Here is a 144179-nt window from a genome sequence, read left to right as displayed (position 1 = left end):
GACAAAGATCCATGATTGTCTGCCAATCCACACAGTAGATCTGAATCACGTCTGTTATCCATTGTCTGCAAACCTGCTAGTGGATGGTACACAGGTGGCTGTCTGATCCTTCTCCTTCCTGGGTCACTATGTGAGACGAAAGGAAGATATGGCTGTCATTCATTGTGTTCCTTGCAATTTACATTTTACATGTCATATACGAACTGTGATGTAATGTGAGTCAATAAAAACATGATACACAGCCGGGGCTTGAAAAAATATAAAAATGTTACCAGACCTGCAGGTCGAGTAGCTTGAATAATCTACTCTACCTAACTGTAATGTACTTGACCTGGAAACAGGTCTCTAATTGTGTGATCCTAGGCAAATATTATATTTTACAGTCGCCTTTTTCTTCAATCTCACATATGAGTGCACCTTCAAATATGCAAGTTCAGCATTTCTCCTGCAAAAAAGTTGTCTTTTGTTTGATTAAATACACTAAACGTTTGCTTCATGTATAATACATCTAGCACACATATAGGGTACACATGATCCATGCATGACTTACCTGTTAGTTTACTAATAGCTTTGCCATCAGGGCAGGAATGTTTCTCAGTTTATGTTTAAACACTCAATTTTAATAAATATGTTACTAAAACACGATGTGGTAGCGCACTGTCATTTACAGACAGTAAATTTACAAGAAATGTCCAAAAACCTTCCCACTAACTTGCAGGTTTACTGATAAAACTGTATAGTGTATTAACAATAGTCTGTGAAAATTGGGTTCCAGAAAACATTTATCATTTGCACATCACCAAGTAAAGTGTTCTGACTTTTTTTTGCATTCTTTAAAAATATTTTTTTCATCACACAGAAGTACAAAAAATGGTCTTTCACAGCTACTGAAATATATTGTGAAATGTTTGTAAAGTTGAGTGGGTTATATAAATGTTGTGTTTTAGGAGAAATCTGATACCAAAAGCCTTTAATTTCACATAGGTCAGACAGTTCACCTTAAAAAATCCTGGCAATCTGCAGTCACAAGGAAAAGTATTTGAACTGTAAGAAGACAAACTGACTTTTGACCCCTGTATCACAACACAGAGCAAATGTGAAAAGAATAAGATTTAAAGGCATCTTAATTGCTAATTCAGTTTCTGACTGAACAGAACACCTGTTCTTTGTCCACTGGTGGAATCTAAAAATATCTTGACCTCATAAAATAAAACTTTCCATAGGGAGTGGTCAAGTAGATGTTTTGAGCCCTGACAGCACATACCAAGGCTAACAATAGCACATCTGTATGATGTTACCCCTTTGCCTTTAAAAAAACATGTGTACAAATCATGTATCTTGACTGCAACATTATGTGCAACTAACTTCCAACTCTGCTTGTGAGTCAATGTCCATGAATATGGATACCCCTTGAGCAAGAGGGTGGTGACTGTACCGACAAATATATTGTAATATGTGCTGGACAACATGACAATATGATAACTGGAAAGATTGACCTCCATGACAGGACAAGGCCAGCACCCAAGATTTGGCTAGACAACATTTTCACAATTGTGATGCATCCAAAATTAGTGTCTAATAGCAATGTATGCCTCTAAATTGGCAGCTGCCTGACCTGCTCCACTGGACATTAGGAACTGCCTGCAACCGCCAGTGGAAGTCGTCACAGCGGTAGGCGGACGCAACTGTGGCAGACACTGCCATTGCATAACATTGCTGCCAGTGGTTGTCTTGGATCAATAGCAGTGTCCGCCGGCGGTGACAGTCCCGTACGTGGCAGATGTGACCATCATCTACTGCTGAATCTCTCACTCGACTGCTGACACTGCTGCTGGCAAGACCTCCATGACTTGAGCTGCTGTGTACCACCTCTGGAAGCAATCATGCCATGTCCTACAGGTGATAAGGCCCCTACCTTCACGCGAGAAGAGCTGGAGAAGCTTGTGGAGGAGGTCCTGTATGATCAGCTCTATGGTGCACCAGAGTAGCAGGTAACTTCACCATGTGCACACTTTTCTCTGTATCGCTACTTATCTTAGCTCTAGTTAGGCTAGGCTTAGGCCCAGTTTGTCAGATTACATCCTCAAAGCCTTGTAGGTGCTATCAGTGTCCATCAATGGTAGAGTCAATCGGCATGTACCTCAGAACTCCAAGGTTTGGAGTTCTGAGGCAATTTGGAGAGTGTGAAATTAATGTTTCCTGACCCAGCTTGCATTTGATGCACATGGCTAGGTGATAGACATCCTCAGGCAAATCAGAGATCTTTTCAGGCTCTTGCCTCCACACTGAAGGCAGCCAGTCCCCTCCTTGTCTACTGTCCCCCCCTCAACCTTCCTCTTCCCCACTCCAAATCACCCCTTCCCCGACCCAGCCAAAGCACGCAGCCAGACTCTCATGCATCCACCTCAACAGACAAGGGAAGCACAAACACAAGCACCACAAGACACACCACTGGCACGCACACAAAGTACATCCACCTGCAGACACAGCAACAGTCATGACTTGCCCTGACGACCCCCCAACCCCAGCATGACGCACGCGACATCTGGCACACCTACAGACATCACATCAACAGTCACTGATACAGCTACCACACCCATCCTACTTGCAGACAACACCCCAGCAGACCCTCAGACATCCACACCTATCACTACACCCACAGACACCACAACCACAGACACACCTACATGCAGCACATCCATCATACTTGCAGTCATCATCCCAACAAACACCTAACCACTGTGGCAACCTCCAGCATCTCAACCTCTGCTCATCCCAAGACACATAAACGCCCTCACTCACCCACACAACAGACACCCACTGCACACAAGCATGCCTCCCTCAAACAGCACCCAAGACATCTCCATCTACACATTATACAACTACTCCCTCAACCTCCAAATGCCAACCCCCTTCTGATGACCATCCCCGTGTGTCTAACAAGCTTTTCATTTTGAATTTGACCTTACCCCTGTTCGCCCCACTGTGTGCCCCACCCCTTTGACACCCCCAAAAGGACTATTACCCTCCCAAAATAAATCTCTTCCATCTCCATGGCCTCCTCTGGTCCCCCTGCAAGCACTCATTCCCCTCCCCCCCCAAGAAGCATACCCCTCCAAATAAGGTTCACCCCTCCCAAGCCAATACCCACTCCCATTCCTCCCATGCTAAAACCAAAGACCCCCACCCCGATACTTCCTGTGGTACCGACCTGCCCCATTGATGCCCCTACCCATGGATGTTACATGGCAGTAAGGAGTTGAGTTGGGGCCCAAAATTGTGCCTTTTGGGCTACAGACTTTACACTGGCCTATGGCCTTGGACAATTATCCGTTAATGGACTTATTTATTATTAAAGCCAACCAGTTGGTTTTTTGGTTACACTCTTGTCCTGCATTTCCTTCCCTAGTTTTCTATTGTTACAGGTGTACATTGGTTGTGTGACTGTAGTTGTGTGTGTTTGTGCTGCTTGCTGCTCCATGTTGTATTTGTTTTGCAGTTTGTGAGTTTGTGTGCAGTGCTGTTGTCCCCCAAAGATAGGGTGTGTGTTCTGTGATGGGTATGTGTATGTAGCTGAAAGGTTGTTGTCAAGGCATTGTGTTGTGTTTGTAGTGGTATGTGTTTCTTTTTGTGATGTGCAATGTGGTCATGTATTGTGTATGACTTGTCCCCTGAAATGGCTATTGTCTACCTGTGGTGTGTGTTTTCTTATGCTTTGTCATTACAGACATGGAGTGTGTTTAGTTGTGGTAGTTTGCTTTGCATTTGTGTGTCTATTTAGGTGGGTGTCCCTCTGAGATAGCTATGTACTGTGGAGTGTGGAGTGTGAGTTGTGTGTGCTTTGTTGCATTGCCCTTCAACCATTGTGTGACTGTGCATGACAATTGGTGTTGGTATTGCTTGTCCCTGGGATCCAATTGTGAGCAATTCCTGCATTGCATGTTTTGTGGGGCCTTGTTCAACCTGATATGTGTCCCATGGCAGCCTCCTTCCACGTATGGTCCTGCTGCTCCATTTGCAGCTGTTCAGGTCTTGTTGTGGAGGGGTGCGCTTAGTGTCAATAGTCTATGTGTTTCTGTGTGTATTGTGCATGGTATTGTGCTTCGACTGTGCAATATGTGTGAGTGATGTGTGTGTTGTTTGCTAGGTTGTTTGGTGGTGTTTTGTGTTCCATGGCACATGGATGTATATGTGTGTTGTAACTGTGTGTAGTCCCTGGCCAATGTTAGGTATGGGTGTGTGGAATGTATTTGTATGTGTGCAGTCATTATTGTGGTTGCTGTGTGTGTGTGTATGTTGTATGGCCTTCAGTGTCCCTGAGCCTGTGCTGTGTTGCCATGTGTATATGTGTAGTATTGCCATGCAGTGTGTGAGGTGTCCTTGTTGCAATATGTGAGCGTGTGTGTCAAGATTGGTAGGTGAGCTGCTGCCCGTTGCCCCCCCACCTTTGATGTGTTTTCCGGCGTAGCTTGCTATTTTTAAAGGGTTAATGTTACAGGTAGGTGTGTGTACTTAAGGTTGCTGTTGTCCATGTTGGCGTTGATTTTGATGTCTGTCTGTGAGAAGGAGCAGCGGCATGAAGTTGAGTAATGGCACCATGGCGGCTCGGGACGTGTATAGTTTTCTGCAGGTGAGTGTCTCTATTTATGCTGTTCGTTTCCGCCTCCTGATACATGGTGGTTGGACCACCGCGGTCACACTGGTGGTGTACAACCTCCTAATGGGTCCGGTGGAAACATGGTCTCCACTGGCCTGTTTGTGGCTCTGACAGACCACAGTGGTCTGTGCTACCTGCCGGTGGCGGCGAACCGCTGGCGGTCTTCTGTAGCCTCCACTGCCAAACTCATAATATAGTGGCCCGCTCCACCAGCCTGTTGGCGGTCGGACCACCAAATTCATAATCAGCCCCTAAGTGGCTAAGGGGTGGAGCATAAGTTTACCTTTTTACAAAATGTTTTATACATGTGTAGGATTCATTTGGTTACTCTTGGTTTTAGGGTTTCTGATAGTTTGTTGGATTCTTAAGGTTTGGCTGCTGTATACTTAATAGTATTGCAATGAACTGATATATGGATGAATGGTGTTTGCCCATTGTGGCTTGAAATGGGTTGTAACAGCCTTCTGCTCCATTGTTTGTTTTGGATTCTTTGCTTAGGGTGCAAAGTATACATTCCACCAATTAATGTAGAATCTGGCTTGCCATCTATTTACAGAGTCGTGGAGATGACCAACCCAAGTGTCTGCAAAGTAATCTAGGACTGGGGTTAGATGTCTCAATTTCTTTGTAAAATTTTTAATCTATTAGGGAGTCATAATACCTTATTACTTTGTTGGGTGGCATAAAGGCTCATGCAAATATTTTTTTTTTTTTACATTTGGAATTGGAATGTGCTTTTTGGGGAGCATTCAATACTCAAGGTAAATTTTTTTACGTGGTGCCAAAGGTTGCTGTTGTAATGGAAATAGCAAAATCAACACAAAATGGCAACTAGGCTTGGAAAAATGGGGACAAAGGAAAGCAACCACTCTTAAAGTCTACCTCAGATATCCAAAACGAATTGGAATAGCTGCCCCACCCACGAATAGTGGCATGCTTCATCATCTGCGTCTATCAACACCCTGGTAGGATGATACGACCATGGCGCACTCAACCAAAACTGGGAGTTCTTTTCTGAAGTATCATATTGGATAGAAGCAGGGACCCAGGAAAGAATAAGACTTTTAAAAATACTTTCCGGTACACCTAAAGGAGATTCCTTTTATTCTAGGGCACTGAGAGTATGAATAAAAACACAAAGTGAGTTTTTTAAGAGAATTAGGCCCTCATTATGACATTGGTGGTAAGTCCCGCTTACCGCCATGCTGACTGCCGCCAACATACCATGACCGCAGCAGTATACCAATATGAGTATTATGGCCCACACATAGAAATCCGCCATTATACAGATACACACAAAAGTCAGCCACACTAAAGATCAGTGATAAAATGGCGGTACCAAAACCCACACCGTTAGCACCAACAGAAATACGTCCACAGCATTATGATCCACAAATCACCACGGCGGACATTCAACCGCGGTAAACCATTTCCGGTACATACTGTCGCACTTAAAATACACACACACTAACAAAACTACACCACATTGGACAATTCAAACTACACACACCTGACACACATACACACACCCAAATTACCCACAACTCTTTACCACAACTAACAATTTACAACAGAGAGAGAGAGACACGCAAGGAGCACCCACAGAACCAGAGCCACAGAATACCATCATCCATACACCATCCACGCACCTCACAGCACACACCCCAACACATCACCCCACACACACTCACACACCACACCCATGGCACCACAAAGGCCCCCCAGGTTCTCTGAGGAGGAGCTCAGGGTCATGGTGGAGGAAATCATCCGGGTAGAGCCACAGCTATTCGGATCACAGGTGCAGCACACCTCCATAGCTAGGAAGATGGAGCTATGGCGCAGAATCGTCTACAGTGTCAACGCAGTGGGACAGCATCCAAGAACAGCGGATGACATCAGGAAGAGGTGGAACGACCTATGGGGGAAGGTGCGTTCCGTGTTTTCAAGACACCAGATTGCAGTTCAGAGGACTGGCGGCGGACCCCCACCTCTTCCCCCACAACTAACAACATGGGAGGAGCAGGTCCTGGCTATACTGCATCCTGAGGGCCTCGCTGGAGTAGCTGGTGGAATGGACTCTGGTAAGTCAACTCTTTACTACCATATCCCCCACCCTACCTGCATGCATTTACATACCCCCACCCTCACCCCCATCACTCCAACACCTCACATATGTCCCACTATCACAAACCACCCATCCCAACACCAAGCCCTGCATGCAACAACAAAGCAAGGGCACCCATCACCAAAGCATGTCCACTACAGATACCCACACAGACCCCAAAACAATTATCACACAAGGTCCTACACAAGAATGTAAGCACTGGGGTACAGGGTCACCCACCCATTGCACACGATGGCACACACAGATGCAGTAATCATTCCTTTACACCCCTGCAGGACCCCTACCCAACGTCACCGGACAGGAGGTTCCAGACATGTCCACCCCCCCACAGAAGAGGCCCACAGTGATGACAGCAGCTCTGTCCAACTGGATCAAGATGACCAGCCCGGCCCATCTGGGACCTCGGGACAGTCGGTTCCCCACACACTGGCAAATGCCACCACAGAGCCTCCCCCCTCAGGAAACACTAGCACAGCACCCACCCAGCGGGCCCATCCCTCTCTACCCAGGACACGTCAAGCAGCAGTGTGTCCACCACTACAGGGAACCCAGGCAAACCCGCAAACCCAAGAACAGCAGGGACCTGGGGGCAGTGGCAGTGGGCACACGGTTCAGGGGAAAGAGGAACAGGAAAACAGGGGAACTAGGAGGACTGCTGTGCGACAGGGGGAGGACAGGCCCAGTGAACCCACTCTCCACGAGGCCCTCTCCAACATCATGGGAGCGTACCATCATTCCCAGGAGACGATGGCAACGGTACTGGCCAAGTTTCAGGAGACCCAGCGGCTGCAGGAGGAACAGTATTTGTGGATCAGGGAGGAACTCAAGTCCATCAACACCAACCTGGTCACCATTGTAGGGGTGCTGAAGGACCTTGTGAACACCAGGAGGGGTACTGTAGCACAACAAGTCGCCCCTGACACTAGCCTGGACGATGAACTGTTCACCACCTCCGCTGGCGCTAGTGGACAGGAGGCACCGCCACAGGATCACAACACCAGCACCCCACCCCCTGCAGATGGAGAACCACCCCCACAAACGGTCCCTGAGATCCAGGACAAAGGCAGAGAACAATGCCAAGACCCCCGCCAAGAAATGAGACTACCCTGAATGTCATCCTTCTGTTCCACTTCGCCACCCTGTCCATCCTTAAACTGCCCCAGCTCCACTTCCTATGTCCCTTTGGACAATGCACCTGTGAGACAAATAACTGGACTCTGCCATGGACATTACTCCACCATCACCCATTTTACAACCCCCTCCACTATTTTGCACTTAAATAAACACCCTTGAATCACAAAACAATCTGGAGTCAGTCTGTGCTTTCACAAATGTGTATTTGCTATAACTGAGGAAAATAGCAATGTCCATTGTATTGTCAACATACCTATGTCACACAGCTCTAGTGCATAAGGTAGCATAGCAGAGGTCACACAGTGGTACCCACATTTGTGAAATGGAAAGGCAAAGTGACAGGTCAGGGTCCATACACTGGGTGAAAGTGACAGACATATGATAGGTCTAACAATTGTATGAGATGTAGGAGGCAGTGATGTCTTCTTACCTGTGTCTCACTGGAAGTATTGCTGGATCACGTTGTTTCTGTTGTCGATATCCTCTTCTTCTGCCTCCTCTTCTTCACTGTCCACAGGCTCCACAGCTGCCATAAGACCTCCTTCTGGAACATCCTCCTGCAGAAAAGGCACCTGTTGTCGCAAAGCCAAATTGTGTAGCGTACAGCAGGCCACGATGATCTGGCACACCTTCTTTGGTGAGTAGTACAGAGAACCACCTGTCATATGGAGGCACCGGAACCTGGCCTTCAGGAGGCCAAAGGTTCTTTCTATAATCCTCCTAGTTCACCCATGTGCCTCATTGTAGCGTTCCTCTGCCCTTGCCCTGGGATTTCTCACTGGGGTCAGTAGCCATGACAGGTTGGGGTACCCACAGTCACCTGCAAATGTCGAGGGACAACTGTTAGACACACACTAACCCTTAGGGACAACCCCAGACCCAGATAACTATTAACATGGTATAGGGTCCTTGTCCTCACCTATTAGGCACACACGGTGCCTCTGGAGTTGCCCCATCACATAAGGGATGCTGCTATTCCTCAGAATGTAAGCATCATGCACTGAGCCAGGAAACTTGGCATTCACATGGGAGATGTACTGGTCGGTCAAACACACCATCTGCACATTCATTGAATGATAGCTCTTCCGGTTTCTGTATACCTGTTCACTCCTGTGGGGGGGTACCAAGGCCACATGTGTCCCATCAATGGCACCAATGATGTTGGGGATATGTCCCAGGGCATAGAAGTCACCTTTCACGGTAGGCAAATCCTCCACCTGAGGGAAAATGATGTAACTGCGCATGTGTTTAAGCAGGGCAGACAACACTCTGGACAACACGTTTGAGAACATAGGCTGGGACATCCCTGATGCTATGGCCAACTGGGCACACATTTCATGGATTGTTGCACGATCAAGTCTGTAGGTGACTATTACATGTCTCTCTTCCATTGTCGACAGGTCCACCAGCGGTCTGTACACCGGAGGATGCCACCATCTCCTCACCTGCCCCAGCGGACGTGCCCTATGGATGAGAACAGCGAGCACAGAGTCAGTTAACACTGAGGTAGTAAAAATGTATTGCCCACATTTGTCAATCCACTATGTGCCCGTCTCTGTGTGTATGCAAGGCCTAGATATGTGTGACGCATTAAAAAATAATGCCATGTGGCCCCCTGAAATGGCGGCTGCCTGACCTGTAATGTGCGACAAGGGGATACGAGGTAACTGCGCTGGCGTTGTACACCGTCGCGGTCGAAGATCGCAGCGCAATCCTGCATTGGTTAACATTGGGCCTTATGGGTCCCAGGAGCCAATGACGATGTACGCCGGCGGTGACGGTACGCACCGCCGCGGACTTGACCGCCATTTTCACTCTGTTCACTTACTTGATAGCTGACCTTCGACAGGAGAGGACCTACACTGTAAGTGCTGCTGTGACCTCAGTCTGGAAGCGACGATGGCTCATGTGTCTGGGGAAAGGGCCCCTGCCTTCACTTCGGAGGAGTTGGACAAGTTAGTGGATGGGGTCCTCCCCAGTACACGCTACTCTACGATCCTCCAGACAAACAGGGTGAGTACACTGTGAGCATGTGTATGGGCAATGCCTGTTTGGAGTTGTGTGGATGGAAGATACGGGGGGGACTGAGGCCTGCATGAGCGAACGGTGAGTGTATGTGCGTCAGGGCAAGAGTGGGAACGTGGGCCAATGACTGTGACAGTCCAGACGGTTACAGTTTTTCCTTTTCGACTGTACTATTCCTCTAGGTCAACGCCCACCAGAAGAAGGCTATTTGGTGTGCCATCACCAAGGAGCGGTATTGCATGCACTGAACATGTCTTTCTTCTTTCTCCCCCCCCCTTTTTGTGGTCTCCCTGTTCTTGTGTGCATTAGCATCATCAAGTAGTGCCACCGGAGCAGGAGGGAGCCGCATCCCACATGGCCCTGGAGGGCAAGACAAGGGAGTCTGAAGTCACCAGTGGGACGGAGGCCGAGGGGAGCTCCACGGCGGGGACAGGAGCAGAGACCAGCGACACCGACTCCTCTTCTGATGAGAGCTCCCTTGCAGTGGCGGGCCCATCTGTGCCCACCGCATCAACAGGTACAGCTGCCACCCCCCTACCAGCACTGCCCTCCCAGCAGCCCCTCAGCGTGTGTCCCGTAGTCGCTCACCCAGGAGAGTGGGCATCTCCTTCACCCCAGGCACCTCAGGCCCTGCCCCAGTCAGCCCTGCTGCCCTCAGTGAGGCGGCCATTGACCTCCTAAGATCCCTCATGTTGGGCAGTCTACCATTCTGAATGCCATCCAGGGTGTAGAGAGGCAGTTGCAGCAAACAAATGCATACCTGGAGGGCACTCATTCTGGCCAGGCAGCCCAACAGAGAGTATTTCAGGCTCTGGCCTCAGCACTGATGGCAGCCATTGTCCCTGTGTCCAGCCTCCCCCCTCCAACTTCCTCCACCCAGACCCAATCCCCTGTACCTCAGCCTATCCCAAGCACACCATCAGGCCAGCATGCACACACATCAACACACAAGGGTGGCTCAGGCAAACATAAGCACCACACATCCCACAGGCACTCACACAAGCATCATATCCATGCACACATACCAACATCCACTGCCTCCACCGTGTCCCCCTCCTCCACATCTCCCTCCTCCCTCCCAGTCTCGTCTCCACTCACACCTGCATGCACTACATCCTCAGCCACTACCTCCATCACCAGCACGACCATCACAACACACCGCTCACGTGCACTCACCACCCCCACTACCATTCACACATCCCCTGTGTCCTCTCCCAGTGTGTCTGTGAGCCCTCCTCCCAAAGTACACAAACGCAGTCACACACCCAACCAACAGCCATCCACCTCACAACAGCCTACAGCCCATGCACCTTCACCCAAAGTCACCAAACGAACATCTCCTACAACCACTACCTCTTCCTCCACTCCCATACCCCCTCCATCTACCCATCCCAGTGTGTCTAAAAAAACTTTTCCTATCAAATGTTGACCTCTTCCCTACACCTCCCCCCCCCGTCCGTCCCCTAGGGCCCGCCTTTCCAGGTCCCAACCGAGCACCTCAGCCACCACATCACCGGCACATTGGTGCCAGCAATAACGGGATTTTGGAGTACGCCAAGCAACAGGGCTGCCAGTTTCCCAAGGCGTGAGGGCAAGGACATTCTGCCACCTCCAAAACAGAAAAAGTTGCCCACATCCCGGAGGGAGAAGGCCAAAACACGTGCTACCAAGGGCTCAGTCAAGACAAAAATTAAAAGTGTCAATACAGCTGCGCCACCATCCAAGGTAGGGAAGGGCCTGAAAATCAAAGGCAGACTGCACGGCGGACATGACCGCCACCAGCATCGCAGCTACTGACACAGCCACCAGCACCCCAGACACTGAGCTCTTCACCATCACCACCGTCAGTGAGCCCGGCACCAGCACTACTGCTGCTGACACTGCCGCCAGCACCGCAGTCAGTGAGCCCGCCACCAGCACCGCCACTACTGACACCGCCGCCAGCAACACCAGCGGCCCGCAACATCCTGAGCCAGTGACACCACCGCAAAAATGGCTGCCATCCCCAGTGGTCAGTCGTACGAGGCTGGTGGTCAGTTCCAGGAGCATGTGAAGCTTGCATGTTGCACCACCGTCAGTGGAGTGTCACATCCACTACCTGAGTCCTTGGCAGGATGAAGCACTCACACACAAAGCCCCCTCCAGAACCAGGGGAGTATCACATCCACTACCTCAGTCCTTGGCAGGATGAAGCGCTCTGGGAACAAAGCCCCCTCCAGAACCAGTGGAGAAAGGCATCCACTACCTGAGTCCTTGGCAGGATGAAGCACTCTGTGCACAAAGCCCCCTCCAGAACCAGTGGAGTATCTCATCCACTACCTCAGTCCTTGGCAGGATGAAGCACTCTGGGCACAAAGTCCCCTCCAGAACCAGTGGAGAATCACATCCACTACCCCAGTCCTTGGCACAAAGCCCCCTCCAGAACCAGTGAAGAATGGCATCCACTTGAGAGACTGTGGCGTTGTCCTCCCCAGGATAAAGCAGTGGGCAAACCACCCACTGGAGAGACTTGAGAGACTGTGGCTTTGCACTCCCCAGGATAAAGCAGTGGGCAAACCACCCACTGTAAAGACTTGTGAGACTGTGGCTTTGCACTCCCCAGGATAAAGCACTGGGCAAACCACCCACTGGAGAGACTTGAGAGACTGTGGCTTTGCACTCCCCAGGATAAAGCAGTGGGCAAACCACCCGCTGGAGAGACTTGAGAGACTGTTGCTTTGCACTCCCCAGGATACATCAATGGGCATGGAGCCCCCTTGTGGAGTTGGCATTGTGCACTCATCCGGCTGAGGTGCCCCCCTTCCCTTCCCCCTGGGGTGCCTGTTTCATTTCGATCTGATGCCCCAGCAGTGTTCTCTCCGTTTCGAGTCTGGTATCTAGTGTGGGCCTCGCCCATGCATTTTGGGCCCAGTGGTCCACAACTATGAATGGTGCACTACCCGGACTTGATTGGTTGGTGTACATAATTGTTTATACTGTATATAAAGTTTTGACTAATGGATTTTTATTGATTACAATCGTTCAACTCATTTCCTTTTGTCCTTGTGTTCTTCCAGGGGGGTGGGGGGGGGTGTAAATGTAATGTTGCAGCATGTATTGGTGTGTATGTTGTTGTGGGTGAGGGTGGGGGTGTTGCGTGTTGCGTGTCACTCTCTTTTCCCTCCCCCCTCCACTGTGTTGTAGGTGCAGTACTCACCGTGGTGGTCGCCGCCGTTTTTCGTATCGCGGGGAGTATTTGGAGTTCAGGCTCCATGGCGTCCTGGTTCCTCGTGGGTTTTGTAGATGTGAGTGTTTTTCCTTCCAAGTCCTGTTTCCGCCGTGTTTTTGTTCACGTTGAATCCGCCCCGGAAAAGGTGGCGGATTGGCCTGTCACAATAATGTGGGCAGTACATTGTCTTCCGCCTATCTGTTGGCGGTGACCGCCACTGTGTTTGTTAGTACTGCCGTGGCGAACGGTGTGTTAAAGTGGCTGTCTATGTTGGCGGTTTCCGCTGTGGTCGTGATTCCCTTTTTTTTACTGCTGGCCTGTTGGCGATCTCACCGACCGCCAGGGTTGTAATGAGGGCCTCAATCTTGGGTCTGTAAAACTCTGTGTTATGCTGTATAATTATTGTGGTCCAAGTAAAGTGCATATTACAGAGAATGCCATGAGGGATACACACTTCGTATAACCTGTTTTTATTTGCTCTTAAAGCTCCCCCATTGTTCGCAATATTGATATATATCGAGGTTACCACATAGGAGTAACTTGCTTTGCTGGTTACGCATTACACTAATTCTGCCAATGTTTTTTATATGGGTGTTTGTAGAAGGGAAGGGCGGATATAGGGTCGCAAAGGCTGGGTAGGTTTCTGAATGTTGATTTTTATTTGGGATATACCACCACAATCAAGGTTGATAAGTGTAATAGACGATGAGCAACACTATTGTCAGTTGATAGGGTATACTGGAGTTTTAGCCCACTATTTTGAGTGGCTCGCTTGCCAGTTGACTGTGAATTCCTTCCTCTTCCTGCCTTCCACTCTCTTCTGTGCCCTCCTTCTGGCATCCTACAGTCTCTTTTTCTCTGCCTCCTCGCCCACAGGTTTGGTCCTTATCCAACAACCGCCAGTCTTCTGGAAACACAGAGTCCCTCGTTAGTGTTGTTGGTGGCTGAGTTTTACTCAGATTAACCTGTTCCTTTCCTTTTCCAGAGGTATCCCAGGTCCTACGGTGGTTGTCTGTGTGCATTCAGGAACTGTTGCCCGGTAAGTAGGGGTTCTCCTGGGTTACTTCCTCACAGAGTTAAATTACACCTGAGACATAACCAATGAAGTATATTACTACCTTTTTTACTGCTTCAGTTTGCCTGTGTTAGAAATGGGGTCTTTGGTTGGCAGTCAGGTTACCCCCTGCCCAAGAAAGGACCCTCACTCTAGTCAAGGTAAAGGAGAATCACCCTAAGTTAACCCCTGCTCACTCCCTTGGTAGTTTGGCACGAACAGGCAGGCTTAACTTCAGAAGCAATGTGTAAAGTATTTGTACCCACACAGTAATGCAGTGAACCACTACAAAAATGACACAACACAGGTTTAGAAAAATAGGTAATATTTATCTAAATAAAACAAGACCAAAACAACAAAAATCCAACATACACAAGTCAAGATATGAATTTTTAAAAGAATAAGAGTCATAATCCTTAGAAAACAGTGAGAATGATGTTAGCCCATAAAATTACCTGGGTAGTGTCAAAATAAAGCAGAACAGGCAAGTGTGCATCGAAAAAGGCCAGCAATGCGCTGATTTCTCACCCGCAATCAATAACGTGCATTGTTCCTCCTTCGGTTGCATCAGCATGCATCGTTTCTTCTCTCCCGCAAGAGAGCAATGCGTCGATCTGGATGGGCACCTCGGGTCCATGCAGGCTTTGCGTTGATTTCCCATGCCCAGCGATGTTGCCTTGAAATTCAGTCACACGGTGTCAAGAAACAGCGATGCGTGGGGGCTTGCGTCGTTAACAGTAGCCGCTGAAGGTGTTGCACATCGTTTCTCCAGCCGCGATGCAGATGGATTGTCGATTTAAGCCGCAAGGCCGGTGGAGTGTCGTTTATTAGCCGCGAGGCGGGTGGTGCATCGAAAGGTTCCCCGCACGGCGGACTTTGCGTGGATTTTCAGTTCTTAACTGCCATTTTCACCTATCAAGGGCCCAGGGACTGGATAGGGCACCATTTGGCAGAGTAGGAGTCTCATCAGAGAGTCCAGGTGCTGGCAGGGGGAGTCCTTGATGGCCCTGAGACTTCAACAACAGAAGGCAGTCTCAGTTCAAACCCTTGGAGATTCTTCTCAAGCAGGAATGCTGTGAAAGGGGACAAAGTCCAGTCTTTGTCCCCTTTCACAGGCAGAAGCAGCAACTGGCAGATAGCCCAACAAAGCACAGGCAGGGGCAGCACTTCTCCTCAGGTCTTCAGCTCTTCTCTTTGGCAGAGGTTCCTCTTGATTCCAGAAGTGATCTAATTTTCAGGAGTTTTGGGTGCTCTTTTCATACCCCTTTCTGCCTTTGAAGTAGGCCTACTTCAAAGAGAAGTCTCTGTTGTTTACAAGATCCTGCCTGGCCCAGGCCAGGCCCCAGACACACACCAGGGGGTTGGAGACTGCATTGTGTGAGGGTAAGCACAGCCCTTTCAGGTGTAAGTGACCACTCCACCCCCTCAGCCCAGATGGCCCATCAGGATATGCAGGCTACACCCCAGCTCCCTTTGTGTCACTGTCTAGAGGAGAGACCCCATGTTAACCTACGACAGAGACAGACCTTGCAACAGTGAAAAACACATTTGGCAGGACTTCACTGTTAGGACATGTAAAACACATAAGTACATGCCCCACCTTTTACATACACTGCACTCTGCCCATGGGGCTACCTAGGGCCTACCTTAGGGGTGCCTTAGATGTATAAAAAGGGAAGGTTTAGGCCTGGCAAGTGGGTACACTTGCCAAGTCGAATTGGCAGTTTAAAACTGCACACACAGACACTACAGTGGCAGGTCCGAACCATGTTTACAGGGCTATATGTAGGTGGCACAACTAGTGCTGCAGGCCCACTAGTAGCATTTGATTTACAGGCCCTGGGTCCCTTTAGTGCACTGTACTAGGGAGTTACTAGGAAATCAAATATGCCAATCATGGAAAACCAATTACACAGAAATTTTACATAGGAGCTCTTGACCTTTAGCACTGGATGGCACTGGTAAAGTGCCCGGAGTATAAAAAACAGCAAAAACAGAGTCCAGCACACATCAACTACCTGGGAAACAGAGGCAAAACGTTAGGGGAGACCACACCAAGGATGGCAAGTCTAACAGCCTGGTTAAAATAGACACAGCTCCCGCCAAGGAATAGGGATTAGCAAGTCAGGGTTACTACATATTACAAGTGACTCCCCATGTTTGTAAACTCACTAATAAACTGTTTCAAAGCTCCCTCCCGCCAAGGTATTATATGTAAGTACTAAATTGACAACCAAGCCATAAAAATAAAGCGTATTGCTGCCCAAGTCCATCATACTCTGAATCAGAGGTTCCATGTATCAAAAGAGACTTACTTCGTCAAGGTACCAGTCACCGCATCTCGCATCTAGAGAGACTGCTGCGGACCGCCGAGGAAAAGCCTCGGTCTGACTCAAGGCTGTTTAAGATTAAGAGGCTGCCTGCAGCCGATTGGTCTGCGATAAGTGACGCTCATACCCCAGGTATTCTGGGTATTCTTGTCCGTTCATTATTTAGAACAGTCTGTAATGTTACAGCACTTCTTGTCTTGCTGGACTGATATGCTTGTTGTAAGTAATTTTAAGAGTTAGTTGAATACTCATGCTTAAGAGCTTGAATAGAATACTATGGCGAGATACATGAAGCAGAAACAGCGAGCGGTACGCTTTGCCCTAAAGTCACTCGGCCTTTTGGGAACTATGTCTATTCAGAGGGCTCACATCTTTATTTCTAGCAGTATACATTTTAAGAAAGTAAGATGTTAGGGTTGTAGTACCCATGATTTTTAATATCCATATGCTATATCATGGAAACACCAGGGGGAAATTGTTTTAGATTAAGTATGACTGTATTATAAATCCCACAGATTAGGCATAGTAGAGACAGAGCCCATTCATTATGTGGAGATATTGTAATTTCAGGACAGTATGAATAGCATCCTCTAAATTCAGTACTCAGCATTGATATGGAGGTGTTCTCTAAAATAGAGGTAATTCCATCAAGGACTACTTCTGGGGATAATGTTTCAGACCAGATGCCTGCAATCTTGATCATTGTAACAAACTAACCCTGTGGGTAAGGTGGGGTATTTGGTTATAAGATGTAATACATAATGTGCACGGTAAGTAGGCCCCCTTGAATCCAGATGATTTAAAAGAATCTAATACAGCGCAATTCATAAAAACCACAGGGGACTTATCCCTATTTAATGACACACAGATAACACCTGTCTGTAAGAGACTCAAAAAATCATCTCCCAGTAAGTTGTGTCCATGGGTTTTTTCATTTAGACCGAAGCTCATACTCAACAGTCTGTATATCCATCTCCGTTCACACCTAAAAAGTTGTTTTCTGTGGATGTTGGTAACTGCACCATGTGAAGTTGTTTTCAGAGTGACTTATGGATAGAAAATGGAGCATCAATTTGGTGGTTGTCTTTTTACACCTAATGGTGCTCCTGTATTCATTGATATGTATTCTGATTTTCCTTGTTATCATGCCTATATATTTCAGGCCACAGGAGAAAATCTCTACATATACACAATTGGTGCTGTCACAATTAGTATGTTGATTGAAGACCTCTGGTGTACTTAAACCAAGATCCAGCTCCTTGGTTGATTCGGTGCGGGAATGTCTGCATGGAAAATGACCCACTACTGGAGGGAGTTTCCATAATGTGTGTATGGTAAGATATGGGATGTTTTGTTTCTTTGGTCTCGTAGGGACCAGCAAATCTCTTAGGACTTTGCCCCTCTTAAAGGCAAAAAAAGTTTTTTCAAAATCGAGAGGTCCCGAATTTAAAATCTTGCAGTGCCTCAAAACAAGCCTTTTCATTTGATTCTTTCTCAGCAAGCACAACAGCAGGTAACAGAGCAGCAAAGTAGCAGAGCAGCGGAGTGTCAGTCCTTATGGCAGAAAAGCAGCACAACAGCCCTTCCTCTGTAGTATCTACAGGACCAGGAGTGTACTGAAGAGTTGGTGATCCATATTTATACCTTGTGCCTTCTTTGAAGTGGGAGAAACTTCTAGAGAATTCCCTTTGAGGTACTGAGGTTCCTTCCTCCGATACCTTCGCTCCAGACTAATTACAAGGAGTATCCAGTCTTTTGTGAAGGCAGAATACAGCCTATTCAGGTGTGAGTGGGGCTGTGCCTACCACCACCCTCCATCCTGCCACTGATGGCCCATCCAGGCACACCTACGCTCTCTATTGTGTGTGGCAGCCTAGGAGGAATTCCCAAAGACCAACAGCTAACTACACCCAGTCATGCAACCCAGAGAGAGGCTGGAGGCACTAAATGGCTAAGGCAGGAACACATTCTAAAAGTGACATTTTGAAAATTGTAACCGCAGTGACAGTTTCAAAATTGTAACCAAAAATCCAACTTCATCATACAGGAGGATTTTTCATTTCAATTCTAAAGACACCAAACATTAACTGTTTACCTGTCCCCTTTTGGAAGTTACAGCTTACTAAATTTAATAAGGTAGCTTAAATTGCATCCTATGGGAGAAGCTGGCCTTGTAGTACTGAGCCTGGCATAAGCTTTATTTTGCCAGGTCGAAATTACACTTTAAAACTGCGCTCACATGCTTAAATGGCTACTTAAGTGGGTTGTATAATAAATACTGCAGGCCCACTAGCAGCATATAATTTACAAGCCCTGGGTACATGGATTATCCCATTTCTAGGTAATTATTAGTAAAATAAATATGCCAATTGTGACTAAGTAAATTCTACCATGTCTAAAGGAGAAATCACAATCACTTTAGCACTGGTTAGCAGTGGTAAAGTACACAGAGTCCTAAGGCCAACAAAAACTGGATCAGAAAAATATGGAGGAGTAAGGCAAAAGATTTGAGGGAGGGCCACCCTAAGGCTGACAGGTTTAAAAGTTTCTTTATGGATATGTTTTGTTTTATAATTAGGCACAGTTGTTAGTTGTGCTAAGCAGTGGTTCTGGATTTTAAGGATGTACTCTTTTAGTATTGGTCTCCTTGGAGCACTAGAGCTTGTGGAACTGTCCTTAAGAACTTGAAGCATATTTCTGACCTCTATTTCTGCCATATTTGTCGGAATATTATGCTCAGTGGGGCATTCTATTTCATATTTTACAATGATTATCCTCCCATAGGAACTATTTGAGTAGTATTTGGTGCATCTTTATGGGCTATTTTCATTGCAGCTATGTTCTTCGATGTAGGGGTTTCCTAAGTATATTGGTAGGGGTTTTTCCTTTCTGGGAAAGAGTGTATGTTTCTTCTTTGGAAATATTCTACTCAGTGTGAGTTTAAAAATTAGAAACAGTATGATCTGTAGTGTTTGTTGTGTTATACTAATTATTTAAATAGTTAAGCTACAGCTTTTTGTGTTTGCTTAATACTTACATATGGAAGCAGTATTCTTTTTTTGGGTTGCTTGCTTTATTTTTCATCTTTTCATTGGTTTGCCTTTTCTTTTTCTCTGTCTTTGTCTTCGTGGCAGGTATGTGGTGTTAACAAAAGAATACAAATACAAAACATTTCGAAAGTGCGCGGCTATCTCTGAAAAGGCGTCCCAGCGCAAACAGCATCAGGATGCAAGGACAGCAAAACAACAACTAAAAACTAATAGGGTTTCCAAAAGTTTCAGAAAAGCAGATTCAGAAGGTGCCAAACGAAGATACACAGGCAGGGCATTCTATAGTTTGGCGGTCAAATAAGATAATTATTGACCGTCTCTCCTTTCCCTGATGATCCTCGGCACCAGAAGCAAATGTTGTCCACTGGTCCTAAGGATTCTCTCCTGCCAATAGGGCAGTCATCTTTCCTCAAATAATCAGATCCTTTCAAGATACACGCTCTATATGCAAAAGTGAGGGCTTTAAATTTAATGCAGCTAATGATGGGCAGCCAGTGCAACCTGCACAGTGATGACATGGCTTGAGCGAGCAGGGAGCTTCAAAACCAGCCAGGCTGCTGCATTCTCGTTAATTTGTAACCAATAAAAGCAAATAGGCGGGAAGACCCAGATACTGAATATTAGCATAGTCCAATTTCAAAGTTATCAAGGCATAGGTAACAGATTTACAGCAATCATCAGGGATCAAATGAATCATTTTCGGGTCGATTTCAGCATCAGGAAACAGCTGACCAAGACAGCTCTGACTTGGGGCTTAAAGGACAGATTAGCACCAAACTTTATCCCCAAGTTACGTACCACTGAGGCCAGCGAGGGATGAGCCCTTAATTCAGGAGGCCACCAATTAGAAGCATCTGGGTGAGAGTTTGTGCCATAGAAAATAATCTCGGTTTTTTTCCAAGTTTAATTCGAGGCAGTTCATCCTCATCCAAGTCCCAACATCTCTACGACAATCCTACAACTCAGACAGTGCCCCGACTTTCTTTTCCTGAAAGGAGAGCATCAGCTGTGTGTCATCCACGTAAGAGAGAATTCTAATGCCCCAAGCTTCAGCGGGGCTGGATAGAGGGGCCAGATAGATGTTTAACAGAGTAGGGCTCAAAGCAGACCCTTGAGGATCCGCCTCACTCCAATGGTTTAGCAGAAGAAGAAAAGGGTGGAAGAAAAACCCTTTAAGTGCGGTCCTCTAAATACGATTTCAACCAGGTACAGGCCAGATCCGGAATGCCAACTTCCCATAGTGTTAAAAAAAATGGAGTGGGAGACCGTATCAAAGAACAGAGATACATATTTTCATTATTTTGTTAATTTATTAGTATTAGTTTAAGAGAGGTGGTTGTTAGGTAATTAGGAGAAATGTGTGACTTAGTTACTTTTTTGTAATGATCTATAAAAGCTTAGGCAGTGTAGCTGGCTTCTTTCTTCTGATGTGGGTTCAAGCACAACGATAGTCGACATGTTTCCTTCTTTTATAGTGGCTTGTGAATTGTGAGATTTGATTGGTTGCTTTAGATTTCTAGTGTTGTGATTGGTGTTTATTTGTTTACATTACTTATTGGTTGGTAATTGGCTTGTATTTGTTTATTGTATTAGAAGTGAATTTGTAATAATATTGTGGTATCTCGATATTTTTATGGTGTGTAATTATAATTATAAATATAGGAGAGATGATGTTATGGTTTGCAATATTTTGATTCTCAATATTGTTAGCTTTCGATATTTCTATTGACATGATTTTAATTTTCAATATTGTGCCATTTTGCATAGGTTCAATATATTTTCGATATTTTGATCAAGGATATTGTTGCGTCAATACTCTTATCTGGCAATATTTGTGTTGTAGGTATTCAGTAGTAAACTCTACAGAAGAATACTTGCCTATTTCTTGTCCTGAAGAGCTATTTTGCCCCTATACCCCAAAATCCTTAAGGCATTAAGCCAACGCCCACACTACCTCCCTGGTGCGGGTCACGACCAGTGGCCGACACCAGGGAGGGGGTTGCACCTGAGGATTTTTTTTTTTTATTACACGGGACACACAGAAGATTTTCTGTGTCTCCCCCCGCCCCCCACCTGGCACGCTGACGTCACCTTGTTGATTTCCCCATCGGAGCAGGAAGCAGGCGTAAGGCCGCTTCCTGCTCTGATGGGGAAAACTTCCCCAAACGGCCTTCCCCGCGTTCGGGAAGGCCTCGTAAGAAAGGGGAGACTCTCCCCTTTCTTATGAGGCCTTCCTGAAAGTGTTTCCTGGCCCCCAATTGCAGCACAGCTGCGATCGGGGCCAGGAAACACCACTAGACACCAGGGATTTCACTTGGGGGGGTCAGCCCCCTCGGAAAATGCCCCCCCCCCCCGGGGGCATATTTTTTAAAAAAAAGGTAGGTGTACCCTGGGGGGGTGCGATCGCTCTAATATATAGAGAGAGAGAGAGAGATCACTTTTGTCAATACATGTGTGGTTTCCGTGGGGGCTGCGATCGGCCCCCAGGAAAACCAGACCCACATATAAAAGTGATCTCTCTATATATATATATATATATATATATATATATATATATATATATATATATATATATATATATATATTTGCCACCAGTTGTCTTGCAGTTGCATCTTGCGTCTTCAAAGCAATGCACATACTTCAACTGACGCATTTCAACTGTAGCTTTTAGGCAGCAATAAAAAAGTCAAGTAAGTATTGTGATTATGTTTCTGCTACAAAAGGATCAGACTTTTGTCTAGTGGCAGTTTTAGTGCCATAAAGAAGCGCAGAAGGTTTATATGCCTACTGCAAAGAGCAAATCTGTATTTCATGTAAATAGCTGAGTACATTAGTAAAGTCAGCCATTACCTGCGCTATAATACAAATGCAATGTATCTCTTGAGAGCTCCCCAATTTAGTTCAGCCCCAAATTCCACTGCCCAAATCGTATTGTGGAGACATCAAAATTATCTATCACAACTGGTTTTGTAAGGCAGGCACCTGTGTTTTTGGTCCTGGGTTCAGCGGCCATATAGAGAAACATACTAAACCCAAACATTTCTGGAAACAAGACATCCACAGAGGTGTGACTTGTGTGGATTCCCCGAAGTTTTCTTACCCAGAATACCCTGCAAAGCTGAAATGTTGAATAAAAACTCTATTTATGTCGCATTTCTGTCACACAAACTACAGGAATATGCTGGGATCCATAAAATTCCTACCACCCAGTGATTCCTCACCTGTTCTGATAAAAACACTACCCCACTCGAGTGCCTATACCTGGTACCGGCGTCAGGAATGGATCACCCCAGGGTCAACAGCTGCCTCATGTAAGGACCAACATTGACCGTTGTGATCTATTCCTGTCGCAGGCACCAGGCCTACCCACACAGGTGAGGTACCATTTTTATCGGGAGACTTGGGGGAACGCTGGGTGGAAGGAAATTTGTGGCTCCTCTCAGATTCCAGAACTTTCTGTCACCGAAATGTGAGGAAAAAGTGTTTTTTTAGCCACATTTTGAGGTTTGCAAAGGATTCTGGGTAACAGAACCTGGTCAGAGCCCCACAAGTCACCCCATCTTGGATTCCCCTAGGTGTCTAGTTTTCAAAAATGCCAAGGTTTGGTAGGTTTCCCTAGGTGCCGGCTGAGCTAGAGGCCAAAGTCCACAGCTAGGCACTTTGCCAAAAACAGGTCTGTTTTCTTTGTGAAAATGTGATGTGTCCACGTTGTGTTTTGGGGCATAACCTGTCGCGGGCGTTAGGCCTACCCACACAAGTGAGGTACCATTTGTATCGGGAGACTTGGGGAAATGCTGGGTGGAAGGAAATATGTAGCTCTTCTCAGATTCCAGAACTTTCTGTCACCGAAATGTGAGGAAAAAGTGTTTTTATGGGCCAAATTTTGATGTTTGCAAAGGATTCTGGGTAACAGAACCTGGTGAGAGGCCCACAAGTCACCCCATCCTGGATTCCCCTAGGTGTCTAGTTTTAAAAAATGCACAGGTTTGGTAGGCTTCCCTAGGTGTCGGCTGAGCTAGAGGCCAAAATCTACAGCTAGGCACATTTTAAAAAACACGTCAGATTTCAATGTAAAAATGTGATGTGTCCATGTTGCGTTTCCTGTCACGAGCATTAGGCCTACCCATGCAAGTGAGGTACCATTTGTATCGGGAGACTTGGGGGAACACAGAATAACAAAACAAGTGTTATTGCCCCTTGTCTTTCTCTACATTTTTTCCTTCCAAATGTAAGACAGTGTGTAAAAAAGACGTCTATTTGAGAAATGGCCTGTAATTCACATGCTAGTATGGGCACCCCGGAATTCAGAGATGTGCAAATAACCACTGCTTCTCAACACCTTATCTTATGCCCATTTTGGAAATACAAAGGTTTTCTTGATACCTATTTTTCACTCTTTATATTTCAGCAAATGAATTGCTGTATACCCGGAATAGAATGAAAACCCATTGCAAGGTGCACCTCATTTATTGGCTCTGGGTACCGAGGGATCTTGATGAACCTACAAGCCATATATATCTTTGCAACCAAAAGAGTCCAGCAGATGTAAGGGTATATTGCTTTAAATAATCAGACATTGCAGGAAAAGGTTACAGAGTAAAACGTGGAGAAAAATGGCTGTTTTTTTCAGCTCACTTTCTATAGTTTTTTATTTCAGCTGTTATTTTCTGTAGGAAAACCTTGTAGGATCTAAACAAATGACCCCTTGCTGAATTCAGAAGTTTGTCTACTTTTCAGAAATGTTTAGCTTTCCGGGATCCAGCATTGGTTTCACACCCATTCCTGTCACTAACTGGAAGGAGGCTAAAAGCACCAAAAATAGTAAAAATGGGGTATGTCCCAGTAAAATGCCAAAATTGTGTTGAAAATTGTGGTTTTCTAATTCAAGTCTGCCCTTTCCTGAAAGGTGGGAAGATGGTGATTTTAGCACCAGAAAACCTTTGTTGATGCCATTTTCAGGGAAAAAAACTACAAGCCTTCTTCGGCAGCCCTTTTTCCCATTTTTGGGAAAAAAACTAAATTTTCACTGTATTTCGGCTGATTTCTTGGTCTCCTCCAGGGGAAACCACAAACTCTGGGTACCATTAGAATCCCTAGGATGTTGGAAAAAAAGGACGCAAATTTGGCGTGGATAGCTTATGTGGACAAAAAGTTATGAAGGCCTAAATGCGAACTACCCCAAATAGCCAAAAAAGGACTCAGCACTGGGGGGAGGGGGGAAAGGCCCAGCAACTAAGAGGTTAACATATTACAATTGCCTTTTAAACTGTTTTCCTTACATACGGTTGTATGTTGTGAACCATGGAGCTGTGACTTCAGGAAGTGCTGCAATACTGTCCAGTTGTGCCACATCGCAGGAGATCTTTTAAGTTGGTAAAATAAAAGTTCCATCCCTTGACTTGCCCTTTCTTTCGCATTGTGTTCGATATACGTTTTTGTGAACATATATTCAGGCCCCTAAACGTTACCCACTTATATAATATTCCGGTTCTTTTATCTTTCTTACTCCCATTGAGGTGTTCTAATTAAGGGATCATTATTCAGTTTTTCTAATTGCTTAAAACGTTTTAGCATAGTAAATCAAAGATTATTCAGTTTCCTTTTCGTTCCTTGGAGTAAGCCATAGATTTTGTTGTCATCCTTCCACAAACCTAATCCTCTAACCAGATGTGAGGATTTGAATAATTAGTACCAAAGCTTGAGATAACTCAAATTATGTGCACGCTTAAACCAAACAGATACAGGTACCTATTGTAATTTCTATAACTAGTAAGATAACTCCTGCACATTCCTATTTACACGCACCGCGGGAGAATGTGGTATGCTGCATTTATCCACTGACCCTCTGTGTATTGTTGTGAGTCCTTCTTGTCACGTAAGTAGACTGGCGCTCGAAAATGTCAATATTCCCTTAATATCATATTTAAAAACTCTTACACTCTTCACGTTGGTATCTAAGATCAAGCCTTAGGGGAAACCATAGCATTTTCCGTACACATAATTTATTTTAAAGGAAGATGATTTATGACATATGCACTGGTTTGTGCAAAATGTTGATGCAATAGGTCAGACGACTCTATATACTATTGTAAAATATATCTACATAAAACTTTGTATACTTTACAATGCCCATTGAGAAAAAAGAAAACTTTTAGTGACCAACGTTTTCTGCAGGGTAAAAAAAGAGGTTAAATGCATGAATTAGCTCTTCAGCAGACTATGGGCCTGATTATGAGTTTGGTGGTCTGAAGACCGCCATGGCAGCGGTTCGACTGTCACGGGTTGGCGGTCGGACGGCGTTCAGACCACTGTATTAAAATGCATGCAGTTCCATGGAGGAAAGACTACCGTGGTCCCACCCTCACTGCCACACAGAGCAGACTGCCACCGTTGCGAGATAGGCCAATGAGGCTGTCAGAGCCAGTGTTGCCGCTGGACACATTGGCCCTCATTATGACATTGGCGGTAAAAGCCGCTTACCGCCGTGCAGAAGACCGCCACCACACCGCCGCGGAATTCCACCACAGCTATTATGACCCACAGGGGCGTCTAGCGCCAAAGTCCATGGAGTTAGCGTAATTTTTTAGCGTGGACACCTACTTTGCGTTAATTATATGCAAGGTAGGCGTTCCCGTCTAAAAAATCGACTCCGAGGCATGTGCGTCGGATTTATACTCCCGGGCAAAATTCACGCCCGGGAGTGGGCGGGTCAAAAAAAATGACGTACGGCCACTTTTGCGCCGTTTTTTAGCGCCCGAAAAGGCAGGCGTTAAGGGACCTGTGGGCTCTGAAGGAGCCCAGAGGTGCCCTCCCATGCCCCCAGGGACACCCCCTGTCACCCTTGCCCACCCCAGGAGGACACCCAAGGCTGGAGGGACCCATCCCAGGGACATTAAGGTAACTTCAGGTAAGCGTTTTTTTGTTTTTTTTTGTGGCATAGGGGGGCCTGATTTGTGCCCCCCTACATGCCACTATGCCCAATGACCATGCCCAGGGGACATAAGTCCCCTGGGCATGGCCATTGGGCAAGGGGGCATGACTCCTGTCTTTGCTAAGACAGGAGTCATTTCTATGGGGGTTGGGAGGGAAAACAAATGGCGCAAATCGGGTTGAGGCGAAAAAATTGCCTCAACCTGACTTGCCCCATTTCTTGACGCCCAAGCCCCATGTCCCCCTACGCCGACGCTGCCTGGTGTACGTCGTTTTTTTCCACGCACACCAGGCAGCGCCGGCGGCTAACGCCGGCTAACGTCATTGATTAAATACGCCGCCCGCATGGCGCTTCAGAATGGCGTTAGCCGGCGCAAATTTTTTTGACGCAAAACTGCGTTAGCGCAGTTTTGCGTCAAAAAGTATAAATATGGCCCACAGTTCGGAATACGCCAAAATCTAGACACACACACAAGTCCGCCACACCAAAGGTCAGTGATAAACTGGCAAAAACAAAACCTCCACCGTCACGCCAACAGGAATATGCCCACACTATCACAACCCACGAATCCACGCAGCGGTCTTTCAAATGCGGTAAACTATTGGGGGTACACACCGCCGCACTCAAAATACACACACATATACAAAACACAGCCACATTGGACAGTTCAAAATACATACACCTGATACACATACACACACCACTCCCACACACTCAATACAATATAAAACACACACCCACATCACCCACAAACCCTTACGACCACAAATCACGAACGAAAGCCAGAGAGAAACACCACCAGCAACAACACTAGCATCCACAGGCACACAACACCATCACCCACATAACTTTCACGCACCTCACACAACACACCACCACATATCAGCACACTGATCACCCCACACACCACCCCACATATCACCTACACCACCCCATGGCACGGCAAAAACGCCCCAGGTTCTCAGAGGGGGAGCTCAGGGTCATGGTGGAGGAAATCGTCCGGGTAGAGCCACAGCTATTCGGATCACAGGTGCAGCACACCTCAATTGCAAGGAATATGGAGCTATGGCAAAGAATAGTGGACAGGGTCAACGCAGTGGGACAGCACCCAAGAAATCGGGAGGACACCAGGAAGAGGTGGAACGACCTACGAGGGAAGGTGCGTTCCGTGGTCTCCAGACACCACCTGGCAGTTCAGCGGACTGGCGGCAGACCCCCACCTCCTCCCCCACAACTAACAACATGGGAGGAGCAGGTCTTGGCGATTCTGCATCCTGAGGGCCTCACAGGAGTAGGTGGAGGAATGGACTCTGGTAAGTCAAATCTTAACTATTACATCCCCCACCCTACCTGCATGCTATCAAATACCCCCACCCTCACCCTCACCCCCTTCACTCCAACTCCTCACAAATGTCCCACTATCACAACCCACCCATCCCAACACCAAGCCCTGCATGCAACAACAAAGCATGGACACTCATCACCAAAGCATGGCCACTGCACATACCCACACACACCCCTAAACAATTATCACACAAGGTCCTACACAAGAATGCAAGCACTGGGGTACACGGTCACCCACCCATTGCACACCTTGTCACACACAGATGCAATAATCATGCCTTTATACCCCTGCAGGACCCCTACCCAACGTCACCGGACAGGAGGGTCCACACATGTCCACACCACCAACAGAAGAGGCCCACAGTGATGACAGCACCTCTGTCCAACTGGATCTAGATGACCAGCCCGGCCCATTTGGGACCTCGGGACAGTCGGTTCCCCACACCCAGTCACAGGCCACTACAGAGCTTACCCCCTCTGGAAACACCAGCACAGCACCCACCCAGCGTGTCTCTCTCTGGCTTTTGTTCGTGATTTGTGGTCGTAAGGGTTTGTGGGTGATGTGGGTGTGTGTTTTATATTGTATTGAGTGTGTGGGAGTGGTGTGTGTATGTGTATCAGGTGTATGTATTTTGAACTGTCCAATGTGGCTGTGTTTTGTATATGTGTGTGTATTTTGAGCGGGCTTCAGGGAGGAACTCTTAACCATCAATTCCACCCTGGGCACCATCGTAGGGGTGCTGAAGGAACTCATGTACACCAGGAGAGACACTGTGGCACTACAAGGGGCCCCTGACACTAGCCTGGACGATGAATTGCCCACAACCTCCGCCGGTGCTAGTGGACAGGAGGCACCGCCACAGGACCACCACCCCAGCACCCCACCCCCTGCAGAGGGAGAACCACCTCGCAAACGGTCCCTGAGATCCAGGAACAAGACAGAGAACGATGCCAAGACCCCCGCCAAGAAATGAGACCACCCTGGTTGTCATCCTACTGTCCCACTTTGTCACCCTGTCCATACTTAAACTGCCCAGGCTCCACTTCCTATGACCATTTGGGCAATGCACCTGTGATACTAATAGACTCTGCCATGGACATTCCTCCGCCATCACACCTAATCATTTTGCTATCCCCTCCAATTTTGAGCACTAAAATAAACACACTTAAAGCACAAAACAATTTGGAGTCTGTCTGTGATTTCGGAATACTGTATTAGCAATAACTGTGGCAAAAAGCTCTTTCATTTGTAATGTCAACATACCTATGTCACACAGCTCTAGTCCATGAGGAATCAAAGCAGATGTCACACTGTGGGACCCAGATCTGTGAAATCGGAAGGGAAAGTGACAACTCAGTGACCATACACTTGGTGAAAAAGATAGACAGTAGAGAGGCAGTAGTGTTTAAGTACATGTAGTAGGCAGGTTTGTATCCTTACCTGTGTTTCACTGGAAATATTGCTGGATCACTGAGTCCCTGTTGTCCATGTCTTCTTCTTCTACTTCCTCGTCTTCACTGTCCACAGGCTCCACAGCTGCAACAACACCGCCATCTGGACCATCCTCCTGCAGAAAGTGCACCTGTCGTCGCAAAGCCAAGTTGTGAAGCATACAGCAGGCCACAATGATCTGGCAAACCTTCTTTGGTGAGTAGAATAGGGATCCACCTGTCATGTGGAGGCACCTGAACCTGGCCTTCAGGAGGCCGAAGGTCCGCTCGATCACCCTCCTAGTTCGCCCATTGGCCTCATTGTAGCGTTCCTCTGCCCTTGTCCTGGGATTCCTCACTGGGGTCAGTAGCCATGACAGGTTGGGGTAACCAGAGTCACCTGCAAATGTTGAGGGACAACTGTTAGACACACACTAACCTGGAGGGTTATCCCCAGACCCAGACAACTATTCCCACTGACTAGCTTCCAGGTGCTCACCGCTTACACAGAACACCATTCATACTCAAAAAGTGGCCTGTATGTGTGTTGAGTCTAGGCCTAGGTATGTGTGACGCAGTTGAAAATGAAGCCATGTGGGCCCCTGAAATGGCGGCTGCCTGACCTGTAAAGTGGGAATAATGGGATGTGAGGTAACTGCGCTGGCGTTGTACACCGTCACGGTAGGCGATCGAAGACCGCGGCGCAATGCTGCATTGGTTAACATTGGACCCTATGGGTCCCAGGAGCCAATGACGATGTACGCCGGCGGTGACGGTACGCACTGCCGTGGACGTGACCGACATTTTCTATCAGTTCAATCACTCGATACCTGATCTTCGACAGGAGAGGACCTACACTGCAAGTGCTGCTGTGACCTCAGTCTGGAAGAGACAATGGCTCGAGTGTCTGGGGAAAGGGCCCCTGCCTTCACATCGGAGGAGTTGGAGAAACTTGTGGACGGGGTCCTCCCCCAGTACACGCTACTCTACGGTCCTCCAGACAAACAGGTAAGTACTCTGGGAGCATGATGTATGGGCTATGCCTGTGTGGAGAGGGGTGGATGTGAGAAGGAAGGGGGGAGAGTGTGGCATGCATGAACATGGCAAGGGTAGGGATGGGGGCCAATCACTTTGACGGTGCAGTTGGTAATAACTTTCTCTTTCCCCTGTACAAATCATGTAGGTCAGCGCCCACCAGAAAAAAGATATTTGGCGTGCCATCGCCAAGGACATCCGGACCCTTGGGGTCTACCACAGACGGAGCACCCACTGCCGGAAAAGATGGGAGGACATTCGCTGCTGGAGCAAGAAGACGGCGGAGGCTGAGTTGGGGATGGCCCGTCGCACCATGACCCCCCTGATGATCAGGATCCTGGCGGTGGCGTACCTGGAGTTGGATGGGCGCTTGAGGGCATCACAGCAGCCACAAGGGGGTGAGTACACTCGCATTCTGCTGACTTGGCGTGCAGTGGAGGGGTCTGGGTGGGGAGGTGGGCTGTGGGTCTCCCTAGGCCAGGGCGAGTTCCGTAGGCAAGGTCCCTCCGTAAGGCAGGCCATGTGGCACCCCACCCCACCTCTGTAGAGTGCCAAGTACACCTAGTCATGCTCCTTTGTCATCTATGTGTGCAGATGTCGTCCATAGCCTTGTAGGCCATTTCCCAGGAATTGAAAAGTGGAGCCCAAGAGCACAGCATAGTGCAGGGGGCTTGTGTGTCTGTCGTGTCTGACAACGGCAGCGGTAATGCATGCACGCAACATGTCTTTCTTCTGTCACCCCCCACCCTTTTTGCGGTCTCCCTGTTCTTGTGTGCATTAGCATCATCAGGCGGAGGAGCAGTGGCACCAGAGCACCAGGGGGCTGCATCACACATGGCCATGGAGGGCCACACTAGGGACTCAAACTTCACCAGTGGGATGGAGGGCGAGGGGAGCTCCACGGCGGGGACAGGGGCTGAGACCAGTGACACGGACTCGTCCTCTGATGGGAGCTCCCTTGTGGTGGCGGCAACATCTGTGCCACCCCCATCTACAGGTAAAGCCGCCACCCCCCCTTCCAGCACCACCTTCCCAGCAGACCCTCAGCCTTTGCCCCATGCCCGCTCACCCAGGAGGGTGGGCATCACCTTCGCCCCAGGCACCTTAAGCCCTGCCCCAGTCACCCCTGCTGCCCTCAGTGAGGAGGCCATTGACCTCCTCAGGTCCCTCACTGTTGGGCAGTCTACCATTTTGAATGCCATCCAGGGTGTAGAAAGGCAGTTGCAACAAACCAATGCATTTCTGGAGGGCATTCATTCTGGTCAGGCGGCCCTTCAGCGAGCTTTTCAGACTCTGGCCTCAGCACTGATGGCAGCCATTGTCCCTGTGTCTAGCCTCCCCCTCCAACTTCCTCCACCCAGACCCAATCCCCTCTACCACAGCCTATCCCAAGCACACCTACAGACAAGCATGCACACACGTCAACACACAAGGGAAGCTCAGGCAAACATAAGCACCACACATCCCACAGGCACTCACGCAAGCATCACACACATGCAGACATACCAACATCCACTGCCTCTACTGTGTCCCCCTCCTCCTTGTCTCCCTCCTCCCTCCCTGTCTTTTCTACACTCACACCTGCATGCACTACCTCTACAGCCACTACGTCCCTCTCCAGCACACCCACCACCACACCCCGCTCACGTGCAGTCACCACCCCCACTACCATTCACACATCCCCTGTGTCCTCTCCCAGTGTGTCTGTGACGCCCCCTCCCAAGATACACAAACGCAGGCACACACCCACCCAACAGCCATCCACCTCACACCAGCCTCCAGCGCATGCACCTTCACCCAAAGTCAGCAAACGAACACCTCCCACAACCACCACCTCTTCCTCCACTCCCAAACCCCCTCCAGCTACCCGTCCCAGTGTGTCAAAAAAACTTTTCCTGTCCAACCTTGACCTCTTTCCCACAGCTCCCCCACCCCGTCCGTCTCCTAGGTCCCGAACTAGCACCTCAGCCGGGACCAGTGGTGCCTGTAGTCATCAGAATCTGGAGTGCACCGGCCACCAGGGCAGCCAGTGTGGCACAGAGCCACAGCACTGACAGTCCCCCACCTGTGAAGCATCAGAAGTTGGCCAGTGCCCGGCGGGAGAGGGGGAAGACTCCAGCCACCAAAGCCCCTCCCAGGGGTCCGGTGGGAGTGTGGAGTCAGCTGTGACACCTTCCAAGGTGGGGAAGGGCCACAAGAAACCCGGCAAGTCTGGGAAGAGCAGAACGGCGGAGAAGACCGCCATCATCCCCGCTGCCCAGGAGGCCAGCATCAGCCCAGCTGCCCAGGAGGCCACCGCCAGCACAAGCCCAGCTGTCCAGGAGGCCACTGCCAGCACAAGCCCTGCTGCCCAGGACAGGACTGCCAGCACCAGCCCAGCTGCCCAGAACAGGACCGCCAGCACCAGCCCAGCTGCTCATGACAGGACCGCCAGCACCAGCCCAGCTGCCCAGGAGGCCACCGCCAGCACCAGCCCAGCTGCCCAGGACAGGACCGCCAGCACCAGCCCAGCTGCCCAGGCAGCCACCGCCAGCACAAGCCCAGCTGCCCAGGAGGCCACTGCCAGCACAAGCCCAGCTGCCCAGGACAGGACCACCAGCACCAGCCCAGCTGCCCAGGAGGACACCGCCAGCACCAGCCCAGCTGCCCAGGAGGCCACCACCAGCACAAGCCCAGCTGGGCCATGAAGGACCGCCAGCAAAAGCCACGCTGGGCCATTAAGGTCCGCCAGCAGCTGAGTCCCTGCAATGGAGACCGCCGCCTCAAGCACCGCTGAACAGGGCACCACTGTCTCAAGCACCGCTGAACAGGGCACCGCCGCCTCAAGCACCGCTGAACAGGGCACCTCCGTCTCAAGCACCGCTGAACAGAACACCGCCGTCTCAAGCACCGCTGAACAGGGCACCGCCGCCTCAAGCACCGCTGGCCCATGAGCTCCAAGGGCACTGACGCTACTGAGTCCGTCAAGGGGAGAATGAAGCACTCTGGGCACAAGGCCCCCTCCAGAACCAGTGGAGACTGTCATCCACTACCTCTGTCCTTATCAGGATGAAGCATTCTGGGCACAAGGCGCCCTCCAGAACCAGTGGAGAATCACATCCACTACCTCTGTCCTTGGCAGGATGAAGCACTCTGGGCACAAGACCCCCTCCAGAACCAATGGAGACTGTCATCCACTACCTCTGTCTTGAGCAGGATGAAGCACTCTGGGCACAAGGCCCCCTCCAGAACCAGTGGAGACTGTTAAACACTTGACAGGCTGTGGCTTTGCACTCCCCAGGATGGAACAGTGGGCAAACCACCCACTGTATAGACTTGAGAGACTGTGGCTTTGCACTCCCCAGGATGGAACAGTGGGCAAACCACCCACTGTAGAGACTTGAGAGACTGTGGCTTTGAACTCCCCAGGATTGAACAGTGGGCAACCCACCCACTGTAGAGACTTGAGAGACTGTGGCTTTGCACTCCCCAGGATTGAACAGTGGGCAACCCACCCACTTTTGAGACTTGAGAGACTGTGGCTTTGCACTCCCCAGGATGGAACAGTGGGCAAACCCCACACTGGAGAGACTTGAGAGACTGTGGCTTTGCACTCCCCAGGATGGAACAGTGGGCAAACCACCCACTGTAGAGACTTGAGAGACTGTGGCTTTGCACTCCCCAGGATTGAACAGTGGGCAACCCACCCACTTGTGAGATTTGAGAGACTGTGGCTTTGCACTCCCCAGGATGGAACAGTAGGCAAACCACACACTGGAGAGACTTGAGAGACTGTGGCTTTGCACTCTCCAGGATTGAACAGTGGGCAACCCACCCACTGTAGAGACTTGAGAGACTGTGGCTTTGCACTCCCCAGGATTGAACAGTGGGCAAACCACCCACTGTAGAGACTTGAGAGACTGTGGCTTTGCACTCCCCAGGATGGAACAGTGGGCAAACCACCCACTGTAGAGACTTGAGAGACTGTGCCTTTGCACTCCCCAGGATTGAACAGTGGGCAACCCACCCACTGCAGAGACTTGAGAGACTGTGGCTTTGCACTCCCCAGGATTGAACAGTGGGCAACCCACCCACTGGAGAGACTTGAGAGACTGTGGCTTTGCACTCCCCAGGATGGAACAGTGGGCAAACCACCCACTGTAAAGACCTGAGAGACTGTGGCTTTGCACTCCCCAGGATGGAACAGTGGGCAAACCACCCACTGTAGAGACTTGAGAGCCTGTGGCTTTGCACTCCCCAGGATTGAACAGTGGGCATGAGGCCCCCTCGTGGATTTGGCGTTGTGCACTCAACTGGCTGAGGTGCCCCCCTTTCCCTCCCCCTGAGGTGCCTGTTTAGTTGCTCTCTGATGCCCCTGCAGTATTCTCTCCATCATGGTCGGGGATTTTGTATGGGCCTCGTCTATACCATGTGGGCCCAGTGTTCCACGGACTTAATTGGAGCACTACCTGGACTACTATGCTTGGTATATATTTTGTAAATGGTGTATAGATATATTTCTGCCTACCTGATTTTAATATATTACTATGGTTACACTCATTTTCTATTGTCTTTGCATTCTTCCGGGGGGTTTGGGGGTGTAACTGTGATGTATTTATATGCATTAGTGTATGTGTTGTAGTGGGTGAGGGTGGGGTGTTGCGTGTTGCGTGTGTGTGTCCCTGTTTTTTCCCTCCCCCTCCCCTGTGTCGTAGGTGCAGTACGCACCGTGGTCTTCACCACCGGCATTCGTGCTCCTGATAGAGGAGCAGGAAGACTATCGCAGGTAGAATTTGGAGTTCCGGGTCCACGGTGTCCTTGTTCCTCGTGGGGTGTGTAGAGGTGAGCGTTTTCCCTTTGGAATTCCTGTTTCCGCCGTGTTTTTATCTGCGGTGAATCCGCCCCGGAAAAGGTGGCGGATTGGCCTGTCATAATAGTGTGGGCGATACATTGTCTCCCGCCTGTCTGTTGGCAGTGACCGCCGCGCTGTTTGTACCGCCGTGGCGGTCTGAGTGTTAAAGTGACTGTCTTTGTTGGCGGTTTCCGCCACGGTCATAATTGCTAATTTTTTTATCGCCGACCGCCGCTTTAACACCGTCCGCCAGGGTTGTAATGACCACCATTATGATGTTGCCTTCCTCCAACGTGAATGTGGCAGTCCAACCAACACGTCCCAGCTGGCAGAAACAGAGACATTAAAGGACATTAAAGGAAGAAACTCACCTGCAGGCAGCGTCACACGTCTTGTGTCCTGTGCCATCATAGAGCCGATCACACATGTCTTGCCACTACTGCTTCTCATAGATGGAGCACAAAATCCACACGTCCGTGGACGCAACCAACAGTAAGAACACGCACCTCCTCTTGTACCGAAACTCACCAACAAATGGAGGCACACCCTCCACCTGGTACGTAGGTTACCCCACGTGGAGCAAGTACACTTGTCATTGTGTTCCAGGTCTAAGTCGTACACAATAAATTACCCTTTCACAGCCACATATTGCCCTGTTTGGGCAGGTCACTGACACTGCAGCGTGACACACCACAAAAACACACATCTGCACATCACAGTTTCAGGGAGAGAGAAGTGTACAGAACATTGTGTCACACAACTGCAACACCAAATCAACATAACAGATAATTAAACTGACACCCTCACAAGGCTCACCTGCCATGGACTGTCATGGGATTGAAGATACATATGTATGGATGTGACATCTGACACAAACACCCCTTCCATGCAACATCCCTATGATGGACCCACACATATCATCGACATTGCAAAACAATTGAAGGTCATTGTGATACACAATAGTTTGTGAGACAAATGTCCAAAGCTCACAATGGAAACTATACCTGCACAATAGGGGTGGGGGCATCAGGAGCACTCCTGGAAGAAACTGCCCTGGGACACAGTTCACTTTGCACATGCCCCTAAAACACCATTTGCACAGGAACTGGCCCTTTATGAATCTCAGGGACACCCAATAGTAGAGCTAAGTGACATGCCTATCTGCCAAATGTGTAAGTGCAAGTCAAGAAAGCAAATACAACAGCAATACCATGAACCATATATTTAGATGAAGTAGCTGCAAGGTACACACATCAAAATGAACACATGGTCAGTCAAATGTAAAGGAAGGAAGCACAATTGAACATGTGTGCGGACAAACAAAACTCTAGATTCCACACCAGAGACGAATCAGAGGGATAAAGCACATGCTGACATTGGCCAACCTAAGATGAAAAAATGACCACATCAAACAAAACGCAATGCACTGACACCCCAATTGGATGACTTCCCACATATCCATATAGTGAAGGTCTACCCTTGTCCTGGGTGACACCAGCACTGCCCACTGTAGGAGGCTGGCCCGGTTTGTGGTGGGTACCTATGGTACTTAAACCCTATACCAGGTCCAGGTATCACCCATTAGTGTAGTGTAGGCAGTGTCTAGAAGCCAGGCTCTCTAGAGGTAGCTGTGGATGAGCAGCCAAGGCTTATCTAGGACACATGAAAAGCTCATGCAATACCACTGTGGTCACACAGTACTCACACACATGAAAGAAAATACTCAGTGTTACAAAAATAAAGGTACTTTATTTTGGTGACACAAATGACAAAAATACCACAGAGACTACACTGCCTTAGGAGGTAAGTAATACCAATGATATACACTAGCATGCAGAATTAGGCATAAAAACATTTAGAAAACAGTGCAATTAGTGAAAATCACAATAGTTAGAAATGGGCTTAGGGGGAACACAAACCATATACTAAGAAAGTGGAATGTGAATGTCAGTTTCCCACCCAGGCAAGTGTAGTGTGTAGAGGGGAGCTGGGAGCTCTAGAAAACCCCAAAGGTAAGTACTAGAACCCGCCCCAGTGCCCAAGAAATCAGAAGTAAAACACAGTAACTTTCCTAGAACACACACAGAAATGAAAAGAAGGATTATGGAAGAACCACAAGAGGCTGCAAGACACCAGCAGTGGATTCCTGAGGGCCTGTGGAAGAAAGGGAGCAAGTCCAGAAACACAGATGAGTCTAGGAAGAACAGGAGCCCCTGCTAACCCAGATGAAGGTACAAAAGAAGAACCACTGGTGAAGAAGAACAGTCAGCACTGCACCCATGAAGACGGAGTCAGGTTCCTGGTTGGTGCAAATGATGTCCCTTGCTGGATGGAGGATTGCAGTCTGGTTTGCGTCACTGGAGTCTGCCAACTAGCCTTGGCACACAGAAAGCTTGCGGTTAGTGGCAAATGGTGCTGCCCAGGACCAGGAAGGACCAGTGGACTCTACCAAGGAGGGGGAGCTAGAGGGGGCTCTCAGTAACTCAGAGCCCACAGAAGACCAGGCAACATTCACAGGAGTCCCACAATACCGGAACAGGGAAGGTGCAAAAGAGACACATACAGCAATATGACAAAGGCTCCCACATAGCTTGAAAACCACTCAGGAGCTGTGCGTCACAGGATAGAGTGCTGGGGGCTGGAGCTGCAAGATGCATGAAGAACTTCATGGAATGATGCCAACAAGTCTTGGCAACTGCAAAACATGCGGAGCATGGGGGTACTGTCTTGCGTGAGGAGGCAAGCTCTCACCTCCACCAAAGTTGGACAGTGGGATGTCAAGGCCGTTGGGACCACTTCAGCCCACAACCCGTGATGCAGGATCCATGCAGCTCATCAGGGGAGGGGATCCACACAGCCTGTCGTCATTGCAGTAGGTGCCTACTGAAGTAGTGGAGTGAATTATTCACCCCAAGGCAGATTCTTGAGCTCTTCTGGTGCAGGCTGTAGATGGGTTGTCCTCAGAGGATGCACGACCAGGAAACAGTTGCAGTTGCTGGCAGGAGCTGAAGAAACAATGTGGCAGAATGCATCTTGCTTCTTTGTTGCAGTTTGTAGAGTTCCTGGAGGGTCCAGGTGCATTTTGGTCAGTGAGAAGTTGAAGTGGAGGATACAGAGGATTCCTGCAGGAGTCTTGCAATCCGAATCTGAAGAACCACCTAAAGGAGAGACCCTAAACAGCCCTGGAAGGGGGGTTGGTCAACTAACTAGGTAAGCACCTATTGGGGAGGGCTCTGACATCACCTGCTGGCACTGGCCACTCAGATGCTCCCAGAGTTCCCTGCCAACCTTGAATCCAAGATGGCAAAACTCAGGGACCCTCTGGAGGAGCTCGGAGCACCACCCCTGTGGTGGTGATGGGCAGGGGAGTGGTCACTCCCATTTCCTTTGTCCAGTTTCGCACCAGAGCAGGGACTGGGGGTCCCTGAAGCGGTGTAGACTGGATTATGCAAGGAGGGCACCAAATGTGCACTTCAAAGCATTTCCAGTGGTTTGAGGAGGCTACCACTCCAAAGACTGTAACACCTATTACCAAAGGGAGAGGGTGTAACAACCCTCTCCCAAAGGAAATCCTTTGTTCTGCCTTCCTGGGCTTGTGCTTTTCAAGCAACAGGAGGGCAGAAACCTGCCTGTGAGGTGGCAGCAGCTGGGGCTACCTGGAAAACCTCAGAACACTGAAATGGCAATACTGGGGTCCTCTAAGGAGCCCCCATAGTGCATGGAATCATACAACCAATGTTTGCAAAATCCTTGGGGTATGATTCCAACATCTTTGATACCAAACATGCCTATGTTCGGAGTTACCATTATGTAGCTGGACATAGGTAGTGACCTATGTCCAGTACACAAGTAAAATGGAGTCCCCGCACTGACGAAGTCCAGGAAAATGGTGATAGTGCAGGGGTGCCCTCACACACAGGTACTATGCACCCTGCCCTCAGGGCTGGAGGGCCTGCTATAGGGGCGACTTATAAGTGACCTGGTGCAGTGTAAATGGCAATGAAAGGGTTTGTGAACCTTTTCACTCAGGCTGCAATGGCAGTCCTGCAGACGGCTTTGCATGGGCTCCCTATGGGTGGCAAAATATATGCTGTAGCCCATGGGGATACCCTGGAACCCCATTACACTGGGCACCTGTTCTGCTTTCCTACTTATCTCATATCAGAGCTTACAGAACCTCTCTGGAATGCACTTCTGAGTTCAAAGACCTTTATTGTTGTTAATTCTTCCCCACCCAGAGAGACAAATTAATAGATTTCAAGCACAGGTTCAAAAGAGTAAAAGTAGTCACAGCAATGAAAACAAAATATATCACAGTACTTCTCAGTTGCAATGTACACAGCAGATATATATTGTATGATTATAATAGCAAAGCATAAAAGTCAAAATTCATCGCCGTATGAGCAAGTAGGACCTATCTTCAGCTTCATCTTTCTGGGGTCTGCAAGTTGATGACTCCGGTCAACTGCGAGAAAGAGATTATCTACCCACACGAGAGACTGGCAACTGATGCCTAGTTCCAGCCTGAAGTCAAGCAGATTCGAATCTAACTCACTGTAGCCCAGAGTCATCCTTACAAAAGGGGGCCCCCTCCTCTCAGACTCGGGAAAACTACGCAAGCCTTTGGAGACTGGCCAGATCTCCTAGACTTCTCCTATTCCCAAGGCTGAGCAGAAAGGAAAACACCAAATGTACTCTCTCTTATCAGGTCTAGTCTGGTGTGAAGAATACAGCTTGGTTCATCTTGTGGAAAAACATAGCTTGGAAAAATACAGCTTGGATTCTCAACTGCAATGTCTAACTCCACGTTAAAGCCAATAGGCAGCTAACCTAAATATAATATGTAATGTCTAATGTCATGTCAAAGCCAATAGGCAGCTGAACTGAATACAAAATGTAATGTCTAATATCAAGTCAAAGCCAATAGGCAGCTAAACTGAATACAAAATGTAATGTCTAATATCATGTCAAAGCCAATAGGCAGCTAAACTGAATACAGCATGTCAAAGCCAATAGGCAGAATACAGAATGTAATAGCTAATGCAATGTCAAAGCCAATAGGCTGCTAAACTGAATACAGCATGTCAAAGCCAATAGGCAGAATACAGAATGTAATGGCTAATGCAATGTCAAAGCCAATAGGCGGCTAAACTGAATACAGAAAGTAATGGCTAATGCCATGTCAAACCCAATAGGCAGCTGAACTGAATACAGAAAGTAATGGCTAATGCCATGTCAAAGCCAATAGGCGGCTGAGCTGAACAAAACATACAATGTGCTACTGGTGAACATTGAGCAACTAATATGCGCAGTGGTGAAATACAAAGTCATTGGTCAAACACAATTAATAGCATCACATTCCACCCTATGACCAATGAATTTTTGTTTCACATATCTCTTGTTTCAAAAAAAAAAAAAACATCAGCACAAAAAAACACATTATCAGCAAGTCAGATTTGAATGATAATTCTCTAAACAACAAAATACAATTACACTTTTAAATTGTGCACATAGAAATCTATAATTTGACTTTCAAGACTGACGGCTACGTCAAAATGTTCTGCTTTCCTACTTATCTCATATCAGAGCTTACAGAACCTCTCTGGAATGCACTTCTGAGTTCAAAGAAGACCTTTATTGTTGTAAATTCTTCCCCACCCACAAGTTCTTGAGAGACAAATTAATAGATTTCAAGCACACGTTCAAAAGAGTAAAAGTAGTCGCAGCAATGAAAACAAAATATATCACAGTACTTCTCAGTTGCAATGTACACAGCAGATATATATTATATGATTATAATAACAAAGCACAAAAGTCAAAATTAATCACCGTATGAGCAAGTAGGACCTATCTTCAGCTTCATCTTTCTGGGGTCTGCAAGTTGATGACTCCGGTCAACTGCGAGAAAGAGATTATCTACCCACACAGGAGACTGGCAACTGACGCCTAGTTCCAGCCTGAAGTCAAGCAGATTCGAATCTAACTCACTGTAGCCCAGAGTCATCCTTACAAAAGCGTGCACCCTCCTCTCAGACTCGGGAAAACTACGCAAGCCTTTGGAGACTGGCCAGATCTCCTAGACTTCTCCTATTCCCAAGGCTGAGCAGAAAGGAAAACACCAAATGTACTCTCTCTTATCAGGTCTAGTCTGGTGTAAAGAAAACAGCTTGGTTCATCTTGTGGAAAAATATAGCTTGGAAAAATACAGCTTGGATTCGCAACTGCAATGTCTAACTCCACGTTAAAGCCAAAAGGCAGCTAACCTAAATATAAAATGTAATGTCTAATGTCATGTCAAAGCCAATAGGCAGCTGAACTGAATACAAAATGTAATGTCTAATATCATGTCAAAGCCAATAGGCAGCTAAACTGAATACAGCATGTCAAAGCCAATAGGCAGAATACAGAATGTAATGGCTAATGCAATGTCAAAGCCAATAGGCGGCTAAACTGAATACAGAAAGTAATGGCTAATGCCATGTCAAACCCAATAGGCAGCTGAACTGAATACAGAAAGTAATGGCTAATGCCATGTCAAAGCCAATAGGCGGCTGAGCTGAACAAAACATACAATGTGCTACTGGTGAACATTGAGCAACTAATATGCGCAGTGGTGAAACACAAAGGGGGTCATTCTGACCCTGGCGGCCGGTGGCCGCCAGGGCCACCGACCACGGGAGCACCGCCAACAGGCTGGCGGTGCTCCCACGAGCATTCTGACCGCGGCGGTTCAGCCGCGGTCAGAAGTGGCAAGTCGGCGGGCTCCCGCCGACTTACCGCTGCTCAGGGGAATCCTTCATGGCGGCGGAGCGCGCTCCGCCGCCATGAGGATTCTGACCCCCCCCTACCGCCATCCTGTTCATGGCGGGAAAGCCGCCATGAACAGGATGGCGGTAGGGGGGGTCGCGGGGCCCCTGGGGGCCCCTGCCGTGCCCATGCCAATGGCATGGGCACGGCAGGGGCCCCCGTAAGAGGGCCCCGCAAAGTATTTCAGTGTCTGCCTTGCAGACACTGAAATACGCGACGGGTGCCACTGCACCCGTCGCACCTTCCCACTCCGCCGGCTCGATTACGAGCCGGCATCCTCGTGGGAAGGGAGTTTTTCCCTGGGCTGGCGGGCGGTCTTTTGGAGACCGCCCGCCAGCCCAGGGAAAAACTCATAATACCCTCCGCGGTCTTCTGACCGCGGAGCGGTATAATGGTGGCGGAATTCTGGCGGGCGGCCTCCGCCGCCCGCCAGAATCAGAATCACCCCCAAAGTCATTGGTCAAACACAATTAATAGCATCACAGCACCTGGGTACCATATAGTAGGGACTTATAAGGAGGCACTAGTATGACAACTGTGGATGAAATACTGTGTTAACAGAATGCAACAACCATTTTGAGGGTGAGAGAGCATAACTACTGGGTCCTGATTAGTAGTATCCCAGTAGACACAGTCAAACACACTGACAAATAGGCCAAACGTGGGGGTAACCAGGCTAGAAAGAGGCTATTTTCTTACACCCACAAAGTCAGATCTTGCCAACCACTGCAAATGGTCAGCAATCAGGGTGCAACACACACAACTGTAGGCATACAACACAAATTACTCAGGAACAGAAAACAGGTAGAAAAGTAATGGCAGGACAAGTGTGTACACAAAAAAACAACAACTTGGGTTTATTAAAAGTAAATGCTTAAAAGCAAAGACCATTGGCCTGTCCATATGGTAATCCATGCACAGCATTATGCTCCATTTTGACTCCAATCACTGCCAAAGAACCTCCTCAGGATGAGACATCAAGAGGGCATGCAGGCACCTCAGGGATCATGCTTGGGTGGGGTGGGGTTGTATTTGGGATGGGCGGGTTTGGGAGGGGTGCGCTTTTGCTTAGGAGGGTGGGCTTCTTCTTTGAAGTGGGAGGGGTATGGGTGCTTACAGAGGGGGCAGGTGTAAAAGGGGAGGACTTGGATGTGGAAGGGATAGGTTGGGATTTGGGTGGGGTCCTCTTGGGTTTGGGATGGTGTGATGAGGTCACAGGGTAAAGGCAAGGTCAAAAAGGAAACATTCCTTGGGAAAACAGGTAGTCTCTTCAGAAAGGGTTGGGATTTGGGAGAATGAGGAAGTGGTTGTCTTGCCTGTGGGTGCTGATGCTTTTGGTGTGTGCATGTGTGAGGTATGCTCGGTTTTGGATGGTGTCTGTTGCATGTCTGAGTGTGGGTGTTTTTGTGTCTTGGTGGCTGTGATGTGTGAGTGGCAGATGTGTGTGTGGGTGTTGGGGTTGTGTCTGGGGGTATGGTGAGTGTGGTGGCTATGTTTGTAGGTGTTGGAGTGGTGTCTGGGGGTATGGTGGATGTGGTGGCCTTGTTTGTGGGTGTTGGGGTGGTGCCTGGGGCTATGGTGTGTGAGGTGTGTGGATCTGTGGCTTGTGTGGTGTTGTCTGGGTGTATGGTGTGTGTCATGGATGTGTTACTGGGGGTTGTGGTGGTGCCCTTGTGAATGGCTGTTGTTGTGGTGTCTGTGGGTGACTGTTGAGTGCTTGAGTGCTGGTGTGTCTTGTGGTGCTTTTATTTATGTGTGCTGCTTGTCAGTGTACTTGGGGCAGGTAGGCAGATAGGGGAATAGAGGATTTGGATTGGGAAGAGGTAGGTGGTGGGGGATTTGGCAGGGAGAGTGGGTGGCTGTCGTCAGTGAGGAGGCCAGAGCCTGAAAAGATCTTTGTAGGCCAGGCATGGCACTCTGAATGCCTTCCAGGTACTCAACTATCTGCTGGAGCTGGCTGCCCTGCACCTGGATGGCATACAGAATGGTAGTCTGACCCACAAAATACTCCTCACAAGGTCAATAGCCTCCTCACTCAGGGCAGCAGGGGTAACAGGGGGTTGAGGAAAGTGCCTGGGGCAAAGGAGACGCCCATCCTCTTGGGTGTGCAGGCACAGGGTGTGGAGCAACAGAGAGGGTGGTGATGGAACTGGGGGTGGCAGACAAGGATTGAACAGGAGCAGGTCCTGATAGATCCGCCACTACTAGGGAGTGGGCACTAGAGGTACAATCAGAAGATGACGAGTCGATCCAGTGTCCTCTGTGGCACGCTCCTCAACATAAGGACCACGGAGTCCCTCCGTGTCAGTGGTGTCATGACTGGAGGTACTGTGGCCAGATGCTTCCCATCTTGGTTCTGTCCTGTCTCCTTCACTTGCCTGGGATGATGTTGAAATTACAAAGAGAAATAAGGTCACTGCATTTTCCTGATCACACTTGGACAACAGCTGTAATTAGCAAACATGTCCATGTCATACAGTAGCCACCAGCAACAAGCTCCACCAAAGTGGCTCCTACATTTGCCACACCATATACATGAATGTTACCTGAACTGTCAACAGTTGGCCATAGGAAATTTCAGGTTCACAGACAACTCCAATTGCATGGGTGGAGGTGTGCAATCACAGACCCACTGAACAAGTAGGAGATCTTATCACCTTCAATGGTTTGCCTTATGAAGCATTCCTCAGTTACCTGTTGTCATACACTAGGAGGGCAATGCCAAGTTCATTAACACACATCCCACTCAAGGTCATGCATCCAGCTAATCTTCACATACCTAATACCACATCATGAATAAATGATGGTCAAAAATCCTGCCATGTTGCTGGCAGAAGTACAGTAGCCTGAAGACAAATTATGCAAAACTGCAGAGAGTAATGTCTACAAAATTCACAACACAGTGAATCAGCTAGCCCCGGTGATTATACCTCTCTTGATTGGTACCCCCGAAAATAACATACTCTGATAGCATCAGTAGAAGGCAATAGTCCTTTGAATGTTGGAGAGGCCCAGGGATTCTCAAGTACTTGTTGAAGGCCCTCTACATGTTGCTCAATGGAAGCCATATCACTGTCTCCATTTTTGTCATGCATACACAGATTCCCTTGTATGAATAGTTTTACACAATCACATATGATTCTCACATAACTGCAAATCACTCCATGATGCATGCCAACAGTTAGGTAACAGAGGCTTCCCACATTTCACAAGTGTAAAGCACTTTGCTACATGATTCCACATCAATGGCATTGAAATGCACATTGTGTATAAAACTTGTAGTCCTACCCATCAGGTCCTTTATTGTTACTGCAGTTATACGTGCCAAATAACATGAAATGACGGGTGAGGGTATGTGTGAGCCACCAATCAATGGGGACACACTCCTGTCTGTGGCACCACATGAAATGCAGCCCCATGGCATATGTATAATTCAAAACACATGTAAGCATGCACACATATGTAAGCGAATACAGACATCATCCCATGAAGACAGGTAGGCCATGCATGAAACAGCAACAAAACTGATTTGGCAAAAGTGAAAGAAACACATGCTAACATGTAGACACAGAAATGATGGCAAAAGTGATGTCACCAAAATCATGTCAATGGGCCTTCCCCACTTACCAAGAGAAAGTACTGTTCTGTGACTGCACCCAAAAAGCAATGTATGCTCTGTCACATGTATAATAGTCACCTTCACATGACAGACAGTAGTGAGGCACCACACTAAAGACAAGTGGACTCTGGGGGACAGATGCCAATATACTCACCTGAGAAGACACATAGCTGAGGACATTGAACTATTATTTCAAGTTGTTTGGGCTGTCACACTGAAGAGTAGTGGACTGTTGTGTACACATTACACCTACAGCAACAAACAACATGACCTGATTTATCACTGTACTCCATATGTTGGCCCTGGAGAGTAAATTGATTGTGGACTGTACTCGGAAGTGTCCTAGGTCACTGGGCTAATAGGTAAGGAACATCACTATTCACCAACTTCCATTTCTGCACAGTTACTCATCTTGTGTACCACACATGACTGTGAGAAAGTAGCCTCTTTCTGGCCTTGTTACCCCCACTTTTGGCCTGTTTGTGAGTATATGTCAGAGTGTTTTCACTGTCTCACTGGGATCATGATAGCCAGGGCCCAGTGCTCATAGTGAAAACCCTATGTTGTCAGTATGTTTGTTATGTGTCACTGGGACCCTGTGGCCTATATGTATGTGTTCCCTGTGTGATGCCTAACTGTCTCACTGAGGCTCTGCTAACCAGAACCTCAGTGGTTATGCTCTCTCTGCTTTCCAAATTGTCACTAACAGGCTAGTGACCAATTTCACCAATTCACATTGGCATACTGGTACACCCATATAATTCCCTAGTATATGGTACTGAGGTACCCAGGGTATTGGGGTTCCAGGAGATCCCTATGGGCTGCAGCATTTCTTTTGCCACCCATAGGGAGATCTGACTATTCTTACACAGGCCTGTCAGTGCAGCCTGAGTGAAATAACGTCCACGTTATTTCACAGCCATTTACCACTGCACTTAAGTAACTTATGAGTCACCTATATGTCTAACCTTCACCTGGTGAAGGTTGGGTGCAAAGTTACTTAGTGTGTGGGCACCCTGGCACTAGCCAAGGTGCCCCCACATCGTTAAGGGCAAATTCCCCGGACTTTGTGAGTGCGGGGACACCATTACACGCGTGCACTATACATAGGTCACTACCTGTGTATAGCGTCACAATGGTAACTCCGAACATGGCCATGTAACATGTCTAAGATCATGGAATTGTCACCCCAGAGACAATTCCATGATCCCCCGGGTCTCTAGCACAGAACCCGGGTACTGCCAAACTGCCTTTCCGGAGTTTCCACTGCAGCTGCTGCTGCTGCCAACCCCTCAGACAGGTTTCTGCCCTCCTGGGGTCCAGGCAGCCCTTGCCCAGGAAGGCAGAACAAAGGATTTCCTCTGAGAGAGGGTGTGACACCCTCTCCCTTTGGAAATAGGTGTGATGGCTGGGGAGGAGTAGCCTCCCCCAGCCTCTGGAAATGCTTTGATGGGCAGAAGCCAGTCTACACCGGTTTAGGGATCCCCCAGCCCTGCTGTGGCGTGAAACTGGACAAAGGAAAGGGGAGTGACCACTCCCTTGACCTGCACCTCCCAGGGGAGGTGCCCAGAGCTCCTCCAGTGTGCCATCTTGGAAGCAGAGGTGTTGCTGGCACACTGGACTGCTCTGAGTGGCCAGTGCCATCAGGTGACGTCAGAGACTCCTTCTGATAGGCTCTTACCTTTCTTACTAGCCTATCCTCCTTCCTAGGTAGCCAAACCTCCTTTTCTGGCTATTCAGGGTCTCTGCTTTGGGGAATTCTTCAGATACCGAATGCAAGAGCTCACCAGAGTTCCTCTGCATCTCCCTCTTCACCTTCTGCCAAATGATCGACCGCTGACTGCTCAGGACGCCTGCAAAACCACAACAAAGTAGCAAAGACGACTACTGCAACCTTGTATCGCTTCACCCTGCCGGCTTTCTCGCCTGTTTCCTGGTGGTGCATGCTATGGGGGTAGCCTGCCTCCTTCTTGCACCAGGAGCTCTGAAGAAATCTCCTGTGGGTTGACGGAATCTTCCCCCTGCAACCGCAGGCAACAAAAGACTGCATCACCGGTCCTCTGGGTCCCCTCTCAGCACAGCAAGCGTGGTCCCTGGAACTCAGCAACTCTGTCCAAGTGACTCCCACAGTCCAGTGACTCTTCAGTCCAAGTTTGGTGGAGGTAAGTCCTTGCCTCCCCACGCTAGACTGCATTGCTGGGTACAGCGTGATTTACAGCTGCTCCGGCTCCTGTGCACTCTTCCAGGATTTCCTTTGTGCACAGCCAAGCCTGGGTCCCCGACACTCTAACCTGCAGTGCACAACCTTCTGAGTTGTCCTCTGGCGTCGTGGGACTCCCTTTTCTGACTTCGGGTGGACTCCAATTCACTCCTCTTCTAAGTGCCTGTTCTGGTACTTCTGCGGGTGCTGCCTGCTTCTGTGAGGGCTCCCTGACTTGCTGGGTGCCCCCTCTGTCTCCTCATCCAAGTGGCGACATCCTGGTCCCTCCTGGGCCACAGCAGCATCCAAAAACCCTAACCATGACCCTTGCAGCTAGCAAGGCTTGTTTGCGGTCTTTCTGCAAGGGAACACCTCTGCAAGCTTCTTCACGACGTGGGACATCCATCCTCCAAAGGGGAAGTTCCTAGTCCTCTTCGTTCTTGCAAAACACCAAGCTTCTTCCATCCGGTGGCAGCTTCCTTGCACCCTCAGCTGGCATTTCCTGAGCTCCTGTCCACTCTCGACACTGTCGCGACTCTTGGCCTTTGTCCCCTTGTTTTACAGGTACTCAGGTCCAGAAATCCACTGTTGTTGCATTGCTGGTGCTGGTTTTCCTTGCAGAATCCCCCTATCACGACTTCTATGCTCTCTGGGGGTTGTAGGTGCACTTTACACCTACCTTACAGGGTCTTGGGGTAGGCTATTTTTCTAACCCTCACTGTTTTCTTACAGTCCCAGCGACCCTCTACAAGCTCACACAGGTTTGGGGTCCATTCGTGGTTCGCATTCCACTTTTGGAGTATATGGTTTGTGTTGCCCCTACACCTGTGTGTTCCTATTGCAATCTATTGTAACTTTACACTGCTTGCATTACTTCCTTTTGCTATTACTGCATATTTTTGGTATTGTGTACATATATCTTGTGTATATTTGGCATACTCATACTGAGGGTACTCACTGAGATACTTTTGGCATATTGTCATAAAAATAAATGGGCATATTTATACTCTGTTTGCGCCGGAATTGCGTTGTTTTTTTTTTACGCAATTCCGATGCAAAACTAACTCCATATTTATACTTTGGCGTTAGACGCGTCTAGCGCCAAAGTCCATGGAGTTTGCGTAATTTTTTAGCGTGGACACTTACTTTGCGTTAATGATATGCAAGGTAGGCGTTCCCGTCTAAAAAAGTGACTCTAAGGCATGTGCGCCGTATTTACACTCCCGGGCAAAAATGCCGCCCGGGAGTGGGCGGGTCAAAAAAAATGACATCCAGCCACTTTTGCGTCGTTTTTTAGCGCCTGGTCAGGGCAGGCGTTAAGGGACCTGTGGGCTCGGAAGGAGCCCAGAGGTGCCCTCCCATGCCCCCAGGGACCCCCCTGTCACCCTTGCCCACCCCAGGAGGACGCCTAAGGATGGAGGGACCCATCCCAGGGAACATAAGGTAAGTTCAGGTAAGTATTTTTTTTTTTTTTTTTCGTGGCATAGGGGGGCCTGATTTGTGCCCCCCTACATGCCACTATGCCCAATGGCCATGCCCAGGGGACAGAAGTCCCCTGGGCATGGCCATTGGGCAAGGGGGCATGACTCCTGTCTTTGCTAAGACAGGAGTCATTTCAATGGGGGTTGGGAGTCGAAAAAAATGGCGCAAATCGGGTTGAGGCGATAATTTTGCCTCAGCCTGACTTGCCCCATTTTTTGGCGCCCAAGCTCCATATTCCCCTACGCCGGCGCTGCCTGGTGTACGTCATTTTTTTGGACGCACACCAGGCAGCGCCGCCGGCTAACGCCGGCTAACATCATTGAATAAATACGGCGCCCGCATGGCGCTTCAGAATGGCGTTAGCCGGCGTTAGATTTTTTGACGCACAACTGCGTTGGCGCAGTTGTGCGTCTAAAAGTATAAATATGGCCCAAAGTACCTTTATTTTTAGTATATCTCTGCATTGTGTTTTCTTATGATATTGTGCAAATGACACCAGTGGTATAGTAGGAGCTTTGCATGTCTCCTAATTCAGCCTAAGCTGCTCTGATATAGCTACCTTCTATCAGCCTAAGCTGCTAGAAACACCTCTTCTACACTAATAAGGGATAACTGGACCTGGCACAAGGTGTAAGTACCTCTGGTACCCACTACAAGCCAGGCCAGCCTCCTACAATGACCCATCCCCAATCTTCCGGGGGAGATAGCCGAACCCAACACATCAAATTGGCAATGTAACAGGCAGGAATATGCCCTGGACCCACCCCCTCATAGCTGCTGTGCTCCCCTCAAACACCCATCAAGGTCCAGGTAGGCCTCTGCCAGACTGTGCGCAATTAAGGGGTCAGGCTCCAATATGTACCGGGGCACAGTTGGGATGCCAGCCCCAGCTGGACCTCAGCGATCTTCAGGGCCCAGCATTTCAGATCCTCCCACCTCTTGCGGCAGTGGGCGCTCCGCCAGATATGGACCCAGGGTCCGCACCTTCCGGGCGATGGTTTTCCAAATCCCCTTCTTCTGATGGCCGTTGACCTGTATGGATGGAAGAGACAAATCAAAAGCTTACAAAAATAAGTTTTTGCCCAAATGGTTGTGTCACACACATATTAGAAAGAAAAAGCACAGCATTTTCAACTTGTCAGCACACCACAAGTATAAAGCATGCATTCGGATAAGTACAAGGACATGACTACACACTTTTGGAATCACTAGCAGACTAACCTACTACCCTGCTCGTGGCATACACTGACTAAGCAAGCCTACTGACATCAGGTAGCCCAGGCTCAAGCAACGTACTGTGATGCGAGCCACAATGAAAAACTACACACCATTATTGATTCTGAAGGGTAAACACCTTGGGCCTGCCTAGACAGACACATTTACACTCTGCAGCATTGACTCACTGCATACAGTCCCTACAGACAACTAACATATTACATGCTTCACCCTAAGATTTGACAATGAAAGGGCTGCCATGGTGGGAACATAAAGGCATTTCCCTGTGCATGTGGGGACATGTGGCCTACCCAATGTAGACTCACAGAAAACACGTTTGACCATATGTGGCAAAACTACAGAGACGGCATCCACCATACAAAGGTATGTTTGGTCTAATTTCTGCCATGTAACCAAGCTACTGTGTTACATGTCATGGCCACCCTGGAATCTACACACTATCTGCACTGTGGGTTTGTCAATTGTGCAATATGCCTATACTGGACAAATATGACTTATGTGAAAGTGACAACAGGGCTGTAGGTGTAAGGGACCGGTCATAAGTCAATGACACACATTGACAATGGTGCAAAATGCACATATGTACTAGTTCATGGATTTACTTCAGTACCTATTCCTAATCTAATCAATGGACTGAGGCATTCAGGCCATGTTTTGCCACTAGGGCCTCATAATGGTCACATGCCAGATTCTGCAGGTCTACAGGGAGTGGGCACAGTGCCACAATTGCATAGCTATAGTAACTCTATCCCAGCCTGGACTATGTCCCATACTGGGAGATACATTTGGTCAGACCTGGTCTCTGCAGGCTGTGCATACAGACCCTACATGACACTCACATTTCCATCACTTCCATGCATGAAAGTACGTCATTTGGCCATCATCAATGTGGCCTGTGGCTTGTGTGGAAGGACACAGTGAGTCATTATATGCCTCTCATACAACAATTTGGCAAGGACAGACTTGGGATTAATGATCTGTGGTCCTATACATATTGCTTACAAGATCCTCAAATGACTCAAACAGTATGCATATACAGCTCATGCTGTCATGCATACATTTTGTTTGACATTTACAACCATCATATCCATTTATATGTCCTTGTATGGCTGTAAAGTCTCCTTGCCTAGATATATGAATGCAACTCAAGGAAGATCTAGACCTCAAACCATATCACACAACACAATGTGAATGTGCAATACATAGAGTACTTTTCTCCACTACCTGCACCATGTACATACCATTGATACACACAAAATGCGACAACAGGTACACAAGAAGTCTAACTGGCACAAAGAGGCACATTATAGCCTGTGAGGAGGGAATGAATGGTGTTGAACAGAGTCAAATGTGCCTATGAGATGATTACCTGCTCCTCTAGTGAGCCATTGAACTGACCATACAGGGGAAGAACCTCATTCACAAGCTTCTCCTGCTCCTCTAGAGAAAAGGCAGGGTCCCTTTCACCTTTTTGACGTGGCATATTGCTCCCAGAGGCAAAACACACCAGCTGAAATGGTGGAGGTGTTGCTGACAGAAGTGTCAGGAATCAAGTGACTGATTTGCAAAACGCATTTACAGTTTGACCACGTTTGCGGTCATCACCGCTGACGGGCACAGATACTGGCCCGAGACCACCATAGGCAACATTAGCCTATGGCTATGTCTGCCATGGTTCATACTGCCCACCACGCAGATGACTTTCACTGCCGGAAGTGGGCAGTTCCTAATGCCCAGTGAAGTAGGTCAGGCATCCACCATTTTGCCAGTTGGAGATACAGTATTTGGCCCTGATAAATGTGTCACAACACCAATAAATATCATCACAAATATCATGAAAAAGTTGTGCTATGTAGGATGTACTACACAATCACCAGTGCAGTGTGTTGCTGGGCACAGATGGCACATGATGGCGGTGCACTGTCAACCGCCGCTAACAGTATTTTTGGCGGTTGGATAAGATTGCTTAATTTGGAGGGGCAATTGAGTAGCAGATAGTTGGGTGTTGCCCAAATCCATGTTGTGGACACATGTTTTGTCAACCATGGGGGTCACCTTTGACCCTTGTGCAGTTGACAGCTGTGATGTGTACTGAGTGTAATGTATTTCCAGTCAGAAATGCTTTCTCACATGATTTCGTTGGTATACATCATGTATGTTGGTGTGGACACAGTGACTAATGCTCCAACTCATGTATTTTCACACATAGGTACCGTGGGAGAGGGAAGAGCCGACAACCTCCAGTGTACAGTCTGTTGCCAGACCTTCAAACCAGGGAGGATTGCCACATTATAAAAATGTACCAAATGAATAGGCACATAATAGTGGATTAATGCCATCAGTTGGATCCAGATCTGATGCCTGAAAACAGTAATCCAACTTGCCTACCATGCATTGTTCAAATCATGGCAGTATTGCTCTTTCTTTCCACGGGGTCCTTTCCACATACAGTGGCCATATCTGATGGTACGTCTCAACCTATGTTCAGACTTGTGTTGAGGGATTTCTGATCAGCAATGATGAAACATATTGATAGCTACATTAGGTTCCCCCAACGTGACTATTTAGCCAATGTGAAGGCTGATGTCTATGGTTCTGCCCACCTCCTACATATGGTGGGAGCTATTGATGGCAGACATGTAGTCTTGGTGCTACCGCAGGCCAGTGGACAAGTCTATCGCAACATGGAAAACTTCCACTCTATTAACGTGCAAGTTGTCTGTCAGATCTCTACATCTCAAACGTATGTGCTTGTTTCCCTTAATCAGCCCATGATTCCTTGAAAATGCAAAACTGCACCATACCCTAACTAATGTCACAAATCTAGCCAGTGAGGGCTTGGCTGGTTGGTAAGTCACATCTGTCCTCATTGCGTGTGAGCAATATCAGGTGCTTCAATCTTGAAGTGAGTGACTCATAGTTGCACTTATGAGCAATTCCTAAACAGGAGACTCAGCATATCCAAACCGTCCTTGGTTACTGACATTGCTGACAAATCCAACTACGCCAGGGGAAGTCTGCTTCAATGAGGCACATGGAAAATCATGGCAGGCAATGGAGCAGGCTTTTGGGGTCCTGAATGCCAGATTTTGCTGTCTGCACAAGACTGAGGGAGCCCTCCTCTACTCACCTGAGAAAGTAAGTCATGCTTCATGCTCCACAACATCGCTCTGAGAAGGAATATCCCTTACATCCCAGAGGAGGGGGAGCCTGCAAAGCCACCGGGTCAGAATACTGAAATGTCAAATGAAGATGACAGTGCTGAAGAGGAATAAGCTGACTTGTGACAAGATCTCATCAACACCTTCTTCTCATGAGTGTAAGTATGTTTTGTGCTGTCATGGCTTTGACTGTACAATGTACTCTAGTTGGTATAATGTGTGTAGTAAATATTTTGGAAATAGTTAGGGAGCTGATTCTCAGCCAAAATCAGCCAAAGGTTGTTTGATGAGATAGCTTTTGATACATCCCCACCTTGATAATTTTGCTTTGTTTGTATCAGAATTATTGCAATGTACTTTGTTTTCCAGATGCTTGCTATGTGACTTGTGTCATATGTATGGTTTTATGCCTATACTTCTTTTTTTGTTATTTGTTCAGGTACTTTGGCCATGACATCTTCATATGGGCATTTCAGAGTTGTGGCATTGGCAGGTATGCAATGCTTTTCTGACATTTTAACTGGACATGGATTGTTCCAGGGAATGTAGTTCGCAGACATTTGGTGTAGGAGACCTCAGCCAGGACAGCTTGCAAAGTGATAGGAAGTTCAGAAGACTCCATAGGACTTGTTTCTTGTGGTGTGGTGGGCCTGATGCATCATGTGTGTCATTATGTGGTCAGAAAATATGTAGTTGTTGGACAAAATCATGTTAGTTACCCGTCGCATTGGCTAACACTCTGGTTGTATGACCTGTATATAGGTGTTGATGTGTTTCATCACTGTAGGCCAAAGTACTTGCGCCAAATCACTGACATATGTTTGTGTCATACCACCAGATGCATAAGCACTGGATTTTAATGACTATGTGATCAGAAACTATTGTACTGCCATCTGTCTGAGCCTTGCATCATATGATGTTGGATTACTTTGGTGTGGTAGGTGATATTGCTCCAGCTGATGACATCAGCCACTTTAATGTTTGCCTATTCTACAGGACAACGTCTAACAAATCCCTTCCTTTCATGGTCTGGAGGTCTGTACTTGAAAATATGTTCATGTAATCAATATGATTCAATCATGTATGATTTGCTATCTTTCAGACATATTACAGCCTATGGGGGTCATTACAACATTGGCGGTAAAAGGCGCTTACCGCAGTGCAGAAAACCGCCAATACACCGCCGTGGCCGCGGAATACCACCACAGCTATCATGACCCACAGCTCGGAATCCGCCGAAATTCAGACACCCACACAAGTCCGCCACTCCAAAGGTCAGTGATAAACTGGCAAAAACAAATCCTCCACCGTCACGCCAACAGAAACACGCCCATGCTATCACGACCCACGAATCCATGCGGCGGTCTTTCAACCGCAGTATTCCATTGGCGGTACACACCGCCGCGCTCAAAATACACACACATATACAAAACACTGCTAGATTGGACAATTCCAAATACACACACCTGATACACATACAAACACCACTCCCACACACCCAACACAATATAAAACAAACACCCACATCACCCACAAACCCCTACGACAAAAAATCTGAAAGAAGGCCAGAGAGAGACTACAGCAATAGACAACCCCACCACACAGAAGCACACAACACCATCACTTATACAACATCCACGCTCAAAACACCCCACACCACCACACATCACCACACTCATCAACACATACACCACCCCACACATCACCTACACCACCTTCCAGACCAACAGGTAAGTACACAGGGAGCACGTTGTATGGGCTATGCCTGTGTGGAGAGGGCTGGTTGTGAGAAGGAAGGGGGCAGAGTTCAGCGACCATGAAGGAGTGTGAATGCATGTGCCACATGGCAAGAGTAGGGATGGGGGCCACTCACTTAGACGGTGCAGTTGGTAATAACTTCTCTTCTTCCCCTGTACATGTCATATAAGTCAGCACCCACCAGAAGAAGGACATTTGGCGTGCCATCGCCAAGGACATCCGCACCCTGGGGGTCCACCAGAGACGGGGCACCCACTGCCGTAAAAGATGGGAGGACATTCGCCGTTGGAGCAAGAAGACGGCGGAGGCTCAGCTGGGGATGGCCTCCCAACGTAGGAGGGGTGCCCGTCGCACCATGACCCCCCTGATGTTCCGGATCCTGGCGGTGGCCTACCCTGAGTTGGATGGGTGCTTGAGGGCATCACAGCAGACACAAGGGGGTGAGTACAACATCATTCAGCAGACTTTGCGCGCAGTGGAGGGGTCTGGGTGGGGGAGGAGGGCTGTGGGTTTCCCTAGGCTAGGGCGAGTTACGTAGCCTAGGCCCCTCCGGAATGCAGGCCATGTGGCACTCCACCCCACCTCTGTAGAGTGCCAAGTACAGGTATACATGCCCCTGTGTCATCTATGTGTGCAGATGTGCACCATAGCCATGTAGGCCAGATCCCAGGAATTGCATCTGTAGAGGCCAAGAGCACGGCGTAGTGCAGGGGGCTGCTGTGTCTGTATTGTCCGCCAACGGTAGCGGTAAGCCATGCATTCAACCTGTCTTTCTTCTGTCGCCCCCCCCTTTTTGTGCTCTCCCTGTTCTTTTGTCCATCAGCATCAACAGGCGGAGGTACAGTGGCACTGGAGCACGAGGGAGCTGCATCCCACATGGCCGTGGAGGGCCACACCACGGACTCTGAATACACCAGTGGGACGGTGGGCGAGGGGAGCTTCATGCCGGTCACTGGATCACCAAACAGCGACACGGACTCGTCCGCCGATGGGAGCTCCCTTGTGGTGGCGGCACCATCTGTGCCCCCCACTTCTACAGGTACAGCCGCAACCCCCCCTACCAGCACCGCCCTCCCAGCAGCCCCTCAGCCTTAGCTCTGTGCCCGTTCACCCAGGAGGGTGGGCATCACCTTCGCCCCAGGCACCTCAGCCCCTGCCCCAGTCACCCCTGCTGCCCTCAGTGAGGAGGCCATTGACCTCCTCAGGTCACTCACTATTGGGCAGTCTACCATTGTGAATGTCATCCAGGGTGTAGAAAGGGAGTTGCAACATGGTAATGCATTCCTGGAGGGTATTCATTCTGGTCAGGCTGCCCTTCATCGAACCCTGCAATCTCTGGCCTCAGCACTGATGGCAGCCATTGTCCCTGTGTCTAGGCTCCCCCCTCCAACTTCCTCCACCCAGTCCCCTGTACCCCAGCCTATCTCAAGCACACCATCAGACAAGCATGCACACACCTCAAAACACAAAAGTAGCTCAGGCAAACATAAGCACCACACAACCCACAGGCACTCACACAAGCATCACCTACATACAGACACAGCAACATCCACTGCCTCCACTGTGTCCCCCTCCTCGTCGTCTCCCTCCTCCCTCCCAGTGTCGTCTACACTCTTACCTGCATGCACTACATCTACAGGCACTAGGACTCGCACCAGAACACCCAGCACCACACCCCGCTCTCCTGCACTGACCACCCCCACTACCATTTACACGTCCCCTGTGTCCACTCCCAGTGTGTCTGTGACGCCCCCTCCCAAAGTACACAAACGCGGGCACCCACACACCCAACATCCATCCACCTCACGACAGCCTCCAATACCTGCACCTGCACCCAAATCACCTAAAGTTACACCTCCTACAACCACCTCCTCTTCCTCCACTCCCAGACCCCCTCCAGCTACCCATCCCAGTGTTCATCAGAAACTCTTCCTCAGCAACGTTGACCTCTTTCCCACCTCCCCCACCCCTCCAATTCATAGGTCCCGTAGTAGCACCTCAGCCAAAAAAAATCCGTTACCAGTGGTGCGTGTTAAAGGTGTGTGGAGTGCACCGGCCACCAGTGCAGCCAGTGTGACACGGAGCCAAAGCACTGCCAGTCCACCCCCTGTAAAGCACCTTAAGTTGGAAAGTGGCCGACGGGAGAGGGTGAAGACTCCTGCCGGCAAAACAGCTCACAAGGGTCCCGGGGGAGTGCTGAGTCAGCTGTGACTCCTCCCAAGGTGGTGAAGGGGCAGAAGAAGTCTCCAAAGTCTGGGAAGAGCAGCACGGCGGAGAAGGCCGCCATCCTCCCCGCCGGCCGGGACGCCACTGCCAGCACTGTCATCACTGGTCAGGAGACCACCGCCAGAGTCAGTGCCCTGGAGGGCAGCAGTATCGTCACTGGTCCGGAGACCACCGCCAGAGTCAGTGCCCTGGAGGGCAGCAGTATCGTCACTGGTCTGGAGACCACCGCCAGCGTCAGTGAACTGGAGGGCCCCAGCAGCCACAGCCCGCTGGGCACTGAGGGACCGTAATGCCACACACCAGTGAACAGGGCAAAGCACCGCCATGGTGAAGACCGCTGAACAGGGCAAAGCACCGCTGAACAGGTCAGAGACAGCAAAGACAAGCACCGCTGAACAGGGCAAAGACCGCCATGGTGAAGACCGCTGAACAGGGCAAAGCACCGCTGAACAGGTCAGAGACAGCAAAGGCAAGCACCGCTGAACAGGGCAAAGCACCGCCATGGTGAAGACCGCTGAACAGGGCAAAGCACCGCTGAACAGGTCAGAGACAGCAAAGGCAAGCACCCAACAGGGCAAAGACCGCCATGGTGAAGACCGCTGAACAGGGCAAAGCACCGCCATGGTGAAGACCGCTGAACAGGGCAAAGCACAGCTGAACAGGTCAGAGACAGCAAAGGCAAGCACCGCTGAACAGGGCAAAGACCGCCCAAATCAAGCATCGTTAGCCCATGTGCAGCTGGGACAGTGACGGAACTGGGACCATCACGGGGAGCGTGATGCACTCTGGGCACCAGTCCCCCTCCAGAACCAGTGGAGACCTGCATCCACTCTGTCTGTCCTTCACAGGATGAAGCACTCTGGGCACCACTACAGACCTGCATCCACTCTGTCTGTCCTTCACAGGATGAAGCACTCTGGGCACCAGTCCCCCTCCAGAACCAGTGGAGACCTGCATCCACTCTGTCTGTCCTTCACAGGATGAAGCACTCTGGGCACCAGTCCCCCTCCAGAACCAGTGGAGACATGCATCGACTTGAGAGACTGTGGCTTTGTACTTCCCAGGATGGTACAGTGGGCAAATCACCCACTGTAGAGACTTGAGAGACTGTGGCTTTGCACTCCCCAGGATGGTACAGTGGGCAAACCACCCACTGTAGAGACTTGAGAGACTGTGGCTTTGCACTCCCAAGGATGGTACAGTGGGCAAGCCACCCACTGTAGAGACTTGAGAGACTGTGGCTTTGCACTCCCAAGGATGGTACAGTGGGCAACCCACCCACTGTAGAGACTTGAGAGACTGTGGCTTTGCACTCCCCAGGATGGTACAGTGGGCAAACCAACCACTTGTGAGACTTGAGAGACTGTGGCTTTGCACTCCCCAGGATACATCAATGGGCATGGAGCCCCGTCGTGGATCTGGCGTGGTGCTGTCACCCGGCTGAGGTGCCCCCCCTTCCCTTCCCCCTGAGGTGCCTGTTGTATTTCTAGCTGATGCCCCTGCGGTGTTCTCTCCGTTCCAGGACAGGTATCGTGTGTGGGCCTCGCCCAGGCATTTTGGGCCCAGTGGTCCACGGACATTGAAATGTGCATACCTGTACTACTAATTGTGATATACATATTTGGAATGTGTATATATTGATGTATATATGTGCTTACTGATTTTTGATACATTACAATGGTTTAACTCATTTCCTTTTGTCTTAGCATTTATCCGGGGGGGGTGTTACTGGGATGTTGGGAAATGCATTGGTGTGTGTGTTGTAGTGGGTGAGGGTCGGGTTGGGGGTGGGGGTGTTGCGTGTGTGTCCCCCTGACTTTTGCCTCCCCCCTCCCCTATGTCGTAGGTGCAGTACTCACCGCTGTCTTCGGCGCCTACGTTGCTGGTGATCGTAGAGGAGCAGGAAGACAAGCGCAGGGAGTATTTGTAGTTCGAGCTTCATGGTGGGCTCCTTCCTCGTGGAGTGTGTTAAGGTGAGCGTTTTCCCATTGCAAAAACTGTTTCCGCCGTGTTTTTAATCACGGTGAATCCGCCCCGGAAAAGGTGGCGGATTGGCGGGTTGTGATACTGTGGGCGGTACATTGTGTTCCGCCTGTCTGGTCACGGTCATAATTCCCTTTTTTGTCCACCGGCCTGTTTGCGGTCTTACCGCTGCTTTAACACCGTCCGCCAGGGTTGTAATGACCACCTATGTGCTGAACAATGTAATAAAATGTCTTCTTTAACAAGACACTTGTATGTATGTGTTTGTGTGGAATGGTTGTAATCCTGACCTGGACACTGTGTACATGCAACATATCCCACCTCAAACAAGTTCCTTGGATCAACATTGTATGGTTCACATTGTCTGACATATCTACATGGTAAAACATGAAATTAAAGACAGCAGACAATGAGTTAGTGATGGGTGAATTTATTGGAAAACTATGACTAACAGAAAATATTTGTGACGTTTATTAACTAAAATTGAAATGTGAAGGAGTCAGACATAAAGAATGAAATCATTGGAGTTGATGTCACACCATTGGAAGTCCAAAGTCCAGAATACTCCTGGAAAGAGGTTCAGGAGCAGTCAACAGAGGGAATCTGCGACACACAAACGAGGGCGTTAAGGAAGAGGATTGTTACTGGCAATGGTGGGTGTCTTGCCATCTGCACCTCCTGGATTCTTGCATGGATGCCCCCACCTGCGGGGAGGGGGATCAGCTGCTACAGAGGCAGTTGTGTCTGTTTGTGCCTCTGGCAGGGCCTTCCTTCCTGTGTCTGCCACAGAAGTAGTTTGGTATGATGTACTTGCCACACGGGAAGGTGTAGATGTTGGGAGTAAAGCCCTGCTCAGCGTGGTAGTAATTTCCGTCAGCACCACTGTTAGGGTGCCCATTTCATTATTATGGGCATCCATTTTGTATATCATGACCCTCTGCAGCTGCTTAATGTCCCGGAGTTCAGACAATACCTGATCCATCACACCTTGGGACTCCTAATAGACCCCCAAGGCGTGATTGATGGTGTCCTGGCCGACAGCAGTCCCAGTGGCATCAGTCCGCTGGCTCACAGCATCCTTCCCACACACCCTACCCCTACAAGCCTGTGCCCTTGGCATGGGGTGTCCTCTCCAACCGGGTTCTGGACCCTCAGTGTCCGGAGTGTCTAGTTGCACCTCAGGATCCAGGACTGGGGGCACAAGATAGTGGAAACTGTGCTAAGTACACAGGTTGTGGGGCTCATGGTTGCCTGTGATGAAGCAACAGGGCTCGGAGGTGACGTTGTGGCCACAGTGAGACTCTCTGTTGCATCTGACCAGACAGTCCGGAGGGGCCAGGACCATCCTCCACGTCTACAAGTCTAGGAGTGTCATCATCACTGAGGGCTTCATCCACAGCGGTAGTGGTGGCCTGTTCAGGGGCCTCTGGGTGCCCAGTGGCAGCTCAAACTATTGATGAAGGACGCACATTTTAACTGGTTGAAGTGTGACATTTACCTCCAAATGTTTTGTGTTACAGTAAGCAGAGACATTCTTAAGTTGTAGGTTAGCCAATTGTGCCATGTTACCATGATATTGGGGTATTTAACATGACGTGTGAAACCTTCCTAAACTAGCTGACTGAAGCAGCTCATGAGACGTGCAGATCAGTTGCACTTTGGAAGACTGAATGAAAATTACATCTTGTCAACAGTGAAGCCAACAAAGTGGAGAGGCAACATATGCCTTTGACCATTTGGTGGCCTAGTTAAGTGAAATACAGTCAAACACAAGTCTTTGTTGTATATATGTGACTGCAGTCATCATGTGAGCAATGATGTGTCAATGTGTTTGCTACCAATACCAATCCGGTTATGCAGCTCAAGGCCTTAAGAATACTGTTGTAATTTATTAGTATAACATGCTTAATCAATGTTAGGAATACTATAGTATTTTTATATGTCATGTTTTAAGTATTAAGAGCTTGACCAGTATATTTTAATAGTATGTTCCACCTCCCCCAGTCCCTTTAGAGTTAGTACGTTCCAAGGTTGACAGAGTGGGGACAGGAGATCATGATAGACTGTTGAGGAGCTGTGAGGCAAACTACTGTATGAAGATGGTGCAGTAGAAACGGAAATAAAGGCTCATGTTTGAAGGAATAAGCATCATATTTATTACAACACTGGCGACGAGTTGAAGTGCGTAAGGGGGCACTTCCTTCTCTACCCGTTTCATTCTACTCCATCTGTTTCCTGCTTAAGGTACTGTAATTATCTCTTACAATAACTACAACACCGCCTGTCAGCAACCAGACGTATTCTACCTCTGGTGCCTCTGCTTCAGCCAAGTACTCTTCTGTATTTATTCTTCTAATCACCTAAAGGCTTATCATTAGACATGTCCAGTGAAGACAAGGATTTGTCACGTCGCAATGATTTTCTTCATTTTGATCTGACTGAATTACCAATAGCGCGTACATCAGCTTTGACGCGCTGTTTATTTGTTTACAGCAACGGTCACGCATGGTTTGTCTGACAGATAGCAGCGCTCACCTGCAATCGGTCGTGCTATTGCACGCTCTTGGTGATGCGCACACCATATTTACCTGACGGTTGATTTAATCTTGGCGTGTCAGGGTGGATTACCGGGGGCACGCACACCATACGAACTCGGTCGTGTATTGACACGTGTTATTTTAGAGACTGTTTGGGTCACACACGGTATGTCTGACAGAGGGCAGCACTATTGCACGTTCTCTGTGATGCGCACACCAGATTTACTTCATTTTTGATTTAATCTCGAAATGTCATGGTGGATTACCAGTGACACGCACACCATATGTACTCAGTTCGTAGTTTTTTCTGTTAGGAACAGTGCTTTAAATGGGCCGGTACTCTCCGGTACTGAGTACCGGCACTTTTTTTATATTGCGAGGGAGTACCGGCATATCTCAAGAAAAACGTAATACTTTTAATTGGAGAGTACCGGAACTTCTCAGAAACAAGCAGGTACTCTGGTACAGAGTACCTGCACTTATATTTTTCAATTTAAAGCACTGGTTAGGAACCATGTATTGACACTATGCATTTACAGTTTATTGTTAGGAGTGCCTCACCCGTAGTTTGGCGAAAACGCGCCCATGTCAATTTCGCTGACAGGCACAGCTGAATCGTGCCGCCTGTCAGGAATTAAACGATGCACTTGTGTTAATTCCGCTGACAGGCACAGCTGAGCAGACATTTCGGGGTGGGGTTTCCTCAGAGAGCCGCTTATGTGCTGCTGGGTGACAGGCACAGCCTTATCACTGGAATATTCTTCAGCCTGTCAAGGAACTTGGGTTTACTCTCTTTAAAAGAAAAGATTGTATTGTTTAAGTAGTGGTCTATTGCCTATAGTTTGTATATCTATACCTATATTTATGTACATCATAATCACTTCATTTTTCCTGTCTTAGCACAGCATATCTTAGTTTTTTTTCCAAGATTATTTATAGTTACTTATAGTTTGCCTACAATCAGGATGGCTGCTGCAGGAATGTCCCAACCTACTCCGTTTTTTAATGAAATAGGGAAGCCTAATATTCCATGGAAAGATTGGGTGAAAATTTTCGAATCCTATTTAATTGCTATAGGTGGGGACAAATTTAGCTTGGTCAGGAAACAACACATATTATTGCATAACTTACAAACACATGGTAGGAAAGTTTATGATTCCTTGCCTGAACCAGAACCAGATGGTGAACGTGACGAATATGCCATCACATCCATCAAATTGGAAAGCCAGTTTGGAGATAGAATTAATGTTGTGTTAGAACGCCACAAATTCTTCTCTCGCACTCAAAGGAAACAATAAAGTATAACAAATTATGTAGCTGCATTAAGAGGTTTGAGCACCTTATGCAACTTATGGGACCTTAATGATTCTCTCATTTGCGATCAATTATTATGTTGTACTAATAACACAAAAATACAATAGAAGTTATTACAAAAACAACCAGATTTACAAGAAGCAATTGAAAGTGTGAAATCCATTGAACACACGGCTATTTGCTTACAAGAAATTAAATCCCCACCCTCTTTTGAACAAGTTTCGGAAATTAAAGAGAACAAGACAGATGATAAGGTGCTCAAAATTAGGAGTGGCGACAAATTATGCCAAAATTGGAACTTAACTTTAAAGTGTTATTGTTGCGGGAGCAACAACCATCTTGCAAACTCGAACTCTTGCCAAGCCAGAACAGCCACTGTAGGAAGTGCAGTAGAAAAGGTCACTTTGCAAGGGTTTGCAGAAGGTTTTTCTCAAACTGACAAACCGAATAAAAATAAGAAAGACCCCATTCCTCGTATAGGTATGTTTAAGGCTCTCATATAATCTAAAAATCATTCCAATGTAGTACAAAAAGGATCCAATTTATTAGGCTGGTAGCACCAGAAGGAACTGGGAATTAAGTTGGATCCTAACAATCCAGAACAAGTTATGGGTATCAACATACCTAACTCGGAGGCACAAATATTTTAGGAATTCCCAGCAGTTTTCAATGAGAAATTGGGTTTGCTAAAAGATTTCCAGCACAAAATCAAATTGAAACCTAGCTCTGAGCCTGTGGTACACAAGACCACACCTATACCCCATTTACTCAAGGATGCTCTTGCAAAAGGAATGAACAGGTTGGAATCCATGGGAATAATACAACCCATTGAAAGCTCTGAATGGCTAGCCCCCATTGTTATCGAAAAAACAAATCATAGCAATGACATCAGAGTTTGTAAACAAAAATATCTGGATTGAGAGACACCCTCTGCCCAGAATTCATGAGATGTTATGTACTATGGGTGAGGCTGCGTGTTTCTCTGTCCTTGATTTATCTAATGCTTATCACCAAGTAGAATTGCATCCTGATTCCAAATGGCTAACTGCCTTTACCACTCCCTTAGGCTGTTTTATGTTCAACAGAATGCCATTTGAGTTGGCGTCAGCCGCTGCGGTTTTCCAGAAAATCATGCAGCGCATTTTATAGGACGCTTCCAAAACTCTTTGCTTTCATGATGACATCCTAATTTATGGAGCCTCAGTTGAAGAACATTACACAAATCTAAAAAATGTACTTAATCAATTAAAATCTGCAGGGCTTACATTAAAAAGAGAAAAGTGTTGAATTGGGGCGAGTACAGTGGAATATTTGGGGCATACAATTTCTAAAGATGGATTTAAACCTAAAATGTGCCTAGTGGAAGATGTTAGAAAAGCAAAGGCACCAGAGAATAAAGAAGCACTTAAGACATTTTTGGGCCTTGCAGAAATCATGGCGAAATATGTTAAGAACTTCTCTGAACTCACATACGAACTAAGCGATTTACTGAAAGGTTACAATCCCTCTAAATGGTCTGAAAGCCATGAAGTTACTTTCCAGAGAGTAAAACAGACCATATTAGAAGCACCATTTCTATGCACTTTTGACCACAAAAGGAAAACTATCCTTACTACAGACGCTAGCAAGAAGGGATTAGGGGCGATTCTATCTCAAATTATAGAGGGGAAGGAAAGAATTGTGGCTTTCGCATCCAGGGCCCTTGGCAAAGCAGAATCCAATTACTCTGTAATTGAAAGAGAAGCCCTAGCTTGCTTCTGGGCAGCTAAACTTTTCAAGTTCTTTCTATGGGGCACACAATTTGACATCTATACAGACCACAAACCTCTACTCTACATATTTTCCACAAAAGGGTCTTTAAATAGTACTCCAAGGATTGCTAAATGGATCCTGGGCCTTAAAAGCTTTTGTTTGAATGTAGAATATCTCCCTGGTAATAAGAACACTGCTGCTGGCTTCTTATCTAGAGCTACTTTTGATATAAAGGAGGACTCTGAAACTCCAGAATATCACGTCATGATAGTCACTACACCTTCTATCACCAGTGATGAATGGATTTCTGCATATCAGTAAGATGAATCCTTATCCATGCTGAAATTATTTACTAAAGAAGGTTGGCCTATCTCGAGAAAGGATGTCATTGACGACATCAAAAGTTATTGGGAGATGAGGTATGAGATCAATGAAAACAATAATTTCTTGTTTAGGAACGACAAAATAATACCCCCAGTTAACTTAAGGCATAAGATCGTTATGCTTGCCCGCGAGGGTCACTTGGGCAAGAGCCTAACTAAATCCCATGTTAGGGAAGAGTATTGGTTCCCTGGTATGGATTCCATGGTAGAAACTGAAGTGAAAGGTTGTTATATTTGTGCAAACAGTGACGAATCAAGAATGGTTCGTAAGACTCCTATTTCTCCTGTGCTCATTCCGGGTAAACCTTGGGAAAAGTTCGCTCTGGATATCATTGGACCAATGAATATGTCAGGAGTACCAAAATGCTATGCTTTTGTGTTAATTGATTACCATTCAATTACTACTGAGTCATTAATCAGTTTTCTGAAAGACGTGTTTTCAATTGAAGGCATACCAGCTACCATTGTCACTGATAATTGTGTTCAATTAACCTCGTCAGAAATTAAAGACTTCCTTACTCTTCTCAACATTAACCACCTTACTACAGCTTTATATTGCCCACAAGAAAATGGTCTGGTTGAAAGAGACAACCGTATGATCAAAGAATGTATTCAACTTGCCAGCATTAATCATTCAAATGTTGAGAATACTATTCAAGACATGCTATGGGCATACCACACTACTCCTAATTCCATTTCTAAAATGTCTCCATGTTCAGCACTAAAAGGCAGAAAACCCAGCACAAAGTTTCTTTCCCACTTGGTTAGGAGGAGGGGACAAGGTTGTGCGCGCCTTCCCTAACACGAAAGATAAGATATCTTTACACCAAGACAAATACAAAAAGTATTATGACTTCAAATACAGCACAAAACACCAAATGTGGAAAGTGGGAGATTGGGTGTATGTTAAAAAACCTATGGGAAAATTGGGGACAGGTATGAAAAGTACGAAATATATGGGACCTATACGTATTACTAAGGTCAGGCACAATGTAGTTGTGTTAGAAAATGGTCAATGTTGGTGTATGGATAGGATTGTCAAACAGGAAACACCTGCTAGCTTCAATAGAAAACACCCCTATGAAGCGAGCTGGAGAAGACAGGACATGTGAGGTCAAAGTATAGGAACGGACGTCTCTAAAAGAACATGTAGTAGCAAATCCAAACTCCAGTTTGGCATAAGGACTATGATGTCAACACATGATTCTTTGTGCATCAGTGTAATCCTTTGGCATAATTTCTTGTGGGAACTTACCCTTCTTCACAGTTAACCAAATAACTTAGACGGTTCTTTTTGTAATCATCTTTCCTCCCAGAAATTTGTATCATTCATGTTGGTTGATTGGATTCTACTCTCCTTTTAGCTTTCCATCATAACGTCTTTACATTATTTTTTTTGTTTATTTTGAGGATGGAAGATGACCTATAATTTATTAGTATAACATGCTTAATCAATGTCAGGAATATTATAGTATTTGTTTATGTCATGTTTTAAGTATTAAGAGCTTGACCAGTATATTTTAACAGTATGTTCCACCTCCCCTTCTCCCTTTAGAGTTAGTACGTTCCAAGGTTGACAGAGTGGGGACAGGAGCTCATGATAGAATGTTGAGGAGCTGAGAGAGAAACAGCTGTATGAAGATAGAGCAGTAGAGACGGAAATAAAGACTCATGTTTGAAGGAATACCCATCGTCTTTATTACAACAAATACTTGTACAAACTTGGAAAGGAGCCATTCCTGTACCAATAGCTTCATCTTGGTTAGCTGGTCAAGACAGAGCTAGGTAGACAGATACAACTTTGAGTTGAGCATGATCTGTATATTGCTCACTCCCAGGTGAGTTTTTACAACCAGTGGTATATGGGCAAGTGAACACTGAGCTGTTGGATGGAATTACAGAAACAAGGCCTTTTGTGCTTTACATTCAGGGCACTCCCTCTACTTCCCAACACTTGACAAATGTTATCCTCACAGGTAAGTAAACTTAATTTGAGAGTTAACAAACAGGAGTAAATGGGCAAGTGAACACTTGGCTTATGGGTGGAGTTAGAGAAACAGGCCTATTGGGCTTTCCAGTCAGGTTACTCCCTCTTTAGTTCCCAACACTTGACAAATGTTATTCTCACAGGTGAATAAACTTCATTTGAGAGTTAACAAATAGGGGTATATGAGCAAGTGAACACTGGGCTGGTGGTTGGAGTCAGAGAAACAAGGCTTATTGGGCTTTGCAGTCAGGTCACTCCCTCTACTTCCCAACACTTGACAAACAGTATCCTCACGGGTGAGTAAACTTCATTTGAGAGTTAACAAACAGGAGTATATGACCAAGTGAACACTGGGCTGGTGGTTGGAGTTAGAGAAATAGGGCCTCCTGGGAGTTTCAGCCAGGTCACTCCCTCTACTTCCCAACACTTGACAAACGTATTCTCCCAGCAGAGGGTATACAGGCAAGTGAATACTGAGCTGGTGCTGGAAGTTAAAGAAACAGGGCCTACTGGGAGTTGTAGTCATGTCGCTCCCTCTAATTTCCACCACTTGACAAATGTTGGGTACTACATATCTGTAGGTAGACTGCATTTAGGTTTGAGCATACATTTACATGTTGACACATGTCATGATTCTTGGAATGATTTTGTGATACTGAAATACTTGTAGGCACCATTTTGACGCATGGGATGTGATGAGCCCTCTTAGCTGTGTTGATGGGTCTAACAATACACACGGGCAGTGTTATATCTCAGATACCCTGGGTACTGAATTTTGGTGAAGTACAAGAACAACACTGTGGCAAAAGCTGAGGTGATGGCGTGCAGGATATTGCATTTTTGTGACAGTTTTTGTGTGGTAACTGTTGCCTGGAGAAAAGGGAACAGACCTTGCCCCTCAGGTTGTTCCACTTCTTCCTAATGTCCTCCTTGGTGCGCAGGGTGGTGCCAACAGCAATCACTCTGTAGACACCCCTTTGCCACATCTATGACACAAAGAACAAAGTGGTCAGTCTGCTTTGTAGTCCAGTGAAAATGCAAAGTATTGTGGTCTGTGAAGGGGTGTGTGTTATAGTGTGATTTGCAGGTGTGTCAACTGGACCAGTGTGCGTCAGCTGTGTTGTTTTTTAATTAATCCAATGTATTCTTGTCTGTTACTATGATGGACGGATTCCGTGGTGGTCGACCGCCGTCGGCTAACCACCACAACGAGGCTGCCACGGCAACTATGTATTTGTAATAGGCTTGGTGGTTAGCTGTGGCACTGATGGCGCTGGAGGTCGGACCTCCTAGATACAAAACCGCTGCACTGCCTTTTTGATTGTCAGGTGTCGGTTCTGCCTGTTTCTATCATAATGCTGCAGGCTAGGGACCTCCAAACTCGTAATCAGGCCCTATGTATACCAATAATTGAGCTCCTGGATGATCAATTGGGATCAGTTGGGGGAAGATTCCACTCAAACAAGGAATCAAAGGCCTGATGTACAGAGCAACTGCAATTTCAAAGAGTTTTAATGAGTGTTTGCATGAAACAAATATAGTTCAAAGAAAGAATAAAACAAAGGTAATACAGAGGAGACGAACTTTGCATTAGTTGTCTGATAAAATCTACAAATACAAAGAGAAAGAAAAATACACAGGGAAAATTGAAAACATACAGATAGCATCACCAAGTGGTTATATTATGATATAGTACAGCTAAAAATGATCCACTTGTGAGATGAGTGGATGCTACATAAGGCAACCTTTAAAGTATACCACAGTGCATAAGGTAGCAATAAAAGGCACTATACTAACACAACATATACATATCATGGGTATACCTTTGAGGTGTTGCAGGATTGTAGGGACAATAGATGAGAGTGCACTATAATTGGTTCCTTTTAATGGAAGCTAATGAATATTTGGCTGACAAGTGAAGGGGGTAGGCAGTGTATTTGGGTTGAGGGTTAGGGTGGTTTATTGTTAGTGAAGATGCTAAGTTTCCCCCATAAGGATCTATGTTGTAATTTCCAAAGAGAATGCTGTAAGGCGATGTTGTCAGCGCCTCTTATAAGTGTAACCCAGTTCAGCCAGGATTCAATTGAGGTGGCTGCAGTGTTTTTCCAATTGGTAAGGATGGTTCTACAAGCTGGCACTAATAAAATATCTAGAAGCAGGGCAGGATAGAATAAGCAAGGGTCAAGCAATCCCTTAATGATAGTATTGAACTTGCCTTTAAACTGAAAGCCAAATATTGGTGAAAAAAACTTGAATACACTGTCTTGCTAGCACCACAAGAGAAAAGTAAGTGTGGTAAATCTCCCATGTCTTTATTACAATTCCAACAGCTTGAGTCATCTTCAAGCCCAACTTTATGTTGGCGAGAGGGGGGACCAACAAATTCTATGCAGGAAGCAGAATTTGGTTTGAGACAGAGCTGGTATGATTTTATGTGAAATGACCAACTTCCAAATCAATTTTCAATTCTCTTGGTATATGGGAGTATCTTGGTCTCATTTCTCTTGTGTGCTAAGCTTTAGACGTGTGGAGGATTGTTGTAAACGTTTGTAGTATTTTGAGACCTGGTGACCTCATCTGTTAGTAAAAGCTATCAGATTAGGGTGAGATGGGGTTTGAGAGAGTGGGTTTGCCTTGGCTATACAAGAATTAAGTTTAAGAAAATCATGGAAGTCCATGTTTGCTAGTTTGAATTGAATGTGTAGTTCCCAGAAGGATAGTAGGTATTTTTTTGGGCATAAAAAATGTGATAAAAAGTGGATCCCTTTAGAATGTCAGGATTTCCGATCAAGTGGAGTGCCGTTAATCTTGGATAGTGTGTTATTTCAAAGAGAAACCAAGTTAGAGTGTTTTACCGGGACATACATTTTTGTGTCCAATCATAGCAAGGCTTTTTGGTGTTTCAGAAAATGTGTCAGGCTGCCAAAGAAGGTTTACCTTTGGTGGGGAGAAGTGTGACGGGATGGGAGTCTTTTAAAATTGCTCTTTCATCTAGAAGCCAGGCTGGTATGTAATCTATTGGGGTGTAAAACCATATAGAGCTCTGTTTGGCCAAGAAGGGTATTTGGTAGGTTCTACATTTTGAAAGGTTTACTTCTCCTACGAGATTGGGAGCCAAAGTTTTTGATTGATATTCTGGGACATTTGTTTTGCCGGATGGAGATAGAAATATATTTGTCTAGTTTGCTGTAAAAATAAGCTGAGAGAGAAAGTGGAAGCATGGATTTGGAGTTGTTATTCTGGATATTGTAGAAGAGTGGGTCTAATACAAGAAGGAATAAGGAGGAGGAGAGGGAATTTCCCTGTCTAGTGCCATTTTCTATTTTGAAAGATAAAGAGACATGGCCTCCTGATCTCACCCTAGGGCTGGCTGTGCTGTACAAAGCTATACCCATTTTGATAAAGTCATGCCCAAGATTGAAATTCGGTAGGGTTTCCTTGAGGAAGACCCACAAGACCTTATCAAATACCTTTTCAGCATGTAGTGCGATGGCCGCTGTTTTAGAGGACGATGTTTTTGCTCTTTCTAATATATGGCATGGTAGTCTCGTGTTATCATTCGACATTCAACCTTTCAGAAAGCCTGCTTGAGATCCAGTAATCATTTAAGTAGGAGTGGTTCTAACCATTTGGCTAAGATTCTGGCGTGTAGCATCTAACTTGATTAGGAAGATTGATCTATAGTTTTTAGCTAAACTTAGGTATTTGCCGTCATTTGGGATGACAACTATGGTGGCTTTATTTTCTGTTCTTGATACGGATCCAGAATCAGCAAAATAGTAAAAAAAGGACCACCATTGCAGGGGCTAAGTAGAGAGCAAATGCTTGGTAAACGTTTGCTGTAAAACCATTCGGGCCTACTGCTTAGTTTGATTTAAGGGATTTAGGGCCAGATGTACGAAAAAAGCAATTTGCGACTTGCAAATTGCGAGTCCCTGCGACTCGCAAATTGCAAGTCGCAAATTGCTATGCAGTACGGTGTCTCAGACACCGACTGCAACTCGCAATGGGGTCGCAATGACCCACCTCATGAATATTCATGAGGTGGGTCGCAAATTGCGGCCCCATTGCGAGTATGGGCACTCGCTAACATGGAGGCCTGCTGACGTCAGCAGGCCTCCATGTTAGCGACCTGCTTGTCAATAAAGCAGGTTTTTTTTTTTTTAAGTGTAGCCCGTTTTCCCTAAGGGAAAACGAGCTGCACTACAAAAAAAACCGAAACCTTTAGTTTCGGATTTTTCAGGGCAGGGAGTGGTCCCTTGGACCACTCCCTGCCCTGAAAAAATATTTTTGGGTGCAATCACAAACTGGAAGGGGTCCCATGGGGACCCCTTCCAATTTGCGATTGGGTTACCATCCACTTGAAGTGGATGGTAACTGCGATGCCATTTGCGACCGCATATGCGGTCGCAAGTGGTATTGCATCCCAATGCGACTCGCAAATAGGAAGGGAACACCCCTTCCTATTTGCGAGTCTGGAATGCATTTTGCGAGTCGGTAACGACTTGCAAAATGCATTTCTGCATTGGGATACGCGTTTTGCGACTCGCAAACGTCAAATTTTGCCGCTTGCGAGTCGCAAAACGTTTCGTACATCTGGCCCTTAATCGCTACATGTATTTCTTCTACACTGAGGAAAAATTAAGTTTCCCTCCATCTGCCCAGGTTAGGTAAGGAAGTTTGGGCTTATCTAAATAGGATCTGCAGGCTTCGGGTGAGGTCTGAGAGTCATCTGGCAATAAGGATTCATAGAAGTCTTTAAACATGTCCAGAATCTTTTGGGGATCTGTTTGTATGACATTCCGTTTATCGTTGATGGAGGTAATTTATGTTGGATTTTGTTTGTGTTTCAAATAGGATGCAAACATTTTTCCTGCTCTATTTGCCTCACAAAGTGTTAAGCCTTTGAATTGTTAATCCAGTTCCCTTCCTTCTCACTTAATAGCCTGTTATATTCATATTTGTTATTCATTAAAAGAGTGGGAGTGCTGGGATCAAGATTCGCTATGTTAAGAGCCTCAAGATTTTTTATTTCATTTTCTGAAGAACCATCTTACTATTATATTCTTTATTTAGTTTTGTTTGAATGTCAATTAAAGTGCCCCTGATTGAGGCTTCTAATGCGTCCCAAAAGACAGGTGCCTCAATATCAGGTAAGGTATTCTCTGTGATACAGTTTAGAATAGTCATTTCTATTCACAACCTGTGGGTGTAATCTTTTATTGATTCATCATTGAAGGACCAACTGTTGTTTTTGGGTTTGGAGTTAGACCCTGTGATTGTCAAAGATATACAAGAGTGGTCAGAAATTAAGTGGGGTAGTATGTCAGACTGGTCAATGAGGTCAGTATGAGCGAGCACCCAATATGAGTAAGTAGTCAATTCTTAAATATGAGGAATGTGTGAATGAAAAAAGGTGTAATCCTTGGTGTCAGGTTGTGGTAGTCTCCAGCAGTCTTTTAGGTAGAATATGGTGCAGATATTTTACCAGGTCTTGTGAGATTTTGCAGAGTGAAAAGGGGCATTTGATTGTCTACCTAGAGATAAGTCAAGGATAAGGTTGAAGTCTCCTACTATCGCTAATTCATCACCGTGAATGTGTTTTAGGGTGTCGCTCAAGGAGTCCCAGGATTCTGGTACAGCAGCATTTGGTCCATAAAGGTTGAAAAGTTCAATGTATTTTCCATTCTGTCAGAGCTTTATGTAAAAAGTCTACCTTCATCATCTGTTGAGTGAGATTTTACAGTGCAGTTGGAGTTCTTTGAGATAAATATTATTACTGAATTTTTTTGCTTCATAGCAGGGCATCATATGACTTCACTTGTCCATCTATTGTTAAGCGAGGCAGCTTCTCTCTGTCAATTTTTAGTTTCTTGGAGCATTTTAAGACCTCCCTTAAGTTTAAAGCGATAGTTCTCAATTTTTTTATACCTAACTGGGTGGTTTACACCTTTAACGTACAGTGAGACAATTTTCAGATTTTTAATTGGGGTTAGGTTAGCCATCATGCGACAATTGGTGACAGATTAAATTGAGCGTGTCAGTAATGCCAAGTTGTAGAAAGAATAAGGTACAGCGTGTTGTGAAATGAGTAAGGTATATAACCTGCCTTCTACGTTCAGTACGGGGTTGAGTGTTGCTTTGGCCAAGTTTGAGTGGTTTATACTGAACAAAAGATAGGATGAACCTGAGCCATGTTTCACCGATTACCCATCTCAAGTATAGTAGGGATGATCTAAGTAGCCAATGTAACTACAAACCATAAACAAAAAAGAGCAAGAGAAAGCAAACAAAGGAAAAACATACCTGAAATATCCCAGAAAAACCCAATTTCTCTCTTCCCTTCCTCCCACCCTTCCCACCCAAAACAGGTAAATTGGAGGAGACGACATACAAGCATCAATCTAGGGTCACGAGACCAATGAATATATAACAATCTGAAAGATACTCAAAATGATAACTATAGTCACAAGTGAACTGGTCATAAGGAACACTTTGTACGTGAGCATTCTTGAACACTGTGTACATGAGCATTCTTGATGCAACTTTGTATATCATATAGGGTATATTTGCATGTTGGATATGGGTAAGTTTCATAATGGAAAGACCAGCGTAAAGAAAACAATGATATATATTAAAGTTGCAACTAAGCCATTAACAGCCAGCTAGATTAAGGATGTTAACCGTCAAACAATCAACATGTTTGCCAACACGGATAAGATACCAACAGGAACCGTTCGTGTATAAGACAATTCAGAACATCAATTTTTTTTTTTTAGAGCATGAGGATTGGGCTTACATGTGGTGATCCTCCTGTTTATCTAGGAATGTAGAGAAGTCTTTCTTGTCAGAGAAGAGATGATGTCTGCATCCAGAAGGGCTCTAAATCTTGCAGGGCCCATAAATTAGTTTTGGAGGGTCAATTTTTTAGGACGAGGATAAAGAGCCAAGAAACCTTTTCTCAGGCTGACTGTTGATTTAGAATAGTCTTGGGAAACATATATTTTATGACCATTCCAGAGGATATGGTTATGTTTGCGCATGTAGTTGAGGATGAGTTCTGTGTGCTGGAAACGTAGAGGTTTGCAAACGATTAGTCAAACTGTTGATTTGTTTACCGGCTTGAATGTAGGAACTCAGTGGGCACATTTGAGCTCAAAGTCTTTGGTGAAGGCTATACCGGTGATTTGTGGAAGCCATTTTTCCAGGAATGTGGTACAGGAGGTTTCAGAGTTTTCTGACCCCTCTGCGACACCAAAGTTGCTCTTCTGGTTACTGTCCTCCACTTCCGCTACTTCTTTGTGAAGAGTTTGGAGTATTTTGATTTTTTTTTCTCCATTTTGGATGATGCATCTTCCACAACCCTGATTCACTGTTCTACGCCTGAAAGCCTGTCACTAATATTACTGATGGTTGGTCTTAAAGTATTGAGTTCTACCTGCATTGCATCCATATTTGTTTTGGTAGACTTCGCCAGATCATGAACATCAGCCAGTCTTTTTAGAATCATTTCCATGGTTGCATTAATGTCTGCATTTCCTTTTATTGGTGAGTTTGGGGCTAGATGATCAGCCTTCGAGCACTTTACAGAGAATATAGAGTCTTTGTCTGCCATGGTTTAAGTCTCTGTCACTTCGCAATTGGAATGATAGTAAAGAAGCTTAGGGATATCCGTCCTCAGTGTCATGAGCCAGTTTTAAATGATTGTTCTGATTGTCCTCCTGATTAGAAATTATAGGCATGTGAAGGTTGCAAAATGACCAGTACATGGAGTGATCCTTGATTTAGTTAACTGATCTGTAGGCTGAGTACCCTAAGGTGTACGTGTTGTTTTTGTGGTTGTGTGGCCCGAACCTCAGCTCACCTTCATGACACAAACAACGCAGCCTCCAGTTGTATAATAATGAGATCCAGTTAATTCAGTATGCACAGCACTGGGCACGCAGGGTGAGCACTTGAGGGTCACAGCAAAGATAACAAAGAATTAGTAGGTCAGATGAGGAGCTTCCATGTCAGTGACACAAGATACAGGTTGAAATTAGAGCCACAATCCAGAGAGTCTTAAGTAAATCCACTGGAAGCCCTTTATAAACTGATTTTAAGACCAGAGATAATACATGTGGTGAGAGCTGCATCATCTTCTTAAGGTCAGACAAAGCAGGCAGAATATTGTGTTAAATTACATGTTAAAATGTAGCTTTGTAATACATTTTGTAGTCAATTCAGTGGTAGAGGTGGTGGAGATCGTAAGGACGATATAAGACCCGGGTAATGTTTCTTTTGTGGTTTTATTCCAAAATTCAAACTAAAGTTCTTTGCTGTGCCATCTTAGGGTCAGGTGAATCGAAAAAACGGAATGGTGAGTTATGGCTGGCTCCAGTACCAGGGCAGTGCAAAAGGGTGTGCAAGGCTGTTGATGCAGCGGTAAGGCAAAGCAGACAAATAGGTACCTGGTTGTGGTCACAATGTTGTTACCAGCACAATGCTATTACTGGCCTTCTTGGTTTCCCCATATCTCGTAACAGAGGGGTGGTGGTGGCCATTTTGGTGGTGGAGGCCATTTTGCTGATTAGGAGGAAGCGGTATGGGCCCTGAACAAGTTAATAAAATAAATGTATAAGGTGATGGAAACAAGGTGCTTGAAAGGTCGGAGGCCTCTAGACAAAATCTGATCCCACATGTGTTCAGTTTTAGGGGGGAAGATAATTGTATTCACGTTTACAGGTCCCTGTTGTAGGAGCAGCTTAATTATGCTGCCATTGCCTAGCTGTCTGAGCCACGCCCCCACAAAATGTCATTTTTGAATGTACAAACCCAAATTGCGATTTGGTAAAAGGTTAGCGATTTGCTATTTGGGCTTATGAATAAATACAGAATCCAAATTTTGAAGTGGTGTATAAAGGGTGTCCCTTCCAATTGCCAACTCCTTATGTTATGTATTAATGTTTTGCAACTGAAATACAGTCGCCAAACATTAATATTTTACCACCAAGTCGAAGGAGGAGGTAACCATTCGCAGAGAGGTAGTTATCCTCAAGGGAACCATTCCCCTTTGTGAATGTGAACAAAAACACATTTTTAGAAATAGGCACTGGTCCATAGCACCAACTGCCTCCTCCTAAAAATTATTGTACATTAAAAAAAAAAAAAAAAAAAATGCAGTTTTTCTTTTTTTTTAAATCTTGTTTTCCTCTTAGGAAAACAACTGCATTTAAAAAAATTGTTTTATTTAAAAGTAATCACAAACATGGTGGTCTCCTGACCCCAGCAAGCCTGCGATTCTAACCAATCATAGTGGGTCACAACCAACTTTATGCATATTTATGAGAAAGGTCGGATTATGACCCACTACCATTCAGTATTTTGTGAACCAACCTATTAATCCATAGGTTAGTTCGCAAAATACCAATGCCTTCGGTAGAAATTGGTGGGCAAATTTTAACCACTCCTACTGAAAACATTTTAGTACATTCAAAATAAGAAATTTCAAATCATTATTAATCACAATTTAAGATTTCCTTTTTGGAATATTAGTGCAGCAGGCCACAAGTGCCTTATTAGATTTTAAAAAACTGTTTCAATGGGAAAAATATGATCAAATATGACCAAATCAGATTAAGGAACCCAGCAATATGTTTATTTTTACATTAAAAGTAGAAAAGCACCAAGAAATCAAAACTTATCAATGGGAATCAGTGGGAAAGGATGACTGGTTAATCTGAGCCTTTTCAATTTGAATGTGATGGAGTGCAAACAGTACACAGTCGAATGAGTTCATCCCAGGCCACAGTTTTACTTTTTGATTAGAAATATGTAAGCCCCAATGGTCCAACAGAGCAAGGCAAGATGCTGTTTTTGGTGAGAGACCCACAAATTTGGACACTTATTGCGTGGAGTCTCTTACATTGGCACCTAAATCTCTGAGTAGGCTGAGTTTGAAAAGCACAGTGAGCCAGATCAATTTGATGTGGCAGGCCTTCATGGGGAGATCCCAATAAGCCTTCTTTCATAGCAGCACATGTGGGTCAAAACATTGCACCTTTTCTGGGTAGTTTAAGCATCTTGTCCTGTGTTTGAATTTCTGCCCCCACGTGTTTGAAATGTTTCAAAGCCCTAATTGGATCCTGAAGTTATTTTTCCTGTCACTCCTTAGGCCCCCAACCCTCCAATCTATAGTGCACCAGGCCATGACAGCAAAATGCAAAACCCCTGCTCTGTTGCCTGTCAAGACAGCAGAATCCTGGTGTCAGTGTGTTGAACCCTTGGGCTGCCCTAATAAAATGAGGAAACTCTCCATATCCTTTCCTAAATGGTGACAGTTTATCTGGGAAAAGGCTGCTAAATAGAGTTTCTAGTTGGCAGGGGTTTGCACCCTGTCTAAGTAGGGACCACAATCCTAGTCAGGGTAAGGCAGAAGACATCCTAAATTATCCTGTGCTCAACCTCTGTTAGCTAGGCGCAGAGCAATCAGGCTTAACTAAAGAGGCAATGTGTAAAGTGTTTTTGCAATACTTAAGCAATAACACAATGAAAACACCACAAAAAGCTTCTCTTCTACACCAGTTTAGAAAAATAGATTATGATTTTATAAAGAAAACAAGACCAAACTGACAAAAGTCATCCAGTAGAAGTCGAGATATGAATTTTGAAAGATTTAAGGCAAGTATAGCACATAGAAGCAAATAGTGCTCCAAGAGTTAATAGGTCGTGTGGGACTGTGACAAAGTCAATAGTTCAGGTCACCTGCTATGGAGCGCAGGCCGCATAAATTACCCACACAGGCCCCTGTGCAAAAGTACCTTGATGATGGTCGCAACAGTGAAATGTGTTGTTGATCCCACTGCAGATAAGGCGATGCGCCAAATTTTTCTACGCAACTGCGGTGATGCGTCAGGTTCATGAGCGAAGCATTGGTTCCAAAGTTTGGACGTTCAATATGTGATGCACTGGGTTTTTCCATGCAGTGGCGGCAGTGAGTCCGTTCTTCAGGAATGGTTCAGAGTGCGATGTAGCATTTCCAAGTGCAGTGCGCCAATCCGGATTTTGCAACCGAGAACATGCATCAATTCTACTTCTTGAAAGCTGAGGATGCATAACTTTCACTGGAGCACGCCCCTAGTTCCACTTACAAGGGTCCAGGACTGGGGTGGCACCACTTGGCAGGACAGACTCACCAGCAGATGAGCCTAAGTGTTGGAACAAGAGGATTTTGTGTCCCTGAGACTTGGGCAACAGGAGGCATGCCAGAAAGCCGTTGGAGACACTCTGGGGACAAGTGATGCAGGTCCAATTCTTGTCACCCAGGCACGGGAGTAGTAGGCAGCAAGGTAGCTCAGCAAGGCAAAAGCACAGCAAGGCAGGATACAGAAAAGCAGCAGTCCAGAAAGGTAGCAGTCTTTTCAGCACTGCAGTTCTGCTTCCTGGCAGAGTAGTCACAGGTCCAGAAATGTAGTGAGTTGATGGTGTCAGGGGTCCAGTATTTGTATCCAGTTCTGACTTCGAAGTGGGGAAGACTTCAAAGAAAAACTTTGTAGTGCGCAATGTCCATGCCAATCATGTCCTGGCTCACTACAGGGGAGTATGCAGCACTTTGTGTGGGGACAGGCCTAGCCCTTTCAGGTGCAAGTGTCAGCTCCTCCCTTTCATCCAGTCAAGGAAGACCCATCACCCTTGTGATGGGACATCAGGAAGTGAATGGCCCATGAGGCACAGTTAAGCCCCCTTTGTATGTCTGGAGGAAATGCACAAAGCACAGCTGTAACCCACCTCAGATGTGTATTGAAGACAGGCAAAAGGCACAGAATGGTTTTGAGTGAGGAAAATGTCCACTTTCTAAAAGTGGCATTTTTAGACTTGCAACATAAAATCCAACTTCACCATTAAGTTGTGAGTCCAGGGACACCAAACTAGAATTTTCTACCTTGTCCCAATTGGAAATTACACTCATAGAATGTAATAAGGTAATCCCAGCGCTAACCTGTTGGAGAGATAGGCCTTGCAGTGGTGAAAAACAAAGTGGAGCTTTTTCATGACTAGGACATGTTAAGCTTAAAAGTATATGTCCTACCTTTTAATTACACTGCTCCCTGACCTCACGGTTGCCTAGGGCCTACCTTAGTGTGGCGTATGTGTATAAAAAGGGATAGTTTAGACCTTGTAAGAGGTTTACCTTGCCAGGTCAAAATGGAAGCGTAAACTGCACACACAGGTTCTGCGTTGGCAGGCCTGATACATGGTTAAGGGGCTACTTATGTGGGTGGCACAATTAGTGCTGCAGACCCACTAGTTGCATTTAACTTACAGGCCCTGGGCACATGTAGTGCGCTTTACTTGGGGCATAGAAGTAAATGAAATATGCCAATTGGGTTTGAGCCAACGTTAGCATGTTTTAGAGAGAAAGCACAAGCACTTTAGCACTGGTTAGCAGTGGTAGAGTGCTCAAAGAACTGAAGCCAGAAAAAACAAGATCAGAAAAATGGAGGAGGGAGGTAAATTGTTGGGGGGAAGATGACCCGACGGCTAACATGTCTAATAATACCACAGCTCTATTTGATATCAATATGCCAACTACCAGGGGTTCAATCTGTTCTTTGTAATGCAGTCTACTGTTCTGGTCCACTGCCTCATCCCACATTCCAAAAACTCTGGGAATGGTGCCCAGTAGTTGGCAGACCAAGTCTGCAGTCCACTGACAGATAGGACTTTCACATCTTAGTAAAGACTTAGGGCCAGATGTAGGTAGCAAAAAATTTGCGAGTCGGAAAATGGTATCAAAGAAGAAAAAGCGACTTCATTTTGCGACTCGCAAATGAAGTCGCACCGCAGATTGCGAGTCCGCTGTTAGCGAGGTCGCTTTTTGCGACCGCGCTAAAAACGACCACGCAAATTGCGAGTGGGTGTCGCAAATTGCGACTGTGCCGCAAATTGCATGCAGGTGCAGCAGAACACTCTGGAAAACACTTCCTGGCTCTAGATGATGACATCACAGCCAGGAAGTTTACTAATACACCTGGGCGAAGGGAGGACCACACCCATTTTATACTGCTGAACAGCCAACAGGAAGAACAGCAGCTACAATGGCAGAAACACCCAGGAAGAGAAAGCTGAAATTTGCAGAGAAAGAACTGGAGGTGCTGACGGAGGAATGCTGCCAGCACCACGAACAACTATTTGGGAGAGCAGCCCTCAGTGTGCCAGAGCAGGAAAAAAGGCGGATTTGGAGTGAAATCCAGGACAAAGTCAACTCAATGGGTGTGAGCCACAGAAGTATTGAGGAACTAAAGAAAAGGTGGTATGACCTGCGCTCCCGGACCAAGGAGAGGGTGGCAGAACGGCTCCGGGAGATGAGGGGCACTGGAGGGGGACCATCAACCATACCACCACCACACCCTTGGAGGAAAGAGTGGAGGAGACACTAGAGCCAGAGGCAGTGTCCGGGATAGGAGAGCTGGACCCGTCAGCGCCAGGACCATCAACCAGTGAGTACCATGAGACATGCATGTACACCCATATCTGCCATACCCCCACCCACCTAGTACACAACAGCATGCACAACCAAAATAGCTCAATTTCGGAGTAGCAACCACCTGCATGGTGCATTATGGGCAATGTAGTCAAGTAGGCAGTTGATAGGCAACAGTTTATTAGGAAGCAGATAACAGATGGTAGATACTGACAGTGTGTTCCTGATGTCCCACAGGTCTCCCACACGACACCACCTCCAGCCACAGCGTCCAGGTGCCACAGGTCAGCCACCAACCAGCACAGGACCCAGGACCAGCCACCACAGGGACCTGCACCACCCAAAAACAGTCCTCTCTTGATGCACCAGTGGCCATACTGGAGGGTGAGCCAGCACCCGGTCCCAGCCACAGTTTGTTAAAGATGTGGTGCGGTCATGGGTCTGTCGCTGATCCAGAGTGGACAGTGCTCATGGTTTTGATTGTGTCGTCTACGTTCACGTTGGCCCAGACGAGCAGGGGGTCATAGTTAAAGGTGGGTGGAGAGTCTGAGGAGTCGGTGGTTGACAGGGTGGTCTGGCTGTTGAAGCTGTCATGTATGTCTGTGATCTTGTGGCGGAAGAAGGTGGCAAGGGAGTTACACAGGTCTTGTGATGGTGGGATGTCGTTTGTGCTGGAGCTGGGGTTGGAGAGTTCCTTCACGATCTTGAAGAGCTCCTTACTGTTGTGTGCGTTGTTGTCAAGGAGGTCTTTGAAGGAGGTTTTCTTGGCAGATCTGATGAGGTGATGGTGTTTGCGGATGGCGTTCTTGAAGGCAGCATGGTTGTCCGGTGTCTGTTCGTGGAGCCATTTTCTCTCCAGTTTCCGGAAGGTTTGCTTGGAGGCTCGAAGGTCCAATGTGAACCAGCTGGCTCTCTTGCTGGCACCTCTATTGGAGGGATTATTGAGCGGGGCGAGAGTGTTGGCGCAGTCGACGATCCAGCACCAGAGGTTGCAGGCTGCGAGGTCGGGATTGGTGGGTTCGGTGGGTCCCGTGACATGTAAGTCTTGCTTAAGGTAGGCCATAGCTAGCCCCATGGGCAGGGTGCTATGTATGTAAAGGGCAGGACATGTGCCTAGTAATGTGGCCTGTCCTGGTAGTGACAAACAGCCCATTTGGTTTCTCACTGCTGTGAGTGCTGCCTTCTCATAAGATTACATTGGAAATGCCCTGCCTTATATCTAGGGGGTATTGTCTGATTTATGAGGGGTAGCGTAGGAGTGTTTGGTATGGTTGTAATGGTAGTGAGAAATGCTGCTTACTGATGTAGGTGCATTTTTTATTACTATTACAGAAATGCCACTTCTAGAAACTGAGCCTTTCTAAGTGCTTATGACTTTCATGTTTTGCAGCTTGACTCCAATCCACGTCTGGGCAGATTGACAGTTGGGCTTTGGGCATACTGTTCAGACAGCCTGTACACAGGGAGGGTGGAGGTGTCACAGAGGTGCATCTACATACTGAATAGTCTTCCTGGGCTGAGAGAAGGGAGAGGCGGGGCACACCTGCATTTGTAAAGGCTGTGCCCTGGCCTCAATCAATAGGGTTGTTTGCCCCCAACTGATGTTTGGAGCCTGTGCTGGAGGAGAGAGGGGGCACTCCCAGAACCCGTTGTAACTGGTTGGAACTACCTCTCTCCTCTCTTTGTGAAACACACTGTAAACTGAGAATAAGTACAGGGGAATTTTCCCCACAATGGAGAGACACTTTGGAACGTACTTGAAACTGGACACACAATGCTGGAGGAACTCACCCAGAACTGCCATGGACTGCTTCTGCTGTGCTGACCTGTGACCTGCTTGGTCACTGTAAGAAACTGCTACCTGCCTGCACCCACTTTGTGTTGGCCTGCTTCTGGGCTCCGCCACCCTATGCTCCATTATCCTTTGTCCCCCAGGGGCAGGTTGCCGTTGCCCCTGACCCCTGCAACTGCTTAAAATCAAGGAGTGCTTCAGTTCGTGGATCTAGCACCTGGAGGGTGTTCTTCTCATTCTTAAAAGAGCCAGCGCTTTGGAAAGCACTTTATGTTGTTGCCCCCAGCGCTTAAGAGTGCTTTTTGCTGCTAAGAGATTCACAGCCGCAGCCCGGCTCTGCTTTGCGAGCCCGCCGTAATTGTGCTGCCCCTAGGAGCCCCAGAGCACTACTGGAATCCAAAAAGGAGCGAGCACACTCCTATGGTGCCCCTGGGCGAAGCACCTCTGAGGAGCGGCCCTGGGGCACAAGCATACACCTGCCCACGTTTGGAGTATTTGTTTCTCTGAGGGAGCAGGGTGGGGAACGAAGCCTCATTGGAAGCTCCCCGACACTTCAGAGTCCTGCGCTAGGAATTCTGACGACAGGCGGGAGGAGGAAGCCTCATCGGAGTCTCCCCCTGCCCCAACAGAGGCCCCCATCCTCTGCTGAGACCGTGGGTGGGGCGGAAGCCTCATTAGAGGCCCCCCACACCACGGGTCTCCCTCGGTGGCCCCCGCTTGTCGTTTGTCGGCTTTCAGGCCCCTGTCCCTCGTTGAGGCCCAGGGGGGTCCCCAGAGATAGCGGGCCCCAGGAGGGGCCCGTTATAAAACCAGAGGGGGTGGGTGTCACCCCTCTCCTACCCCAATCTTCAGAGTGGCCCCAGAACGAGCGCACGGAGCGCTGGGTGCCCCATTTGGTTTCTCGTGGCACCAGGAGTGCCTTTTCATCAGGACAACCAGGAACTTTTAAAAGGCATCCCTATTTCTTATGTTCCTAATACGGACCTTATGGATTTATATGCTATCCTGTTTGTTTTATGATGTGCAACATATATGTTTTGCTGATGTTCCTTTTATGGGCATAACAGGCTAATATGATTTTATGACTTGCCATATGTTTTCTAATGTTCCTTTTATGGATATTTATGATGTGGTAATGACAAGGATTTTTATTTCTTTACTGTGATTCCTGACTACTGCTTATGTTGCAGAATCCTGAGTTCTTGTGTGTTCTAATGTGACTACTACTTATTCTTGCAGAGTATTAGTAACCTGTGTAACGTTCTGACAACTGCTAAGGTAGCAGGGTATTACTGACATGTAAGGTTTGGTCTAATTATGTTTTGTGCAATACAGTTTATTTTTACTTAGCTCTGTGTTGTATTTACTTCATGGAGTATATATTGAGTTGTGTGTGTTGTGCAAACACTTTACACATTGTCTCTGGGATAGGCCTGACTGCTCGTGCCAAGCTACCAGCGGGGTGAGCAGGAGTTATCTTGGACATGTAACTCCCTTGCCCTGACTAGAGTGGGTTGGTTCTGCCTGGCTAAGGTGCATACCCTATCCAACCAGAAACCCCATTTCTAACAAGCACAATTGAATCACGTACATCTTTTGTACTTGAACTTTCCTAAGGAATCCCACTTTTCTATTTTCTCACGCATATGTTTTCATTTTTAAATACAGCCTCTACAGTACCTCATTTCAGTGCTCATTTCACATGTATGCTTAGAATACTCAACAATTCATAGTGATGGCGCTTATGCCTTAAAATCTACACTCTGGAATCTATCCTTTGGATGAATTTCCTAGTCTTCTCTAAAATGTAATTATTCTTAGATTGAAGTATCACTCTGCCACCCAGGAACTACAATTTCTAATCCAGATATTGTTTTCACTGTATATTGCACTTCTCTCTCACTCTTATTTCTGAAGTTACATTATTAGAGTTTCTACTTCATGCTAAGATTCTCACGGGAAAAAAGAATCTAGCATTATGCACCCCATCATTTAGCAATTATGCTGGTTGAGGAAAATCACAATCAAACTAGCAACTAATTTCACATCAACAGTCAGAAGCTATATTCATGTTCAGTTCATATTTCTCCAATGCTGTGTAACATTGTACAACTTTCTGATAACTATTTGGTTTTCATCTTATTTGCTGTGTCACGTCTTCCCCTTTCTTCGACAACTGTACCATTTCACATTGTAAGGTCTTTAATGTTGCTGTAGCTGGATTTCAATTGTAAATATTCCTCTAATAAATTGATGAAGGACGCAAGTGATCAGTGGTTATCCTCTGCGAAGTCCTAGTGCAGTGAGGCACTTGATGAGGCTTTGTAAAACTGAGATCAAACACTGATAGCTATTTCTAACATGACTGTTAACTTGGCACACATTTTCCAGATCTAAATATCTGAGTAAATATTCCATGCTTCAGTCAGTGTGCGTACAAAATAGCATTGAATCTATTCCAAGAAAGTAAGAAGAAATTAGAATGTCTAGATGACTTCCTGGTGATTCCATGACTCTGATTACTCCTTGCTAATCCCAGGCATCAAAGTGTCAAGAAACCGATGCGGACCTTACTTTCAAGCCTGTGACGTAGCTCTGCAGAGATCAGATAAACCAGCTCCTTAAACCTTACCTTCTCACTTGTGAATCCTAACTACACCAAAGGAAAGTAGATGGAGACTAGGGTTAGTGGCCTAGTTTCTCCATAGCATGGTTTCATCACTCTGAGACAGTCACTGTCGAACCTTACACAAATGTAAATATCATGAGATTCTTTCCTAGGGTTGGTCAGATTCCCATGCTCCCCTGAAAACCATAAATAATCCGATTTAAACTATCTGAGGTGAGTTGCCAGATTTCCTCCTCAAGTTCACACTTAGGCCCATATTTATACTTTTTTAGCACCGCATTTGCGTCGTTTTTTGACGCAAAATCGGTGCAAACTTTCAAAATGCAGTTTTATTTTGGAAGTTTGCGCCGATTTTGCATCAAAAAACGACGCAAATACGGCGCTTAAAAAGTATAAATATGGGCCTTAATGTTTTCCTAAAACTGTAGGAGTCACCTGGTCTTTAATTTAGGATTTTAGTTGACTCTCAGTTGGGGTTTATTTGGTCATGGCTGTGGCTGCTGAAAGACAACACAGGACTCTCAAGTGAGACGTCATCATTTTTCCCACCGCTAGAGCTCAACTGGTTCTTTGGACTTGGCTAAGAGTGTAGTAGTCAGATTGAATCACAAATCAATGTCATAAAACTATAAACAATTCTAGACACCATAAACAATTTAACACTAAATTAAACTCCAAACCAAATAAAGTTTCAAAGCTTTATTACAATCCCAAAATCAACGTAACGTATATGGTGCGCAAAACTACAAAAACATACATGTAACCCATTGGCTGACCAAACCGTCTAAAAAGGTTACTCTCTTAGGGCATTAGACGCACTGACTCAAAGTTTCAAAGTCTCTCACTAATTTGAAATATCCATGGTCCTCTTGATTGGTCCTTCAGGTGGGCTCATTTTATGCATAAGATTCAGGGCTTTATTTATACTTTTTGGTGCAAAACTGCACTAACGCAGTTTTGTACCAAAAGGTTTTGCACCGGCTTGCACCATTTTTTAGCACCAGCTGGGCACCATATTTATGGAATGGTGCAAGCCGGTGCAAAGGATAGTCTAGCTTAAAAAAAAATGACGCTAGGCAGCTTTGAGTCAAAATAAATGACTCTAACCAGATTAGCATAATTTTTTGATGCTAAGGAGCATATTTATACTCTGTTTGCACAGAATTAGCGTCTTTTTTTTTTACTCTAATTCAGTGCAAAACTAACTCGCGCTTGAGAGTGCTTTTTGCTGTCAAGAGATTCACAGCCGCAGCCCGGCTCTGCTTTGCGAGCCCGCCGTAGTTGTGCTGCCCCTAGAAGCCCCAGAACACTACTGGAATACAAAAAGGAGCGAGCACGCTCCTATGGTGCCCCTGGGCGAAGCACCTCTGAGGCGCGCCCCTGGGGCACAAGCATACACCTGCCCACGTTTGGAGTATTTGTTTCTCTGAGGGAGCAGGGTGGGGAAGGAAGCCTCATTGGAGGCTCCCCGACCCTTCAGAGTCCTGCGCTAGGAATTCTGACGACAGGCGGGAGGAGGAAGCCTCATCGGAGTCTCACCCTGCCCCAACAGAGGCCCCCATCCTCTGCTGAGACCGGGGGTGGGGTGGAAGCCTCATTAGAGGCCCCCCACACCACGGGTCTCCCTCGGTGGCCCCCGCTTGTCGTTTGTCGGCTTTCAGGCCCCTGTCCCTCGTTGAGGCCCAGGGGGGTCCCCAGAGATCACGGGCCCCAGGAGGGGCCCGTTATAAAACCAGAGGGGGTGGGTGTTACCCCTCTCCTACCCCAATCTTCAGAGTGGCCCCAGAACTAGCGCACGGAGCGCTGGGTGCCCCATTTGCTTTCTCGTGGCAACAGGAGTGCCTTTTCATCAGGACAACCAGGAACTTTTAAAAGGCATCCCTGTTTCTTATGTTCCCAATACGGACCTTATGGATTTATATGCTATCCTGTTTGTTTTATGATGTGCAACATATATGTTTTGCTGATGTTCCTTTTATGGGCATAACAGGCTAATATGATTTTATGACTTGCCATATGTTTTCTAATGTTCCTTTTATGGATATTTATGATGTGGTAATGACAAGGATTTTTATTTCTTTACTGTGATTCCTGACTACTGCTTATGTTGCAGAATCCTGAGTTCTTGTGTGTTCTAATGTGACTACTACTTATTCTTGCAGAATATTAGTAACCTGTGTAACGTTCTGACAACTGCTAAGGTAGCAGGGTATTACTGACATGTAAGGTTTGGTCTAATTATTTTTTGTGCAATACAGTTTATTTTTACTTAGCTCTGTGTTGTGTTTACTTCATGGAGTATATATTGAGTTGTGTGTGTTGTGCAAACACTTTACACATTGTCTCTGGGATAGGCCTGACTGCTCGTGCCAAGCTACCAGCGGGGTGAGCAGGGGTTATCTTGGACATGTAACTCCCTTGCCCTGACTAGAGTGGGTTGGTTCTGCCTGGCTAAGGTGCATACCCTATCCAACCAGAAACCCCATTTCTAACAGGCACAATTGAATCACGTACATCTTTTGTACTTGAACTTTCCTAAGGAATCCCACTTTTCTATTTTCTCACGCATATGTTTTCATTTTTAAATACAGCCTCTACAGTACCTCATTTCAGTGCTCATTTCACATGTATGCTTAGAATACTCAACAATTCATAGTGATGGCGCTTATGCCTTAAAATCTACACTCCGGAATCTATCCTTTGGATGAATTTCCTAGTCTTCTCTAAAATGTAATTATTCTTAGATTGAAGTATCACTCTGCCACCCAGGAACTACAATTTCTAATCCAGATATTGTTTTCACTGTCTATTGCACTTCTCTCTCACTCTTATTTCTGAAGTTACATTATTAGAGTTTCTACTTCATGCTAAGATTCTCACGGGAAAAAAGAATCTAGCATTATGCACCCCATCATTTAGCAATTATGCTGGTTGAGGAAAATCACAATCAAACTAGCAACTAATTTCACATCAACAGTCAGAAGCTATATTCATGTTCAGTTCATATTTCTCCAATGCTGTGTAACATTGTACAACTTTCTGATAACTATTTGTTTTTCATCTTATTTGCTGTGTCACGTCTTCCCCTTTCTTCGACAACTGTACCATTTCACATTGTAAGGTCTTTAATGTTGCTGTAGCTGGATTTCAATTGTAAATATTCCTCTAATAAATTGATGAAGAACGCAAGTGATCAGTGGTTATCCTCTGCGAAGTCCTAGTGCAGTGAGGCACTTGATGAGGCTTTGTAAAACTGAGATCAAACACTGATAGCTATTTCTAACATGACTGTTAACTTGGCACACATTTTCCAGATCTAAATATCTGAGTAAAAATTCCATGCTTCAGTCAGTGTGCGTACAAAATAGCGCTAAATCAATTCCAAGAAAGTAAGAAGAAATTAGAATGTCTAGATGACTTCCTGGTGATTCCATGACTCTGATTACTCCTTGCTAATCCCAGGCATCACAGTGTCAAGAAACCGATGCGGACCTTACTTTCAAGCCTGTGACGTAGCTCTGCAGAGATCGGATAAACCAGCTCCTTAAACCTTACCTTCTCACTTGTGAATCCTAACTACACCAAAGGAAAGTAGATGGAGACTAGGGTTAGTGGCCTAGTTTCTCCATAGCATGGTTTCGTCACTCTGAGACAGTCACTGTCAAACCTTACACAAATGTAAATATCATGAGATTCTTTCCTAGGGTTGGTCAGATTCCCATGCTCCCCTGAAAACCATAAATAATCCGCTTTAAACGATCTGAGGTGAGTTGCCAGATTTCCTCCTCAAGTTCACACTTAATGTTCTCCTAAAACTGTAGGAGTCACCTGGTCTTTAATTTAGGATTTTAGTTGACTCTCAGTTGGGGTTAATTTGGTCATGGCTGTGGCTGCTGAAAGACAACACAGGACTCTCAAGTGAGACGTCATCATTTTTCCCACCGCTAGAGCTCAACTGGTTCTTTGGACTTGGCTAAGAGTGTAGTAGTCAGATTAAATCACAAATCAATGTCATAAAACCATAAAAAATTCTAGACACCATAAACAATTTAACACTAAATTAAACTCCAAACCAAATAAAGTTTCAAAGCTTTATTACAATCCCAAAATCAATGTAACGTGTATGGTGCGCAAATATACAAAAACATACATGCAACCCATTGGCTGACCAAACGGTATAAAAAAGTTACTCTCTTAGGGCATTAGACGCACTGACTCAAAGTTTCAAAGTCTCTCACTAATTTGAAATATCCATGGTCCTCTTGATTGGTCCTTCAGGTGGGCTCATTTTATGCATAAGATTCAGGGCTTTATTTATACTTTTTGGTGCAAAACTGCACTAACGCAGTTTTGCACCAAAAGGTTTTGCACCGGCTTGCACCGTTTTTTAGCACCAGCTGGGCACCATATTTATGGAATGGTGCAAGCCGGTGCAAAGGATAGTCTAGCTTAAAAAAAAAGGACGTTAGGCAGGTTTGAGTCAAAATAAATGACTCTAACCAGATTAGCATAATGTTTTGATGCTAAGGGGCATATTTATACTCTGTTTGCACAGAATTAGCGTCTTTTTTTTTTAACTCTAATTCAGTGCAAAACTAACTCGCGCTTGAGAGTGCTTTTTGCTGCCAAGAGATTCACAGCCGCAGCCCGGCTCTGCTTTGCGAGCCCGCCGTAGTTGTGCTGCCCCTAGGAGCCCCAGAGCACTACTGGAATCCAAAAAGGAGCGAGCACGCTCCTATGGTGCCCCTGGGCGAAGCACCTCTGAGGCATGCCCTGGGGCACAAGCATACACCTGCCCACGTTTGGAGTATTTGTTTCTCTGAGGGAGCAGGGTGGGGAAGGAAGCCTCATTGGAGGCTCCCCGACCCTTCAGAGTCCTGCGCTAGGAATTCTGACGACAGGCGGGAGGAGGAAGCCTCATCGGAGTCTCACCCTGCCCCAACAGAGGCCCCCATCCTCTGCTGAGACCGGGGGTGGGGCGGAAGCCTCATTAGAGGCCCCCCACACCACGGGTCTCCCTCGGTGGCCCCCGCTTGTCGTTTGTCGGCTTTCAGGCCCCTGTCCCTCATTGAGGCCCAGGGGGGGTCCCCAGAGATCGTGGGCCCCAGGAGGGGCCCGTTATAAAACCAGAGGGGTTGGGTGTCACCCCTCTCCTACCCCAATCTTCGGAGTGGCCCCAGAACGAGCGCACAGAGCGCTGGGTGCACCATTTGGTTTCTCGTGGCACCAGGAGTGCCTTTTCATCAGGACAACCAGCAACTTTTAAAAGGCATCCCTATTTCTTATGTTCCTAATACGGACCTTATGGATTTATATGCTATCCTGTTTGTTTTATGATGTGCAACATATATGTTTTGCTGATGTTCCTTTTATGGGCATAACAGGCTAATATGATTTTATGACTTGCCATATGTTTTCTAATGTTCCTTTTATGGATATTTATGATGTGGTAATGACAAGGATTTTTATTTCTTTACTGTGATTCCTGACTACTGCTTATGTTGCAGAATCCTGAGTTCTTGTGTGTTCTAATGTGACTACTACTTATTCTTGCAGAGTATTAGTAACCTGTGTAACGTTCTGACAACTGCTAAGGTAGCAGGGTATTACTGACATGTAAGGTTTGGTCTAATTATGTTTTGTGCAATACAGTTTATTTTTACTTAGCTCTGTGTTGTGTTTACTTCATGGAGTATATATTGAGTTGTGTGTGTTGTGCAAACACTTTACACATTGTCTCTGGGATAGGCCTGACTGCTCGTGCCAAGCTACCAGCGGGGTGAGCAGGGGTTATCTTGGACATGTAACTCCCTTGCCCTGACTAGAGTGGGTTGGTTCTGCCTGGCTAAGGTGCATACCCTATCCAACCAGAAACCCCATTTCTAACAGGCACAATTGAATCACGTACATCTTTTGTACTTGAACTTTCCTAAGGAATCCCACTTTTCTATTTTCTCACGCATATGTTTTCATTTTTAAATACAGCCTCTACAGTACCTCATTTCAGTGCTCATTTCACATGTATGCTTAGAATACTCAACAATTCATAGTGATGGCGCTTATGCCTTAAAATCTACACTCTGGAATCTATCCTTTGGATGAATTTCCTAGTCTTCTCTAAAATGTAATTATTCTTAGATTGAAGTATCACTCTGCCACCCAGGAACTACAATTTCTAATCCAGATATTGTTTTCACTGTCTATTGCACTTCTCTCTCACTCTTATTTCTGAAGTTACATTATTAGAGTTTCTACTTCATGCTAAGATTCTCACGGGAAAAAAGAATCTAGCATTATGCACCCCATCATTTAGCAATTATGCTGGTTGAGGAAAATCACAATCAAACTAGCAACTAATTTCACATCAACAGTCAGAAGCTATATTCATGTTCAGTTCATATTTCTCCAATGCTGTGTAACATTGTACAACTTTCTGATAACTATTTGGTTTTCATCTTATTTGCTGTGTCACGTCTTCCCCTTTCTTCGACAACTGTACCATTTCACATTGTAAGGTCTTTAATGTTGCTGTAGCTGGATTTCAATTGTAAATATTCCTCTAATAAATTGATGAAGAACGCAAGTGATCAGTGGTTATCCTCTGCGAAGTCCTAGTGCAGTGAGGCACTTGATGAGGCTTTGTAAAACTGAGATCAAACACTGATAGCTATTTCTAACATGACTGTTAACTTGGCACACATTTTCCAGATCTAAATATCTGAGTAAACATTCCATGCTTCAGTCAGTGTGCGTACAAAATAGCGCTGAATCTATTCCAAGAAAGTAAGAAGAAATTAGAATGTCTAGATGACTTCCTGGTGATTCCATGACTCTGATTACTCCTTGCTAATCCCAGGCATCACAGTGTCAAGAAACCAATGCGGACCTTACTTTCAAGCCTGTGACGTAGCTCTGCAGAGATCAGATAAACCAGCTCCTTAAACCTTACCTTCTCACTTGTGAATCCTAACTACACCAAAGGAAAGTAGATGGAGACTAGGGTTAGTGGCCTAGTTTCTCCACAGCATGGTTTCGTCACTCTGAGACAGTCACTGTCGAACCTTACACAAATGTAAATATCATGAGATTCTTTCCTAGGGTTGGTCAGATTCCCATGCTCCCCTGAAAACCATAAATAATCCGCTTTAAACTATCTGAGGTGAGTTGCCAGATTTCCTCCTCAAGTTCACACTTAATGTTCTCCTAAAACTGTAGGAGTCACCTGGTCTTTAATTTAGGATTTTAGTTGACTCTCAGTTGGGGTTTATTTGGTCATGGCTGTGGCTGCTGAAAGACAACACAGGACTCTCAAGTGAGACGTCATCATTTTTCCCACCGCTAGAGCTCAACTGGTTCTTTGGACTTGGCTAAGAGTGTAGTAGTCAGATTGAATCACAAATCAATGTCATAAAACCATAAACAATTCTAGACACCATAAACGATTTAACACTAAATTAAACTCCAAACCAAATAAAGTTTCAAAGCTTTATTACAATCCCAAAATCAATGTAACGTATATGGTGCGCAAAACTACAAAAACATACATGTAACCCATTGGCTGACCAAACCGTCTAAAAAGGTTACTCTCTTAGGGCATTAGACGCACTGACTCAAAGTTTCAAAGTCTCTCACTAATTTGAAATATCCATGGTCCTCTTGATTGGTCCTTCAGGTGGGCTCATTTTATGCATAAGATTCAGGGCTTTATTTATACTTTTTGGTGCAAAACTGCACTAACGCAGTTTTGCACCAAAAGGTTTTGCACCGGCTTGCACCATTTTTTAGCATCAGCTGGGCACCATATTTATGGAATGGTGCAAGCCGGTGCAAAGGATAGTCTAGATTTTAAAAAAATGACGTTAGGCAGGTTTGAGTCAAAATAAATGACTCTAACCAGATTAGCATAATTTTTTGATGCTAAGGGGCATATTTATACTCTGTTTGCACAGAATTAGCATCTTTTTTTTTACTCTAATTCAGTGCAAAACTAACTCGTGCTTGAGTGTGCTTTTTGCTGCCAAGAGATTCACAGCCGCAGCCCGGCTCTGCTTTGCGAGCCCGCCGTAGTTGTGCTGCCCCTAGGAGCCCCAGAGCACTACTGGAATCCAAAAAGGAGCGAGCACGCTCCTATGGTGCCCCTGCGCGAAGCACCTCTGAGGCGCGCCCCTGGGGCACAAGCATACACCTGCCCACTTTTGGAGTATTTGTTTCTCTGAGGGAGCAGGGTGGGGGAGGAAGGCACATTGGAGGCTCCCCGACCCTTCAGAGTCCTGCGCTAGGAATTCTGACGACAGGCGGAAGGAGGAAGCCTCATCGGAGTCTCACCCTGCCCCAACAGAGGCCCCCATCCTCTGCTGAGACCGGGGGTGGGGCGGAAGCCTCATTAGAGGCCCCCCACACCACGGGTCTCCCTCGGTGGCCCCCGCTTGTCGTTTGTAGGCCTTCAGGCCCCTGTCCCTCGTTGAGGCCCAGGGGGGTCCCCAGAGATCGCAGGCCCCAGGAGGGGCCCATTATAAAACCAGAGGGGGTGGGTGTCACCCCTCTCCTACCCCAATCTTCAGAGTGGCCCCAGAACGAGCGCACGGAGCGCTGGGTGCCCCATTTGGTTTCTCGTGGCACCAGGAGTGCCTTTTCATCAGGACAACCAGGAACTTTTAAAAGGCATCCCTATTTCTTATGTTCCTAATACGGACCTTATGAATTTATATGCTATCCTGTTTGTTTTATGATGTGCAACATATATGTTTTGCTGATGTTCCTTTTATGGGCATAACAGGCTAATATGATTTTATGACTTGCCGTATGTTTTCTAATGTTCCTTTTATGGATATTTATGATGTGGTAATGACAAGGATTTTTATTTCTTTACTGTGATTCCTGACTACTGCTTATGTTGCAGAATCCTGAGTTCTTGTGTGTTCTAATGTGACTACTACTTATTCTTGCAGAGTATTAGTAACCTGTGTAACGTTCTGACAACTGCTAAGGTAGCAGGATATTACTGACATGTAAGGTTTGGTCTAATTATGTTTTGTACAATACAGTTTATTTTTACTTAGCTCTGTGTTGTGTTTACTTCATGGAGTATATATTGAGTTGTGTGTGTTGTGCAAACACTTTACACATTGTCTCTGAGATAGGCCTGACTGCTCGTGCCAAGCTACCAGCGGGGTGAGCAGGGGTTATCTTGGACATGTAACTCCCTTGCCCTGACTAGAGTGGGTTGGTTCTGCCTGGCTAAGGTGCATACCCTATCCAACCAGAAACCCCATTTCTAACAGGCACAATTGTATCCCGTACATCTGTTGTACTTGAACTTTCCTAAGGAATCCCACTTTTCTATTTTCTCACGCATATGTTTTCATTTTTAAATACAGCCTCTACAGTACCTTATTTCAGTGCTCATTTCACATGCATGCTTAGAATACTCAACAATTCATAGTGATGGCACTTATGCCTTAACATCTACACTCTGGAATCTATCCTTTGGATGAATTTCCCAGTCTTCTCTAAAATGTAAATATTCTAAGATTGAAGTATCACTCTGCCACCCAGGAACTACAATTTCTAATCCAGATATTGTTTTCACTGTCTATTGCACTTCTCTCTCACTCTTATTTCTGAAGTTACATTATTAGAGTTTCTACTTCATGCTAAGATTCTCACGGGAAAAAATAAATTTAGCATTATGCACCCCATCATTTAGCAATTATGCTGGTTGAGGAAAATCACAATCAAACTAGCAACTAATTTCACATCAACAGTCAGAAGCTACATTCATGTTCAGTTCATATTTCTCCAATGCTGTGTAACATTGTACAACTTTCTGATAACTATTTGGTTTTCATCTTATTTGCTGTGTCACGTCTTCCCCTTTCTTCGACAACTGTACCATTTCACATTGTAAGGTCTTTAATGTTGCTGTAGCTGGATTTCAATTGTAAATATTCCTCTAATAAATTGATGAAGAACGCAAGTGATCAGTGGTTATCCTCTGCGAAGTCCTAGTGCAGTGAGGCACTTGATGAGGCTTTGTAAAACTGAGATCAAACACTGATAGCTATTTCTAACATGACTGTTAACTTGGCACACATTTTCCAGATCTAAATATCTGAGTAAACATTCCATGCTTCAGTCAGTGTGCGTACAAAATAGCGCTGAATCTATTCCAAGAAAGTAAGAAGAAATTAGAATGTCTAGATGACTTCCTGGTGATTCCATGACTCTGATTACTCCTTGCTAATCCCAGGCATCACAGTGTCAAGAAACCAATGCGGACCTTACTTTCAAGCCTGTGACGTAGCTCTGCAGAGATCAGATAAACCAGCTCCTTAAACCTTACCTTCTCACTTGTGAATCCTAACTACACCAAAGGAAAGTAGATGGAGACTAGGGTTAGTGGCCTAGTTTCTCCACAGCATGGTTTCGTCACTCTGAGACAGTCACTGTCGAACCTTACACAAATGTAAATATCATGAGATTCTTTCCTAGGGTTGGTCAGATTCCCATGCTCCCCTGAAAACCATAAATAATCCGCTTTAAACTATCTGAGGTGAGTTGCCAGATTTCCTCCTCAAGTTCACACTTAATGTTCTCCTAAAACTGTAGGAGTCACCTGGTCTTTAATTTAGGATTTTAGTTGACTCTCAGTTGGGGTTTATTTGGTCATGGCTGTGGCTGCTGAAAGACAACACAGGACTCTCAAGTGAGACGTCATCATTTTTCCCACCGCTAGAGCTCAACTGGTTCTTTGGACTTGGCTAAGAGTGTAGTAGTCAGATTGAATCACAAATCAATGTCATAAAACCATAAACAATTCTAGACACCATAAACGATTTAACACTAAATTAAACTCCAAACCAAATAAAGTTTCAAAGCTTTATTACAATCCCAAAATCAATGTAACGTATATGGTGCGCAAAACTACAAAAACATACATGTAACCCATTGGCTGACCAAACCGTCTAAAAAGGTTACTCTCTTAGGGCATTAGACGCACTGACTCAAAGTTTCAAAGTCTCTCACTAATTTGAAATATCCATGGTCCTCTTGATTGGTCCTTCAGGTGGGCTCATTTTATGCATAAGATTCAGGGCTTTATTTATACTTTTTGGTGCAAAACTGCACTAACGCAGTTTTGCACCAAAAGGTTTTGCACCGGCTTGCACCATTTTTTAGCATCAGCTGGGCACCATATTTATGGAATGGTGCAAGCCGGTGCAAAGGATAGTCTAGATTTTAAAAAAATGACGTTAGGCAGGTTTGAGTCAAAATAAATGACTCTAACCAGATTAGCATAATTTTTTGATGCTAAGGGGCATATTTATACTCTGTTTGCACAGAATTAGCATCTTTTTTTTTACTCTAATTCAGTGCAAAACTAACTCGTGCTTGAGTGTGCTTTTTGCTGCCAAGAGATTCACAGCCGCAGCCCGGCTCTGCTTTGCGAGCCCGCCGTAGTTGTGCTGCCCCTAGGAGCCCCAGAGCACTACTGGAATCCAAAAAGGAGCGAGCACGCTCCTATGGTGCCCCTGCGCGAAGCACCTCTGAGGCGCGCCCCTGGGGCACAAGCATACACCTGCCCACTTTTGGAGTATTTGTTTCTCTGAGGGAGCAGGGTGGGGGAGGAAGGCACATTGGAGGCTCCCCGACCCTTCAGAGTCCTGCGCTAGGAATTCTGACGACAGGCGGAAGGAGGAAGCCTCATCGGAGTCTCACCCTGCCCCAACAGAGGCCCCCATCCTCTGCTGAGACCGGGGGTGGGGCGGAAGCCTCATTAGAGGCCCCCCACACCACGGGTCTCCCTCGGTGGCCCCCGCTTGTCGTTTGTAGGCCTTCAGGCCCCTGTCCCTCGTTGAGGCCCAGGGGGGTCCCCAGAGATCGCAGGCCCCAGGAGGGGCCCATTATAAAACCAGAGGGGGTGGGTGTCACCCCTCTCCTACCCCAATCTTCAGAGTGGCCCCAGAACGAGCGCACGGAGCGCTGGGTGCCCCATTTGGTTTCTCGTGGCACCAGGAGTGCCTTTTCATCAGGACAACCAGGAACTTTTAAAAGGCATCCCTATTTCTTATGTTCCTAATACGGACCTTATGAATTTATATGCTATCCTGTTTGTTTTATGATGTGCAACATATATGTTTTGCTGATGTTCCTTTTATGGGCATAACAGGCTAATATGATTTTATGACTTGCCGTATGTTTTCTAATGTTCCTTTTATGGATATTTATGATGTGGTAATGACAAGGATTTTTATTTCTTTACTGTGATTCCTGACTACTGCTTATGTTGCAGAATCCTGAGTTCTTGTGTGTTCTAATGTGACTACTACTTATTCTTGCAGAGTATTAGTAACCTGTGTAACGTTCTGACAACTGCTAAGGTAGCAGGATATTACTGACATGTAAGGTTTGGTCTAATTATGTTTTGTACAATACAGTTTATTTTTACTTAGCTCTGTGTTGTGTTTACTTCATGGAGTATATATTGAGTTGTGTGTGTTGTGCAAACACTTTACACATTGTCTCTGAGATAGGCCTGACTGCTCGTGCCAAGCTACCAGCGGGGTGAGCAGGGGTTATCTTGGACATGTAACTCCCTTGCCCTGACTAGAGTGGGTTGGTTCTGCCTGGCTAAGGTGCATACCCTATCCAACCAGAAACCCCATTTCTAACAGGCACAATTGTATCCCGTACATCTGTTGTACTTGAACTTTCCTAAGGAATCCCACTTTTCTATTTTCTCACGCATATGTTTTCATTTTTAAATACAGCCTCTACAGTACCTTATTTCAGTGCTCATTTCACATGCATGCTTAGAATACTCAACAATTCATAGTGATGGCACTTATGCCTTAACATCTACACTCTGGAATCTATCCTTTGGATGAATTTCCCAGTCTTCTCTAAAATGTAAATATTCTAAGATTGAAGTATCACTCTGCCACCCAGGAACTACAATTTCTAATCCAGATATTGTTTTCACTGTCTATTGCACTTCTCTCTCACTCTTATTTCTGAAGTTACATTATTAGAGTTTCTACTTCATGCTAAGATTCTCACGGGAAAAAATAAATTTAGCATTATGCACCCCATCATTTAGCAATTATGCTGGTTGAGGAAAATCACAATCAAACTAGCAACTAATTTCACATCAACAGTCAGAAGCTACATTCATGTTCAGTTCATATTTCTCCAATGCTGTGTAACATTGTACAACTTTCTGATAACTATTTGGTTTTCATCTTATTTGCTGTGTCACGTCTTCCCCTTTCTTCGACAACTGTACCATTTCACATTGTAAGGTCTTTAATGTTGCTGTAGCTGGATTTCAATTGTAAATATTCTTCTAATAAATTGATGAAGAACGCAAGTGATCAGTGGTTATCCTCTGCGAAGTCCTAGTGGTGTGAGGCACTTGATGAGGCTTTGTAAAACTGAGATCAAACACTGATAGCTATTTCTAACATGACTGTTAACTTGGCACACATTTTCCAGATCTAAATATCTGAGTAAACATTCCATGCTTCAGTCAGTGTGCGTACAAAATAGCGCTGAATCTATTCCAAGAAAGTAAGAAGAAATTAGAATGTCTAGATGACTTCCTGGTGATTCCATGACTCTGATTACTCCTTCCTAATCCCAGGCATCACAGTGTCAAGAAACCAATGCGGACCTTACTTTCAAGCCTGTGACGTAGCTCTGCAGAGATCAGATAAACCAGCTCCTTAAACCTTACCTTCTCACTTGTGAATCCTAACTACACCAAAGGAAAGTAGATGGAGACTAGGGTTAGTGGCCTAGTTTCTCCATAGCATGGTTTCGTCACTCTGAGACAGTCACTGTCGAACCTTACACAAATGTAAATATCATGAGATTCTTTCCTAGGGTTGGTCAGATTCCCATGCTCCCCTGAAAACCATAAATAATCTGCTTTAAACTATCTGAGGTGAGTTGCCAGATTTCCTCCTCAAGTTCACACTTAATGTTCTCCTAAAACTGTAGGAGTCACCTGGTCTTTAATTTAGGATTTTAGTTGACTCTCAGTTGGGGTTTATTTGGTCATGGCTGTGGCTGCTGAAAGACAACACAGGACTCTCAAGTGAGACGTCATCATTTTTCCCACCGCTAGAGCTCAACTGGTTCTTTGGACTTGGCTAAGAGTGTAGTAGTCAGATTGAATCACAAATCAATGTCATAAAACCATAAACAATTCTAGACACCATAAACAATTTAACACTAAATTAAACTCCAAACCAAATAAAGTTTCAAAGCTTTATTACAATCCCAAAATCAATGTCACGTATATGGTGCGCAAAACTACAAAAACATACATGTAACCCATTGGCTGCCCAAACCGTCTAAAAAGGTTACTCTCTTAGGGCATTAGACGCACTGACTCAAAGTTTCAAAGTCTCTCACTAATTTGAAATATCCATGGTCCTCTTGATTGGTCCTTCAGGTGGGCTAATTTTATGCATAAGATTCAGGGCTTTATTTATACTTTTTGGTGCAAAACTGCACTAACGCAGTTTTGCACCAAAAGGTTTTGCACCGGCTTGCACCATTTTTTAGCACCAGCTGGGCACCATATTTATGGAATGGTGCAAGCCGGTGCAAAGGATAGTCTAGCTTTAAAAAAAATGACGTTAGGCAGGTTTGAGTCAAAATAAATGACTCTAACCAGATTAGCATAATTTTTTGATGCTAAGGGGCATATTTATACTCAGTTTGCACAGAATTAGCACCTTTTTTTTAACTCTAATTCAGTGCAAAACTAACTCGCGCTTGAGTGTGCTTTTTGCTGCCAAGAGATTCACAGCCGCAGCCCGGCTCTGCTTTGCGAGCCCGCCGTAGTTGTGCTGCCCCTAGGAGCCCCAGAGCACTACTGGAATCCAAAAAGGAGCGAGCACGCTCCTATGGTGCCCCTGGGCGAAGCACCTCTGAGGCGCGCCCCTGGGGCACAAGCATACACCTGCCCACATTTGGAGTATTTGTTTCTCTGAGGGAGCAGGGTGGGGAAGGAAGCCTCATTGGAGGCTCCCCGACCCTTCAGAGTCCTGCGCTAGGAATTCTGACGACAGGCGGGAGGAGGAAGCCTCATCGGAGTCTCACCCTGCCCCAACAGAGGCCCCCATCCTCTGCTGAGACCGGGGGTGGGGCGGAAGCCTCATTAGAAGCCCTCCACACCACGGGTCTCCCTCGGTGGCCCCCGCTTGTCGTTTGTAGGCCTTCAGGCCCCTGTCCCTCGTTGAGGCCCAGGGGGGTCCCCAGAGATCGCAGGCCCCAGGAGGGGCCCATTATAAAACCAGAGGGGGTGGGTGTCACCACTCTCCTACCCCAATCTTCAGAGTGGCCCCAGAACAAGCGCACGGAGCGCTGGGTGCCCCATTTGGTTTCTCGTGGCACCAGGAGTGCCTTTTCATCAGGACAACCAGGAACTTTTAAAAGGCATCCCTATTTCTTATGTTCCTAATACGGACCTTATGAATTTATATGCTATCCTGTTTGTTTTATGATGTGCAACATATATGTTTTGCTGATGTTCCTTTTATGGGCATAACAGGCTAATATGATTTTATGACTTGCCATATGTTTTCTAATGTTCCTTTTATGGATATTTATGATGTGGTAATGACAAGGATTTTTATTTCTTTACTGTGATTCCTGACTACTGCTTATGTTGCAGAATCCTGAGTTCTTGTGTGTTCTAATGTGACTACTACTTATTCTTGCAGAGTATTAGTAACCTGTGTAACGTTCTGACAACTGCTAAGGTAGCAGGATATTACTGACATGTAAGGTTTGGTCTAATTATTTTTTGTACAATACAGTTTATTTTTACTTAGCTCTGTGTTGTGTTTACTTCATGGAGTATATATTGAGTTGTGTGTGTTGTGCAAACACTTTACACATTGTCTCTGGGATAGGCCTGACTGCTCGTGCCAAACTACCAGCGGGGTGAGCAGGGGTTATCTTGGACATGTAACTCCCTTGCCCTGACTAGAGTGGGTTGGTTCTGCCTGGCTAAGGTGCATACCCTATCCAGCCAGAAACCCCATTTCTAACAGGCACAATTGTATCACGTACATCTTTGGTACTTTAACTTTCCTAAGGAATCCCACTTTTCTATTTTCTCACGCATATGTTTTCATTTTTAAATACAGCCTCTACAGTACCTTATTTCAGTGCTCATTTCACATGCATGCTTAGAATACTCAACAATTCATAGTGATGGCACTTATGCCTTAACATCTACACTCTGGAATCTATCCTTTGGATGAATTTCCCAGTCTTCTCTAAAATGTAAATATTCTAAGATTGAAGTATCACTATGCCACCCAGGAACTACAATTTCTAATCCAGATATTGTTTTCACTGTCTATTGCACTTCTCTCTCACTCTTATTTCTGAAGTTACATTATTAGAGTTTCTACTTCATGCTAAGATTCTCACGGGAAAAAATAAATTTAGCATTATGCACCCCATCATTTAGCAATTATGCTGGTTGAGGAAAATCACAATCAAACTAGCAACTAATTTCATATCAACAGTCAGAAGCTACATTCATGTTCAGTTCATATTTCTCCAATGCTGTGTAACATTGTACAACTTTCTGATAACTATTTGGTTTTCATCTTATTTGCTGTGTCACGTCTTCCCCTTTTCTTCGACAACTGTACCACTTCACATTGTAAGGTCTTTAATGTTGCTGTAGCTGGATTTCAATTGTAAATATTCTTCTAATAAATTGATGAAGAACGCAAGTGATCAGTGGTTATCCTCTGCGAAGTCCTAGTGCAGTGAGGCACTTGATGAGGCTTTGTAAAACTGAGATCAAACACTGATAGCTATTTCTAACATGACTGTTAACTTGGCACACATTTTCCAGATCTAAATATCTGAGTAAACATTCCATGCTTCAGTCAGTGTGCGTACAAAATAGCGCTGAATCTATTCCAAGAAAGTAAGAAGAAATTAGAATGTCTAGATGACTTCCTGGTGATTCCATGACTCTGATTACTCCTTGCTAATCCCAGGCATCACAGTGTCAAGAAACCAATGCGGACCTTACTTTCAAGCCTGTGACGTAGCTCTGCAGAGATCAGATAAACCAGCTCCTTAAACCTTACCTTCTCACTTGTGAATCCTAACTACACCAAAGGAAAGTAGATGGAGACTAGGGTTAGTGGCCTAGTTTCTCCATAGCATGGTTTCGTCACTCTGAGACAGTCACTGTCAAACCTTACACAAATGTAAATATCATGAGATTCTTTCCTAGGGTTGGTCAGATTCCCATGCTCCCCTGAAAACCATAAATAATCTGCTTTAAACTATCTGAGGTGAGTTGCCAGATTTCCTCCTCAAGTTCACACTTAATGTTCTCCTAAAACTGTAGGAGTCACCTGGTCTTTAATTTAGGATTTTAGTTGACTCTCAGTTGGGGTTTATTTGGTCATGGCTGTGGCTGCTGAAAGACAACACAGGACTCTCAAGTGAGACGTCATCATTTTTCCCACCGCTAGAGCTCAACTGGTTCTTTGGACTTGGCTAAGAGTGTAGTAGTCAGATTGAATCACAAATCAATGTCATAAAACCATAAACAATTCTAGACACCATAAACGATTTAACACTAAATTAAACTCCAAACCAAATAAAGTTTCAAAGCTTTATTACAATCCCAAAATCAATGTAACGTATATGGTGCGCAAAACTACAAAAACATACATGTAACCCATTGGCTGACCAAACCGTCTAAAAAGGTTACTCTCTTAGGGCATTAGACGCACTGACTCAAAGTTTCAAAGTCTCTCACTAATTTGAAATATCCATGGTCCTCTTAATTGGTCCTTCAGATGGGCTCATTTTATGCATAAGATTCAGGGCTTTATTTATACTTTTTGGTGCAAAACTGCACTAACGCAGTTTTGCACCAAAAGGTTTTGCACCGGCTTGCACCATTTTTTAGCACCAGCTGGGCACCATATTTATGGAATGGTGCAAGCTGGTGCAAAGGATAGTCTAGCTTTAAAAAAAATGACGTTAGGCAGGTTTGAGTCAAAATAAATGACTCTAACAAGATTAGCATAATTTTTTGATGCTAAGGGGCATATTTATACTCTGTTTGCACAGAATTAGCATCTTTTTTTTTACTCTAATTCAGTGCAAAACTAACTCGTGCTTGAGTGTGCTTTTTGCTGCCAAGAGATTCACAGCCGCAGCCCGGCTCTGCTTTGCGAGCCCGCCTTAGTTGTGCTGCCCCTAGGAGCCCCAGAGCACTACTGGAATCCAAAAAGGAGCGAGCACGCTCCTATGGTGCCCCTGGGCGAAGCACCTCTGAGGCGCGCCCCTGGGGCACAAGCATACACCTGCCCACATTTGGAGTATTTGTTTCTCTGAGGGAGCAGGGTGGGGAAGGAAGGCACATTGGAGGCTCCCCGACCCTTCAGAGTCCTGCGCTAGGAATTCTGACGACAGGCGGGAGGAGGAAGCCTCATCGGAGTCTCACCCTGCCCCAACAGAGGCCCCCATCCTCTGCTGAGACCGGGGGTGGGGCGGAAGCCTCATTAGAGGCCCCCCACACCACGGGTCTCCCTCGGTGGCCCCCGCTTGTCGTTTGTAGACCTTCAGGCCCCTGTCCCTCGTTGAGGCCCAGGGGGGTCCCCAGAGATCGCAGGCCCCAGGAGGGGCCCATTATAAAACCAGAGGGGGTGGGTGTCACCCCTCTCCTACCCCAATCTTCAGAGTGGCCCCAGAACGAGCGCACGGACCGCTGGGTGCCCCATTTGGTTTCTCGTGGCACCAGGAGTGCCTTTTCATCAGGACAACCAGGAACTTTTAAAAGGCATCCCTATTTCTTATGTTCCTAATACGGACCTTATGAATTTATATGCTATCCTGTTTGTTTTATGATGTGCAACATATATGTTTTGCTGATGTTCCTTTTATGGGCATAACAGGCTAATATGATTTTATGACTTGCCATATGTTTTCTAATGTTCCTTTTATGGATATTTATGATGTGGTAATGACACGGATTTTTATTTCTTTACTGTGATTCCTGACTACTGCTTATGTTGCAGAATCCTGAGTTCTTGTGTGTTCTAATGTGACTACTACTTATTCTTGCAGAGTATTAGTAACCTGTGTAACGTTCTGACAACTGCTAAGGTAGCAGGATATTACTGACATGTAAGGTTTGGTCTAATTATGTTTTGTACAATACAGTTTATTTTTACTTAGCTCTGTGTTGTGTTTACTTCATGGAGTATATATTGAGTTGTGTGTGTTGTGCAAACACTTTACACATTGTCTCTGGGATAGGCCTGACTGCTCGTGCCAAGCTACCAGCGGGGTGAGCAGGGGTTATCTTGGACATGTAACTCCCTTGCCCTGACTAGAGTGGGTTGGTTCTGCCTGGCTAAGGTGCATACCCTATCCAACCAGAAACCCCATTTCTAACAGGCACAATTGTATCACGTACATCTTTTGTACTTGAACTTTCCTAAGGAATCCCACTTTTCTATTTTCTCACGCATATGTTTTCATTTTTAAATACAGCCTCTACAGTACCTTATTTCAGTGCTCATTTCACATGCATGCTTAGAATACTCAACAATTCATAGTGATGGCACTTATGCCTTAACATTTACACTCTGGAATCTATCCTTTGGATGAATTTCCCAGTCTTCTCTAAAATGTAAATATTCTAAGATTGAAGTATCACTATGCCACCCAGGAACTACAATTTCTAATCCAGATATTGTTTTCACTGTCTATTGCACTTCTCTCTCATTCTTATTTCTGAAGTTACATTATTAGAGTTTCTACTTCATGCTAAGATTCTCACGGGAAAAAATAAATTTAGCGTTATGCACCCCATCATTTAGCAATTATGCTGGTTGAGGAAAATCACATTCAAACTAGCAACTAATTTCACATCAACAGTCAGAAGCTACATTCATGTTCAGTTCATATTTCTCCAATGCTGTGTAACATTGTACAACTTTCTGATAACTATTTGGTTTTCATCTTATTTGCTGTGTCACGTCTTCCCATTTCTTCGACAACTGTACCATTTCACATTGTAAGGTCTTTAATGTTGCTGTAGCTGGATTTCAATTGTAAATATTCTTCTAATAAATTGATGAAGAACGCAAGTGATCAGTGGTTATCCTCTGCGAAGTCCTAGTGCAGTGAGGCACTTGATGAGGCTTTGTAAAACTGAGATCAAACTCTGATAGCTATTTCTAACATGACTGTTAACTTGGCACACATTTTCCAGATCTAAATATCTGAGTAAACATTCCATGCTTCAGTCAGTGTGCGTACAAAATAGCGCTGAATCTATTCCAAGAAAGTAAGAAGAAATTAGAATGTCTAGATGACTTCCTGGTGATTCCATGACTCTGATTACTCCTTGCTAGTCCCAGGCATCACAGTGTCAAGAAACCAATGCGGACCTTACTTTCAAGCCTGTGACGTAGCTCTGCAGAGATCAGATAAACCAGCTCCTTAAACCTTACCTTCTCACTTGTGAATCCTAACTACACCAAAGGAAAGTAGATGGAGACTAGGGTTAGTGGCCTAGTTTCTCCATAGCATGGTTTCGTCACTCTGAGACAGTCACTGTCGAACCTTACACAAATGTAAATATCATGAGATTCTTTCCTAGGGTTGGTGAGATTCCCATGCTCCCCTGAAAACCATAATTAATCCGCTTTAAACTATCTGAGGTGAGTTGCCAGATTTCCTCCTCAAGTTCACACTTAATGTTCTCCTAAAACTGTAGGAGTCACCTGGTCTTTAATTTAGGATTTTAGTTGACTCTCAGTTGGGGTTTATTTGGTCATGGCTGTGGCTGCTGAAAGACAACACAGGACTCTCAAGTGAGACGTCATCATTTTTCCCACCGCTAGAGCTCAACTGGTTCTTTGGACTTGGCTAAGAGTGTAGTAGTCAGATTGAATCACAAATCAATGTCATAAAACCATAAACAATTCTAGACACCATAAACAATTTAACACTAAATTAAACTCCAAACCAAATAAAGTTTCAAAGCTTTATTACAATCCCAAAATCAATGTCACGTATATGGTGCGCAAAACTACAAAAACATACATGTAACCCATTGGCTGACCAAACCGTCTAAAAAGGTTACTCTCTTAGGGCATTAGACGCACTGACTCAAAGTTTCAAAGTCTCTCACTAATTTGAAATATCCATGGTCCTCTTGATTGGTCCTTCAGGTGGGCTAATTTTATGCATTAGATTCAGGGCTTTATTTATACTTTTTGCTGCAAAACTGCACTAACGCAGTTTTGCACCAAAAGGTTTTGCACCGGCTTGCACCATTTTTTAGCACCATATTTATGGAATGGTGCAAGCCGGTGCAAAGGATAGTCTAGCTTAAAAAAAATGACGTTAGGCAGGTTTGAGTCAATATAAATGACTCTAACCAGATTAGCGTAATTTTTTGACGCTAAGGGGCATATTTATACTCTGTTTGCACAGAATTAGCGTCTTTTTTTTTTAACTCTAATTCAGTGCAAATCTAACTCGAGCTTGAGAGTGCTTTTTGCTGCCAAGAGATTCACTGCCGCAGCCAGGCTCTGCTTTGCGAGCCCGCCGTAGTTGTGCTGGCCCTAGGAGCCACAGAGCAATACTGCAATCCAAAAAGGAGCGAGCACGCTCCTATGGTGCCCTTGGGCGAAGCACCTCTGAGGCGCGCCCCTGGGGCACAAGCATACACCTGCCCACGTTTTGAGAATTTGTTTCTCTGAGGGAGCAGGGTGGGGAAGGAAGCCTCATTGGAGGCTCCCCGACCCTTCAGAGTCCTGCGCTAGGAATTCTGACAACAGGCGGAGGAGGAAGCCTCATCGGAGTCTCACCCTGCCCCAACAGAGGCCCCCATCCTCTGCTGAGACCGGGGGTGGGGCGGAAGCCTCATTAGAGGCCCCCCACACCACGGGTCTCCCTCGGTGGCCCCCGCTTGTCGTTTGTAGGCCTTCAGGCCCCTGTCCCTCGTTGAGGCCCAGGGGGGTCCCCAGAGATCGCAGGCCCCAGGAGGGGCCCATTATAAAACCAGAGGGGGTGGGTGTCACCCCTCTCCTACCCCAATCTTCAGAGTGGCCCCAGAATGAGCGCACGGAGCACTGGGTGCCCCATTTGGTTTCTCGTGGCACCAGGAGTGCCTTTTCATCAGGACAACCAGGTACTTTTAAAAGGCATCCCTATTTCTTATGTTCCTAATACGGACCTTATGGATTTATATGCTATCCTGTTTGTTTTATGATGTGCAACATGTATGTTTTGCTGATGTTCCTTTTATGGGCATAACAGGCTAATATGATTTTATGACTTGCCATATGTTTTCTAATGTTCCTTTTATGGATATTTATGATGTGGTAATGACAAGGATTTTTATTTCTTTACTGTGATTCCTGACTACTGCTTATGTTGCAGAATCCTGAGTTCTTGTGTGTTTTAATGTGACTACTACTTATTCTTGCAGAGTATTAGTAACCTGTGTAACGTTCTGACAACTGCTAAGGTAGCAGGGTATTACTGACATATAAGGTTTGGTCTAATTATGTTTTGTGCAATACAGTTTATTTTTACTTAGCTCTGTGTTGTGTTTACTTCATGGAGTATATATGGAGTTGTGTGTGTTGTGCAAACACTTTACACATTGTCTCTGGGATAGGCCTGACTGCTCGTGCCAAGCTACCAACGGGGTGAGCAGGGGTTATCTTGGACATGTAACTCCCTTGCCCTGACTAGAGTGGGTTGGTTCTGCCTGGCTAAGGTGCATACCCTATCCAACCAGAAACCCCATTTCTAACAGGCACAATTGAATCACGTACATCTTTTGTACTTGAACTTTCCTAAGGAATCCCACTTTTCTATTTTCTCACGCATATGTTTTCATTTTTAAATACAGCCTCTACAGTACCTCATTTCAGTGCTCATTTCACATGTATGCTTAGAATACTCAACAATTCATAGTGATGGCACTTATGCCTTAACATCTACACTCTGGAATCTATCCTTTGGATGAATTTCCCAGTCTTCTCTAAAATGTAATTATTCTAAGATTGAAGTATCACTCTGCCACCCAGGAACTACAATTTCTAATCCAGATATTGTTTTCACTGTCTATTGCGCTTCTCTCTCACTCTTATTTCTGAAGTTACATTATTAGAGTTTCTACTTCATGCTAAGATTCTCACGGGGAAAAAAGAATCTAGCATTATGCACCCCATCATTTAGCAATAACTGGTTGAGGAAAATCACAATCAAACTTGCAACTAATTTCACATCAGCAGTCAGAAGCTACATTCATGTTCAGTTCATATTTCTCCAATGCTGTGTAACATTGTACAACTTTCTGATAACTATTTGGTTTTCATCTTATTTGCTGTGTCACGTCTTCCCCTTTCTTCGACAACTGTACCATTTCACATTGTAAGGTCTTTAATGTTGCTGTAGCTGGATTTCAATTGTAAATATTCTTCTAATAAATTGATAAAGAACGCAAGTGATCAGTGGTTATCCTCTGCGAAGTCCTAGTGCAGTGAGGCACTTGATGAGGCTTTGTAAAACTGAGATCAAACACTGATAGCTATTTCTAACATGACTGTTAACTTGGCACACATTTTCCAGATCTAAATATCTGAGTAAACATTCCATGCTTCAGTCAGTGTGTGTACAAAATAACGCTGAATCTATTCCAAGAAAGTTAGAAGAAATTAGAATGTCTAGATGACTTCCTGGTGATTCCATGACTCTGATTACTCCTTGCTAATCCCAGGCATCACAGTGTCAAGAAACCGATGCGGACCTTACTTTCAAGCCTGTGACGTAGCTCTGCAGAGATCAGATAAACCAGCTCCTTAAACCTTACCTTCTCACTTGTGAATCCTAACTACACCAAAGGAAGGTAGATGGAGACTAGGGTTAGTGGCCTAGTTTCTCCATAGCATGGTTTTGTCACTCTGAGACAGTCACTGTCGAACCTTACACAAATGTAAATATCATGAGATTCTTTCCTAGGGTTGGTCAGATTCCCATGCTCCCCTGAAAACCATAAATAATCCGCTTTAAACTATCTGAGGTGAGTTGCCAGATTGCTTCCTCAAGTTCACACTCAATGTTCTCCTAAAACTGTAGGAGTCACCTGGTCTTTAATTTAGGATTTTAGTTGACTCTCAGTTGGGGTTTATTTGGTCATGGCTGTGGCTGCTGAAAGACAACACAGGACTCTCAAGTGAGACGTCATCATTTTTCCCACTGCTAGAGCTCAACTGGTTCTTTGGACTTGGCTAAGAGTGTAGTAGTCAGATTGAATCACAAATCAATGTCATAAAACCATAAACAATTCTAGACACCATAAACAATTTAACACTAAATTAAACTCCAAACCAAATAAAGTTTCAAAGCTTTATTACAATCCCAAAATCAATGTCACGTATATGGTGCGCAAAACTACAAAAACATACATGTAACCCATTGGCTGACCAAACCGTCTAAAAAGGTTACTCTATTAGGGCATTAGACGCACTGACTCAAAGTTTCAAAGTCTCTCACTAATTTGAAATATCCATGGTCCTCTTGATTGGTCCTTCAGGTGGGCTCATTTTATGCATAAGATTCAGGGCTTTATTTATACTTTTTGGTGCAAAACTGCACTAACGCAGTTTTGCACCAAAAGGTTTTGCACCGGCTTGCACCATTTTTTAGCACCAGCTGGGCACCATATTTATGGAATGGTGCAAGCCGGTGCAAAGGGTAGTCTAGCTTAAAAAAAAATTACGTTAGGCAGGTTTGAGTCAAAATAAATGACTCTAACCAGATTAGCATAATTTTTGATGCTAAGGGGCATATTTATACTCTGTTTGCACTGAATTAGCATCATTTTTTTAAAACTCTAATTCAGTGCAAAACTAACTCCATATTTATACTTTGGTGCTAGACCTGTCTAGCGCCAAATTTATGGAGGGAAAGTAATTTTTTGGAAGTGGAAACCTACCTGGCCTTAATGAGGTGCAAGGTAGGCGTTCCCGTGGAAAAAATGACTCTATGGCCTTAACGCCATACTTATACTCCCATGCAAAAATGGTACAAAGGAGGGAGGAAGGGTCAAAAAATGTGGCAAAGCTTGCTTTCCCCCATTTTTTAAAGCCTGGATCAGGGCAGGCGTTAGGGGTCCTGTGGGCCTATTCCCATGGTGGAACACCATGGAATAAGCCCAAAGGGGCCCTTCCCAGGCCCCAGGGGCATCCCCACCCACACCAGAGGGACTGCGGAGGATGGGGGACCCCATCCCAGGTAAGTACAGATAAGATTGCATTTTATTTTTGAAAGTTCCATAGGGGGCCCTGAAATGGGCTCCCGTACATGGCACAGGGTGCAATGGCCATGCCCAGGGGACCCCTGTCCTCTGTGCTGGCCATTGGGGTGGTGGGCATGACTCCTGCCTTTTCTAAGGCAGGAGTCATGTTGCACGGTAGGTTTAGCACCATATAATGACGCTAATCTGGTTAGAGTCATTTTTTTTTTACTCTAACCTGCCTAAAGTCATTTTTTGGTGCTAAACCCTCTTATACTGCCAGCCGCACCCGACTAAAGCCATTTTTTTTTACTCTAGCCTACCCTTTGCACCGGCTTGCACCATTCCATAAATATGGTTCCCGGCTGGTGCACAGAAATGGTGCAAGCCGGTGCTAAACTTTTTGGTGCAAAACTGAGTTAGAAGCAACTCAAGGTAAAAGTCCAACCCAAACTGTTCACCCATTAAGTCTGGAAAAAGATATAGGTAGAGAACTTGGCAAACCAGAGAGCCTAACTTTCCAAGTCTTCTAGCACAAGTGGTAACTAAGTAAAAATATTTTAAGGTACCTCATGTAAAGATCAAAATGATTCCCTATGTAGCACAACTGGTCCTCTGTGGATGAGCCAAGCAAAATATATTAGGAAGCTCTCTAGGAGTGGGCGCTAGACAGCCCACGGCAATACGAACACACGTTAGTGTAGCTCTGCCAGCCAGGAGTTATAATCCTTCATTTGCCTTTGACATCCAGCATTAAAACAAAGTTTTAATGAATGCGGAGAAGTACAGAAGAAGGGATAGTTGGACTGCTGTGGGCAGCACCTTGTGTATGTGGTGTGCAGGGTGAGGCGGCAGCCTGGGAAGTGAGGAGACAAGGCCGCGTTGATGATTGCCTACTGTCAGCATTGGTGAGAGACCCTGACTGAGCATTGTCAATCTGTGCCATGCTGTGAGAGTCAGTCATTTATAAAAAACGGGGGGGCAAACCCAGTAACCCTCGAACCTGGGTATATAACTATATTGCAAAAAAAGAAGTCTTGGTTCTTAAGGGGGAAGTGTGGCCCTTAACTCCCTCAGCAATATTTTTATTCTTTCAACACAATCAGATTGTTATTCGCACAATTTATTTCTTTTATTCTTCAATGGTGGTTCAAATTAATAATTTCTCACAATAGGGATTTGTGAATGGAGTGATTACTTTCGTACTGACCGAGATAGGAATTTTGGCATAGAGCAGTTGTTATAACTCACTTCAATCTGGACACGATACATCCTCAGTAGAGAAATTGGTGAGTTATTAGACAGATTCTCATTTATCAATCGAATGTAAATGAGATTGTATTCAACTATTGAATAAAACTGAGAAACATAATCTTCAGTGCCCAGACCACAGCAAATGCTTCTCTTTCCATAGCCCTCCACCTCTGTTCCCGTGGTAATATTCTCCTGCTAATAAAGACTACTGGTTGATCTAGGCCCTCCTCTTTCAGATGTGCTAGGACCACCCTTATTCCATGCTCTGAAGTGTCTGTCTGCACAATTAATTCTCTGGAGTAGTCAGGGGCCTTGAGCACGGGTGCCAAGCACATGGCTTCCTTCAGGGAGTCAATGGCTTTCTGACAAGCCTCTGTCCAATTCAACAACCTAGGTTGCTTCTTGGATGTGAGTTCTGTTTAGGGGGCCACTATGGAGCCGTAACCTTTAATAAATCTTCAGTAATATCCGGTGAGACCTGAGAAGGCTCTCACCTCTGTCTGAGTTCTAGGTGGTTGCCAGGCCGTGATTGTGCCTTCCCTCTTACCGAACACTGCAATCTTAGAAAACCATGCAATTAATCGCCACACACTACCCATGAGGATAGGAATTGTATTTGTGCAGTAACATACAATAGCTACATGTACACTACCTACCCACAGTTGAAGGTCAACTTGATTTTTTAATCTTTTTCTGCAATTTCATTTTTCTGCTTGCAAGTTTAATCAAATCTCCATATAACATGTTTCTGGCTGGGTCTCAAGCAGGAGCTGGAGAGTTTGACCTAGCCAAGCTGGAGACATACTCTGTCAGCCAGCTGAAACGGTTCTGCAAGGGGATGGGAGTACCTAGCCCTCGACTGGAGCTTGCTTCTGGTCCTTGGAGAGTCCGGAGGGGACTGTTCTTCTGTGTGTCCAATGTTGGAGGTCCAGTACCACAGGCTATTGCACAGTTCAGTCACTGGAGGTGGCAGTGCTGCCAAACTTGGCACACTCGCAAGATTTGTCACTGGCTTTGTTGGGTGGAACTTAGTTCAGTTGCTCTATCCGATTCTTTGGTCAGTAACTAATCAGTGAACTGAACTTTACTGGTCTTTTGCTTCTTTGTTGCAGGGAATAATGCCTTCACTCTGGATGGAGATCTTTGGTAATTTTCAGAAGGGTGGAGGTTCTCTGGGGTTTTGTAGAGTCCATCCGTTGCCCATGCAACTCCTCAGTGGTGACTGTCGAGTCCTGGGCACAGCAGGCAAGGTTTGGCACCTTTTACTTTGTGCAGCCGGAATGATGTTATTGAACAATGGGTCTTTTTTGTTGCTGGTCTTCTTATGTCCTTGGAATCTGATCTGCAGGTCTAGGGGTGCCCACTAAATTCTGCATTTAGTAGGTGTTTAGGGGTGTCCCTGGTAGTGATCAATGGCTCATCTCCCCTAGTTTGGCTACACCCACTATGTGACCACTTCCTGTGGGCAGAGGTCACCTCCCAACCCCGACTGGCTATATTCCTACCATGCAAAGTGGAAGAAAATGAAATGGAGGGGTCACCTTGCATGCAACACCACTGCTCCTGTCCTTTGTGCATTTTCCACCATTGCTCCCACCAAAAGTGGGGGTTTGCAATGGGAGCAGCCATCTGCTGGTAGAAGCAGCAGGGCTGTGGGTTGAGTTGTGGATGTAAAGCCATGAAGCTCACTGGCAGAGCAGTGCACATTCCTGGGGAAGAAGGTGTAACACCTCTGCCCAGGAATGGCTTTGTTTTCTGAACCCAGAGAACAAAGGCTCTCACCCCACGGTTCCAGAATCTTGTCTGGTGGTGGCAGACGGGTTTTGAGTGGCCCATAACCATGCCAGGGTTAGTTAGTTTTTGCAGGGGTCACCCCTAAGGTAGCCCCTGGGTACCTTTTGAAATAAATCCAATAATGGTACCAGTTTAAATATATTGTTCTGAGTAGTTTGATACCAAACACCCCAGGGTTCAGAGTGGCCATCAAGTAGCTGTGAAACTCGTACTGACCAGTGTCCAGCACATGCATTCAAAATGGCTGATCAGTTCACTTACTTTGTCCCAGGTTTGGCAAGGACCCAGTAGGGGCATATTGCTCATGCACCTGCCCACACATGCATTATAGTGCACCCTGTCTTAGGGCCTGAAGGCCTACCAGAGGGGTGGCTTACCTATATTGCATACAGTGTGTAGTGTACACCTCACACAGGCTGTGTGGGATGTCAGTTTCACAATTTAGGATTTCACAAGGACGCTCAGCCTGCAATGGCAGTGCTGGGTGCACTTGGAAGCATAGTCCCTGAGGTTGGCACAATCTGTGAGGCTGTCCTCAGGGTCCTACCGTTAGTACCCCATGCCCTGGGTACCAAAGTACCATTCACAAGGGGCCAGTTTCCCAAACACCCTGGACCCTTAATAGGTATTTTTATCTTTAGAACCAAATCAGGTTCTTTTAAGTGCTCTCTGAAATATGGGTGAGCCCACCTTGGCTTTTAGGGGCCGAGGTGGACCCGATGATGAAGCATGCCACTATTAGAGTGGGTGAGGGACACTGAAAGAGAAATACATTCTCTTCATGTACATGCTAAGTGGGAAATTCTTGGGAGGGATCTTCCTTGGTTTTCATATTAGATTGGGTAGGAATACTAATTTTGTTGTGGTAATATGCAGAGTAAAATGCAGAGGAACACTAGGAAAACCCAAGTTATATAGGGACTAAAATAAATCACTTTCCTCCACTTCACCTCTAAAAGGCAAAATTAAAGAATCCAAGTCCTCTTAAAATTCTTAGGGCATCCTTGATGAAGCAGAAGAGACAGTGGCCCTGTCTCTGAGCCCTCTGTTTGGCAATTAATTGTTAGGCATCTCTGCCATCAATGCATGAATGTGAGCTGCTGACTGCCCAGTAGTCCCAGAAGTGCCACCAGGATGGAACTCCTCTTTAGGAGAAGCATCATACACTCATTTCCTAGAGTGTTTCATATTCATAATCTCATTTATAATTTCCCAGAGACAAGGAAATGACAAGAAATCCAATAACTAGCATGAACACCATCTCTAAGTAAAAGGACATCCACAAGAAGAGACTATCTACAACTCCCATGGTCTTTTTACCTACTTCCTTGTGGCATGTGCTACAATGTAAAACTGGCTCAATCCAATATAGCCACCATGTATGTACAGTGAGGAGGGTGTGAAATCATGCATCTACGTCATGCGCTTAGTTCAAACCAGTGTGAAGAAGGCATGAATGCCAGCACTCAGGCTATATAACACAAACAAGAATATTACACCCCTAGCCACAAGTCCAGTAACGTGCCTGGTTTGGGCTCCACGGGTTGCTGTTGACTCTTGCCCTCCAATTGGCTGTCACACTAAAGCTGCTGAGAGGAAGAAGGAACCATTTTGTGAGGATCCCTCGGATGCATCTAAACAGACCTCGTATCTTGTATGCCTCCGTAGAAGTGTGATGTAGTTGTTAGAGTGGAATGCAATAACAGCTTGGTTCAGTATGTTGAGTTCTCAGTTACACGCAGAAGAATAAAGATGTGCAATATTCAGCTCCGTGTGTGGTGTAGTCATTGGCAGGTACCCTGGCTCGGAAGGACACTACAACTGGCAAAGCGATAGGGGATAAGTAACCCGAAGAACGACTGTGCTCTTCCAGAGCGTTTGCTGTGGTCCAAGCAGTGGTAAAGTCCTTTTTGACATGGTCACCTCCACTTTTTGCTTAGTACTTGATGCAATTTTGACTAAAAATGCACTGTGTTCCTGCTAAACAGGGCTCAAGTGCCAGATCTCTTTCCCTAAAAATGTGCAATTGTTCCCCAATTGGCAATACCTTTGACCCCACCCTATAAGACCCTAGTAAATGGTACCCCTGGTACCTAGGACCTGGGTACCAAAGCTTGTTCACAAGGGCTGCAGCATGTATTGTGCCATCCTCAGGGACCCCTCAACTAGCACACACAGACTGTCATTGCAGGCTGCATGTCTTGGTACAGCTAAAAGTGAAAACACAACAAACCACACCTCCTGTGTGCCATGTCCCCTAATACTGCATGCACTATATGGAAGTCTCCCCTACAGCAGGCCTTCCAGCCCTAAGGCGGGGTGCATTATATTGCATGTGAGAACATATCTGCATGCGTAGATATGCCCCTGCTACGGATTGGTTGATTCTTAGATGTAGTGAGAGAACAGGGAAGCCATTTTCAGAACATGTGCTGGAAACTGGTCACTAAGAGTTCCCCAGCACATGATGGCTTCACTGAAAATAGGGATGTTTGGTATCAAACATCTCATATTAATAAACCCTCACTAATGTCAGTGATGGATTTATTAATATATGTAACCAGAAGTGCCCCCTGAAAACATACCATGTACCTGTCAACAGACTGACCGGTTTCAGCTAGCCTGCCACCACCAGACACAAGTCTGATCCCCCCATGGGTGAGAGCCTTTGCTCTCGGGCAGTCATAAACCAAGCCTGCCCTGGGCAATGCATTTGTACACCCCTCCCAACAAGATGATCTGCAAACCTCCATTCCAAGGCATGGGCTTCAAAGAAGCCCACCACCCTTGGTATGAAGATCTGTCTTTGCTCACAGGAGAGATGCCAACCCCCTCCTCTAGTCCCCATCTGGCACCTGGACAGGCAGGAAATGTAGTATTCAGGGCGGTCCACCCCTCAAGTCAGCTCCACCCCTAAGGTGAGCTGCCTGATGTAGACACAACTTTTAGAAGTCTGCCATCTTGGTGTTAGCAGATTTAGGAACTCTGGGTCAGGGTTATGATCACTTCCCACAGGAAGGGTGTAGTGACCCCAGGGATACGTATCCCATTGGCTACACCCTCACACTCTCTGAACCACCCGTAAATGCAGTATTTAGGGAAGCCCTTGGCACCATGAAAGCAGATTCCTGCTGATCTAAGAAGGACCATGAATAGCCACAAAAGCAAAGGAAGAAGCAACTGACCTGGAGCCAGCCCTGCCGACCTGTCTTCTGCTCTTGCCGAACTGCAACAAAGTCGTCCAGCAGCTGTTGTGCCTCCAAAGCCTGGGAGGTCTGCCTGCCTTCAGCAAAGACCCACTTTTGGAAAGTGTATTATTGGTAAGGGCAGGTAAGTACCTACATTTACCAATAAGCCACTAACCCCCAATAGGTCCAGTTAGGTCTCAATAAATTATTCCCAGCTCAACCCATGGTAGCTTGGCAACAAGCGGAAAGGCTTAATTTAGGAGACAGGCATTGTAAAGCATTTAAAAATCACAAAACAGTAATTAAGTAAAACATAAAACACAATAAAAATCCAACACCAGTTTATAATAATGGATTATATTTGTATCTTTAAAATGGCACCAAAACGATTAAAATTGGATAAGGGGAATCGGAGATATACATTTTTAAAGAATTCATGTTTTCAAGAACAAGGAAACAAAAAGCATCAATCTTGTCACCTGGTTGCTCTAGACCGTGGCAAAGTCAAGGTTTGATGCTGACCACGGTGGAGCCCTGCTCGACTACAGCAAGCGGGATGCTTTGGTCAAAAGTTTACCTTCAGACTTAGGCCCTCATTACGAACCTGGCAGTGGCTGATAAAGTGGCAGGAATACTGCAAACAGGCTGGCAGTAAGTACTGCCAAATTATGACCATGGCGGTGATATCTCTGATAGACAGCCAGTGTACCACACTGACTGCCAGGGCAGAAACAACAGTCACCACAGCGGTAGCCACCTACAGCCAGGCGGAAGACAAAGTACCACCCACCATATTAAGACACATCCGCCTTTTCCGGGGCCGTACCTACGCCTGGCGGAAACACATCACAGAAGAAAATGGACTCATCTTCGGAGGCACAGGGAAGAACCACGTCACCATGGAACACGAACTTCAAGTTTTCCCAAAGATCTTCCACGTTATGCTCCACCTGGAACACCAACGCCGGCAAAGACGACAACGGTGAGTACAGCTGCCTAGCACACAAGGGAGGGTGGGAGGAAAAAGAGTGACAAACACAAGCACCACACGCACCTGACACACACACACACCATGCACACAACCATATGCATAACAAAAACAATTTGACCACGAAAACCTGCAGCATAATGCCAAAGCAGCAGGAATTTACAAAAATGATTCTGATCAGTCCAACAATAAAATCAACAATCCGATTTACACATCAAACAGATCTGTACACATGTATAAAAAGGGACACTGCCCAGTCCATAGTTCACAGGGCCCACATGGCCACAGGGCAAAGTCCAAGGCCCCACTCGAATCCTGCCCCAATCCAGAGAGAACACTGCAGGGGCATCAGTTGGCAAATAGGCAGACACCTCAGGGGGTGGGGGGCACCTCAGCCGGATGCGGAAACAAGCCCACTGGTTCTGAGGGGTCAATATGCCCTGTGCTTGGTCATGGGGAGTGTAAGGCCACAGTCTCTCAGGTGGCTGACTTGCCCACTGGTTTTGGTGTGGGCAACATGCCCTGTGCTTGTCCTGGGGAGTGCCAGGCCACAGTCTTGCAGGTGGGTGACTTGCCCACTGGTTCTGGAGGGGGCAACATGCCCTGTGCTTGGTCCTGGGGAGTGCAAGGTCACAGTCTCTCAGGTGGGTGACTTGCCCACTGGTTCTGGAGGGGGCAACATGCCCTGTGCTTGGTCCTGGGGAGTGCAAGGCCACAGACTCTCAAGTGGGTGACATGCCCACAGGTTCTGGGGGGAGCAGGCCACACAGCAGCCCTTGGAGGCTGGACTATATGGTGTCCGCCAGCGGTGATGGCTGCACTGGGGTGGTGGTTGTGGGAGGCTCCTGCTCAGCCCCTGCACCCTCCTATGGCTGCACTGTGTTGGTGGTAGGCTCCTGTTCAGCCCATGCACCCTCCAATGGCTGCACTGTGTTCGTGGTTGTGGGAGGCTCCTGCTCAGCCCCTGCACTCTCTGATAGCTGCACAACCACAGCTGGTGGTGGGGGCTCTGTGACAGCTGGTGGTGGTGTTTGGCTGGCAGCTTACGCTGGTGTAGATTGCTTCCTCTCCTCCTGCTCATTGGAAGGAGGTCCCTTACCCTTCCTGGCACTGGTGGATGGGCCCTTCCCCCCTCTGCCTGCTGGTGCAGGCTCCGTCTCCTTCTTTGCAGCTGGTGCAGGCTCCTTCCCCTTCTTTGTAACTGGTGCAGGCTCCTTCCCCTTCTTTGCAGCTGGTGCAGGCTCCTTCCCCTTCTTTGCAGCTGGAGCAGGCTCCTTCCCCTTCAGTATTGTTGGCCTTGAATCCTTTTTACCACAAGTAGGTGGTGCTAACACTGTCCCCGTGGAATGTTTGGTTGAGGTGCTTGGCTGGATCCTTGCTACCCTGCCCATACATTCAGGACAGGGAGGTAGAGGGGTAGGAAAGAAAAGCTTTGTAGGGACATTGGGGCGGGAGGAGGGAGGAGTAATGGGAGTGGAGGATGAGGGAGTGGTTGTTGGAGGTGTTTGGCTGCTGGATTTGGGTGCAGGTGCATGGGCTGTATGATGTTGTGAGCTAGATGGCTGTTGGGTGTCTGAGTGCTTGCGTTTGTGTACTTTAGGAGGGGGGAACAGGCACGGTAGGAGAGGACACAGGGGATGTGTGCATGGATGTTATGGAGGTGTCTGCCAGTGAGGTGTGTGTTCAGCTTGGTATGGTGATGATGCTGGTAGTGGAAATTGACGTAGTGCATGCAGGTGTGAGTGTGGACGTAACGGGGTGGGAGGTGGAGGAGGAGGGGGAGACAGTGGAGATAGTGGATGTTGTTGTGTCTGCAACTGAATGGTGTTTGTGTGAGTGCCTGTGGGATGAAGTGTGGTGCTTGTGTTTGCCTGTGACACTTTTGAGTGTTGTCTTGTGTGCATGCTCGTCTGGCTGTGTGCTTGGGATGGGTTGGGGTTGAGGAGAATGGGACTGGGAAGTGGAAGTTGGAGGGGGGAACGGTTGAAACAGGGACAATGGCTTCCATCAGAGAGGAGGCCAAAGCCTGAATCGATCTCTGTTGGGCCGCCAATCCACCATGAATGCCCGCCAGGAATGCATTAGATTGCTGCATCTGGGCTCCCAGCCTCCAGATGACATTCGCAATGGTTGTTTGACCTACAGAGATGGGTCTCAGGAGGCCAATAGCCTCCCCACTAAGGGCAGCAGGGCTCACTGGGGCAGGGCCTGAGGTGCTTGGGGCGAAGGAGATGCCCACCCTCCTCTGTGAGCGGGCACGGGAAACTTGCTATGGGGCTACTGGGAGGGCAGTGCTGGTACAGGGGATGGCAGCTGTACCTGCAGCTGGGGTGGTCACAGAGGTGTCTGCCACCACCGGGGAACTCCCATCAGAGGAGGTATCTGAGTCTGCATTGTCCCCTCCAGTCTCCGCCGTGGTGCTCCGCTTGCCCTCCATCCCACTGGTGCCCTCAGCGCCGGTGGACTCTGCCTCCAGGGTCCTGTGGGATGCAGCTCCCACTGTCGCCTGTGCCTCTGCTCCTCTGTCAGATGATGCTAATGCACATGAGGACATGATGACAAAACAAGGAAGGAGGGAGAGAGAGGGACAAAGGATACACTTGGTCAATTACTGCACCAACACCACCGTTGGCGTACACAGCACCCTCACACACAATGAACAGGCCTACGCACTATGCATGGCACTACCAGTGAAATGGCTACTCAACAAGAAATGAGGGGGGTACACACCGCCAATTGCAGCACACTTGTGACCCACGCAGCCCTGACCAGTAGTGAATACTAACAAGCTAGGTAAGCAGTATTTCACAATCAAACCGTTAGCCACCAGAGGACCTACGCTGCTATGTCTGGCCTGGCCTAGGGACATCCACTGACACACAACCACCACCCGGATACCACCCTTCCAGCCATGAGTTTCAATGATAGCCACTGTACTCACCCCCTTGTGGCTGCTGTGATGCCCTCTAGTGCCCATCCAGCTTAGGGTAGGCCACTGCCAGTATGCGGGCCATCAGGGAGGGTCAGGGTCCAACCGGCACCCCTTCCTCACTGGGAGGCCATCCCCAGCTGAGGCTCCGCAGTCTTTCATGCCCAGCTTCTCAGGACCACCCACTGTTTCCGACAGTGGGTGCTCCGCCTGCCATAGAACCCCAGGGTCTGCACATCCTCGGTGATAGCACGCCATATTCGCTTCTCTTGATGGGCGCTAACCTGCAGAAGCAATACAGACAGCAGAACACCATTAGACAAACAGTCCAGCCTGTCACACAAATGGCCCACTGTACCTATTTGCATCACCATTGGCACACACATAGCCCAGCGCACAACGTGTACACTGCCAAGAGGACATCCACCCACCCCCTTACACGAGGCCTTTACACACAACTCCATGCATTCATGCCACATGCATCGTGCCCACAGTGTACTCACCTGTTGGTCTGGAAGCCCATACAGCAGTCCATACTGGGGTAGGAGCCCATCCACCAGTCGCTCCAACTCCTCAGAAGTGAAGGCTGGGGCCCTTTCCCCGGTCACGCAGGCCATGGTAGGTTCCAGACACAGGTCACAGCAGCACATGCGGTGTAGGTCCTCTCCTATGGAAGGTCAGGAAACAAGTAAGGAATCTCATAGAAAATGGCAGTCACATCTGCAGCGGTGCATACCATCACCGCCCGCGTAGATCACCAATGGCCACTGTACCCCATAGGGCCCAATTATAACCAATGAGAAATTGCACGGCGGATCACGACCGCCACGGCGCACAACGTCAGCGGCATTACCTCACTTCCACCTGTCCCTCTACACTGGACAGGCGAACGCCATATCAGGGATGGGTGAACAGGCCTATGGATTAATGCTGTGTCATAGGATAAACAGGCACATACTTCACAAATGACACTGTCCCATAACATGTTTGCACATTGCGGACTGCTGTTGTGGCTCCATTGTTCAGTTTGTGACAGCCTACTCACTCTTTTGTCCCTTAGATACCTATAGCTGCGGATGAATAGGAGATGGAGACATACCCCAGTGTACAAACCCCTGGTGGACTTGGCTACACTGGAGGACAGGCACATAATACTCACCTATAGACTGGACAGGGCCACAATCACAGAGCTGTGTGCCCAATTGGAGCCTGACCTGATATCTGCTATCCGTCACCCCCCTGGGATCTCTCTCTTGTGCAAGTGTTATCAGTTCTCCATTTCCTGGCAACTGGTTCTTTCCAAGTGACAGTGGGCTTGGCAGCAGGAATGTCACAGCCAATGTTCGCAAATGTGCTAACAAGAGTGTTGTTTGCCCTGCTAAAACACATGTGCAGCTACATTGCATTCCCCCAGGTTAAGGATTTGGCCACTGTAAAGGCCGGATTCCATACAATGGGACATATCCCCAATATAATTAGTGCAATTGGTGGAACACATATAGCATGTGTGCCCCCACACCAGAATGAACAGGTGTTCAGGAATCATAAGAGTTTCCACTCCATGAATGTGCAGATGGTGTGCTTGGCAGACCAGTACATCTCCCACGTCAATGCTTAGTATCCGGGGTAGGTGCATGATGCCTTTGTCCTGAGGAATAGCAGCATCCCAAATGTGATGGCCCAACTACAGATGCACAGGGTGTAGCTAATAGGTGAGCCCTGGTTTCTACCCAGTAGATGTTGGTGTATTGGTATGGTGTGGGCTATATAGGATAGTGTGTGGCTAAATGATGCCCCTCAATATTTTAAGGTGACTCTGGTTACCCAAACCTATCGTGGCTGCTGACCCCTGTGAGGAATGCCAGGACAAGGGCAGAAGAACATTATAATGAGGCACACGGGTGAACCAGAAGGATCATTGGAAGGAGCTTTAGCCTCCTGAAGGCCAGGTTCCAGTGCCTCCATTTAACAGGTGGATTCCTGTGCTACTCACCCACGAAGGTCTGCCAGATAGAAGTGGCATGCTGCATGTTGCATAACCTGGCCATCCGATGACCTGTGCCTTTTCTGCAGGAGGAGGAGACTGGTGATGCTCCTGGCAGCAGTGGACCCTGAGAACAGTGAAGATGAGGAGGCAGAGGATGAGGATGTGGACAACAGAACATCTATGATTCGTCAGTACATCCAATGACACACAGGTGAGACAGTGCAACTTTGCATTTCTATTACTTTGGTTGTATTCTGTGTGGCATTGGCACACTGGCATTTCCCACTTCTTAGCCCACTTACTGTTACCTATGGATATTCATTTTGCAGATGTTGGTGATTTGACAAATTCTCCTGGTGTGATCACAACAGCCAGCTACAGGTCATGAATTCTATGCTTATTCTATGTACAGTTAATTTGCAATGGTTGTAGCTGTTTCAATCAATACATATTTGAAATACATGAAATACACGATTTTTATCCAAGGGAGTTTATTGTAGTGCTAATATATAGAGGGGGAAGTGAAATGGGATGGGGTGATGATGGAGGAATGTCAAGGGTGTTTGTAGCACAGGTGCATTGTCCATGGGAACATGGGAAGGGAAGCAATGGCAGTTCAAGGTGTACAAGGTGACTGAGTGGGACACAAGGGGGACAATCAGGAGAGTCTCATTTCCTGGCGGCGGTCTTGGCAAGTGTCTCTGGCTTCTGTCTGGTTTGCAGGGAACAATTGCGGGGTGGTTCACCTTCTGCAGGGGGAGGGGCGCTGGTGGCCTGTTGGTCCTGTGGCGGGGCCTCCTGGCCACTAGCTGCAGCGGAAGTGGATGGCTTTTCAGATGACTGGCTAGTGGCAGGGGCCCGCTGGTGTGACAATGCCTCCCTCATACTGTTGGCCATGTCTGCCAGCACCCCTGCTATTGAGATCAGGGTGTTGTTGACGGCCTGCAAGCCCTCCCTGTTCCCTTGATACTGTCCCTCCTGCAGCCGCCTGTTCTCCTGCACGTTGTCTAGGATCTGGCCCATCATGTCCTGGGAATGTTGGTAGGCTCCCAGGATCTCGGAGAGTGCCTCCTGGAGAGTCGGTTCCCTGCTCCTGTCCTCCCCCTGGCGCACAGCAGTCCTCCCAGTGTCCCTGTTGGCCTGTGCCTCTGTCCCCTGAACGGTGTGCCCACTGCACTGAGCCCAGGTCTCTGATTGTCTTGTGGGCGAGGTGTGGCCTGTGGTCCCTGTACAGGTGTGCACACTGCTGATTGACATGTCCTGGAGACAGAGGTTTGGGGACGCTGGGTGGGTGCTGTGGTGTTAGTTCCTGATTGGGGAGGCTCTGTGGTGGCCTGTGACTGGGCTTGGGTGACCGACTGTCCAGTGGTCCCTGAAGGGCCAGGTAGATCGTCCAGATCCTGAAATCCAGAGTTACTGTCATCACTGTGGGCCTCTTCTGTTGGGGGACTGGATAGTGATGGCACCACCTCTCCAGTGACATTGGCTGGGATACCTGTGGGGATGTAAATGATGTATTATGCTTCATGTGTATGACATTTGTACATCCCTGGCTTCCCCTCTGTGGTTGGTGTTGCCCTGCCAGCTTTTGCTTGTGTATGTTGGTGTATGGTGGGATTGTTAGTTTCCCTATGCTATGCATGCTTTGGTGATGAGTGTCCATGCAGGGCTGGGATTGGTGTCCATGCATTGGTACAGCATGCAGGGCTTGGCATTGGGATTAGTGTGATGTGATAGTGGAGTGTGTGGGATGGAGTGGAGTGTTGGGAGTGAGGGTGAGGGTGTGCGATGGCATGCCGGTATGGGGGGGTGATGATTGTTGAAAGTTGACTTACCAGAGTCAAGTCCTCCTCCAGCTCCGGCCAGGCCCTCAGGATGCAGTATTGCCAGTATTTGTTCCTCCGATGCAGTGAGTTGTGGGGAGGAGGACAGGGTCCACCGCCAGACTGCTGGATAGTGAGCTGGTGTCTTGCTGCTCTTGAACGTACCTTCCCCCTAGGTCGTTCCAACTGTTCCTGATGTCATCCCTTGTTCTTGGGTGCTGTCCTATGGCATTGACCCTGTCCACGACTGTCCGCCATAGCTCCATCTTCCTTGCTATGGATATCGCCTGCACCTGTGCTCCAAATAGCTGTGGCTCTACCCTGACGATTTTCTCCACCATGACCTTTAACTGCTCCTCAGTGACACAGGGGTGCTTTTGTGGTGCCATGGGTGTTATGTGATGTGTGTTGGTGAGGGTGTGTTGGGTAATATGTTGAGGTGTGTGATGTGGAGTGTGTGAGGGGTGTATGGGTGTGAGTGGTGTGTGTGTCTAGTTGTCAACATCTGGACAATGCACACTCTACGGGCGACTGGAATGCAAAAACCCAGCACTTATGAGATGACGTAATTCATGCATTATGTTCATATGCTGTTGTTTAACCTTTTGCATTGCAGAGTTTAATCCTGAAGACTTATATTCAAGGTGCTTGTAAATACTGTTCATTTGCAATATATTGCTGCAGGCTTTCAGAGTGTGTCAGGGTGTGGCCCCCTTCCAGGGCCTTCTAGCAACTTCCTCTGCAGCATGCCTGGGTGTGGTTTGTGGGCTGGGCCAAGACTCTGTATAAGGGAGCCAGCCCAGCTCCACATGCTCACTATTCAGAGGTCCCGGTGCAGAGCAGCAGCAACTTCCTGAGCTCCTGTTCCGGAGGCCTACTTTGATCTTCCAGGCCTCGCCCTTTCACTTGGCTGGGTGATTCTTGAACAGGGCAGTAAGACGGAGGTCAGGCTGGGCCCCCGATCCTGTTCTCGAAGGATTTCGAGTTCTTGGGCCTAATTAGTATGACAAACCTATTTTGCTCTTGTGCGTGTGAAAGTGCGCTTGATATTTAATGGTATTTACATGTTGACACTCGAATCGGCAAGACGTGCAATTCTTTACTCGTGTACAAATCTAGATATTCATTGTGCGCAACAATTTTCTGACATTTACAAGGTTCCATTCGAAACGGCAAGATGCGCGATTCTTTACTCGCGTACAAATCTATATATACATTGTGCGCAACCATTTTATGGCATTTACAAGGTTGCATTCGAATTGGCAAGACGCGCAATTTGTTTCCGGTGCATAATTCATGTTACTCATTGTGCGTGCTACCGTTTCTTGGCATTTACATGGTGGCCTTCGAATCGGCAAGACGTGCGATTCATTTCTTGTGTCTAATTCATGATATTCATTGTGCGCTACCATTTCTTGGCAGTTACATGGTGGTATTCGAATCGGCAAAACGCGCAATTCGTTTCTCGTGCTTTACCCCTTGATATTCATTGTGCGCTACCATTTCTTGACAGTTACATGGTGGCATTCGAATCGGCTAGACGCAAGATTCATTTCTTGTGCTTAATTCATGTTATTCATTGTGCTCAACAATTTCATGGCATTTACAGACTCTTGTGGAAATCCGCAATGCGTGCAATTTGTGTTCTTGTATTCTAAGAATCTAAAGTGCTAGAAATCTGGATATTATTATATTCTATGTCCATGTAAGGTCTTTAGTACATTTCCTATTGTTTTCCAAGGAATGTTTGGATGGCCTTTATCCTCATGTAATGAGGCCGTGTTTGTTCTGGGACATTGTTCTGGAAGGTTCTTGTATTCTTAGAACAGTATGTTTTCAATTCATGAAAATTCCATATGAAACATTGTACTAACAATTTTTATTCTTTTCCAGGTACCTAGGTTTAGTGAGGCCTAATTAGAGTCTAGTTCTAGGCCATTCATGTTTCCTTAGTTTCAGGTGTTATTTCATGCTCCGAGTATCACTGAACTCTGGACTCAACAGAGTGTTATTTCATGTTCCGAGTGTCATAGAACTCTGGACTCCATAGAGTGTTCTTTCATGTTCCGAGTATCACTGAACTCTAGACTCAACAGAGTGTTATTTCATGTTTCAAGTATCACTGAACTCTAGACTCAACAGAGTGTTATTTCATGTTCCGAGTGTCGTAGAACTCTGGACTCAATAGAGTGTTATTTCATGTTCCGAGTATCACTGAACGCTAGACTCCACCGAAAGTTATTTCATGTTTCAAGTATCACTGAACTCTAGGCTCAACAGAGTGTTATTTCATATTCCGAGTGTCCTAGAACTCTGGACTCAATAGAGTGTATTTCATGTTCCAAGTATCATTCAACCCTAGATTCAGCAGAGAGTTTTTATGAATTTAAATGTGGTTTTGAATCTGATGTTGTGTTGTTTAATCTTTTGCTTCCCACAGGTCTCCTTCCCAGCTGTCCCCTTCCTAATCCCCTCTTCCCCTCTTGAACTCTCTCAGCCTCTGTGATTCATCTATCAGAGTCTTGGAGCTGTTCAGTGGTGGACGTGTTGGGAACATGCTTAGACCCGAGGATCTGGGGCCAGATGCAGGAAACTATTTGCGAGTCGCAAACGGCAAAAAATGCCGTTTGCGAGTCGCAAATTCCAGTTTCCTATGCAGAAATGCATTTTGCGAGTCGGGACCGACTCGCAAAATGCATTTCAGAATCGCAAAGTCCCCTTTGTGAATGGACCACAAATTATTTTTTCAGGGTAGGTAGTGGTCCAAGGGACCACTACCTGCCCTGAAAAAATACCGAAACTAAAGGTTTCGTTTTTTTTTTTAAGTGCAGCTGGTTTTCCTTTAAGGAAAACGGGCTACACTTAAAAAAAAAAAACTGCTTTATTTAAAAGCAGTCACGAACATGGAGGTCTGCTGACTACAGCAGGCCTCCATGCTTGCGAGTGCCCATAGTCGGTATTGGGCCGCAATTTGCGACCCAACTCATTAATATTAATGAGGTGGGTCTTTGCGACCCCATACCGACTCGCAGACGGTGTCTGAGACACCGTTCTGCTTTGGAAATTGCAACTTGCAATTTGCGAGTCGCTCCGACTCGCAAATTGCAAGTCGCAATTTCCAAGTTTGCTACATCTGGCCCCTGGTGACTCTGACAGAATAGTGAGCCCAAAAATGATCATCCTCCTGGTTTGTGTATGTTCTCAACATGGCTACACTGGACGAGCTAGTCAAGGTTATTTTGCAGCTCCAAGCATAGGTAGTGTCATCAAGGGATATAACAGCCAACTTAGCTGAGAGATTGAGTCAGTTGCAGGAAAGAGTGGGAAAGATTGAGCAGGGTCCTTCGGGTGCGGGTTGGCCTTGTCCTCCTCCTCAAGGTACAAGAGGTCACCCTCCAACTAACATTTCTCTCAAAGTTCCCTCAGCCATTCCTCTGGCTCCTCCAGAACGGTTCTCAGGTGATCCTTTGAAAGCGCAATCCTTTCTGATGCAAGTAGAATTGCACTTTACCTGTCGACCAAGTGTTTTCCCTGATGCCCAATCCAGGGTGGCTTTCTTGTTATCATACCTGACTGGGGACGCAGCCTCCTGGGCACTTCTTCTTGTGAGTAAAGACCGTTCCCTGCTTTACAACTGGAGAAATTTTGTTCGGGAGTTTGAACGAGTATTTGATCGCAGAACTGTAACATTGTCGGCAGATCGTAAATTATTAAACATAAGACAAGGTAAACAGGATTTAGTGACATATCTAGCCAACTTTAATTGGCTGGTAGCCGAGACATCCTGGCCGGAAGAAATGCAAGCGGCCTTGTTCTACAAGGGACTCAAAGAGGAGTTAAAAGATATTCTAGCTCAAATGGACCTGCAGCCTCCAGACTGTCAAGACCTGATAAACCTTGTTTTGAGACTGGATCATCGTTTGGCAGAACGAAGGGGGACACGCAAAAAAACTGAGAAACATTCCTGGCTTGTTCATGATAACGGAGAATCACAAGTTCAAGAAGAGAACAATGAGGAACCAATGGAAATACAAACTATCAGACGGTCCTTAACTACTGCAGAGAAAGACCTACGTCAGAAAAGGAGACAATGTTTGTATTGTGGCCAGAAAGGTCATTTTGTTAAAGAGTGTCCAGTAAAACCACAGAGCAGATTGGCTGTTGCCAAAAAGGTTGAGACAAAGCTAAAATTCCCAGAGTGCAAGGAAGGTTAGTCTTGGGAGTCACCTCAGACCTTTCTCAGAAAGAGACACCACCGTTAAGAAAATCACGGTATTTGAAATTGGATCTAGAAATTCAAGTAGAAGGATACACCTACCTAAGAGAAGCTTTAGTGGACTCAGGTACTACTGAGAATTTCATAGACACTCAATTGGTGGAAGAAGAATGGGGGATCCCGTGTGAGAAAAAGAAAACACTGGGGTTAGTGGAGACCGCAGATGGCAAACTCCTGACTGGAAGTCCAGTGACTCTATAGACCCTGCCCTTGTCAATAACTTGTGATGGACAAACTTACGACACTAAACACGTCGAGTTAGCAAACTTTGATGTTATTCATGCTCCTCAGTATGGAACTATCCTCGGAATGCCCTGGTTGAGTCACCATAATCCTTAGATAGACTGGGAGGAGAGAAAGATAATATTCCAGTCATCCCTTTGTAAGTCAAGATGTCTTAAAACTTTGAATGTTCTCAATCTGAGGGAATCTCCGTTAGCTAAAGTCGCTACCAAGGAAATGGCATTACCTTCACAAAGCGTATCATGTACTGCTGTGGAGGGGCAAGGAAGAACGGAGAACCCTCCTTGTGGTCCCCAGAAGCCGAGAAAGCCTTTTTGATTTCATTAAAAGTATTTTCCAGTACTCCTATCCTGACTCATTCAAGGGCTGAAAGTTTCATTGTCACAGAAAACTGTCTCCAGACATCCAGTAGTACAGATCTTCAACAAGCCCCCACAACCAAGGATGCTGAAAAAGAAGACTTCTCCACCGTCCCAGTCTTGACTCATCCTGATCTTGACCATCCAGTTACAGGAGAAACATGTGCTCCCTATGGAAGAAGTGGTGGCGTGTTATCGCACCGCAATAAAGACAGACATAAGCATGCAGAACATCACAGCAAGAAACACTGTGAAGGACCTTAATATAAAACTGATGATAAAATGAGGCTTTCTACACAACATATTGATTTCAAGAAAAGACACATGTTTAGTCCCAAGTTCACCGGTCCTTACACCGTCTTTCAACAAGGCAATCCAATAACCTATGAAATGCAGCTCTCTCAGAAAAATCATGGTCCTAAGAGAGACTCATGGGACTCCGCTTTTGACATTCATGCTCTACGATTAGTGAGGCATTTTCATTGCCTAAAGCCAGTCAAACCAGGCCCTAGAGCACGCTTGGGAGAGGGGAGTACTGTCAACATCTGGGCAGTGTGCACTCTACAGGCGACTAGAATGCAAAAACACAGCACTTATGAGATGACGTAATTCATGCATTATGTTCATATGCTGTTGTTGAACCTTTTGCATTGCAGAGTTTAATCCTGAAGACTTATATTCAAGGTGCTTGTAAATACTGTTCATTTGCAATGTATTGCTGCAGGCTTTCAGAGTGTGTCAGGGTGTGGTCCCCTTCCAGGGCCTTCTAGAAACTTCCTCTGCAGCATGCCTGGGTGTGGTTTGTGGGCTGGGCCAAGACTCTGTATAAGGGAGCCAGCCCAGCTCCACATGCTCACTATTCAGAGGTCCCTGTGCAGAGCAGCAGCAACTTCCTGAGCTCCTGTTCCGGAGGCCTACTTTGATCTTCCAGGCCTCGCCCTTTCACTTGGCTGGGTGATTCTTGAACAGGGCAGTAAGACGGAGGTCAGGCTGGGCCCCCGATCCTGTTCTCGAAGGATTTCGAGTTCTTGGGCCTAATTAGTATGACAAACCTATTTTGCTCTTGTGTGTGTGAAAGTGCATTTGATATTTAATGGTATTTACATGTTGACACTCAAATCAGCAAGACGTGCAATTCTTTACTCGTGTACAAATCTAGATATTCATTGTGCGCAACCATTTTATGGCATTTACAAGGTTGCATTTGAATCGGCAAGACGCACGATTCATTTCCGGTGCATAATTCATATTACTCATTGTGCGTGCTACCGTTTCTTGGCATTCACATGGTGGCCTTCGAATCAGCAAGACGCGCGATTCATTTCTTGTGTCTAATTCATGATATTCATTGTGCACTACCATTTCTTGGCAGTTACATGGTGGCATTCGAATCGGCAAAACGCGCAATTCGTTTCTCGTGCTTTACCCCTTGATATTCATTGTGCGCTACCATTTCTTGACAGTTACATGGTGGCATTCAAATCGGCTAGACGCACAATTCATTTCTTGTGCTTAATTCATGTTATTCATTGTGCTCAACTATTTCATGGCATTTACAGACTCTTGTGGAAATCCGCAATGTGCGCAATTCGTGTTCTTGTATTCTAAGAATCTAAAGTGCTAGAATTCTGGATATTATTATATTCTATGTCCATGTAAGGTCTTTAGTACATATCCTATTGTTTTCCAAGGAATGTTTGGATGGCCTTTATCCTCATGTAATGAGGCTGTGTTTGTTCTGGGACATTGTTCTGGAAGGTTCTTGTATTCTTAGAACAGTATGTTTTCAATTCATGAAAATTCCATATGAAACATTGTACTAACAATTTTTATTCTTTTTCAGGTACCTAGGTTTAGTGAGGCCTAATTAGAGTCTAGTCCTAGGCCATTCATGTTTCCTTAGTTTTAGGTGTTATTTCATGTTCCGAGTATCACTGAACTCTAGACTCAACAGAGTGTTATTTCATGTTCCGAGTGTCATAGAACTCTGGACTCCATAGAGTGTTATTTCATGTTCCGAGTATCACTGAGCTCTAAACTCAACAGAGTGTTATTTCATGTTTCAAGTATCACTGAATTCTAGACTCAACAGAGTGTTATTTCATGTTCCGAGTGTCGTAGAACTCTGGACTCCATAGAGTGTTATTTCATGTTCCGAGTATCACTGAACTCTAGACTCCACCGAAAGTTATTTCATGTTTCAAGTATCACTGAACTCTAGGCTCAACAGAGTGTTATTTCATATTCAGAGTGTCCTAGAACTCTGGACTCAATAGAGTGTATTTCATGTTCCAAGTATCATTCAACCGTAGATTCAGCAGAGAGTTTTTATGAATCTAAATGTGGTTTTGAATCTGATGTTGTGTTGTTTAATCTTTTGCTTCCCATAGGTCTCCTTCCCAGCTGTCCCCTTCCTAATCCCCTCTTGAACTCTGTCAGCCTCTGTGATTCATCTATCAGAGTCTTGGAGCTGTTCAGTGGTGGACATGTTGGGAACGTGCATAGACCCCGAGGATCTGGTGACTCTGACACTAGTTGACGTAGTGGTCTTGGTGTCAGTCTTGTGGCAATGATTTGTATTCGTAAAGGGTTGTGGGTATCGTGGGTGTGTGTTTCATAGTGGTGTGAGTGTGTGGGTGTGGTGTGTGTATGGTTGTGAGGTGTTTGTTGTTTGAATTGTCCAATGTGGTGTTGTTTTGTCTGTGGGTGTCCATTGTGAGCGCAGTAATATGTACCGCCAATGGTTTTCCGCCTCTAACTGTCCGCCGTGGTGATTCGTGGGTCATATTGTGATGGGCGTTGTTCTGTTGGTGTAACGGTGTGGGTTTTGGGACCGTCAGTTTATCACTGACCTTTGGTCTGGCGGATTTGTGTAGGTGGCTGTATTCTGTCGGATTGGTGAGTGTGTCATAGTATGGTGAACAGATCCGACGCCGCGGTGGTATGTTGGCAGCCGTCAGCGTGGCGGTAAGCGGAATTTACCGCCAGTGTCATAATGAGGGCCTAAGTCTTTTTCTTGAAGATTTTCTTCAGCAGGACGAAGTCACCGATCCAATCCAACCTTCCTGAAGCCCTCTTCGTATACACATGGCAGGAGACCTCGGTAAAGAATTCTACCTTCGGATTTAGATGATTTTTCAGGACTGAAATCTTCATCTGGCCCAAGGCTGAATCTTAATCTGACGTCCCTCTGCGCAAGAAGTTCCGATCAACTTTTTGCGTTCTGACTTTGTCACTTTTTTGGAGCTTTTTTCCTTCCGACAGCTGTTGACCCTCCGCAGCAAGCCCATTTCGGTACAAGGTCATCGAATTACCTTTCCAGGAGCCTCCAGTGACATTGTGGAAGTCTGGGGCTCCAGAGCTTTTCAGCGGGACAAACCTAAAAGTCAGGTCAGGTCACGGTTGAAGTAAGACGGCTCGACTCACCATGGAGGGTCGGTCCCTTCATGAAGCTTTTTACCAAAAGTTTTCCAATCTTCTACAAACTATTGGATCTTCTTCAGTAAGGTCTTAGAAGGTTATTTAGGAGTCCACAGCTCACTTCAAGGTTTGTGAAGCTCTGAGTTGCTCCTTGAGGGATGGTATTCCAACTCCCAATCTGCACCTGGTACAAATAAAACAAATGGCCACTAGCTACTGGACAACTGGTCAGTTCCTTCAGGTTTTGCTGCAGGGGACTCTGGTTAGCTATTTTACACCTGTAGCAAGCAGGGAGTCCCTTCTTGAACCAACTGAAGACAGGCAAAGTCCTATTAGTGGTGAAGCCCAAGTGTGCAGCTGGTGCATTCCTTCAGAGTGCAGTATCCAGGTGCAGGTCAGGGGTCCAGCAGGGCAGTCCTTCTTCTTTTGTCATTATTCCTTGTAGGAATCTCAGGTGTGAGTGCAACTCTTCCAATTTGATCATTGATTCTGGGGTGAAAAGCAGGGGGGCCTCTTGACCAATCACGTGCAGGCCACCACCCTTTTAGATGACCACTTCCTGGGGAGTGTGGCAAAAATCAATCCCAGGGAGCAACATTACTTAAAAATCCAAAATGGCAGAATCTGAATTTTGGAGGTTATGCTTGTCTGAGTCCACCCACTGGTGTGGCTAAGTTCCCTTAACACACCCCTGTCCAGCCCTCTCCTAATCTAATCAGGGGGGCACCTGGCTGTCTCAGTTTGTAAGAAATGAGGGAGGTCCTGAGTTGCTCCAAATGTCCTTCCCTCCTTTGAAGACCAGTTTGGCTGCTAAGGCAGATCTCCTACCCAGGCATTTCCTTTGTGTTCAGCCCAGACCACTTCACACCTCATCAAAGCAGCCTGGCCAGGCGGCCAGAGGCTGCCAAATCAGAGACGGGCACTACAGAGCTGAAACTGGTAACCTTTAGGAAGAGTTCTAAAACTCTTTCTAGGTGAAGGTTATATTAAATTCAACAGTAACAAGTTGTTGTATTTATCATAACATTAAGGCGGTTATTCTGACCCTGGCGGTTGAAAACCGCCAGGGCAGAGTGCCGCGGAAGCACCGCCAACAGGCTGGCGGTGCTTCATGGGCAATTCTGACCGCGGCAGTAAAGCTGCGGTCAGAAAAGGGCAACCGGCGGTTTCCCGCCAGTTTACCCCTGCCCCAAAGAATCCTCCATGGCGGCGCTGCTCGCAGCACCGCCATGGGGATTCCGACCCCCTTCCCGCCATCCTGGTCCTGGCGGTCAAAACCGCCAGGAACAGGATGGCAGGAACGGGTGTCGTGGGGCCCCTGGGGGCCCCTGCACTGCCCATGCATGGGCAGTGCAGGGGCCATGCATGGGCAGTGCAGGGGCCCCCTAACAGGGCCCCATAATGATTTTCAGTGTCTGCCTAGCAGACACTGAAAATCGCGACGGGTGCCACTACACCCGTCGCACACCAGCAACTCCGCCGGCTCCATTCGGAGCCGGCTTCATCGTTGCTGGGGCTTTCCCGCTGGGCGGGCGGGCAGCCTTTTGGCGGTCGCCGGCCCGCCCAGCGGGAAAGTCAGAATGACCGCTGCGGTCATTTGACCGCGGTGCGGTCTTCAGGCGGTCTCCGCCCGGCGGGCAGCGCCCGCCGCCCGCCGGGGTCGGAATGACCCCCTAAGTGTGATACCAAACTTGACAGGTTTAGCTCCTTTAGAGACTTTATTAATTAAAATAAAGTCTCCTCATTTTAGCCTATGGAGCCCATTCATTACAATAAGGGAAAACCAAATTCGGCTATTTTTCCTCACCAGAGCTTATAAAACATATTTTATAAGGTCCCTGCCTATAGTTACACTGCACCCAACCCTTGGGCGCCTATGGCACACCTTAGGGGAGATGTATGTGTCAAAATAAGGTAGTTTAAAACTTTGGAAGTATTTTTAATTTCAAGGTCGAAGTTGCATGTAACGTTTGTTTAAAAGCAGCCAGCAAGGCAGGACTGCCTTTAAAATGACACTGGGTACCTCAGCAGTGCACCACCTATGCTGGAGTCCCTAAACCTACATGCCCTACCATATACTAGGGACTTATAGGTAGGTTGGCACAGCCAATTATAATTAGCCTAATTTGCATACTCATTTTAATCAGAGCCCGTGCCCTGAGACTGTTTAGCAGTGCCAATGGCACCATCAGATGTAGAAACACACCAGCAAAAAGTGAAAAATGAGGGCACAAAGTTAGGGGGCAATCAGCCCAGTTTTCTCACACAGGCCCCTCCAGCCAACATGCCTAGGACACTCAGCCCAACCCTGGGAGAGTCTTCCTGGCTTGTCAGGCGAGGAACACAGTGAGGAAAACTGGCTGACCTTTTGCAGGGCCTACTCTGCCTTACACCCTCCTGTCAGCTCAGTTTTCTTACAGCCAGGAACTCCTGTGAAGCAGCAGAACTGCTTCCCTGTATTTTTGCGGGTTCCCCATAGCAACCTCAGAGGACTCCCGACCCCCAAAACCCGACACCTGGAAGCCCTACTGTACACATGCCGCACAGCTTAGTTGAAGGTGCCATTGTGGTCCACCAGCCATCCAGAGACAAAGCCGACTGTGGAGTTGCCCACTGTGAATCCCAAAAACGTCTCCTGCTGCCTTTGCATGCAGGTTCCCTAAACTGCGAGTGTTCAGGTGGAGAAAACATGACACCTCAAAGCACCTCTGCACCTGTCACCCCTAGCTCGTGAAGAAGAGGACCTGAGGTACCCCACATCCCTGGATATCTCACAACTGGAACCCCCTTGTTGGCTCCTTCCAACTCAATCCCCAATCCTCACCTGCAGCATCTTCTCACTTGGACCGATTTCCACTGAGTAACATTGGGCACCTAATGCCATACTGCACCTCTGCACCTGGCCACCGCAGCGCCACCGGTGTGACCTGTTGGTGTGTTTCTAACCCGTGCCCAGTACTTACCTGGCCTCGTAAGTTGCTGTACTATATCTGAATGCAGTACTTGTCATAGGATAACATTGCCTCTTCTGGCAAATGCAAACCTGAAAGTATTCTTCTTGACAAACGTACTTACCTGATTGTAATGATTCTGGTTCCCAAAAATATTTATAGATACTTGTTATTTTTTGTAAAATGGTGTGGCTCTCCTTCCTGAGTCATGTTTCTAATTTATTGACTGTGTCATATTTGTAGATGTCTCCCACTCCTCTCCGATAAGCCTAAGGCTGCTCGACCACACTATCCCCCAAAAGGGTGCCTTGGGATTGCTAGGATAAGCTCCGGTCCACTAATAAGGGGAACCACCAGACTCTTTGCACAATATATTTCATTTTGATATATCACATGAAGAGTGTGTAGCTCTCGAAGTACAGAATCAATGCTTCATGCATGTGGAGTTAAAGTGCAGCCCCTTCTGCTGTGAAGCAGTTGAAGAGAATGAAAACTCTGCAAAGAATTTATACATCGTTGGCTGAGAACCTGCTGGTCAGGCCATACATAAAGGTACCACACTGCCACGCAAGATAAAATTCTACATTAAGTGGAGCGTTAATTCTAGAGGCAGCTACAACAAGGTTTACAAAGAGCAGCCAAAGATAATCATAACCTGCCAATTAACGCTGCAAACAGAACAGCTGCAAGGTGGAGATCAACCAGGTGTCCGGAAGTGCAAGCAGATTTTCAGAAAGGAGGAAATAAATGACTTACTGAATCTACTAAAGGGATTCACCGTACCACAGCACTCAGTGAAGTGGCTCAAGGTAAAGTGCCCAGGGTTGTACTTACAGAGCCATCCATGACCAAAGCAGTTTACCCACAAAGTTGCAGAGTGGTGCTCAGAATAATTTCATAGGTCTTCAAAGAATAAAAAGCCGAAAGCGGCTTTCAGAAAAGTTACGATAGATGATAGCTAAGAAAGAAGCCACAGTTCCAGGTAATGTTAAAGCTGATTCTGAGGCCAACACGTCAAAGGACCTTAGAAGGCTTGCATAAACATGATTATGAAACAGCATAAGAGGGCACGCTGCCCTCAATGTCAGTAATTTCCACACTTGCCTACAATGCTGCTGCCTTCCTGAAACCAATACCACCTTTCAATACTGCCTAAAAGCAAAATATTGGCGATAGATGGACTGCTTGGATAGAGACGTTTGATGATTTCATTGATGCACATGATGAGACAGATAACCAAAAGATTATTAAGTATCACAAAAATCTTACTTGTGGTGGTTTGAAAGACGTCAGAAAGAAAATGATGAGAACTGATGAAGAATTCACATATTGTTAGATTAAAGAAGCGTTGAATCTCAAATTCAATTCAGGACCAAACCATCAACAAAACCATAAACAAATTTGTGGAGTGACTTGATGGACTCATAAAACATTGTAAGCTCAATTATTTTAATGATGAAGAAGCTATGGGTCTTCAATTTATTGATAATGCTTGTCAGATTCATTTAAATGATGAATGCTGAGAGAACTCTCAGTCAGGAGCAAGTGTTAATGGCGGCCAGAGCTGAAGAGCATGCTGAAAGACAAGCTGGTGACAAGGGGGCCGGAAATGCCCAGAGTGAATCAGTCATGAGTGTGAAAAGTAAGGCAGAGCAAAAGACTGAGGGACACAAAGTAATATCTACACATAAAAATAAGTTTATGCTTTAGATTTGGAATTTAATTTCCACATGAAGGGAAATGTCGCACCATTGGACAGATACGTAAAAGCTGTGGGACAGAGAACCATTTTGTGACAGTTTATAAAGCGATGGAAAAAGTATGTGCGTGAAGACAAAATGACCACCAGAATGTTTGACGCACACTCCTAAGGACAAGCTGCGACATCCGTTAAGGCAAATCAACACAGAACAAAGTTGATCTTTATCTAACTCATCGTCAAACAGTTCTTACACCTCAATATCAGGTGGAAGATGGATGTGTCATGTTGATGTTTATCTAAGATAAACATATTCATGTTGGACTGGCCTTATGTGAAGAGAAATGACAGTAAAAGAAAACTCAACATGCCAGAGCACTGAAATCATCCAAACACTGTCCTAAGATTACATTGAAAATAAATGGTTGTTTGATACCTTTCATTATCAAGAGTAGTGCATCGATAAGTCTATACATGGGCTACATTGACGCCCATAACAATTCAAGATTCAGCAGCAGCAACAATGAAACACAAGAAAAAGAAGGTGCAAGTTCCCATCGATGTGGCGTCAAGTGCCTGCCTACTCAGTTTCAGCACAACCGCTGATATGGGACTGATTTCTGTGAATTACAACATGAATGCTCATCACTAAATAGTAAGTCAATTCAATTCAGTGTTTCATAGTTTAGGAAAGCTTAAGACTATGAAAGTAAAGCTGCATGATAATGAGGATGTCCGTCCTGTTGCTCAGAGACATAGACAAATCGCTTTTCATTTACAAGAAGCTTTTGAAAAAGAAGTTGAGTTGTTACTCAAGCATGACATTATTGAGCTTTGTACTAGTCCAACTGCATGGGTTTCTCCCATAGGAGTAGTGCTTAAAAAGGACAGTGAAAGAGCTGTACGCATATGAGTTGACATTTGTCAGGCAAACAAGGCACATGAAGGAGAATTACATTGAGGCCCCCACATTGCTGACATGATAATGCAATTAAATAGCGCAATGGTCTTTTCTCGCTTTGTTTTTAAGGAAGGTTATCATCAGTTGGAACTCGAAGAAACTTGCAGGTACATTACAACCTTTTATACACATTGGTCTGTTTTGGTATAAAAGATTTAGTTTTAGTGTGTCATCAGCTGCAGAACTTTTCCAAGGTGTCAGTCTATGTATCATCCAGCCTGTTGTGAATGCGTTTAAATACAGCAAAGACACATTCGTTTTCGGAGATATACAGAAGGAACATGATAGAGCTCTCACACAAGTATGTTGTTTACTTACTGATGCAAGTTTGACTTTGAATGCAAACAAGAGTGAGTTCCACAAGACAAAGCTAAAATTCTTTGGCCATATCTTTTCTGATGGCGGTATGACACCCAATCCTGCGAAAGTACAAGCTCTGTCGAATCCTGATCCCCCCCCCAAGATGTTTCTATAGTGCATTCATTTCTTGCCATGGCCAGTTACTGTTCAAGATACATACAAGACTTTGCCACTGTCAGTGCTCCATTACGAGAGTTAACAAAGAAAAATGTTTCATTTCAATGGTCACAAGAATGTCAGAGAAGTTTCAAAAGAATCAAACAAGCCATTGGAAATGCTGTTGAAATGACACACTTCAATCTGAAGCTTCATACAGAGGTTTTTGTTGATGTTAGCCCAGTCAGGTTAGGCGCTAACCTTGCACAGCACAGTGGACACCAAAATGCTCGAAGGCATATTGTGGCATATGGTTGTAGAAGTTTGTCCCAAACAGAACGTGCTTAGTCACAACCTAAGAAAGAAAGTTTAGCCATGGAATGGGCTTGTGAACATTTCTATCTATTCGTGTATGGAAAGCCTTTTCCAGAGTGCCTATACAAGGTCAGGGTATTTTATCTAAGACGGCTGAAGCCTCCATTAGTTTCATTGTAAAATCAAATATGCCAGCTGCTATCTTCCTAGCCCAGATTTTTATTGCCACAAGCCTTGATAGTAACATGCTGAAGCTAAAAGACAAAGTCCCTCATTATGACCCTGGCGGTCTACTGACCATCAGGGCCACAGTGGCGGTATCACCACCAACAGGTTGGCGGTGAAGTCCGCCACATCTCCGCTCATACCGCCAGGGTGGTTGGACCCGCTGGACCGGAGATGAGCATCTCCGACCCAGAGGTCCACAGAAGACCGCCAGTGATATTAGGCGCTGCCTTTCCACCAGGGTTTCCGCGGCAGTAGCAACGCCACAAAAACCTTGGCAGAAAGGCTTCGAGTGACAGAGAATTTCTTCCCTGTCACCAGCAGACGATTCCCCCACCCCCCAGCAAGCATAACACCCCCAACCCCTAACACCCCTCCATGAACAGCACCCCCCACTCCCTACCCCCCTCCATGTACAGCGCCACCCTCCCACTACCCCTCCACCACCCGCATTCATGCACACGCACACAGACACCCACACACACCTGCATACACTCATTCACCAACACTGACAAACATGCATTCACTCACAAGCATCCATACACGCATTCACCACAACACTCATACTCACATCTACCCCAACACTCATACTCGCACTCACTCAAACATTCATACTCGCACTCACTCCAACATTCATACATGCATACACACACTCATACACACGTATACACACTTACATTCATACACACACTCACTTCTACATTCATACATGCTTTCAACCACGCATACACACATACATGCACACACACAGACAACACCCACTCACACACGCACACACAACAGCCCCCACCCTCCCACCGCACTCCCCTGTCGGATGATCAACTTTCCTGGTCCGGGGAGGAGGTCGTCCAGCAGGGAACGGGTGCTTCACCTCCAGCAGCGCCCCGTCATCAGGACACCACCAGGCCGTATTACAGCTTGTAATACGGCTGGTGAAGTCCTTCTGGCGGGACGGGGGCGGTGGTGATACCGCCCCAGCGCCTCCGCCTGCCAGCACAACTACTGCTGGATTTTTGCCCAAAATGTGGCATAAATCCAGCAGTACTCGTAATATGGTGGGCAAACACCGCCAGCACTAGCGGTCTTCTGGTGCCCATGGCTTTGGCAGTCTTGCAAAAAGACTGCCAAAGTCATAATGAGAGTCATAATTATACTCCAGTCATGGAACCGACACATTTCACCTCTCACCAATGATGGTGAATATCAAAAATACAGAAAAGTCAAAGATGAACTGTCCATATCTCAGAAGGGAGTTATACTGCAACGGTTGGGAATCCTTATTCCGGAGAGTCTGTGACAGAAAATAATTGAAGTGGCTCACAAAGGACATTGTGGTATAGTTGCCACAAAAAGAACTCTCTGAGAACGAGTTTGGTTTCTATATTTAGATGAGAGGGTTGAAACAGAACTCAGGGCCTTTCCCCATGTCCTCTTGTCACTGTTGTTCCCAACTCTGTCTCATTTGTGAGTTTCCTTCTGAATTTCATCTAAAAACAACACAGAAATAAGCATGTGTCCACTGTTTTAGCCAAACTCAAATTTCCCTTCAGGGATGCTAAACATGCAAATTCACTGATGTCTCCTTTTAAATGAAAGTATCGGTTTCATATTTACTGCAATCGCCTGAGGTTGCTGTTGTGTTGTGTAGCTTTGCTGCACATGGCACTGTGGCACACTCGAGGAGCAATGAAACACACTACACAAGGCCAGCAATTAACACTCGGTCAGGTGGGGGATCAGTGCTCACCGCTGTCCCGCTTTCTCACTGACTCCCCCCCCACTGGCCTCTCTTTATTTATAAGCTCGCCCCTCATGACCAACAGGGACATTACATCGGGCTCATGAATGAAGGGAGTCAGACGGACCTCCCCTCCAGCGGAGTATTACATAATGGTAGTGCCCATGACCAGTTACGTCACTGGCGCGACACTAGAGCTGCGATCTGTGTGACTGTGGAAGCTCCTCTTTGGGCAACGACCATGGTTCCACTTCTCCGCACAATGACCCATGGACTCTGATCAAATGGTAAGCGAAGCTTGCTCCTCGGACTGTGCTTTCAGTAGTACAGCGTCTGCCGCTGGTGACTAGCTTGTGGGTTCCCCCTGACTCTCTTTTGGTGCACATGGGAGTCATTTATGGTCCCAGGTCTCCAGTGACGATGATGAGGTACATAATCAACCACTACCCTCCCTAACGACACGAGCCAGGGCCTGCAAAGTGGTGGAGTGAGGAGTCTGCCAATAATTCCTCCGAAAATAATATATAGCGTGTTCCATAGGTTGCCAATCAGTAGAGGTGATTTGGATGACTTTGTTCAATGTCCTCATAAAACGTTCAACTTTTCCCTTCGCCTGGGGCTAACGGGGTGTGATTCTTTTGTGTCGAATGTCGGTGGCTTTAAAGTATGATACTATTTCCTGGCTCTGGAAGGGAGGGCCATTATCGGGCCTTAGCTCTGTGATGATACCAGGAGCAGCAAGACTCTTCTCGATCTTGGGAATCACAGCATCAGCCGTCAGGGCTAAAATGATCTCTCTGGAAACTTAGAGTCATCATCAGTCATCATCAAGGTGTGCCTACCATAAGGGAGGTTCCCCCAGTCTAAATTCGCTGACACCCAGGGTTGTTGTGGCCCAGTCTTGGTCTCTATCGGTACAACCTGCCTGGTTCTCCTGAAGCCTGGCACCATTCAAAGGAGTGCACAAGCTACTCAACCTTTCCATCCATCAGAGGGAACCAGACCTTGGTTCGTAGTCGATTCTTTGTCTTGACTATCCCTTGGTGCCCATGATGGGTAATGTGAACCACTCTGACAGCAAGGGAAGAGGGAATGACCAGATGATGACCTCTTAACAGGTATCCGTCAGGATCCACCGACAGCTCTTGCCTGACATGCTATTTGCTCTCCAATGTCCGCTTCGATTCAGGCGTAAGTGCGGACATATATTTCTTTCTGGTTGGTTTGTGTAGCTTGTATAGCCTTTTGGAGGCAGTCATCTTGTCTGGTGGCTTAAATGATGGCTTCTGCCAAAACGGTCAACGGTCTTGACCTGTCGGATATGAACCTTACATACTCTTCAACTTCTTGGTGGTCATGCTGTTCCTTTGGAGTAGCCTCCCGAGCGTGATGGGAGAGGTAATCTGCTGGGTTGTCAGAGCCCGGTCGGTACTCAAGACATCACCGATAGTCTTGCAGATGCAGTAGCCATTTTTCGATTTGTGGAGGTGGCTTAGAGGTAGTCCCATTAAACAGAGGAATGAGGGGCTTGTGATCCATGGTCACTATGAATGGTTACCTATATACCTACAGGTGAAGCTGTTTGCAGCCCCAGTGCACTGCGATGGCCTCCTTCCCAATTTGCGAGTATCTTTGATCAGTGTCCATTAGTGACCTACTCACAAAAGCTTCTGGTGACCACTCCTGGTTATCTTGTCTCTAGAGCACCACTGCTCACAGCCCTTTCAGACCAGCATCAATGGCGATCTTGATTTCCTTTCGAGGGTCAAAGTAGCGAAGAATGGTGTCTCCTGATAATGCATCCTTGGCGGCTTCGAAGACTGCCTATTAAGCAGGCCTCCAGACCAACGGCTCTGCAGTTTTTGTCAAAACTCGGAGGGATTAAGTCAATGACGAAAGCTCATTAATGAAATGGCCACAGTAGTTGACCATTCTGAGGAAACTTTGGACTTCGGTGACCGTTGTGGGAGGAGGAGCTGCTTTGATGTCTTGCACCTTGCTTGGGGCTAGCGCTATCCCCTCCGAATAGAACACGTATCCACGTGGATCTTTAGTGTGAGAAACTCACATTTCCAGCGGTGTAGAGTCAACTCTGAGTCCTTTATCCATTGGAGCACCCCTCGGAGTCAGGCATGGTGCTCTAGAATGGTCTTTGCGTGAACTAGAATATTGTTGCTGAAATTTATATCTCCAGGAAGGTCTGCAGGGAGCTCAGGGATTACATTTTGAAATACTTCAGCAGCACTGGATATGCCAAAGTTGAGCCTCTTATAGTACCTGAGTCCAACATGAGTCAAAAATGTCATGATGTAGCCTGACTCTTCCACGAGAACTAGTTTGTGGCATCCAGAGCGTAGATCTAGCTTGGAGAACCAACAGGCCCCACTAAGTTAGCTGATCAAGTCTTCAGTGGTGGTGGTCAGATGTCTTTCGCGCTTGATGGTGACACTGAGGAGGCGCATGTCCACGCATATTCACACTTCTCCTGGTTGCATTGGTTTTTGCGCAACTGCAATCGGCAACACCCACGATGTGGGTCCAGAGACCCTCTCAATGATGCCAGGAGATTTAGGTTTGTCCAGTTCTTTCTCCACCTGCGGTCTGAGGTGGAAGGTGATGCACCGGTGTCTGAGTGCTACTGGCCGTATGGAGTCGTCTATATGTAGCCGTATCTCTTTGTGGTGTAGACAGCCTATGCCGTTGCACAGTTCCATGAATTGTTGTAGGATATCAGCCCTGGATTCTTGGTGTATCCAAAATGCA

Source organism: Pleurodeles waltl, chromosome 3_1 (genome assembly GCF_031143425.1).
Source record: "Pleurodeles waltl isolate 20211129_DDA chromosome 3_1, aPleWal1.hap1.20221129, whole genome shotgun sequence".
In the NCBI taxonomy this organism is placed as follows: Eukaryota; Metazoa; Chordata; class Amphibia; order Caudata; family Salamandridae; genus Pleurodeles; species Pleurodeles waltl.
This window is presented reverse-complemented; position numbering follows the sequence as displayed.